At 44.8% G+C, this 144,179-nt stretch overlaps 4 protein-coding genes and 2 pseudogenes across 6 annotated transcripts; 4 read left to right on the top strand and 2 right to left on the bottom strand.

The window, feature by feature from the left end:
• The first annotated feature begins 24,102 nt into the window (after positions 1-24,102).
• On the top strand, positions 24,103-57,892 carry LOC311137573 (nardilysin-like; annotated as a pseudogene). The gene is made up of 29 exons: positions 24,103-24,182; positions 24,767-24,988; positions 25,185-25,418; positions 26,663-26,744; positions 45,489-45,642; positions 45,877-45,950; positions 46,688-46,783; positions 47,340-47,462; positions 47,692-47,749; positions 47,840-47,911; positions 48,012-48,081; positions 48,223-48,419; positions 48,615-48,727; positions 48,923-49,025; positions 49,124-49,232; positions 49,692-49,778; positions 49,909-50,028; positions 51,612-51,663; positions 51,765-51,888; positions 52,608-52,735; positions 53,819-53,968; positions 54,491-54,522; positions 55,394-55,526; positions 55,628-55,675; positions 55,768-55,820; positions 56,063-56,146; positions 56,609-56,816; positions 57,219-57,308; positions 57,617-57,892. The product of its transcript is annotated as a nardilysin-like (transcript).
• A 1,311-nt stretch (positions 57,893-59,203) lies between these two features.
• LOC311137098 (sterile alpha motif domain-containing protein 9-like) lies at positions 59,204-87,867 on the top strand. Its single transcript, XM_084171431.1, has 4 exons — positions 59,204-59,267; positions 81,696-82,416; positions 82,623-82,896; positions 83,095-87,867. Exons 2-4 carry the CDS (start codon positions 81,712-81,714, stop codon positions 86,712-86,714), a joined length of 4,599 nt encoding a protein of 1,532 aa, XP_084027557.1. The 5' UTR covers positions 59,204-59,267; positions 81,696-81,711; the 3' UTR covers positions 86,715-87,867.
• Positions 87,868-92,546: 4,679 nt separating this feature from the next.
• LOC311137202 (uncharacterized protein) lies at positions 92,547-95,560 on the bottom strand. Its single transcript, XM_084171562.1, has 4 exons — positions 95,110-95,560; positions 94,834-94,958; positions 93,971-94,073; positions 92,547-93,793 (listed from the first exon to the last, which is right to left on the bottom strand). The coding sequence occupies exons 1-4, from the start codon at positions 95,381-95,383 to the stop codon at positions 92,820-92,822; spliced, it is 1,476 nt and encodes a 491-aa protein (XP_084027688.1). The 5' UTR covers positions 95,384-95,560; the 3' UTR covers positions 92,547-92,819.
• Positions 95,561-98,027: 2,467 nt separating this feature from the next.
• Positions 98,028-108,713, top strand: LOC311137118 (axonemal dynein light chain domain-containing protein 1-like; the record flags this gene model as incomplete). Its single annotated transcript, XM_084171458.1, has 25 exons — positions 98,028-98,139; positions 98,515-98,699; positions 98,903-99,006; positions 99,156-99,258; positions 99,542-99,627; positions 99,910-99,966; positions 100,224-100,332; positions 101,097-101,218; positions 101,858-101,998; positions 102,192-102,296; positions 102,567-102,687; positions 103,213-103,314; positions 103,567-103,733; positions 104,023-104,092; positions 104,428-104,662; positions 104,972-105,188; positions 105,330-105,423; positions 105,713-105,915; positions 106,157-106,247; positions 106,411-106,557; positions 106,990-107,085; positions 107,648-107,755; positions 108,039-108,130; positions 108,257-108,387; positions 108,528-108,713. The coding sequence occupies 25 exons, from the start codon at positions 98,028-98,030 to the stop codon at positions 108,641-108,643; spliced, it is 3,114 nt and encodes a 1,037-aa protein (XP_084027584.1). The 3' UTR covers positions 108,644-108,713.
• A 471-nt stretch (positions 108,714-109,184) lies between these two features.
• Positions 109,185-115,352, bottom strand: LOC311137572 (podocin-like; annotated as a pseudogene). Its single transcript has 10 exons — positions 115,345-115,352; positions 114,495-114,878; positions 113,405-113,477; positions 112,910-112,981; positions 112,506-112,569; positions 112,313-112,411; positions 112,142-112,204; positions 110,521-110,576; positions 109,681-109,745; positions 109,185-109,529 (listed from the first exon to the last, which is right to left on the bottom strand). The product of its transcript is annotated as a podocin-like (transcript).
• Positions 115,353-120,429: 5,077 nt separating this feature from the next.
• On the top strand, positions 120,430-138,451 carry tdrd5 (tudor domain containing 5; the record flags this gene model as incomplete). The annotated part of the gene is made up of 16 exons (XM_084171011.1): positions 120,430-120,658; positions 121,199-121,681; positions 121,815-122,044; positions 122,624-122,707; positions 122,901-122,957; positions 123,141-123,315; positions 123,660-123,850; positions 124,128-124,348; positions 124,795-125,004; positions 126,632-126,698; positions 126,920-127,120; positions 127,264-127,437; positions 136,200-136,280; positions 136,706-136,861; positions 137,519-137,696; positions 138,315-138,451. 16 exons carry the CDS (start codon positions 120,430-120,432, stop codon positions 138,449-138,451), a joined length of 2,874 nt encoding a protein of 957 aa, XP_084027137.1.
• Positions 138,452-144,179: the final 5,728 nt, after the last annotated feature.

Raw genomic sequence — 144,179 nt, 5'->3', positions numbered from 1 at the left:
GGACTATTTAGAATATAGATGTTCATTGAAGAGGACACTCTTTATCCTTCAGCTAATATAATCTCGTAGCCGTTATGTAAGCCATGTTTGTTTACAGTGTTTATTTCATGAAAATGTGTGTGTTTTAGAGAGCAAAGCGGTCTATTGTTGTATATGACATACAGTATATAACTGAGTGTTCAGTTGTAACGGTTTCATTTGTGTATCATGTATCTTGGGCAGAGGTACATGTCATATGAGACACATCAAAATACTTTGTGAAATGGGAAGAGACAGAACATTATATAAAAAAAATAGTGCTAAAAAAAAACGATGGAAAAATGTGAAACATATTCTGCCAAATCTTTATGTATTGCAAAGTAGCACGTTTTTAAGTGTAACTTCCCACCATGTGTATTTTCAGTTTTTTATTGAAATGTCTTAATATAATTATTTAATATGTGCATTTGTAAATTATAGAGTTAGAATCTATAATGGTGTTTGCTGAATTTATTTTTATGCTGTATTATGGAAAGAAATATAGACCATTTATGTAAACTTGTTGTTACAGTAAACTCCTGGACAAAATGGGAAAAAAGCACAAAGTGATTGTACAAAATATTGTGAATGTTTGTATATTATAGATGCAATTTAGAATATTAAAAAGCACAACTCTTTACTTGAATTCATTGATTCCATTAAGCACTAAGTCTAATCAGTAAAATAAACTACAACTAATCTAATTTTCTTATAGGCAGCTAGCATAGAGATCTTATTAAATTAAGTATTCTAATTCCTAATTATAAACTGGGTGGTTCGAGCCCTGAATGCTGATTGGCTGAAAGCGGTGGTATATCATACCGTATACCACGGGTATGACAAAACATGTATTTTTACTCTTCTAATTACGTTGGTAACCAATTTATAATAGCAATAAGGCACCTCGGGGGTTTGTGGTATATGAACAATATACTGTACCACGGCTAAGGGCTGTATCCAAGCGCTCCGCGTTACGTCATGCTTAGGAACAGCCCTTAGTCATGGTATATTGGCAATATGCCTTATTGCTTAATTCTATGGCAGCTACACTGTATGTGTACAATAGCAGAATTAGAACTATGGACAGAATCACAATAGAATTCTAATTCTATGGACAGAATCATCAATATAATTATAATGCTATGGACAGAATTATCACTGCTGTTTCAGACTTGTTTCTGATTGTCAATTTCAGACAGAAAAAGATAAATGTACAGTCAATGGCGTAAGCAGTTGAAGTGACATGTTTCTTATCCGTTTTAATATTCCCCCTCTCATAACACACCTGAAATAATCATGAATTGGTGTTGTTGTCAGAGCATATCCCTGATCAGTCATGCAGGTGGATCCAATCTGTAATGCAATGCTTTAGAAAATCCTATCAGACCAGAGTATTTAAAAAGCTTTGTGAAAATGCGCACGTGCATACAGTGCCTTCGGAAAGTATTCAGACCCCTTGACTATTTCCACATTTTGTTAGGTTACAGCCTTATTCTAAAATTGATTAAATAGTTTTTTCCCCTCATCAATCTACACACAATACCCAATAATGACAGAGCAAAAACAGTTTTTTAGAAATTTTTGCAAATGTATTAAAAACGGAAATATTACATTTACATAAGTATTCAGACCCTTTACTCAGTACTTTGTTGAAGCACCTTTGGCAGCGATTACAGCCTTGAGTCTTCTTGAGTATGACGCTACAAGCTTGGCACACCTGTATTTGGGGAGTTTATCCCATTCTTCTCTGCAGATCCTCTCAAGCTCTGTCAGGTTGGATGGGGAGCGTCGCTGCACAACTATTTTCAGGTCTCTCCAGAGATGTTCGATCGGGTTCAAGTCCGGGCTCTGGCTGGGCCACTCAAGGACATTCAGAGACTTGTCCCGAAGCCACTCCTGCGTTGTCTTGGCTGTGTGCTTAGGGTCGTTGTACTGTTGGAAGGTGAACCTTCGCCCCAGTCTGAGGTCCTGAGCGCTCTGGAGCAGGTTTTCATCAAGGATCTCTCTGTACTTTGCTCCATTCTTCTTTGCCTCGATCCTGACTAGTCTCTTAGTCCCTGCTGCTGAAAAACATCCCCACAGCATGATGCTGCCACCACCATGCTTCACCGTAGGGATGATGCCAGGTTTCCTCCAGACGTGACGCTTGGCATTCAGGCCAAAGAGTTCAATCTTGGTTTCATCAGACCAGAGAATCTTGTTTCTCGTGTTCTGAGAGTGTTTAGGTGCCTTTTGGCAAACTCCAAGCGGGCTGTCATATGCCTTTTACTGAGGAGTGGCTTCCGTCTGGCCACTCTACCATAAAGGCCTGATTGGTGGAGTGCTGCAGAGATGGTTGTCCTTCTGGAAGGTTCTCCCATCTCCACAGAGGAACTCTAGAGCTCTGTCAGAGTGACCATTGGGTTCTGGGTCACCTCCCTGACCAAGGCCCTTCTCCCTCGATTGCTCAGTTTGGCCAGTTCTAGGAAGAGTCTTGGTGGTTCCAAACTTCTTCCATTTAAGAATGATGGAGGCCACTGTGGGACCTTCAATGCTGCAGAAATTATTTGGTACCCTTCCCCAGATCTGTGCCTCGACACAATCCTGTCTCGGAGCTCTAAGGAAAATTCCTTCGATCTCATGGCTTGGTTTTTGCTCTGACATGCACTGTCAACTGTGGGACCTTTATATAGACAGGTGTGTGCCTTTCCAAATCATGTCCAATCAATTGAATTTACTACAGGTGGACTCCAAGTTGTAGAAACATCTCAAGGATGATCAATGGAAACAGGATGCACCTGACATAGCGAAGGGTCTGAATACTTATGTAAATAAGGTATTTCTGTTTTTTTTTTTTTTTTATAAATTTGCGAACATTTCTAAAAACCTGTTTTCGCTTTGTTATTATGGGGTATTGTGTGTAGATTACTGAGGATCGTTTTTTATTTAATCCATTTTAGAATAAGGCTGTAACTTAACAAAATGTTGAAAAAGTCAAGGGGTCTGAATACTTTCCAAAGGCACTGTACTTTACCTGCACACACTAGTACCTGGGGTGTATTCATTACGCCGATTCTGTTGCAAAACGATGTGGATGGGGCGTGCTCCCTCTGCTGTCTCCTGAATTCCACGATAAGCTCCTTTGTTTTGTTGACGTTGAGAGAGAGGTTATTTTCCTGGCACGACTCTGCCAGGGCCCTCACCTCGTCTCGTCATTGTTGGTAATCAGGCCTACTACTGTTGTGTCGTCTGCAAACTTGATGATTGAATTGGAGGAGTGCGTGGCCACGCAGTCATGGGTGAACAGGGAGTACAGAAGGGGGCTGAGCACGCACCCTTGTGGGGCCCCAGAGTTGAGGATCAGCGTAGTGGAGGTGTTGTTTCCTACCTTCACCACCTGGGGGCGGCCCGTCAGGAAGTCCAGGACCCAGTTGCACAGGGCGGGGTTCAGACCCAGGGCCTTGAGGTTAATGATGAGCTTGGAGTGTACTATGTTATCCTCTCAAAGCACTTCATGACAGACAGAAGTGAGTGCTACGAGGCGATAGTCATTTAGTTCAGTTACCTTTGCTTTCTTGGGTACAGGAACAATGGTGGACATATTGAAGCAAGTGGGGACAGCAGACTGGGATAGGGAGAGATTGAATATGTCCGTAAACACTCCAGTGAGCTTGTCTGCGCATGCTCTGAGGACGCAGCTAGGGATGCCGTCTGGGCCAGCAGCCTTGCGAGGGTTAACACGCTTAAATGTCTTACGTAGGCCACGGAGAACGAGTGTTTCCGCGGTGTTTCCGCGACGTGGCTGGTTTTCCCTTTGTAATCTGTGATTGTCTGGAGTCCCTGCCACATACATCTTGTGTCTGAGCTGTTGAATTGCGACTCCACTTTGTCTCTGTACTGACGTTTTGCCTGTTTGATTGCCTTATGGAGGGAATAACTGCACTGTTTGTATTTCAACCATATTCCCAGACACATTGGCTGTGGTTAAATGCGGTGGTTTACGCTTTCAGTTTAGCGCGAATGCTGCCATCTATTCACGGTTTTTGGTTTGGGTAGGTACAGTGGGGAAAAAAAGTATTTAGTCAGCCACCAATTGTGCAAGTTCTCCCACTTAAAAAGATGAGAGAGGCCTGTAAATTTCATCATAGGTACACGTAAACTATGACAGACAAATTGAGCATTTTTTTCCCAGAAAATCAAATTGTAGGATTTTTAATGAATTTATTTGCAAATTATGGTGGAAAATAAGTATTTGGTCACCTACAAACAAGCAAGATTTCTGGCTCTCACAGACCTGTAACTTCTTCTTTAAGAGGCTCCTCTGTCCTCCACTCGTTACCTGTATTAATGGCACCTGTTTGAACTTGTTATCAGTATAAAAGACACCTGTCCACAACCTCAAACAGTCACACTCCAAACTCCACTATGGCCAAGACCAAAGAGCTGTCAAAGGACACCAGAAACAAAATTGTAGACCTGCACCAGGCTGGGAAGACTGAATCTGCAATAGGTAAGCAGCTTGGTTTGAAGAAATCAACTGTGGGAGCAATTATTAGGAAATGGAAGACATACAAGACCACTGATAATCTCCCTCGATCTGGGGCTCCACGCAAGATCTCACCCCGTGGGGTCAAAATGATCACAAGAACGGTGAGCAAAAATCCCAGAACCACACGGGCGGACCTAGTGAATGACCTGCAGAGAGCTGGGACCAAAGTAACAAAGCCCACCATCAGTAACACACTATGCCGCCAGGGACTCAAATCCTGCACTGCCAGACGTGTCCCCCTGCTTAAGCCAGTACATGTCCAGGCCCGTCTGAAGTTTGCTAGAGTGCATTTGGATGATTCAGAAGAAGATTGGGAGAATGTCATATGGTCAGATGAAACCAAAATATAACTTTTTGGTAAAAACTCAACTCGTCGTGTTTGGAGGACAAAGAATTCTGAGTTGCATCCAAAGAACACCATACCTACTGTGAAGCATGGTGGTGGAAACATCATTTGGGGCTGTTTTTCTGCAAAGGGACCAGGACGACTGATCCGTATAAAGGAAAGAATGATTGGGGCCATGTATCGTGAGATTTTGAGTGAAAACCTCCTTCCATCAGCAAGGGCATTGAAGATGAAACGTGGCTGGGTCTTTCAGCATGACAATGATCCCAAACACACTGCCCGGGCAACAAAGGACTGGCTTCGTAAGAAGCATTTCAAGGTCCTGGAGTGGCCTAGCCAGTCTCCAGATCTCAACCCCATAGAAAATCTTTGGAGGGAGTTGAAAGTCCGTGTTGCCCAGCGACAGCCCCAAAACATCACTGCTCTAGAGGAGATCTGCATGGAGGAATGGGCCAAAATACCAGCAACAGTGTGTGAAAACCTTGTGAAGACTTACAGAAAACGGTTGACCTGTGTCATTGCCAACAAAGGGTATATAACAAAGTATTGAGAAACTTTTGTTATTGACCAAATACTTATTTTCCACCATAATTTGCAAATAAATTCATAAAAAATCCTACAATGTGATTTTCTGGATTTTTTATTCTCATTTTGTCTGTCATAGTTGACGTGTACCTATGATGAAAATTACAGGCCTCTCTCATCTTTTTAAGTGGGAGAACTTGCACAATTGGTGGCTGACTAAATACTTTTTTTCCCCACTGTATAAGATCTCCTAAACCTGTGTTAACCTCAGACATTATTTTGGGCTTTTATCCCAAAACCCTATTCTTTCCCTATTAATTTTCCCCATAGGAACGGCTGAACGAACCAGAGGTAACTCATTTCCGGTTTTTAGGATTACAAACTGGCCAGCTCTATTGCCACTGCTCTTGGACATTGCCATGATCCACCATTTTAAAGTAGTCAAGTAATCAACTGGGTGGGGATTCCTATGGGTTGTAGGCTCAATGTGGCTGCCAATGCTGTCAGTCACAGATGCTATAATGGCACATATGTAAAGATGAGTGCTCTATCTATCTCTATGGATTTTTTCCCAGAAATGTTTTGTACCGGTCTAACGAGCGTTTCCACAGATAGAACTATGAGCCAGATATTTCACCGGATGTATAAATGTAAAGCATCCGGTTGGCGTTTCCACACTACCAAATATGGTAATAAGAGGAAGCCCAGTGGCCGGCAGTGGTAGAAAATGGATCAAGATGGAGTTTGGCTGCCATTCTGCTAATTTTCTCATAGATTAAACATTTGATCTCAATACAGTTTTCGGTTTCCAAAACTAGAATATGTTACGAACAGAGTGGAGTAAGTTTTGTAGACTTTACCCTTTGCCAAAGTTTTAAAAAAATAACGTTATTTAGAAGGAGTGCAAGGGAGAATTGAGTTACTGCACACACGCACTTCACAGAGTAGGCGTTCCCTAACGGAAATATGCAAATACATGCCTAGAACTCGCTTGCTCGTTCTTGGCTCTGCCCACCTCCTTGCTTGTTCCGCTCACTATGATTCTGCACCCATTGGAAACGACAGGCTGTGGTATATCTAGGGTTAGATATAAACATCTTTGGCGTTAATCTAGTTTTGTCATGAAAAAAACTATTTGAAACAATCTGACACTCCGTTGCTGCTCTGTTCTAGCGAATCATATCGCGTCTTGCACAAAATTGTCTAGTGTGATAGCTTGGTTGTCGAGACTACAGCTAGCTTTCATCATTTAGAAAAAAGGTGAGTAGCTAGCTAAATGTACAAATTCTGTACAATAATAGCCAATATTTGATGTTTATTAATGAAATTGTGTTACATGTTCCTCACTGAGCAGTTTTGTATTCTGAATGCGACGTTGGCTGCTATTCAATAATCGGATGTGATTACTAAAAGCTGTAAATGATGGCGCCTGCTGCATGCAACTTTGTGTTTTGACTGATGATGACCTGAACTGATAGTGATACACAGTAGCTAGAACAGGGGTGTCAAACTCATTTTAGCTCAGGGGCCACATGGAGGAAAATCTATTCCCAAGTGGGCCGGACCGGTAAAATCATGGTATATATAACTTAAAAACAACAACTTCAGATTGTTTTCTTTGTTTTAATATGTCAAAGTCGCGTCAATTCAAATCTGGTATTAGGAACAAAAGAGGTCAACACGACTTCTAAGATATACTAGTTATTTTAATTAATGCAAAAACCTTCAATGGTAAATATGATGTTTCGTATATACGGGCTCTCTGAAACACCTCGCAGGGCACCCCAGAGAACTAACCCATTGTTCTGGGTTCTTGCTCAAATACTCTGACAGAGGGAGTTTCCCACCTCTCTGCTGACCAATTAGAGTAGAGACTTGAGCGTGGTTTAAACTTACTCAGCCAATCCGTTGATGCACCTCTGTTGCCAGGCATATGTCCATATCATAACAACCTGTCATAGTGAGAAGAACCAGCTCCCTTAGACATCATTCCTACGTCCAAGGAAGGTTCACAGATCACAAAGAACCAGTATATTCCAGCATCTGGAGACACAAATCCTTATCTCACTTTACCCCCTATAACAGCTCTTCACATCAATCACAGCCTGCCAGGTGTCACAGCCTACATTAGCCCAGTCAAGAATGCATTCTTTCTAAGTTAGTCATCCCATCAATCCAATTATTAGAAAATAGAACCCAACAATCCCCCTTTTGACACCCTCTAGGGTGTCACTCATTAAAATACAATACAAACAAAAAGAATCACACTTTTATTAATAGGCCATAATGATACAAAAAAATTAAAACCCTCAGTCCATCTACACCCAACTTGCAAATTGTTACCAGTCATCAAAAAACTTCAAACCATCACATAAGGAAAGACAAACATTCACATGGTTAACTTGATTAATAAAGCATAAAACACAGGATTAATAGAACACAAAACATAAAACTATTAAAACATAAAACACAAACAGAGAAGTATATTTTGGCCCCCTTTAGACACCCTCTAGTGTCACTCCACCAAGCCTGGTAGGTCATATCCTCCATTCCTAGGTTGGAGTCCAGGATTGGGCCGTATCTCACCATCTGTTGGGAAACCACCTTCTCCATCTCCTTTCTCACCAAACCTCAGACACAGGAAATAAGACAACATCCACAAAGAACAAGTATACCCATAGAAGCTATAACTTCACCCAGAATAGTTACAACAATAGTTTTCCATTTACCAAATATGTTATCAAACCAACCGTTTATGGAGCTATCAATACCAGAGTTCTCAGCCAGTTCGTTCGTCAGCGTAGTTACTCCCCTGAAGCTCTTTTGTCACTGACCCGTCCGGTGCTATGTTGTTTGAGGATGAAAATACAGCACATATATCCACACAGAACACAAACTCCGCCCCGCTCAGCCAAAAGCATATCTAAAGCTATTCTATTCTGCCATGCCATTAAGCTAGTTGCCGCTGTCTGCTCATCTAATCCCTTTATTGCATCACGAGTGTGGTTTATAAATCTTTGCTGGTTATAGTAAATATAATTTATCCAATCTACGTTTTTATTAATTGTTGACCACCAGAAAATACTTGATTCAAACCCAGCTGCGATCTGATTCCTAGCTTTGAATTGTTCTGGAACCCCTCGAGGTACTCCTATCCCATCAAAGGATCCTTTCATCAAAGGATCCCGGGAGGAGGTCCTACTTTCTATGTGACAACTCACCAGTCTCTGACACGTTTGATTGTTTACATATGTAGTTGAGTTCACAATCAGTTATCACCACACAACCATCAGATGTCAGCATAGGCCTGGTTTTGGTTCCTAAAATCCTCTGGCTGCAACAAAGAGGAGAGATTAGTCATGTTCTCTTTTAGTTGTGACATTCTCTGTGTAGGAGCAGGTGCTAAGATGCCCTACTCTGTATCCTATCTTACTAGTCCTAGAAAAACAATTAGAATCCCCTGAGACTTCAAACGTAGGCAACCTAGGTCGGAATGACTTTGTTATCGGGGGATACAGATAGTTCAAGTTACTACAAGACTCTTTCACCACATTCCCAGGTAGCTTGCATGGAGGATAAACCTGTTTTTGCGTACTTCAGACTTTCGGACAGTACCTACCCTTCTATGGGTCGCACTGCCATTTCTGGTAATTCCCTACTTTCACAATACTACACCTGTCCCTAAACTGTGTATGGAGATTGACATATCCCCCACGCTTGGTATGAGCAACTACATAGTCCCAGGATGTACATGGTGACATACATATGGTGATGTCCTTCCCTAAAGTCCCTAGTACTTCCCCTTTCCCTACGTCTAGCTGTCTCCTATGCCTTCGTAGACTGTGCTCAGGTATTATTTTATCAACTTGTGCTAGGTTAACTACTACTTTTGGCTGATCAGAAGGGTTTGAGTGTGTTAGGAATATGGCCCCCACAATCAGACAGCTACCTACCGTCAGGAGACCTGTGAATCCCCACCCTCGCCCTGAGAACATGTCAGACGCCAACCCATTGCTTCACCTTCTACCGAACTCACACAGGGATGATCAGACAGGGTAAGGGAATCTTCGTTAAGGAGCCAACCCCCGAGCCCTAATGGTGATCGGTTCTTTCTCCTAACTCTGTGTTTGTTCATCAGGTGTAACTGGGTTTACCTTTTTGCAGTGTGTGACATGCACCCAGGTGGATCTAACAGGACTTGATAGGGCCCTTCCCAACAGGCCTGCTTCCAGTTTTTCTTCTTTTAGGGACTGGATCCACACCCAGTCTCCTGGTGAGATAGAGTGGGTCACCTTCTCCTTTAGTTCACCTGTGGGGCACAAAACCTCTGACATACAGGTGTGGTTAATAAACTATCTTCACACATACATGTTGAGCTCTCAATTTCTATTGTTGTTTTTTTTTTTTTTTTTTTTATCCTATCATTATTATTTAATCCTATCACTCCCCCTTTTTGACACATGATTTGCCCATGTGTCAATATTACCACCTTTCTAAACCATCCCTTAGGTAATTTATCATCCAATTGCCATGCCTTTCATTTTTGAGATTGTCTATTGCTTCTTTATTGCTCCTCCCACTTCCTTTGTCTTTTATGGCAGCTAAATTCGACTTTTATTCAGTTCAGAATCATTTAGTAATCCAATCAATCAATCTCTTATCTTGTAAAAACACTTATGTTTAGTTCAAACTCTGTTCTACCCAGGCTCTCCCGGGCTTGACCTGAAGACTGATTGTTGGACATGACAAGTCTAATCTTAGGTCACCTAAGTCTTCTGTCTAGCAACAAAGAATAAAAATCTCTATGTTCATGATTAACCCAGTTATATCTAATAGCCCACCAAAAAACCTCATCATCTTTAAATCACGACCAATGTCATATCCCTCTTTACTCTCTACCATTTGGGTAACATCCCTGATGTATGTATGCCTCCTTAGAGTTCCAAATTATTTTACCATGGGCTGCCATTGCCTTCCCATAGATAAGATCACTTAATTTACCCGTATGCAGTACATAATGGAGTACCCAAACTTTACTTTTACCAAAAAGTTCATCATTTGTTTTTTGTTTTAACGGTTTTGGCGCTTCAAGTATAGCAGTTTTCCTGGATGAGTTTAGCATTCGCCCCTCCTGAGTTATAGTGTGTCCTAGGTAAATGACCTCGCTCTGCCAAAGTTGAAGTTTCTTTTTGCTCACTTTGTGTCCCTGTTCTGCCAGGAAGGTTAACAATTGGATTGTATCCTTCTTACATCCCTCCTGAGTGGGATTAGCCAATAGAATATCATCTACATAAACTAACATTTGGCTTCCTTCCCTAGGTTCAAACTTTCCCAAATTCCTAGTTATAGCCTGGGCTAAGATTGTAAGACTTTCCGAGTAGCCTTGAGGCATCCTAGCGTAAGTCAATTTCCGTCCCTGAAAAGTAAAGCCAAACCACCCCTGACTATCCGGATGAACTGGGATACTAAAGAAAGCATTAGCTAAATCTATCACTGTAAAATATGAGTTATCTGGTTTCAATTGGTTCAGCAATGTATGTGGATCTGGTACACATGGAACTCTGGGAATTATATTTCTATTAAACTAACTGTAAGTCCATGACCATCCTCCAGTCGGCGCTAAGTGCCGCCTTTTTAACAGGAAATACTGGAGAGTTGCATTGTGCCTCATCTCCAGGAATTATCACCCCTCCCTTAAGTAAATGCTGAAATGTAGGTGTTATCCCTTTTATTGCTTCTGGTTTCATAGTATATTGCTTTTGTTATGGTCTATTATCGGATCGAGGAATCACTTGTACTGGAGCTACCCCCTTATTTAGTCCTACATCTGTTGTCCTTGTGACCATAATTTGAACGGAATTGCTGCTAACTCAGCCTCCTGTTCCTGAGTTAAGAAAATCTCTTCCTGTCATCCGTTAAAACTTATCTCCAGGTGTACCCTGGGCTGGGTTTTTGCCCTCCAATTCAACTTTCTTCTATATCTCCCAGTGGAGTGGCCATACTGATCCCCACTTGGTGTATTCTGCCAGTCAGTAATGTTTTTCCCTTGTTTTATCCATTTACCTAGTGATAACCATTCCTCTGATTACTGCAGCTTATTCCATTAATTTAGGTTCAAATATCCCCCAACAAACCGTTCCATCCTACAGCATAGTAAACACCACCCATGATCTGTTGAAAATCCCCTAAATTCAACATAACAACCCTTTATAAACATCATGCTGGGTGTGTTTTTATTTATTTATTTGAAAAACCCAATTGATAAATAACAATCAAAGATAGTTAGGCTCAACTTAATTTGGTAGCTCCGTCTTATGACCTAAATATTGCCTAACTTCACTACTGCTCCCCCTTGCCCTGAGCAATATTCCAATGAGGTAAGCTAATCTCTTTCTCCTGGTTATACATTTTGTTAACCTTCAATTACCATCCGTAATCTAAAGATGGTAGTACACACAAAACATGATACAGATATCCCCAGTCCTAACCCATGAATAATGTTTGTATAAATCTAATTCCTTATAACTAATCCATAAAATCCCTCAAAATTCCTCGAGTATACAATTATTATTTAATTGATTACTCTAAATCTGCTACATGTGATCTCATTTCAAATGATCCATTATCAATTATTTGTTCAACCCCCTAGGAAAATCTGTCTCCCCTTCTATTGTTCCTGTCCCCCCTGTTTTACCAATCCAGGACCCACCACAGGCTGGCGCTATTTCCCCAGCACAACAGCCAATGCATACTTTCATCCTAACCAAAATAAATTATCGTTCTAAAATTGTCCAACTATTTTGTATTTTCCCGCTAACCCATTTCAGTTCGCTATTCAATTTATTTAACTGTTCTCTCTGATTATGCCCTAATTAATAAAACAAATACTTGCTATCGTTTATCAGCATACACTTAATGACATTCCTACCATCTGAACTGTACTGTCTCTCACCCTCCCCCTGCTCCTTCGGGGAAAGCGCATGGTAACCCTACAACATATTTTCATAGACCCTCCCAGAATACTACCAAAGCTATCCTATGCAACCTTTAATACACGTAAAAACTCTCTCTCTCTCCACCCATTCCCTATTGAATAAGTGAGTTTTTTCTATTTAACCCCAAAACACGCTACAAATAGTCCATTCAACATTACCAAACCAACTACTCCATCGTACCCATTCGATCAACACATCAGCAGTGGAATTTACACTCATAAATGCAGATTGTTACTCCATGCCTTGAAATGATAAATAGATTTCCACCAATAGTATATTACAATGATTTCTCATCTTACTCTCTAACACAAAATGAAGTTCCCTCACTGTACTACGTTAGCTCTACCATGATAATTAGTTCAATTTAACCCTCTATTTGCTTTGTACTATATTATACATTACGTCTAAAACAACATTACTTATGGTCAGTTTATTCCACCATCATATTATCCAACAACGCCACAATCTTAAACTCATATGGGGCGGCAGGCAGTTTAGTGACCAATAGCGCCGCGCCAACAACCGAGAGGTCACCGGTTACAATCCCCGAGCCGACCAGGCGAAAAATCTGCCGATGTGCCCTCGAGCAAGGCACTCAACCCCAATTGCTCCCATAAATCGCTCTGGAGTCTGCCAAATTACCAAAAATGCAAATGTAAATATTCTCTACTTTCTCACCCATGACGCACGTCTACGCTCGGGTGAGCAAGTTTAGAACATTCTCTCGTCAGATACCCCCATGCGTTCCCAGCCAACTGCCAGTCTTTCCTGGCTCCAAAAGCCACACTTTCGCTCTCTCCAGCCCCTCCCCTCGCAACTCTACCTTCCGTGTCCTCTGAGGAGCTGTGTTTCTTGTTTTAGTGTTTTCAATATTCTGCCGTTAATTAAGGTACTTTAGTCTATTTATTTAAATCAAATAATTCCCACCTAATTAGTTAAAGTTGGTGCATGTTTATTTCAGCCTTAATTATTTGAAAGCAGTATTCTTACAGTGCCACACATCAAATGGTAAATTGAACGAATAAACCCAAGTGTTTTAATTAATTAACCAATGGTTGTTATATCAAATCAAGCGCCACACCATATCACTTCAATTTACTTATTTAAAACCAGTACTATGCTATGTCAAACATCAAACATCAAATCAAATACTAAACCGAATTGCTTCGACACAACTATTCAAAAGCAGTATTATGCTATGTCAAACACCAAATGTTATATTTCAAATATATCAGTTCAAACGTTTTAGTTCAGTCACACTCATTCATCACTTTTCATTAAATGTTTTCGATTGTCACTGACGGGTTATATGGTTTGAGTAACCACAAATCCAACATTTATTCCCAAATTATACAGTTTGAACAGCCACAATGTCAGGGCGTGTGTAGGTGTAGTGTAGGAAATCAAATGCAGGACGCAGACTGTATGTTCCAAACGCTGTATTTCTGGCCCAACACAGGCAACAGGACAACTAAGCCCGACAGCTAAACTACGCACGAAGGCGAAAAGGCAAATGCGCACAAACAGGTGCGACAAAACGATGTGGTGCACAAACAAGTGCAACTGAGCTCCAGCGCAGTGGAGAAAATACGCTCAACCGAGCAGAACACAACACTGACGAAAACAATCATACACAACACTAGACAAACACAACGAGAAACTTATAGGACACTAATTACGTAAAACAGAAACAGGTGTGAAACAAACAGACAAAAGCAAACGAACATGAAACATCTATCGGTGGCAGCTAGAATTCCGGAGACGACGAACGCCGAAGCCTGCCCGAACAAGGGGGAGAGGCAGCCTCGGCCGAAACCGTGACAGTACCCCCCCCTTGACGCGCGGCTCCAGACGTGCGCCGACTCCGGCCTCGGGGACGGCCAGGGGGACGCGGCGCAGGGCGCGTCGGATGCCTCCGATGGAACTCCGTCAGGAGCGACGGGTCCAACACGTCTCTCCTCGGCACCCAGCACCGCTCCTCCGGACCGTACCCCTCCCACTCCACTAGATACTGGAGACCCCCCATCCGACGTCTCGAATCCAAGATGGATCTCACGGAGTACGCCGGTGCCCCCTCGATGTCCAACGGGGGCGGAGGAGTCTCCAAGATCTCATCTTCTTGGAGTGGGCCCGCTACCACCGGCCTGAGAAGGGACACATGGAACGAGGGGTTAATACACTTATACTCCACAGGTAGCTGTAATCTATAACAAACCTCGTTCAACCTTCTCAGGACTTTAAATGGCCCTACAAACCGCCGACCCAGTTTCCGACAGGGCAGGCGGAGGGGCAGGTTTCTGGTAGAGAGCCAGACTCGATCACCAGGTGCGTACACCGGTGCCTCACTGCGGTGGAGATCAGCGCTCGCCTTCTGACGTCGGAGGGCCCGCTGCAGGTGGACGTGTGCAGCGTTCCAAGTCTCCTCCGAGCGCCGCGCCCACTCATCCACCGCAGGAGCCTCGATCTGGCTCTGCTGCCAGGGTGCCAGAACCGGCTGGTAACCTAACACACATTGAAATGGAGTTAGGTTCGTGGAGGAATGGCGTAGGGAATTCTGGGCCATCTCGGCCCAGGGAACGTACCTTGACCACTCCTCCGGCCGGTCCTGGCAGTATGTTCTGAGAAACCTACCCACATCCTGGTTTACGCGTTCCACCTGCCCATTGCTCTCCGGGTGGTAGCCCGAGGTGAGGCTCACCGAGACCCCCAACCGCTCCATAAACGCTCTCCAGACCCTGGAGGTGAATTGGGGACCCCGATCAGCCACAATGTCCTCGGGCACCCCGTAGTGCCGGAACACATGGGTAAACAGTGCCTCGGCAGTTTGCAGGGCCGTAGGAAGACCCGGCATGGGGAGCAAACGACAGGCCTTAGAGAACCGGTCCACAACGACCAGGATGGTGGTATTCCCTTGGGAGAGGGGAAGGTCTGTTATAAAGTCCACTGAGAGGTGGGACCATGGCCGTTGTGGAACGGGCAGGGGTAGCAACTTACCCCTAGGTAAATGTCTAGGCGCCTTACACTGGGCGCACACCGAGCAGGAGGAAACATAAACCCTCACATCCCTAGCCAACGTGGGCCACCAGTACTTGGCACTAAGACAGTGCACTGTCCGGCCGATACCCGGATGTCCAGAGGAGGGTGACGTGTGAGCCCAATAGATCAATCGATCCCGAACCTCGAGCGGAACGTACTTCCGACCCTCCGGGCACTGTGGTGGACTAGGGTCGGTGCGTAACGCCCGCTCGAGTTCAGCATCGACCTCCCACACTACCGGTGCCACCAGACACGACTCAGGCAGTATGGGAGTGGGCTCCACGGACCTCTCCTCCGCGTCATACCGCCGAGACAGCGCATCTGCCTTGCCATTCTGTGACCCAGGGATGTACGTGATCTTAAACGTAAACCTGGTCAAGAACATACTCCATCTTGCCTGGCGAGGGTTCAGCCTCCTCGCCGCCCGGATGTACTCCAGGTTACGGTGGTCCGTCAAAATGAGGAAAGGGTGTTGAGCCCCCTCAAGCCAGTGCCTCCACACCTTTAGAGCCTGTACCACGGCTAACAGCTCCCTGTCCCCTACGTCATAGTTCCGCTCCGCCGGACTGAGCTTCTTAGAATAAAAAGCACAGGGGCGGAGTTTAGGTGGCGCGCCAGATCGTTGTGAAAGCACGGCTCCTAAACCGGCCTCCGACGCGTCCACCTCTACTTGGAACGGCAAAGAGGGATCCGGGTGCGCCAGCACCGGGGCCGAGGTAAACAGGTCCTTCAGCCTCCCAAACGCCCTGTCCGCCTCGGCCGACCACTGCAGACGCACCGGACCCCCCTTCAACAGAGACGTGATGGGAGCTGCCACCTGTCCAAAACCCCGGATAAACCTCCTGTAGTAATTTGCAAACCCCAAAAACTGCTGCACCTCCTTCACAGTGGTTGGTGTTTGCCAATTACGCACGGCCGACACCCGATCTACCTCCATCCTCACCCCTGACGCAGACAACTGATAACCCAAAAAGGAGACCGACTCCTGGAAAAACAGACACTTCTCTGCCTTCACATACAGGTCGTGCTCCACCAGCCTCCGCAACACCTTGCGCACCAGGGCTACATGCTCGACACGGGTAGGTGAGTACACGAGAATGTCATCAATGTACACCACCACCCCCTGCCCCTGCATGTCCCTGAAGATCTCATCCACAAATGATTGGAAAACTGATGGAGCGTTCATCAACCCGTATGGCATGACCAGATACTCGTAATGGCCCGAGGTGGTACTAAAGGCTGTTTTCCATTCATCGTTCTCCCTGATGCGCACCAAGTTGTACGCGCTCCTGAGATCTAGTTTCGTGAAGAAACGCGCCCCATGCAACGACTCAGTCATGGTCGCAATCAGCGGGAGTGGATAACTATACTTCACCGTAATCTGATTGAGACCAGGGTAATCGATGCATGGGCGCAAACCACCATCCTTTTTCTTCACGAAAAAGAAACTCGAGGACGCGGGGGAAGTGGACGGCCGTATGTATCCTTGTCTCAGTGATTCGTCTATGTAAATCTCCATAGCTTTCTTCTCCTCCTGAGACAGAGGATACACATGGCTCCGTGGGAGCGCAGCTCCTGCCTGGAGGTTTATCGCACAATCCCCCTGCCTATGGGGTGGCAACCGCGTCGCCCTCGCCTTACTAAACGCAATAGCCAAATCCCCATACTCAGGTGGAATGTGCAATGCGGGCACCTGGTTTGGACTCTCCACCGAGGTAGCCCCTACGGAAACGCCCAAACATCTACCCACACACTGAGCAGACCACTCCATCAGAGCCCTCTCCTGCCACGAAATCACTGGGTTATGGGTACTCAACCAGGGCATGCCCAGCACCACCGGATACGCAGGAGAGTCAATCAGGAACAGCTGAATCATCTCCTGATGATCCCCCTGCGCACACATCCTAAGTGGCGCCGTGACCTCCCTGATTAAGCCCGTACCCAACGGACGACTATCTAGGGCGTGAACGGGAAAAGGAACATCAACAGGAATGAGGGGAATCCCTAACGCTAAACAAAACTTTTTATCAATAAAATTCCCAGCCGCGCCTGAATCTACCAGCGCCTTATGCTGGGAATGAGGTGCTACCTGTGGAAAACGTACAGGCATACAAAAATGTGCAACAGAGAGCTCTGGGTGAGTGGGGCGCCTACTCACCTGGAGGGAATCCCCAGTGCGGGACCTGTCGTCATCTCCCCTAGGAGGCCATCCCCAGCACCTAGCCGCGGTGTGTCCTCCCCGACCACAGTTGGTGCAGTGGATGGACCCCCTAGCCTGCCGACTCCTCCTCTCTCTAGCGCCAGCGCCCCCGAGCTCCATGGGACAAGGCTCGGAGGCGCTGGAGGGTGGAATGGACGGACCCTCCGCAAGACGTCCGCGGGTAGCCAGCAGGGTATCCAGCCTGATGGACATATCCACCAGCTGGTCGAAAGTGAGGCTGGTGTCCCTACAAGCCAGCTCCCGACGGACGTCCTCTCGTAGGCTGCATCGGTATAGATCGATGAGGGCCCGATCATTCCACCCTGCATCTGCCGCTAGAGTACGGAATTCGAGCGCGAATTCCTGGGCACTTCTCCTCCCCTGCCGGAGGAAGACCAGACGCTCCCCCGCCGCTTTCCCCTCCGGGGAATGGTCAAACACCGCCCTGAAGCGGCGGGAGAACTCGGTGTACGTAATAGTCGTGGCGTCGATCTTCCTCCACTCCGCGTTGGCCCACTCCAACGCTTTTCCGGCCAGGCAGGAGATCAGGGCGGACACGCTCTCGTGCCCTGAAGGTGCCGGGTGCACGGTGGCCAGGTATAGCTCTACCTGGAGCAGGAATCCCTGACACCCAGCCGCTGTCCCGTCGTAGGCCCTCGGGAGAGATAGTCGGACTCCTCGAGGTTCCGGCGCTGGAATGGGCGGGCTGGCCGATGGTGCTGGCAGGGCGGGCGGCGGTGGAGGCGAACCCCAGCCTCGGAGTGTGGTAATCACCTCCTGCAGGGCGTTCCCCATCTGCAGGAGCTGCTCTTGCTGGTCCCGAACCTGGGCTTCCAGTCTCGTCTGGGCTGCTTCGGCTCCTGCTGATTCCATTGTAGGGGGTATGATTCTGTCAGGGCGTGTGTAGGTGTAGTGTAGGAAATCAAATGCAGGACGCAGACTGTATGTTCCAAACGCTGTATTTCTGGCCCAACACAGGCAACAGGACAACTAAGCCCGACAGCTAAACTACGCACGAAGGCGAAAAGGCAAATGCGCACAAACAGGTGCGACAAAACGATGTGGTGCACAAACAAGTGCAACTGAGCTCCAGCGCAGTGGAGAAAATACGCTCAACCGAGCAGAACACAACACTGACGAAAACAATCATACACAACACTAGACAAACACAACGAGAAACTTATAGGACACTAATTACGTAAAACAGAAACAGGTGTGAAACAAACAGACAAAAGCAAACGAACATGAAACATCTATCGGTGGCAGCTAGAATTCCGGAGACGACGAACGCCGAAGCCTGCCCGAACAAGGGGGAGAGGCAGCCTCGGCCGAAACCGTGACACACAAACGTCTTTTGATTCCCAATTTGTTTTCCATCAAGGTATACAGGTTTATCATTCACACTTTCATGCATACGACAACACTCGCACTGTCTAACTTTTTATAGTACCTCCTATGGGTGTCTTTTGTTAACGTTTGCACAATTTAAACCTTATTTCCTAATTGTAATTCTCATTATTTACTGTTTTAAAATATCCTTTGTATTCACAGCCAAAAATGGTACACAGTTAAACGTAGTATACAGTTATCACACAGCAAAAATAGTACACAGTTATCGCACTCACTCACAATACACAGTCATAATCCTATCACACAGTCAAATATGTCACACAGTCATAAATGACACACCTACCCTCCACACACAATCTATTTGGGCACACAGCCTCTTCTATTTGGGCACACAGTCTCCTCTACTATCTTTAAAAAATACTCCGCTGAACCTAGCCATATCCTCGAAGTTATGGACCTTGCCAGTCGCTAGTATTTATCTAAAATTTCCCGAACCTAGCCGTATCCTCGTAGTTACGGACCTTGCCGGTATAATTCTTCGAACCTTAGTCGTACTGTCGTAGTTACGAACCTTGCCGATAGCAATTACTTAAATCAATTATTCCCTATATCTCCGAACCTTAGCCGTATTGTCGCAATTACGGACCTTGTCGGTAGATGTCAGTATTGTCTCCTGAACCTAGCCGTCTCCATAGTTACGGACCTTGCCGGTAGAACCAATACTCTCTGTGGTACCATGGTTTAACATCACATTTATCACAGGTTTGCATGTCACAATATTGTGCTTATCTACTCATAATAGTTTCATAATTTAGTTCACTTACATCAGACAGTTGTTTCACAAAATTAATTTGAATAAAGCCAATGTGCAGAAGTTTAGTTATTTAACAATAGGTATCTGCTTACCTTTTTAGAAGCCCGGGCACTTTGTGAAACACACGGTTCGATGAAAGAGGTGACCAAATGGGCCGGACATTTACCCAGCGAAGTCCCTTCTACCAGATCACGTCGGAGTGTCACCAATTGTCAAAGTCGCGTCAATTCAAATCTGGTATTAGGAACAAAAGAGGTCAACACGACTTCTAAGATATACTAGTTATTTTAATTAATGCAAAAACCTTCAATGGTAAATATGATGTTTCGTATATACGGGCTCTCTGAAACACCTCGCAGGGCACCCCAGAGAACTAACCCATTGTTCTGGGTTCTTGCTCAAATACTCTGACAGAGGGAGTTTCCCACCTCTCTGCTGACCAATTAGAGTTGAGACTTGAGCGTGGTTTAAACTTACTCAGCCAATCCGTTGATGCACCTCTGTTGCCAGGCATATGTCCATATCATAACAACCTGTCATAGTGAGAAGAGCCAGCTCCCTTAGACATCATTCCTACGTCCAAGGAAGGTTCACAGATCACAAAGAACCAGTATATTCCAGCATCTGGAGACACAAATCCTTATCTCACTTTACCCCCTATAACAGCTCTTCACATCAATCACAGCCTGCCAGGTGCCACAGCCTACATTAGCCCAGTCAAGAATGCATTCTTTCTAAGTTAGTCATCCCATCAATCCAATTATTAGAAAATAGAACCCAACAAATACTATCAACATAAAACATAAAGCTGGAGCCTGAGGACAGTGTGTCCAAAATAGTACAAGCACAACATCACTATTAATCATAAAACACCTGAAGTTTATTTGAAAATTCTAAAGAAAAAGAACACACAAACACACAATGCCTCAGTGATTCACATAACTGTTTCACAGATCACAGAACTATATCAGGGTGTCATTTCTCAGGCAGAAATGTAGATACAAATAATGAAATCCTGTTCCCCAAACAAGTGCAAGAACCACAGAGTCAAGAATAGGTTAAATATACAAATAAAATAAAATCAATTAAAAACAATAGCACATACAGCTGGAGCCTGAGGACAGTATTAATCATAAAACACCGGACAAACAAAACACTGAGGACAAACAACACACAAACACACAATGCCTCAGTGATTCACAGAAGTATATCACAGATCACAGAACTATATCAGGGTGTCTCATGCAGCACTTTAAGTGGGGTTGCATAGTTTATTTGACTCCTGATACCTGGCATCTTTTAGCTTTCACCAGCGCATCAATATCAGGCGTCACATCCTGAGTGGCAGCCAACTTCAGGATGTGATTCAAGTGCTTGTGCGTGAGCCTTGAGCGCAGCTTTGTTTTATTCATGACGTTATCCATCTTTAATGACTTGCAACACAAAGCCTCCTGGTGCAAAATACAGTGAAAAGTCCAAAAATCACATCCTCCATTTGCAGATTGCACTTTCTCTCTGAACTTTGTCACAACGCCTGCTTTTTTCCCGATAATTGAGGGCGCACCATCTGTAGCCAGGCTGACAGCGCGGGACCAGTCCACTCCGACCCTGTCCAGCGCGCCGACGAGTGCAGTGAAAATATCAGCTGCTGTCGTTGTATCTGTCATCGGCACCAACTCCACGAACTCCTCGGTGACGGTCAATGTGTCATCAACTCCGCGGATGAAAATGGCCAGTTGTGCAACATCTGTAATGTCCATGCTTTCATCAATTGCAACCGAAAACGCAATAAATGACTTTACTTTTTGCTTCAACTGGCTGTCCAAATCCACTGAAAGATCGGAAATCCTGTCTGCAACTGTGTTTCTTGTCAGGCTGATATTTGCAAAAGCCTGGTGCTTTTCAGGGCACACAATCTCTGCTGCCTTCATCATGCATGTTTTTACAAATTCACCCTCACTAAATGGTTTTGAAGCCACTGCGATTTCATTAGCAATGAGGTAGCTAGCTTTCACTGCAGCGTCACTGATGTCTCGGCTGTGAGTAAACACAGACGGCTGTTTCTTCAGACCCACCAACAGTTCATTCACCTTCTCTCTTCTCCGCTGTCCTTGAAAGTTGTCATATTTGTCGGCATGAAGACTCACATAGTGGCGACGAAGGTTATATTCTTTCAGCACTGCAACATGCTGTGAACACACCAAACATACAGCTTTCCCATTCAATTCCGTGAATAAATAGAAGGATGACAATTTTTCTTGGAACACTCTGCACTCTGCGTCCACTTTTCTCTTTTTTGACAGAGACATATTGGGGCAATGAGGGTGCCAAAGCACATAATGTTAAAAGTAGAAGCCGTAATAAATATCGCGGGCAAAACAAAGTAGCTCATCCGGACTGGCTGCACTTGCTTGACCTATTTGCTCTGCCCCGGTATAAACAGTTTGCTTGCTTAACACAATTGCTATTGCGCCATCCAGTGGACACAATTGGAACAGCAGTTTCTTTTATTGAAAAATTGCAGCTCATTTTTATACTTTACAAAATCATCTCGCGGGCCGGATTAAACCCGTTTGCGGGCCTGATCCGGCCCGCGGGCCGGACGTTTGACACCCCTGAGCTAGAAAGTAACACACTGGCTATTGATAATACCCATTTTGTGTATACGTGACACTGGAATAATGTGTTAGCTAGTTGTTTCATTTAATCATGTCAGAGTATGGTACTAGCTAGCTCAGGGGTGGGCAAACCTTTTGGCTCAAGGGCCACATTGAGTTTTTGAAACCAAGTCAAGGGCCACATACTATATGCTTGACAAAACATGTGAAGTCTTTAATCATTTCACATTGACACGCAACTACTAGTGTACTGTAGGTGTACATATGCTTGCAGAACAATTCTACCCTTGTACCATCTCTACCCTTGTTTTTTGTGAACACATTTTTCACAACATTGATATCATTTATATCATCACAGACAGTCAAACACACACACCGATCCTGCATCTCTACCCTTGTAAAGTACAATCAAACTTATAGTCACAATATGCAAACTTGAAAATAGATATATATTATATGACTGGAGACATGCAAAATGTAACATACAATTTGAGTGAAACATATTGTAAGAGCATCCATTTAATTTGGAATGGTCTGTTTTTGAAAGCATATTAAGGAACAATTCTCATCTCCATTGTGAGCCATATTTACCGTTAAACAATCACCTCGGCCCAAATCTGACTGATTAGTTACTACCTGTATCCAAGTGCATTGCTGGATAATTCTCACTGCATAACCATCAGCATGAAAAAGCATAATCCTTGCCTACCCCAGTCACGGTTGTTCAAGTCTTAATGTGAAAAATGGGTCTGGTCACCTCTTTTGGCAAGGGCATCAAAGTCTGGTGTCATCTTTGATGTAGAGATTCTCAGAACAGCTGACAAGTGGTCATTTGTTAAATTTGACCTGTGACGGGATTTGTTGTAATACATGACTGAGAACGTTTGTGCACAAACATATGTGGACCCGAATAAAACAAGCATCCTTTGGGCGTGCTTTTTAATGTTTGGAAACGTTGTTTATAAATAAATAAATAAATAATATGCCATTTAGCAGACACTTTTATCCAAAGCGACTTACAGTCATGCGTGCATACATATTTTTTTGTGTATGGGTGGTCCCGGGGATCGAACCCACTACCTTGGCGTTACAAGCACCGTGCTCTACCAGCTGAGCTACAGAGGACCATTGACCATGTTTCTTTCAGTGAGCCATAGAATTGGTCTATTGTTGCTATTTTGTACTTCTCCTTCAAAGCACTGTCACATTGGATGTCGATGAGCTCCAAGTGTGTGTCTGGTGGGGCTTTCTCACTGTCGAAAGACAGGGGGCATGATACAAGCTCCAGCTCAGCATGCAGGTCGATCAAAGTGCTACTGTATGTCTCAGTGCGGCACTGCGATGTGGGCGCGTTCAGTGTTGCCGGTGTCGGAAAATGAGCTAGAGACCGGCTGCTCATTTGTCTGGAGAACAACATAATTTTGGCCTTGAATGCTTTCACGTTGGAATACAGTTAATGCACAAAAACACAATTTCCCTGCAGTTTCACATTTAGATCATTCAGATGCCCCAATATGTCCACACCGAAAGCAAAGTTGCCCAGCGAGTCTGTGTCTTTCAACTCGGAGAAGTCGTCGGCTTTACCAACCTTATCAAGGAACATACCTATCTCCCCTCTCAGTTCCCACACACGGCGAAATACTTTCCACAGGCTTAGCCAGCGCACATTTGAATGGTACAACAAGTCCTGGTGCTCTGCCTCTGTGTCATTGAGCAGCTGACTGAACTGAAGATGGTTAAGCCCCCTTGCCCGTATAAAGTTTACAAGTTTAACAACCACTTTGATAACATTTTCCAGCTTTAACACACTTTTAGCATGACGATCGAGATTATATTCCTTAAAAACGGCAACACTTTCTTGGCATATCAGACATACCGCCTTCTGTCCAATATTAGTAAAACATTATTTTGCTGTCCATTCTTCTTTAAACACATGATATTCAGAGTCCACTTTCCTCATTTTCGCAGCACTCATTTTTCACGTCAAAAGTCGTCAAGCAATGAAGTGGCTATGATGACTGAGCGCATTCTGAATCTGACTGTAGGCCCAAATCCAGAGCGCGCTGCCAGTCTACACCGCCATCTATTGGAGGTTGTTTAAATATCATGGAATCAGTCATTTTTGCCCCAAAATCGTAACTCAAATATAATAATATTTAAAACATTTAAAAATGTATCGCGGGCTGGATTGCCCCCCCCCACCTATCAGATCCTTTCAGATTTACAGGAGTGGGTGCGGGGCAGGAGCTAAGGGTTGATTTGGAATGCTTGCTAAATTTCACACATTCTTGACAGTATGCTGTGCTCTCTGAGGGTTTGCTGTTGTGTAATTTCAGTGCGAAACCTGCAGGCCCCCCTGAGAGAATGCCTCAGACGAATAAAGCGAATAGTTCTGCAGCAGGCGGCCCTGGGCAGGTGTCTGCCCTGGACCATTGTGAACCGCCGCCACCTCAAGCCGAGCCCAGGGACCTGGCCGCGGGGGACGGAGAGGATGGAGGAGAGGAAGACCAGGGAGACCTCCAGATCAACAAGTCACCCAGCGATCCCAAGAAGTACAGGTACGGTCTAAGATCAACTTGAAATTAATAACATTTATAAATTCAAATATATAGCTGCATAACTGTGTAAACCAGTAAATCATGGCATCATCTGAGTGATTGCGAATTTCTCTGTCCATCCCAGGTTGTGGTGTTTTCAGTTTCACTGAAGTAGAACTGGCTTATCATATTTTCATACATTTTGCTCGCTCTGCAGGTATATCGAGCTGACCAATGGCCTGAGAGTTCTTCTCATCTCAGACTTTAGTGGGTCAGACGGCAAGGACGCCTGTAGGGAGGAAGAGGAGGGGGCATCAGCGTCAGGAGGTGGAGAGGAAGCGGAAGAAGAGGGGAGGGCACAGAGGAGGAGGACGAGGTTGAGGAAGAGGAGCACGACAGTGACTTTGAGGAGAAGAGAAACCGAACAAAGGGAGCTCAGAGAAACAGGTTGGTGTCGCTGTGGTACAATACTATGGTACGATACTAGGCTAATGCTTTCACAGATGAATGACCCAACAGCTCAAAGAGAGAGCATAGCCACAAGGGTGCTATGCAAGCCAAGGTCAAATCATTACACAGTGATCTTCAGGTCTGAAAGTCAGAACTCTAGAAAGATGTCTGAGTTTCCGACTTGGAATTCCGAGTTTGATGACCGTTCAAAATGATTTTTCCCAGTCGGATCTCGTTTTTTTCAGTTCCCAGTTGTCTTGAACGCACTGAAGTCGGGAAGTTGGAGATTTCCGAGTTCCCAGTTGTTTTGAACACAGCATTAGTCTCAGCAGAGGGAGAGTAACAGAGGGTCCACCTCTCACGGTCCCTGCTCTCTCCTTCCTTTCCTCCAGTGACCAGAGAGAGGGGACACTGTCTTCCACTTGATGGTGAAACTCGAGTCGCACCGCATCTGAACAAATTCATGTTGTTCTTATGACCAGAGAAAGTTAAATATTCCTAGATATTAAGAGACATGACAAGCTGCGAATAATAATAAATAAAAACATAGACATGAACTCACTCATAAAAACAGCAGCTCTTTGCTGTATTCTTTGACAGTCCGTCTCTGGTCATGGTTTTAAAAGTTATTAAATCTCACGTAGGCTAGTATCAAACTTTGCTGTATCCTGGGTTGTGGAAGCTGAAGGAACGGTGAATTGAGCTATCCGATTGGCCAGCGCAGTAGGCAAACTCGATTTAGCCCCAGATCTCCCAGTCCGCCGGGCAGGCAGTTTGTCTTTTCAGACAAATTAAATGGTTCAATATGGGAACACTTTGCCTGCCCGGTGAGCAGGGCTTCTGAATCAAGTGCACCTACCGGCAACAGGGCTTCTGAATCAAGTGCACATACCGGCAACAGGGCTTCTGAATCAAGTGCACCTACCGCCAACAGGGCTGCTGAATCAAGTGCACCTACCGCCAACAGGGCTGCTGAATCAAGTGCACCTACCGCCAGCAGCGCAACACCAATAATATATAAAAGGAGCAGGCCTATATCGTTGGCTTTTCTCCAGAAATGTTTGGTGATCGACAAGGAATGCCTTGAAGATCGACCAGTCGATCGACCGATTGGTGACCACTGCTCTACAGAAAGTGTTCTAAAGAGTGGGGACTGATGGAATTTATTAAATGAAAGGGCGGGAGACGGGGGGCATGCATCCTCGTGTGTGTGTGTGTTTTCCTCATCCCTCCTGTGTCTCCCAGTCTGCAGCTGCTCTCTGTATCAATGTGGGGAGCTTCAGTGACCCAGAGGACCTTCCAGGAGGACAGTGAGTACTTCTGTACTGTAGCGCCACAGAATACTTTCTCAATCTAACACTACATTGGAACACTACCTATAAACTAACACTACATTGGAACACTACCTATAAACTAACACTACATTGGAACACTACCTATAAACTAACACTACATTGGAACACTACCTATAATCTAACACTACATTGGAACACTACCTATAATCTAACACTACATTGGAACACTACCTATAATCTAACACTACATTGGAACACTACCTATAATCTAACACTACATTGGAACACTACCTATAATCTAACACTACATTGGAACACTACCTATAATCTAACACTACATTGGAACACTACCTATAATCTAACACTACATTGGAACACTACCTATAATCTAACACTACATTGGAACACTACCTATAATCTAACACTACATTGGAACACTACCTATAAACTAACACTACATTGGAACACTACCTATAATCTAACACTACATTGGAACACTACCTATAATCTAACACTACATTGGAACACTACCTATAATCTAACACTACATTGGAACACTACCTATAATCTAACACTACATTGGAACACTACCTATAATCTAACACTACATTGGAACACTACCTATAAACTAACACTACATTGGAACACTACCTATAATCCAACACTACATTGGAACACTACCTATAATCTAACACTACATTGGAACACTACCTATAATCTAACACTACATTGGAACACTACCTATAATCTAACACTACATTGGAACACTACCTATAATCTAACACTACATTGGAACACTACCTATAAACTAACACTACATTGGAACACTGCCTATAAACTAACACTATCTATAAACTAACTGTCACGGTTTCGGCCGAGGCTGCCTCTCCTCCTTGTTCGGGCAGGCTTCGGCGCTCGTCGTCTCCGGAATTCTAGCTGCCACCGATAGATGTTTCATGTTCGTTTGCTTTTGTCTGTTTGTGTCACACCTGTTTCTGTTTTACGTAATTAGTGTCCTATAAGTTTCTCGTTGTGTTTGTCATGTGTTGTGTATGATTGTTTTTCGTCAGTGTTGTGTTTTGCTCGGTTGAGCATATTTTCTCCACTGCGCTGGAGCACAGTTGCACTTGTTCGTGCACCACTTCGTTTGTCGCACCTGTTTGTGCGCATTTGCCTTTTCGCCTTGTGCGTAGTTTAGCTGTTGGGCTTAGTTGTCCTGTTGCCTGTGTTGGGCCAGAAATACAGCATTTGGAACCTACCGTCGGCGTCCTGCATTTGATTTCCTACACTACACCTACACACGCCCTGACAGAATCATACACCAGTCATGGAATCAGCAGGAGCCGAAGCAGCCCAGACAAGACTGGAAGCCCAGGTTCGGGACCAGCAAGATCAACTCCTGCAGATGGGGAACGCCCTGCAGGAGGTGATTACCACACTCCGAGGCTGGGGTTCGCCTCCACCACCACCCGCCCTGCCAGCACCATCGGCCAGCCCGCCCATTCCAGCGCCGGAACCTCGAGGAGTCCGACTATCTCTCCCGAGGGCTTACGACGGGACAGCGGCTGGGTGTCAGGGATTCCTGCTCCAGGTAGAGCTATACCTGGCCACCGTGCACCCGGCACCTTCAGGGCATGAGAGCGTGTCCGCCCTGATCTCCTGCCTGGCCGGAAAAGCGTTGGAGTGGGCCAACGCGGAGTGGAGGAAGATCGACGCCACGACCATCACGTACACCGAGTTCTCCCGCCGCTTCAGGGCGGTGTTTGACCATCCCCCGGAGGGGAAAGCGGCGGGGGAGCGTCTGGTCTTCCTCCGACAGGGGAGGAGAAGTGCCCAGGAATTCGCGCTCGAATTCCGTACTCTGGCGGCAGATGCAGGGTGGAATGATCGGGCCCTCATCGATCTATACCGATGCAGCCTACGTGAGGACGTCCGTCGGGAGCTGGCGTGCAGGGACACCAGCCTCACTTTCGACCAGCTGGTGGATATGTCCATCAGGCTGGATACCCTGCTGGCTACCCGCGGACGTCTTGCGGAGGGTCCGTCCATTCCACCCTCCAGCGCCTCCGAGCCTTGTCCCATGGAGCTCGGGGGCGCTGGCGCTAGAGAGAGGAGGAGTCGGCAGGCTAGGGGGTCCATCCACTGCACCAACTGTGGTCGGGGAGGACACACCGCGGCTAGGTGCTGGGGATGGCCTCCTAGGGGAGATGACGACAGGCCCCGCACTGGGGATTCCTTCCAGGTGAGTAGGCGCCCCACTCACCCAGAGCTCTCTGTTGCCCATTTTTGTATGCCTGTATGTTTTCCACAGGTAGCACCTCATGCCCAGCATAAGGCGCTGGTAGATTCAGGCGCAGCTGGGAATTTTATTGATAAAAAGTTTTGTTTAGCGTTAGGGATTCCCCTCATTCCTGTTGATGTTCCTTTTCCCGTTCACGCCCTAGATAGTCGTCCGTTGGGTACGGGCTTGATCAGGGAGGTCACGGCGCCACTTAGGATGTGTGCGCAGGGGGATCATCAGGAGATGATTCAGCTGTTCCTGATTGACTCTCCTGCGTATCCGGTGGTGCTGGGCATGCCCTGGTTGAGTACCCATAACCCAGTGATTTCGTGGCAGGAGAGGGCTCTGATGGAGTGGTCTGCTCAGTGTGTGGGTAGATGTTTGGGCGTTTCCGTAGGGGCTACCTCGGTGGAGAGTCCAAACCAGGTGCCCGCATTGCACATTCCACCTGAGTATGGGGATTTGGCTATTGCGTTTAGTAAGGCGAGGGCGACGCGGTTGCCACCCCATAGGCAGGGGGATTGTGCGATAAACCTCCAGGCAGGAGCTGCGCTCCCACGGAGCCATGTGTATCCTCTGTCTCAGGAGGAGAAGAAAGCTATGGAGATTTACATAGACGAATCACTGAGACAAGGATACATACGGCCGTCCACTTCCCCCGCGTCCTCGAGTTTCTTTTTCGTGAAGAAAAAGGATGGTGGTTTGCGCCCATGCATCGATTACCGTGGTCTCAATCAGATTACGGTGAAGTATAGTTATCCACTCCCGCTGATTGCGACCATGACTGAGTCGTTGCATGGGGCGCGTTTCTTCACGAAACTAGATCTCAGGAGCGCGTACAACTTGGTGCGCATCAGGGAGAACGATGAATGGAAAACAGCCTTTAGTACCACCTCGGGCCATTACGAGTATCTGGTCATGCCATACGGGTTGATGAACGCTCCATCAGTTTTCCAATCATTTGTGGATGAGATCTTCAGGGACATGCAGGGGCAGGGGGTGGTGGTGTACATTGATGACATTCTCGTGTACTCACCTACCCGTGTCGAGCATGTAGCCCTGGTGCGCAAGGTGTTGCGGAGGCTGGTGGAGCACGACCTGTATGTGAAGGCAGAGAAGTGTCTGTTTTTCCAGGAGTCGGTCTCCTTTTTGGGTTATCAGTTGTCTGCGTCAGGGGTGAGGATGGAGGTAGATCGAGTGTCGGCCGTACGTAATTGGCAAACACCAACCACTGTGAAGGAGGTGCAGCAGTTTTTGGGGTTTGCAAATTACTACAGGAGGTTTATCCGGGGTTTTGGACAGGTGGCAGCTCCCATCACGTCTCTGTTGAAGGGGGGTCCGGTGCGTCTGCAGTGGTCGGCCGAGGCGGACAGGGCGTTTGGGAGGCTGAAGGACCTGTTTACCTCGGCCCCGGTGCTGGCGCACCCGGATCCCTCTTTGCCGTTCCAAGTAGAGGTGGATGCGTCGGAGGCCGGTTTAGGAGCCGTGCTTTCACAACGATCTGGCGCGCCACCTAAACTCCGCCCCTGTGCTTTTTACTCTAAGAAGCTCAGTCCGGCGGAGCGGAACTATGACGTAGGGGACAGGGAGCTGTTAGCCGTGGTACAGGCTCTAAAGGTGTGGAGGCACTGGCTTGAGGGGGCTCAACACCCTTTCCTCATTTTGACGGACCACCGTAACCTGGAGTACATCCGGGCGGCGAGGAGGCTGAACCCTCGCCAGGCAAGATGGAGTATGTTCTTGACCAGGTTTACGTTTAAGATCACGTACATCCCTGGGTCACAGAATGGCAAGGCAGATGCGCTGTCTCGGCGGTATGACGCGGAGGAGAGGTCCGTGGAGCCCACTCCCATACTGCCTGCGTCGTGTCTGGTGGCGCCGGTAGTGTGGGAGGTCGATGCTGAACTCGAGCGGGCGTTACGCACCGACCCTAGTCCATCACAGTGCCCGGAGGGTCGGAAGTACGTTCCGCTCGAGGTTCGGGATCGATTGATCTATTGGGCTCACACGTCACCCTCCTCTGGACATCCGGGTATCGGCCGGACAGTGCACTGTCTTAGTGCCAAGTACTGGTGGCCCACGTTGGCTAGGGATGTGAGGGTTTATGTTTCCTCCTGCTCGGTGTGCGCCCAGTGTAAGGCGCCTAGACATTTACCTAGGGGTAAGTTGCTACCCCTGCCCGTTCCACAACGGCCATGGTCCCACCTCTCAGTGGACTTCATAACAGACCTTCCCCTCTCCCAAGGGAATACCACCATCCTGGTCGTTGTGGACCGGTTCTCTAAGGCCTGTCGTTTGCTCCCCATGCCGGGTCTTCCTACGGCCCTGCAAACTGCCGAGGCACTGTTTACCCATGTGTTCCGGCACTACGGGGTGCCCGAGGACATTGTGGCTGATCGGGGTCCCCAATTCACCTCCAGGGTCTGGAGAGCGTTTATGGAGCGGTTGGGGGTCTCGGTGAGCCTCACCTCGGGCTACCACCCGGAGAGCAATGGGCAGGTGGAACGCGTAAACCAGGATGTGGGTAGGTTTCTCAGAACATACTGCCAGGACCGGCCGGAGGAGTGGTCAAGGTACGTTCCCTGGGCCGAGATGGCCCAGAATTCCCTACGCCATTCCTCCACGAACCTAACCCCATTTCAATGTGTGTTAGGTTACCAGCCGGTTCTGGCACCCTGGCAGCAGAGCCAGATCGAGGCTCCTGCGGTGGATGAGTGGGCGCGGCGCTCGGAGGAGACTTGGAACGCTGCACACGTCCACCTGCAGCGGGCCCTCCGACGTCAGAAGGCGAGCGCGGATCTCCACCGCAGTGAGGCACCGGTGTACGCACCTGGTGATCGAGTCTGGCTCTCTACCAGAAACCTGCCCCTCCGCCTGCCCTGTCGGAAACTGGGTCGGCGGTTTGTAGGGCCATTTAAAGTCCTGAGGAGGTTGAACGAGGTTTGTTATAGATTACAGCTTCCTGTGGAGTATAAGTGTATTAACCCCTCGTTCCATGTGTCCCTTCTCAGGCCGGTGGTAGCGGGCCCACTCCAAGAAGATGAGATCTTGGAGACTCCTCCGCCCCCGTTGGACATCGAGGGGGCACCGGCGTACTCCGTGAGATCCATCTTGGATTCGAGACGTCGGATGGGGGGTCTCCAGTATCTAGTGGAGTGGGAGGGGTACGGTCCGGAGGAGCGGTGCTGGGTGCCGAGGAGAGACGTGTTGGACCCGTCGCTCCTGACGGAGTTCCATCGGAGGCATCCGACGCGCCCTGCGCCGCGTCCCCCTGGCCGTCCCCGAGGCCGGAGTCGGCGCGCGTCTGGAGCCGCGCGTCAAGGGGGGGGTACTGTCACGGTTTCGGCCGAGGCTGCCTCTCCTCCTTGTTCGGGCAGGCTTCGGCGCTCGTCGTCTCCGGAATTCTAGCTGCCACCGATAGATGTTTCATGTTCGTTTGCTTTTGTCTGTTTGTGTCACACCTGTTTCTGTTTTACGTAATTAGTGTCCTATAAGTTTCTCGTTGTGTTTGTCATGTGTTGTGTATGATTGTTTTTCGTCAGTGTTGTGTTTTGCTCGGTTGAGCATATTTTCTCCACTGCGCTGGAGCACAGTTGCACTTGTTCGTGCACCACTTCGTTTGTCGCACCTGTTTGTGCGCATTTGCCTTTTCGCCTTGTGCGTAGTTTAGCTGTTGGGCTTAGTTGTCCTGTTGCCTGTGTTGGGCCAGAAATACAGCATTTGGAACCTACCGTCGGCGTCCTGCATTTGATTTCCTACACTACACCTACACACGCCCTGACACTAACACTACATTGGAACACTACCTATAATCTAACACTACATTGGAACACTACCTATAATCTAACACTACATTGGAACACTACCTATAAACTAACACTACATTGGAACACTACCTATAATCTAACACTACATTGGAACACTACCTATAATCTAACACTACATTGGAACACCACCTATAATCTAACACTACATTGGAACACTACCTATAATCTAACACTACCTATAATCTAACACTACATTGGAACACTACCTATAAACTAACACTACATTGGAACACTACCTATAATCTAACACTACATTGGAACACTACCTATAATCTAACACTACATTGGAACACTACCTATAATCTAACACTACATTGGAACACTACCTATAATCTAACACTACATTGGAACACTACCTATAATCTAACACTACATTGGAACACTACCTATAAACTAACACTACATTGGAACACTGCCTATAAACTAACACTATCTATAAACTAACACTACATTGGAACACTACCTATAATCTAACACTACATTGGAACACTACCTATAATCTAACACTACATTGGAACGCTACCTATAAACTAACACTACATTGGAACACTACCTATAATCTAACACTACATTGGAACACTACCTATAATCTAACACTACATTGGAACACTACCTATAATCTAACACTACATTGGAACACTACCTATAATCTAACACTACCTATAATCTAACACTACATTGGCACACTACCTATAAACTAACACTACATTGGAACACTACCTATAATCTAACACTACATTGGAACACTACCTATAATCTAACACTACATTGGAACACTACCTATAATCTAACACTACATTGGAACACTATCTATAATCTAACACTACATTGGAACACTACCTATAATCTAACACTACAATGGAACACTACCTATAATCTAACACTACATTGGAACACTACCTATAAACTAACACTACATTGGAACACTACCTATAATCTAACACTACATTGGAACACTACCTATAATCTAACACGACATTGGAACACTACCTATGATCTAACACTACATTGGAACACTACCTATAATCTAACACTACATTGGAACACTACCTATAAACTAACACTACATTGGAACACTACCTATAATCTAACACTACATTGGAACACTACCTATAATCTAACACTACATTGGAACACTACCTATAATCTAACACTACATTGGAACACTACCTATAATCTAACACTACATTGGAACACTACCTATAATCTAACACTACATTGGAACACTACCTATAATCTAACACTACATTGGAACACTACCTATAATCTAACACTACCTATAATCTAACACTACATTGGAACACTACCTATAAACTAACACTACATTGGAACACTACCTATAATCTAACACTACATTGGAACACTACCTATAATCTAACACTACCTATAATCTAACACTACATTGGAACACTACCTATAAACTAACACTACATTGGAACACTACCTATAATCTAACACTACATTGGAACACTACCTATAATCTAACACTACATTGGAACACTACCTATAATCTAACACTACATTGGAACACTACCTATAAACTAACACTACATTGGAACACTACCTATAAACTAACACTACATTGGAACACTACCTATAATCTAACACTACATTGGAACACTACCTATAATCTAACACTACATTGGAACACTACCTATAATCTAACACTACATTGGAACACTACCTATAATCTAACACTACCTATAATCTAACACTACATTGGAACACTACCTATAAACTAACACTACATTGGAACACTACCTATAAACTAACACTACATTGGAACACTACCTATAATCTAACACTACATTGGAACACTACCTATAAACTAACACTACATTGGAACACTACCTATAATCTAACACTACATTGGAATACTACCTATAATCTAACACTACATTGGAACACTACCTATAATCTAACACTACATTGGAACACTACCTATAAACTAACACTACATTGGAACACTACCTATAATCTAACACTACATTGGAACACTACCTATAAACTAACACTACATTGGAACACTACCTATAAACTAACACTACATTGGAACACTACCTATAATCTAACACTACATTGGAACACTACCTATAATCTAACACTACATTGGAACACTACCTATAATCTAACACTACATTGGAACACTACCTATAAACTAACACTACATTGGAACAATACCTATAATCTAACACTACATTGGAACACTACCTATAATCTAACACTACATTGGAACACTACCTATAAACTAACACTACATTGGAACACTACCTATAATCTAACACTACATTGGAACACTACCTATAAACTAACACTACATTGGAACACTACCTATAATCTAACACTACATTGGAACACTACCTATAATCTAACACTACCTATAATCTAACACTACATTGGAACACTACCTATAAACTAACACTACACTGGAACACTACCTATAATCTAACACTACATTGGAACACTACCTATAAACTAACACTACATTGGAACACTACCTATAATCTAACACTACATTGGAACACTACCTATAATCTAACACTACCTATAATCTAACACTACATTGGAACACTACCTATAATCTAACACTACCTATAAACTAACACTACATTGGAACACTACCTATAATCTAACACTACATTGGAACACTACCTATAATCTAACACTACCTATAATCTAACACTACATTGGAACGCTACCTATAAACTAACACTACATTGGAACACTACCTATAAACTAACACTACATTGGAACACTACCTATAATCTAACACTACATTGGAACACTACCTATAATCTAACACTACCTATAAACTAACACTACATTGGAACACTACCTATAATCTAACACTACATTGGAACACTACCTATAATCTAACACTACCTATAATCTAACACTACATTGGAACACTACCTATAAACTAACACTACATTGGAACACTACCTATAATCTAACACCACATTGGAACACTACCTATAATCTAACACTACATTGGAACACTACCTATAATCTAACACTACATTGGAACACTACCTATAATCTAACACTACATTGGAACACTACCTATAATCTAACACTACATTGGAACACTACCTATAAACTAACACTACATTGGAACACTACCTATAATCTAACACTACATTGGAACACTACCTATAATCTAACACTACATTGGAACACTACCTATAATCTAACACTACATTGGAACACTACCTATAATCTAACACTACCTATAAACTAACACTACATTGGAACACTACCTATAATCTAACACTACATTGGAACACTACCTATAATCTAACACTACCTATAATCTAACACTACATTGGAACACTACCTATAATCTAACACTACATTGGAACACTACCTATAATCTAACACTACATTGGAACACTACCTATAATCTAACACTACATTGGAACACTACCTATAATCTAACACTACATTGGAACACTACCTATAAACTAACACTACATTGGAACACTACCTATAATCTAACACTACATTGGAACACTACCTATAAACTAACACTACATTGGAACACTACCTATAAACTAACACTACATTGGAACACTACCTATAATCTAACACTACATTGGAACACTACCTATAATCTAACACTACATTGGAACACTACCTATAATCTAACACTACATTGGAACACTACCTATAAACTAACACTACATTGGAACAATACCTATAATCTAACACTACATTGGAACACTACCTATAATCTAACACTACATTGGAACACTACCTATAAACTAACACTACATTGGAACACTACCTATAATCTAACACTACATTGGAACACTACCTATAAACTAACACTACATTGGAACACTACCTATAATCTAACACTACATTGGAACACTACCTATAATCTAACACTACCTATAATCTAACACTACATTGGAACACTACCTATAAACTAACACTACACTGGAACACTACCTATAATCTAACACTACATTGGAACACTACCTATAAACTAACACTACATTGGAACACTACCTATAATCTAACACTACATTGGAACACTACCTATAATCTAACACTACCTATAATCTAACACTACATTGGAACACTACCTATAATCTAACACTACCTATAAACTAACACTACATTGGAACACTACCTATAATCTAACACTACATTGGAACACTACCTATAATCTAACACTACCTATAATCTAACACTACATTGGAACGCTACCTATAAACTAACACTACATTGGAACACTACCTATAAACTAACACTACATTGGAACACTACCTATAATCTAACACTACATTGGAACACTACCTATAATCTAACACTACCTATAAACTAACACTACATTGGAACACTACCTATAATCTAACACTACATTGGAACACTACCTATAATCTAACACTACCTATAATCTAACACTACATTGGAACACTACCTATAAACTAACACTACATTGGAACACTACCTATAATCTAACACCACATTGGAACACTACCTATAATCTAACACTACATTGGAACACTACCTATAATCTAACACTACATTGGAACACTACCTATAATCTAACACTACATTGGAACACTACCTATAATCTAACACTACATTGGAACACTACCTATAAACTAACACTACATTGGAACACTACCTATAATCTAACACTACATTGGAACACTACCTATAATCTAACACTACATTGGAACACTACCTATAATCTAACACTACATTGGAACACTACCTATAATCTAACACTACCTATAAACTAACACTACATTGGAACACTACCTATAATCTAACACTACATTGGAACACTACCTATAATCTAACACTACCTATAATCTAACACTACATTGGAACACTACCTATAATCTAACACTACATTGGAACACTACCTATAATCTAACACTACATTGGAACACTACCTATAATCTAACACTACATTGGAACACTACCTATAAACTAACACTACACTGGAACACTACCTATAAACTAACACTACATTGGAACACTACCTATAAACTAACACTACATTGGAACACTACCTATAATCTAACACTACATTGGAACACTACCTATAATCTAACACTACATTGGAACACTACCTATAATCTAACACTACATTGGAACACTACCTATAAACTAACACTACATTGGAACACTATCTATAAACTAACACTACATTGGAACACTACCTATAAACTAACACTACATTGGAACACTACCTATAATCTAACACTACCTATAATCTAACACTACCTATAATCTAACACTACATTGGAACACTACCTATAAACTAACACTACATTGGAACACTACCTATAATCTAACACTACCTATAATCTAACACTACATTGGAACACTACCTATAATCTAACACTACCTATAATCTAACACTACATTGGAACACTACCTATAAACTAACACTACATTGGAACACTACCTATAAACTAACACTACACTGGAACACTACCTATAAACTAACACTACATTGGAACACTACCTATAATCTAACACTACCTATAATCTAACACTACATTGGAACACTACCTATAAACTAACACTACCTATAATCTAACACTACATTGGAACACTACCTATAAACTAACACTACCTATAAACTAACACTACATTGGAACACTACCTATAATCTAACACTACATTGGAACACTACCTATAATCTAACACTACATTGGAACACTACCTATAATCTAACACTACATTGGAACACTATCTATAATCTAACACTACATTGGAACACTACCTATAATCTAACACTACATTGGAACACTACCTATAAACTAACACTACATTGGAACACTACCTATAATCTAACACTACATTGGAACACTACCTATAAACTAACACTACATTGGAACACTACCTATAATCTAACACTACATTGGAACACTACCTATAATCTAACACTACATTGGAACACTACCTATAATCTAACACTACATTGGAACACTACCTATAATCTAACACTACATTGGAACACTACCTATAATCTAATACTACATTGGAACACTACCTATAATCTAACACTACTGTCACGATCGTCATACACAGAGGACCAAGGCGCAGCGTGGAATGCGAACATACTTTTAATTTGAATGATCACACGAACAAAACAAACGATACGAAACGTGAAGTCCTTGGTTACAATACAAACCATACGGAACAAGATCCCACAACACACTGTGGAAAACAGGCTGCCTAAGTATGGGTCCCAATCAGAGACAACAAGCAACAGCTGATTCACGTTGCCTCTGATTGAGAACCACACCGGCCAACATAGAAACAAATGAACTACAATATCACCCTAGCACACAAAACACAAAGAAACAACACACCCTGGCTCAACATAACAGAGTCCCAGAGCCAGGGCGTGACAGTACCCCCCCCCAAAGGCGCGGACTGCGACCGCGCCAAACATAAACCGAACAGGGGAGGGCCGGGTGGGCATTCCTCCTCGGAGGCGGTTCCGGCTCCGGGCATGACCCCCACTCCCTCTCTAACCCCCCAAAGCGCCCCTGGTCCGGTCTGGCCCTGCTGGCCGGAGCTGGACTGAACACTGGTGGAGCGGATTGCTCTAGCTCCGGAGTGGAGCAGCTGACCGGTGCCGGACCAGGCACCGGTGGGACAGGCACGGGCTGTGCCGGACTGACGACGCGCACCACAGGCTTGGTGCGGGGAGCAGGGACGGGCCGGACCGGGCTGACGAAGCGCACCACTGGTTTGGTGCGGGGAGCAGGAACAGGCCGGACCGGGCTGACGACTCGCACCATTGGCTTGGTGCGGGGAGCAGGGACGGGCCGAACCGGGCTGACGAAGCGCACCACTGGTTTGGTGCGGGGAGCAGGGACGGGCCGAACCGGGCTGACGACGCGCATCACTGGCTTGGTGCGGGGAGCAGGAACAGGCCGGACCGGGCTGACGACGCGCACCATTGGCTTGGTGCGGGGAGCAGGGACGGGCCGAACCGGGCTGACGAAGCGCACCACTGGTTTGGTGCGAGGGGCAGGAACAGGCCGGACCGGGCTGGCGACGCGCACCACAGGCTTGGTGCGAGGGGCAGGAACATGCCGGACCGGGCTGGCGACGCGCACCACAGGCTCGGTGCGAGGGACAGGAACAAGCCGGACCGTACTGGGGACACACACCACTGGCCCTACGCGGGGATCAGGAACGGGCCGGACCGGACTGGCAACACACCCCAGTACCTCTCGCCGTGCCTCTACATCCTCCTTCCCCCTGGTGACCAGTGACTCCCGTAACCTGGCGGCCTCCTGCTGCCCCGTCGTCCACGGCGTGAGCCCCCCCCTAAAAATGTTCTGGGCGTCTCTCCTCCCCGTGGGCCAGGCCTCCATGGCTCTCGCCAGACTCTCGCTCCTCTGCTCCCAAGTCCAGCCTCTCTCCTCCTCCCGTGGCTTGACCCAGTCGAGGTTGATGTTCGTTAGAGTCCTCTCTGGCGTTGGCTCCTGGACACGCTGCTTGGTCCAGTAGGGGTGGGATCTTCTGTCACGATCGTCATACACAGAGGACCAAGGCGCAGCGTGGAATGCGAACATACTTTTAATATTGAATGATCACACGAACAAAACAACAAACGATACGAACCGTGAAGTCCTTGGTTACAATACAAACCATACGGAACAAGATCCCACAACACACTGTGGAAAACAGGCTGCCTAAGTATGGTTCCCAATCAGAGACAACAAGCAACAGCTGATTCACGTTGCCTCTGATTGAGAACCACACCGGCCAACATAGAAACAAATGAACTAGAATATCACCCTAGCACACAAAACACAAAGAAACAACATACCCTGGCTCAACATAACAGAGTCCCAGAGCCAGGGCGTGACAGTACCCCCCCCCCCAAAGGCGCGGACTGCGACCGCGCCAAACATAAACCGAACAGGGGAGGGCCGGGTGGGCATTCCTCCTCGGAGGCGGTTCCGGCTCCGGGCATGACCCCCACTCACTCTCTAACCCCCCAAAGCGCCCCTGGTCCGGTCTGGCCCTGCTGGCCGGAGCTGGACTGAACACTGGTGGAGCGGATTGCTCTAGCTCCGGTGTGGAGCAGCTGACCCATGCCGGACCAGGCACCGGTGGAACAGGCACGGGCTGTGCCGGACTGACGACGCGCACCGCAGGCTTGGTGCGGGGAGCAGGGACGGGCCGGAACGGGCTGACGAAGCGCACCACTGGTTTGGTGCGGGGAGCAGGAACAGGCCGGACCGGGCTGACGACGCGCACCATTGGCTTGGTGCGGGGAGCAGGGACGGGCCGAACCGGGCTGACGAAGCGCACCACTGGTTTGGTGCGGGGAGCAGGGACGGGCCGAACCGGGCTGACGACGCGCATCACTGGCTTGGTGCGGGGAGCAGGAACAGGCCGGACCGGGCTGACGACGCGCACCATTGGCTTGGTGCGGGGAGCAGGGACGGGCCGAACCGGGCTGACGAAGCGCACCACTGGCTTGGTGCGGGGAGCAGGGACGGGCCAAACCGGGCTGACGAAGCGCACCACTGGTTTGGTGCGAGGGGCAGGAACAGGCCGGACCGGGCTGGCGACGCGCACCACAGGCTTGGTGCGAGGGGCAGGAACATGCCGGACCGGGCTGGCGACGCGCACCACAGGCTCGGTGCGAGGGACAGGAACAAGCCGGACCGTACTGGGGACACACACCACTGGCCCTACGCGGGGATCAGGAACGGGCCGGACCGGACTGGCAACACACCCCAGTACCTCTCGCCGTGCCTCTACATCCTCCTTCCCCCTGGTGACCAGTGACTCCCGTAACCTGGCGGCCTCCTGCTGCCCCGTCGTCCACGGCGTGAGCCCCCCCCTAAAAATGTTCTGGGCGTCTCTCCTCCCCGTGGGCCAGGCCTCCATGGCTCTCGCCAGACTCTCGCTCCTCTGCTCCCAAGTCCAGCCTCTCTCCTCCTCCCGTGGCTTGACCCAGTCGAGGTTGATGTTCGTTAGAGTCCTCTCTGGCGTTGGCTCCTGGACACGCTGCTTGGTCCAGTAGGGGTGGGATCTTCTGTCACGATCGTCATACACAGAGGACCAAGGCGCAGCGTGGAATGCGAACATACTTTTAATATTGAATGATCACACGAACAAAACAACAAACGATATGAACCGTGAAGTCCTTGGTTACAATACAAACCATACGGAACAAGATCCCACAACACACTGTGGAAAACAGGCTGCCTAAGTATGGTTCCCAATCAGAGACAACAAGCAACAGCTGATTCACGTTGCCTCTGATTGAGAACCACACCGGCCAACATAGAAACAAATGAACTAGAATATCACCCTAGCACACAAAACACAAAGAAATAACACACCCTGGCTCAACATAACAGAGTCCCAGAGCCAGGGCGTGACAGTACCCCCCCCCCCCCAAAGGCGCGGACTGCGACCGCGGCAAACATAAACCGAACAGGGGAGGGCCGGGTGGGCATTCCTCCTCGGAGGCGGTTCCGGCTCCGGGCATGACCCCCACTCACTCTCTAACCCCCCAAAGCGCCCCTGGTCCGGTCTGGCCCTGCTGGCCGGAGCTGGACTGAACACTGGTGGAGCGGATTGCTCTAGCTCCGGAGTGGAGCAGCTGACCGGTGCCGGACCAGGCACCGGTGGAACAGGCACGGGCTGTGCCGGACTGACGACGCGCACCACAGGCTTGGTGCGGGGAGCAGGGACGGGCCGGAACGGGCTGACGAAGCGCACCACTGGTTTGGTGCGGGGAGCAGGAACAGGCCGGACCGGGCTGACGACGCGCACCATTGGCTTGGTGCGGGGAGCAGGGACGGGCCGAACCGGGCTGACGAAGCGCACCACTGGTTTGGTGCGGGGAGCAGGGACGGGCCGAACCGGGCTGACGACGCGCATCACTGGCTTGGTGCGGGGAGCAGGAACAGGCCGGACCGGGCTGACGACGCGCACCATTGGCTTGGTGCGGGGAGCAGGGACGGGCCGAACCGGGCTGACGAAGCGCACCACTGGCTTGGTGCGGGGAGCAGGGACGGGCCGAACCGGGCTGACGAAGCGCACCACTGGCTTGGTGCGGGGAGCAGGGACGGGCCGAACCGGGCTGACGAAGCGCACCACTGGTTTGGTGCGAGGGGCAGGAACAGGCCGGACCGGGCTGGCGACGCGCACCACAGGCTTGGTGCGAGGGCGGCATCCTGCTGCCCCGTCGTCCACGGCGTGAGCCCCCCCCTAAAAATGTTCTGGGCGTCTCTCCTCCCCGTGGGCCAGGCCTCCATGGCTCTCGCCAGACTCTCGCTCCTCTGCTCCCAAGTCCAGCCTCTCTCCTCCTCCCGTGGCTTGACCCAGTCGAGGTTGATGTTCGTTAGAGTCCTCTCTGGCGTTGGCTCCTGGACACGCTGCTTGGTCCAGTAGGGGTGGGATCTTCTGTCACGATCGTCATACACAGAGGACCAAGGCGCAGCGTGGAATGCGAACATACTTTTAATATTGAATGATCACACGAACAAAACAACAAACGATACGAACCGTGAAGTCCTTGGTTACAATACAAACCATACGGAACAAGATCCCACAACACACTGTGGAAAACAGGCTGCCTAAGTATGGTTCCCAATCAGAGACAACAAGCAACAGCTGATTCACGTTGCCTCTGATTGAGAACCACACCGGCCAACATAGAAACAAATGAACTAGAATATCACCCTAGCACACAAAACACAAAGAAATAACACACCCTGGCTCAACATAACAGAGTCCCAGAGCCAGGGCGTGACAACTACCTATAATCTAACACTACATTGGAACACTACCTATAATCTAACACTACATTGGAACACTACCTATAATCTAACACTACATTGGAACACTACCTATAAACTAACACTACATTGGAACACTCCCTATAAACTAACACTACATTGGAACACTACCTATAATCTAACACTACATTGGAACACTACCTATAATCTAACACTCTCTATAATCTAACACTACATTGGAACACTACCTATAATCTAACACTACATTGGAACACTACCTATAATCTAACACTACATTGGAACACTACCTATAATCTAACACTACATTGGAACACTGCCTATAATCTAACACTACATTGGAACACTACCTATAATCTTACACTACATTGGAACACTACCTATAATCTAACACTACATTGGAACACTGCCTATAATCTAACACTACATTGGAACACTACCTATAATCTAACACTACATTGGAACACTACCTATAATCTAACACTACATTGGAACACTACCTATAAACTAACACTACATTGGAACACTACCTATAATCTAACACTACCTATAAACTAACACTACATTGGAACACTACCTATAAACTAACACTACATTGGAACACTACCTATAATCTAACACTACATTGGAACACTACCTATAATCTAACACTACATTGGAACACTACCTATAATCTAACACTACATTGGAACACTACCTATAATCTAACACTACATTGGAACACTACCTATAATCTAACACTACATTGGAACACTACCTATAAACTAACACTACATTGGAACACTACCTATAATCTAACACTATCTATAATCTAACACTACATTGGAACACTACCTATAATCTAACACTACATTGGAACACTACCTATAATCTAACACTACTGTCACGATCGTCATACACAGAGGACCAAGGCGCAGCGTGGAATGCGAACATACTTTTAATTTGAATGATCACACGAACAAAACAAACGATACGAAACGTGAAGTCCTTGGTTACAATACAAACCATACGGAACAAGATCCCACAACACACTGTGGAAAACAGGCTGCCTAAGTATGGTGCCCAATCAGAGACAACAAGCAACAGCTGATTCACGTTGCCTCTGATTGAGAACCACACCGGCCAACATAGAAACAAATGAACTAGAATATCACCCTAGCACACAAAACACAAAGAAACAACACACCCTGGCTCAACATAACAGAGTCCCAGAGCCAGGGCGTGACAACTACCTATAATCTAACACTACATTGGAACACTACCTATAATCTAACACTACATTGGAACACTACCTATAATCTAACACTACATTGGAACACTACCTATATTCTAACACTACATTGGAACACTACCTATAATCTAACACTACATTGGAACACTACCTATAATCTAACACTATCTATAATCTAACACTACATTGGAACACTACCTATAAACTAACACTACATTGGAACACTACCTATAATCTAACACTACATTGGAACACTACCTATAATCTAACACTACATTGGAACACTACCTATAATCTAACACTACATTGGAACACTACCTATAATCTAACACTACATTGGAACACTACCTATAAACTAACACTACATTGGAACACTACCTATAATCTAACACTACATTGGAACACTACCTATAATCTAACACTACATTGGAACACTACCTATAAACTAACACTACATTGGAACACTACCTATAATCCAACACTACATTGGAACACTACCTATAAACTAACACTACATTGGAACACTACCTATAATCTAACACTACATTGGAACACTACCTATAATTTAGATGTTTGTCTGTGTGCCTGTCTTTCTCTCCATTTCTCTACCTGGTCTTCCCTAAAATCTCTTGACTCTCTTCTCTCTCTCGTTCTCTCTTTTTCAGTGGTGTTCATGGGCAATGAGAAGTACCCTGCTGAGAACGGCTTCGATGCCTTCCTAAAGAAGCACGGCGGCAGCGACAACGCCTCCACCGACTGCGAGAGGACCATCTTCCAATTTGACGTCCAGAGGAAGTATTTCCGCGAGGCACTCGACAGGTGAGCCAAGCTGCCCTAAATGGACAGTTCAGCCCGAAACCAACATTTTGTTGCATGTTTTCATGCCTCAAAAGTGGTCCTAAATGTAACTTAATTCGTTTCAAAACGCTTTGCAACGAAAAAGTAAAACCAGGTAGATACCTCCCCGTTTCAGACCATTTTCCTTAATTTGTTGCCAAATGAATAAGATCCCAGGTGTGCAGTTCGTCATTGGATGATCTCTCCAATTCCTAGATGGGCCCAGTTCTTCATCTGCCCCCTGATGATCGAGGACGCCATTGACAGAGAGGTGGAGGCAGTGGACAGTGGTGAGTCAGGGAGTAGCACTAGTAGTAGGAGGAAACTACCAGCCTTGTCTCAATAGTCTAGAGGTCTCCTCCCCCTTTCTCCTTCGTCTGCTCCGTTTGGTTTCAAACAGTTGGTCAGCATGAATGATGGACACGAGATGAAAAGAGACCCCTGTAAACAACTGAGACCCTCCCCATCTCCCATGTTCTCTCTGTTTTTTCTTTCTCTCTCATCTTTCTCTCTCTTCTCTCTCTCTCACTAGTCTCACTCTCTCTAGTCTCTCTCTCTCGCTAGTCTCTCTCTCTCTAGTCTCTCTCTCTTTCTCCAGTGTCTCTCTCTCTGGTCTCTCTCTCTAGTCTCTCTCTTGCCGGTCTCTCTCTCTCCGGTCTCTCTCTCTCTGTCTGGACTCTCTCTAGTCTCTCTCTCTCTAGTCTCTCATCTCTCTCTAGTCGCTCTCTCTCTAGTCTCTCTCGCTCTCTCTCTCGCTCTCTCTCTAGTCTCTCTCTCTCTCTCTCTCTCTCTCTCTCTCTCTCTCTCTCTCTCTCTCTCTCTCTCTCTCTCTCTCTCCGGTCTCTCTCTCTCTGTGGTCTCTCTCTCTAACTCTCTCTCTCTCTCTCTCTCTCTCTCTCTGGTCTCTCTCTCTGGTCTCGGTCTGGACTCTCTCGTCTCTCTCTCTCTGTCTGGACTCTCTCTGTAGTCTCGCTCTCTCCGGTCTCTCTCTCTCTGGATTGTCAATGCCTCTCCCTTTGATGTGCAGAGTACCAACTGGCTCGGCCGTCAGACTCCCACCGCAAGGAGATGCTGTTCGGAAGCCTGGCCAAGCCCAAGCACCCCATGGGCAAGTTCTGCTGTGGTGAGGATACACAGATACACACAGCTATGTCCCAATGATATCTTCTTCCTCCCAAAGTCTGCACTTTTTCACTTCCCTTTCCTAGCCCATGACTCCACCAATCCAATGTTTTAAGATTTGTGGGAAGTAGTGAACAAGTATACACTTCATGAAAAGGGAGATATTATTGGGACGCACCCATAGAGTACTAGTCTGGTAGGGGTTTGAATGTGCTACCCTGGTACCATAGGCTTCCATTGTTTGACAAACATTCTAATTCTAGTTATCCTGCTGGTAAAACAAATAGTTGTATGTATTTTCATGTGGACTGTCTTTTTCATTTGGACTGTCCTGCTTGTAAATGTCCCTAAGATCGTCAAGTGATGTCTGGCTTTAAATATGCACACACTGAGCATGTATTACATAGCTATGGATGGTAGTGTCGATCTCAGCATGTTTAATAATGCTGAAGAACGGTGTATAAACGTTTAATAACTTAAATAACTGTGTAATGACGGTGTGAAAGCATTCATAAAAGTTGTAATAACGGATATGTCATGTCCTTGGTCTCCTCCAGGAAATGCTCAGACTCTGAAGCACGAGCCCAGAGAGAAGCAGATCAACACCTACCAGCGTCTGTGAGACTTCTGGAAAAGATACTACTCTGCCCACTACATAACCCTCACAGTGCAGTCCAAAGGTAGCTGGCCAACCGGCCAAACACAAAGGATCCCGTCTCCTTTACTGAAATGAATGAGGATTGTAGTCAGTCTATTGAAATGAATGAGGATTGTAGTCAGTCTATTGAAATGAATGACGATTGTAGTCAGTCTACAAAAATGAGTGAGGATTTTAGTCAGTCTACCAAAATGAGTGAGGATCAGTCTACTGAAATTAACTGGACTCAACTGCTCTTGTCTGGCTATCAGAGACACTGAACACACTGGAGGAATGGGTTAGAGAGATCTTCAGCAAGGTGCCCAACAAGTAAGCACACACGGCCACACGCACACACACGTACTCACTCAAAACACTGTCAAATAAAACATTCTGTGTATTTTCACGTTTTGTTTCCAGTGCTCTACCAAGACCTGACTTCTCTGACCTCCAGGACCCATTCGACACCAGCCTTCAACAAGCTGTACAGAGGTACACAGGCTTTAAATGAACATTTATACGTGTCATCATATCAACCTGTACTAACTCGATGTACCAATTCCTCAATTTCAATTGTGTGTGTGTGTTACAGTTGTTCCTGTGAGGAAGGTGCATGCTCTCACCACCACCTGGACGTTACCCCCTCAGGACAAGCTGGGCAGGTGAGCCTTTTGTACCTTCTAATATTCTGAACCTTTTGTACTTGTTTCAAAGACCATTTGAGCTAAGATTGCTGTTTTATGTCTCCATCGTTATGAATAGCATTGGATACCATCTTTGTTTGTCTTGGTGTCTCCATGTAGGGTGAAGCCCTTGCACTACATCTCTTGGTTGATTGGCCACGAAGGCACCGGCAGCATCCTATCCCTGCTCCGGGAGAAGTGCTAGGCCTTGGCTCTGTTTGGAGGGAACAGTGAGATGGGCTTTGACCAGAACACCACCTACTCCATTTTCTCCATATCTGAGCGTCACTGACGAAGGCTTCCAGAACTTCTATCAGGTCAGCTGGTGCAAACACACACACACACGCTCATATGAGAAGACTCACACACACACACACACACACACACACACACAATCACACACATGTTCATGTGAGAAGACTCACACACACACACATGCTCATGTGCGAAGAGTCTAACACACACACACAGACACAGTCTAGTTTTAACCATGCAGCTGTTTCCCTCTACAGGTGGTTCATCTAGTGTTCCAGTACATGAAGATGCTGCAGACTGTGGGTCCACAGCAGAGGATCTATGAAGAAATCCAGAAGATGAAGCCAATGAGTTCCACTACCAGGAGCAGGTACAGTTTCACTTCCCTTAGTCCCTCCGTCACAAAGCTGACTTTAGACTGTCGTTACCATGACGTCACTACCATGACATAACACTGTCATAAGTTGTGTGCTTGAGGTTTTTTAGTTTAGGATTCTGTCCTAATATGGTTCTGCCCTAATATGGTTCTGTATCTCTGAACCCCTGTCCTATCATCCTGCCACAGACCGACCCCATAGAGTATGTGGAGAACATCTGTGAGAACATGCAGCTCTTCCCCAAAGAGGACTTCCTGACTGGAGACCAGCTCCAGCCCTAAAAGGTTTGGTTGCACCACAGTATTGGCAGAACAATAGCAACTTCTAAAGCCTGTACTGCAACTGTAATGCACGCAACTGTATACTTCATGTGTGTGTGTCCTCTACAGGTGATCGCCTCGACCGTGGCCCTGCTCACCCCAGAGAGGGCCAACCTGCTTCTGCTGTCCCCAGAGCACGAGGGCCACTGTTCCCTCGAGGAGAACTACAGCACAGAGGGTAAGAGCAGGGCTGTGTTGGAGATTATATTCAGCCACCTTCAGAAGGACGTTGGATTGATTTTTTAAAAGTATCTTATTCTGTAATGACCATTTACCATGTCATCATGTAAATACATGGTAATGTATATACTGTAAAATAAAGTGCTGCCCTTTGTTTTTTTGTAAACTTATCCTTGAAACCCAGTTACAGGGATTGACTGAAATTAGGCCCACAGTCATTGTTATCAATATCTTGTTCCAGAATATGTTCAATCCATAGATCACTCCACATACTCAGTGGGGCTGTATATTCACAGCCCATTTCCTGACATGATGGTGTGTGTGACGTTAATGTGGTGTGTTCGGCCTGTCTGTCTGTCTGTGACGGAGCCCTATGGGCCCTGATCAAAAGCTGTGCATTGTATAGGAAATAGGGTGCTTTGGGATGTAACCTGAGTGTCCTGTTCTGTCCTGGCAGACCTCCCTGAGGAGTGGGCACAGCGCTGGGCCAGAGACTTTGACCTCAACCCCGACCTCCACTTGCCCGCTGAGAACAAGTTCATTGGTCAGTACAGATGATGGACATTGTTGTGTACCAATCACATCCACTCTACAACATTCACTTTTTGGTCTATTGATATTGTTATACATGCTTTGCCATATTCATATTCCTATCCCGTTTCTTGTTTCCATAGCAACGGATTTCACCCTGAAACCGTCGGACTGTCCTGACACAGAAGTCCCGGTGCGGATAGTGAACAACGAGAGAGGCTGTCTCTGGTTCAAGAAGGACAATACGTTCAAGATACCTAAAGGTGTGGTGGTATGTGTTTTTTGTTAATTTACCTGGTAATGACTCTTGTTAGCTTGGGCTTCTTAGGTAGTATATAACCGCTACTTAGGTAGTATGTAACCGCTACTTAGGTAGTATGTAACCGCTACTTAGGTAGTATATAACCACTACTTAGGTAGTATATAACCACTACTTAGGTAGTATATAACCACTACTTAGGTAGTATATAACCGCTTCTTAGGTAGTATATAACCGCTACTTAGGTAGTGTATAACCGCTACTTAGGTAGTATATAACCGCTACTTAGGTAGTATATAACCGCTACTTAGGTAGTATATAACCGCTTCTTAGGTAGTATATAACCGCTTCTTAGGTAGTATATAACCGCTTCTTAGGTAGTATATAACCGCTACTTAGGTAGTATATAACCACTACTTAGATAGTATATAACCACTACTTAGGTAGTATATAACCGCTTCTTAGGTAGTATATAACCGCTTCTTAGGTAGTATATAACCGCTTCTTAGGTAGTATATAACCGCTACTTAGGTAGTATATAACCGCTACTTATGTAGTGTATAACCGCTACTTAGGTAGTGTATAACCGCTACTTAGGTAGTGTATAACCGCTACTTAGGTAGTATATAACCGCTACTTAGGTAGTATATAACCGCTACTTAGGTAGTATATAACCGCTACTTAGGTAGTATATAACCGCTACTTATGTAGTGTATAACCGCTACTTATGTAGTGTATAACCGCTACTTAGGTAGTGTATAACTGCTACTTAGGTAGTGTATAACCGCTACTTAGGTAGTATATAACCGCTACTTAGGTAGTATATAACCGCTACTTAGGTAGTGTATAACCGCTACTTAGGTAGTATATAACCGCTACTTAGGTAGTATATAACCGCTTCTTAGGTAGTATATAACCGCTACTTAGGTAGTATATAACCGCTACTTAGGTAGTATATAACCACTACTTAGGTAGTATATAACCACTACTTAGGTAGTATATAACCCCTACTTAGGTAGTATATAACCGCTTCTTAGGTAGTATATAACCGCTACTTAGGTAGTGTATAACCGCTACTTAGGTAGTATATAACCGCTACTTAGGTAGTATATAACCGCTTCTTAGGTAGTATATAACCGCTACTTAGGTAGTATATAACCGCTACTTATGTAGTGTATAACCGCTACTTAGGTAGTGTATAACCGCTACTTAGGTAGTGTATAACCGCTACTTAGGTAGTATATAACCGCTACTTAGGTAGTATATAACCGCTACTTAGGTAGTATATAACCGCTACTTAGGTAGTATATAACCGCTACTTATGTAGTGTATAACCGCTACTTAGGTAGTGTATAACCGCTACTTAGGTAGTGTATAACCGCTACTTAGGTAGTGTATAACCGCTACTTAGGTAGTGTATAACCGCTACTTAGGTAGTGTATATAACCTAAGGGAATTGCAGTGACACCTGGGATTTACTCTTTTTAAATATGTGTAAGACAAATGTTAGTAGCTACTAGGCTGACACATTTCAAATTATATCCTGTTTAATTTATTTAATACTTTCCCAAATGTTTCTTCTTCTAGCTTATGTCCGTTTTAACCTCATCTCCCCGATGATTCAGAAATCTCCAGAGAAGTTAGTATTTTATTTGAATACAAAACCCTTACTTATTGGTTGTGGATGTTGACATATTTTCTTTCAGTCACTCTAAATGTGTATGTATTGTGGTCCTGTAGCCTGGTGCTGTTTGACATCTTTGTGAACATCCTGGCCCACAACGTGGCCCAGCTGGAGTACAAACTGATCGCCGGGGAACATGGCCTGGTCATCAGGGTCAAGGGCTTCAACCACAAGCTGCCTGTGAGTCTCACACATGCACAATACATACAGAGCCACTCAGTATGAACACACACATAGATGTTAGTGATGGGGGGAAGAAATCTATAAAGTTACATATTGCGATATTATTTTGGATGATATTATATCGATACTTTGACTCCAAGTATCGATTTGTTTAAAAAAATGCTAGGTAGCGTAAGCTAGCGCTAGTCAGCTGCACCTGCACCCAAAATGGCTGGTATTTTTTCATCCTATCTTCTTTTTATATATTGAGCCAATATGTTTTCAGCACTTTATTTCCATGACTGATCAAAAATAATTTTCTCATGCTCTCTCTAGTCTCTCTGCAGCAGACATGTAGTGAGCAATATGTTTGGAACATCGAATCGCAATAAAATCACAGTATCGAATCACAATATTTACATTTACATTTACGTAATTTAGCAGACGCTCTTATCCAGAGCGACTTACAAATTGGACTTACAATACATGTTGTATCTGCACTTAAGTATCATGATGATATCGTATCGTAACGTCCCTGGCAATTCCCAACCCTAATAGACGCACAGAATGTACATACACACACACCTACAGCTCTCCTGCACTCATACTCATTCTGCCTATTCATACAACCCCAATCTATAAACCCATTCTGTACTCAACAAATGTACCCTAGCTTCAGCCAGCCCTAAAGCTGGCCTCCTGCCAACTCAACCTCCCTGCCTCTGTCCCTGTGCTAGTTACTGTTCAACCTGATGGTGGACCGCCTGGCAGACTTCACGGCTGAGCCCGGCGTGTTCACCATGTTCGCAGAGCAGCTGAAGAAGACCTACTTCAACATCCTCATCAAGCCAGAGAGGCTGGGGAAGTGAGTCTGATTTCTGACACTGTGACTGCTAAACCCTCTATAGGCTACAGCAGGGGTAGCCAGCCCTGTTCCTGGAGTGCTGCAGGTACCGCAGGATTTTGTTCCAACTAGGCACCACACCCGACCAACTGAGCTAATTGATCAGTTCAGTGATTGCCTAAATTCAACACACCTGACTGCTCAACCCTCTGTAGCCCTCAAACTCAACTCTGGACCTCGACGCCAGTTCCACTCCATTTTTTAATTGTTCCCCTCTAATCAGGGACCGACTCTATAAGGTGTCGAAAGCATTCCACAGGGATGCTGGCCCATGTTGACTCCAATGCTTCCCTCAGTTGTGTCAAGTTGGCTGGATGTCCTTTGTGTGGTGGACCATTCTTGATACACACAGGAAACTGTTGAGTGTGAAAAACCCAGCAGCGTTTCAGTTCTTGCCACACTCAAACCGGTGCACCTGGCACCTACTACCATACCCCGTTCAAAGGCACTTAAATATTTTGTCTTGCCCATTCACCCTCTGAATGGCACACATACACAATACATGTCTCAATTGTCTCAAGGCTTAAAAATCCTTATTTAACCGGTCTCCTCCCCTTCATCTACACTGATTTGAAGTGGATTAACCTGGTGACATCAAAAAGGGATCATAGCTTTCACCTGGATTCACCTGGTCAGTCTATGTCATGGAAAGAGCAGGTGTTCCTAATGTTATAATGGTCAACGTTCACAATCTAATTTTTAAAAAAAATAGAAATTGACTTGTACTTATATAGTCTATTACTTATAATTCATGGAGAAAATTTTACATTTTAATTTTCCTCCCTTAGCTTGTGGCAAGCTGTGACATACTATGCTGCCAACTGTAACATCAATCAGACCTTTCACCCAAAAGTATACAAAAAAAAGTATTCTCTCTCTCTCCTATCTATCTCTCTCTCTCTTTCAGAATGTGAGTCAGAGTTGTAAAGTGTTGTTAAACAGTAACAATGATAAATGATTTGAATGGATCTTCCCCCTCGCTCCTACCTCTCTCCCAATCTCCTTCTCTCTTCTTCTCTCTTCCACACAATCTCTCTCTCTCAGGGACGTGCATCTGTTGATCCTGGAGCACTGTCGCTGGTCGGTCATCCAGAAGTACCAAGCCTCACCGTGGATGACTTCATGACCTTTGTCAGCGGCCTCAAAGCCCAGCTGTACACCGAGGGGCTGGTGCAGGGCAACTTCACTAGCACAGTGAGCCGCTTTTATAAAAACAGACACGCACACACACCGTCTCAGATGTGCACGCGCACACACACACACATCCAACGACCTGAGGCATGTTTTTTTCTCTCTCAAAATCTTTTTTTCGCTTGTCTAGAGGACAGACTAAAATAGCTGTTTAACGCTAAGTCTGGCATTCTTGTATCGCAATCTTTCAAGGATGTTGATTATTGTCCTAATCAAATTGGTGATGTGAATTAATAAATTACTGTCCTGCTGCTAACCCTTAGCCTGGCTGACACAGAGACCATGTGACACAGCGAGAGGAGCTGTGCCCCACTGGTCTGGAAAAGATGATGTTATAATGACATATTCTGCTCTTTTCAATAATGGACACATTGATTGATTGATTGATTATCTTGAACTTTTTTATTTTCTTCTTGAGACCTCTCGTTTTGATTTAAAACTCCAACAGTTATCAGCCAGACTAGCTAAACCTATGATATGCTAATTATGCTAATAGGCATTTTGTAACTGTTCTTTGTCCAACAGGAGTTAATTGAGTTTCTACAGTATTTTATTAAGTAAGTATCCTCGCTCTCGTTCTGCTTGCCCAATTTTCTGTCTTCTCTCTTTCTTAACACTCTCTCAAAGAACTTCTATTTTTAATCTTCTGTTTTCGGCACCATTAAAAACAGTGTTTTGATTACAACGCACGAAAAGCACTCTCCAAATGAAGTTATTACTTCAACAAACACAGTACTTGCAAGGATTGAAGGTTAATTCAACAAACGCAGTACTTGCAAGGATTGAGACTTGTGGTTGCTATTATCTAATTTGGTGAATGCACTGATTATAAGTCATTCTGTATAGGAGTGTCAGCCAAATGACTTAACTGTGATGAAGTGTGAATGACGGAGTCAGGCGCAGGAGGTAAAACACTGAAATCAAGAGTTTATTCAGTGTACAATAATGTAGCGCATATAGCGACAGAACAAAACTAGCACAAGGGAAAATCAACCTTGGCTGCATACAATTAAAGAGTAGCTCAACCAAGCTACTCACTCTCACAACGAACAATCACTCACAAAGGACAAGGGGGCAGAGGGAACACTTATACACAGACTAATGAGGGAATGAGTACCAGGTGTGTGTGATTGACAAGACAAGACAAATGGAGTGATGATAAATGGAGCGGTAGTGGCTAGTATGCCGGTGACGACGAAGCCGAAACCTGCCCGAGCAAGGAGGAGGGGCAGCCTCGGCTGAATTCGTGACATTAACGTTATCGATATTGTTCCGGTTATCAATATTTTATTGGTTATCGATATTGTACTGCATTGTTGGAGCTAGCGCGTTAGCATGTCACTGCACCTTTTATACCTGCTGTAAACTCTGTACGTGACAAATACAATTTGATTTGATGTAAAAGCAATCATCTTCTACACTCTACAGCAAGCTGCAGTTCAAGCATCTCTCCGTGGAGGTCCCTGTGCTCTTCAGAGCGGTTCCTCAGAAGCCTCACCTCTGCAAAGTAAAGTCCCTCAACAAAGGAGACGCCAACTCGGAAGTTACTGTCTACTACCAGGTACCCAACATTCACACAACATTCATTCAACGTTAGTTAGGTGTATTATGGTAAGTATTTTTATGTCGAAAAATATCCTGCCTCTTCCTGTTCTTCTCCAGTCAGGCTTGAAGAACATGAGAGAACACACACTGATGGAGTTGTTGGTGGTGAGCGTTGTAGCGAACAAGGCTTGACTGGAAAACCTGAGTCGGTGAGTGGTGTTATGGGTAATGAAGTATATTTGCTGCTATGTCCACAGATGCACATGGAGGAACCTTGCTTTGACTTCCTCAGGACAAAGGAGACTCTTGGGTTAGTTGTTTTTTTATCTCTCCATAACTCTGAAAATGTGAAAAATATATATTTTATACCACTATAACAGCTATATACCACTAAAATACCACTATAGCACTTACTAATTCATAACTACTACTTGTTCAAATAAAATAATTCCTCTTACAGACACCCCATCCCACGTAGAATAGAAGCTAATTTTCACTACCTAACCGAGCCTTGTTGGCTGATTTTTTTACCTCTGACCTTGTACCCATCAGCTATCAGGTGTACCCCACCTGCAGAAACACTTCCGTGATCCTGGGCTTCTCCATCACCATGGAAACGGAGGCCACTAAGTTCAAGTGAGTCACCAGTTCACTTTTGCCATTAGCACTGTACATCTCATACACTAGACTTGTGTCATATTCAAATGACTCAAATGTTATTGCTATAAAGTAACACGTGTGATATAGTTGAATATTCAGCATGCATATGGAAACCCAGCTGGTAGTGTCAAGGTCAGTGACAGATGATGACGTGTTTGTTAGGGGCAGTTCAGAGGAGAAGGATGGTAGCATCATATTCAGGTCAGATAGTAGCATAGTTGATAGTAGAGTTGTATTAGATGGTAGCAGTACAATATGCTGCTAATTTAAGCCTTAGAATATTATCACAAGTGCAAGATTTATATAAATAAGAGCACCTGTTCATCAAAACAACTCTTGTTGCTGTTGTTTTGGGAGATGCCATCACCTTTTCCTTTTAAAATATAAATGAGAGGTAGTCTGACGCTCCCCGTGTCCTGCTCTCTCTCTCTCTCCCAGCACGGACTACGTGGAGACCAAGATTGAGGAGTTCCTGGTGAGCTTCGGAGAGAAGATGACCAACCTCATGGACGAGGCCTTCAAGACCCAGGTGACCGCTCTCATCAAGCTCAAAGAGTGTGAGGACACACACCTGGGCGAGGAGGTGGACCGCAACTGGTTCGAGGTGGTCAGCCAGCAGTACATCTTCGACCGCCTCAACAGAGAGGTAACCCGGTCACAGCCGCACAGTTTACTCGAACTCTCCGTCATAATGTCGACATCAGGGGTGTCCTTCCCTCCTGAAGGTGTACTACTGTACACCGGTGTGTGTGTGTGTTTGTGTGTGCGTACGCTGTGTGTGTTAACCGTACCGTATGGAGCACTCTGGGTCTGCATCAGTCCAGGGGTCTGCAGGCTCAGGGTTTTCAGAGTGGAGGGCTGGGGGGGGGGGCACAGCGGGCATGAGGGATACTGGGGGCACAGCCCCTCCATCATTTACATGCCATGGCTGCTTCAGCTCACTGGCACCGGCACTAGGTGAAGGAGGGGGGGGCTGAAGCATCTGGGGGAGAGAAAGGGTAAGGAGGTTAATTCATGCATTGACTTATCCTGTTCCTCTGTTCTGCAAATTGAGGCTCTGAAGATCATCACCAAAGCAGAGCTGCTGTCCTGGTTCATGGAGCACAGGGACGCCACCAGCAAGAAACTCAGCGTGCATGTAAGTCTGCCAGCTCTGCAGTCCTCTGTGTGTGTGTGTGCAAGGGAGCACATTAAGTGGTATCCCCCTATCAGCTCCTCCTCCAGAGCTAACTGTAACTCCTCCTCCAGAGCTTACTGTAACTCCTCCTCCAGAGCTTACTGTAACTCCTCCTCCAGAGCTAACTGTAACTCCTCCTCCAGAGCTTACTGTAACTCCTCCTCCAGAGCTAACTGTAACTCCTCCTCCAGAGCTTACTGTAACTCCTCCTCCAGAGCTTACTGTAACTCCTCCTCCAGAGCTTACTGTAACTCCTCTCCCTCTGTCAGGTGGTTAGCTTTGGAGAGGAGGAGAGCAACCAGGCAGGTCAGAGCAGCTGCAGCCCCAACCCCAGCCCCTCAGAGGGGGAAGAGGACCAAGGCCAGGCCCCTAAAACCTCTACCTACTCCTACGGAGAAGTCTCCAAGCTGACCTTCGTGCCCGCCTCGCCCATGCTGGCCGACGCTACGCTCATTGACGACATCCGCTTGTTCACCTCCTCCCTCACCCTCTACCACTACCACAAAAGTAGATCGGTTCCACACATTGGTTCTGCATTGCAGTAGGCGACTGAAGGAGCAGTGGGAGCCATTTTGGTTCCGGATGACTAGCCAGGGCAGGCCACAATGCAGTGCAGTGGTGTCTTCTGAAGAGAAACTCGTATCTCTGCTCCTCTCTTTTCTCCCTCTTCCTCCCCCATCTCTCTCTTCATCCACATTAATCAAATATCAACTGCAGTAGCAGGCACTAGTATTAATAATGGCATTCACCACTAGTCAGCTACACCAAAGCACTGTTAAAGAAAGGAAATTGGTTGAGAGGTCATCAGTTTGTCCTTTTGTTCTCCACAGTCCCTGATTGATTTAATAGGAGGAACCATCTTTGCTGTGATTGGTAGTAGTAAAGACTCAGGGTTTGGCTGGCAGGAGGGTGGACAGAGAGGGTGGAAAAGAGGACGGAGATTCTATCATAATATCTTCTTTCGTTTTATTTGGACTTCTTCATGTCACAGACACATCTCCTCATCGCTAACGTGGAAGAAGGATTGCGTGTATTTTAACAATGGACATCAGGGTTAACATTTTACATGTTCATACTGTAAGATTTTGTCGATAGAAAAATGTAGTATGTTTGTCATAATGGTAAGGCATGGTCAGTATGTGACGTAGTTTCTGATTTGTTTCCGAGGTATTGTTTTAACTTTTATTCTGTTGTAAAGAGGCTAAAGGGAAAACCTCACTTAATGTAGGCTTAACATTTCAGCCCCACCTCTGCCTTTTTAAAATCACTGGACGACTGGCATGTTTCAATCTATAGCCTGTTATTATCATTATCTTTCAATGGAAATATTTATTAAAAGTGAATGTAGGATATTTCATTCGTTTTTTGGTCTTCTCTTCCATCTGATATAATGCAGTGTTGATTACCAATTATTTTAAATACCCATTTACAGGTGGGTGCTAAAACATTGTTGGTAGATGGGGTTAGTTATCCAGGTCAAGAGCTTTGGATCTTGTGAAAAGCACTAGAATTGTAATGCATTATTATTTTCAGTTTATATGGACTGTTGTACCTTGGGGAAAATGCTTTAAGTAATCACAGCCATTTCGATTATTGCTTAACACATAATGGCAGATTGTATGCTACGGCATACTTTCCGTGTACTGTACCTGAATTAGGTCTACCTGTAAAGCACTAGGATTAATACCAATGTACCACACCCTAGTTCGTGACCTACTTTTCATGTCATTGTTACGACAGCTCAAACGTCATTCTCCTATGAGAATTAGCTATGCCCAAATAAGGTAAACAATCATTTGATTGGTCAGATTTTGACCACTGAACCAATAAATTAAAGTTGTCGCCTACCTAGACACAATAAAGCACCTTGTTTTAAGGAAGAGGGGCAATAATGTGACTGCACCTATGCGGCTGGAATGGGTAAGTCCAATTCATTGCTATAGATCAGTGCTTGACTTGGACTGAAATAGGTGCCTTTACTCATTTTGGGTGCGGGTAGTGTTTATATTTAGGTGCAGGAGTTCCACAAACTTTTGAGACAGAATCATTAGATCATTTGTTTTGGTACTGTCCATTTGTAGCTTGTTTTTGGACACAGGTTAAAGGATTGCAATATTTCCCTGGAGCTAACCCTGCAGATGGCATTACTGGGTGATCTGAAAACTCAGTCAATCGATCAATAATATAATAATACTTTTAGCAAAAATGTTTATTTTCAATTTACAATCTGTAGAAACAATGAGAATAGAAGGGTTCAGAACTTTTGTAAAACATCACAGAACAGTTGAAAAATATATGGCAAATAGAAATCCAATATGGATGGTGTTAAGAGATAGATGGGAGGTGTTGCATGGAGTTGAAGGATGGGACTAATAACAACTAACAACAACTAATAACAACAAGATAACTAATAATGTAAGCATACTGTGTCCATAATAAAAAATTAAAAAATATGCCATTTAGCAGACGCTTTTATCCAAAGCGACTTACAGTCATGTGCGCATACATTTTTACGTATGGGTGGTCCCGGGGATCGAACCCACTACCCTGGCGTTACAAGCGCCATGCTCTACCAATTGAGCTACAATACGTATATAGGTTATAGGTTGAGAGATTTTGTGAAAGAGCACAGTTAGAAAGATATGGCATATAGAAGCAAACCGGATGGACATCATGAAAATGATCGGAGAGGTTGAGGGTAGAGGAAGTTCCAGAGTAAAAACAAACAAAATAGAATTATTGTAAAATTGTCATAAAATGTATATAGTATGTATAAGCTGGAAGTAGAGGCCTAAGCATTGTTGTTCACTAGTTTACTCCAATTAGGGAAGGGGTGGTGAGGTTGGAAAGTAATAAAGGGAAATATATTTTTTAAAAGGATATGTGTATGTATGTGCATACAGTGGGGAGAACAAGTATTTGATACACTGCCGATTTTGCAGGTTTTCCTACTTACAAAGCATGTAGAGGTCTGTAATTTTTATCATAGGTACACTTCAACTGTGAGAGACGGAATCTAAAACAAAAATCCAGAAAATCACATTGTATGATTTTTAAGTAATTAATTTGCATTTTATTGCATTACATAAGTATTTGATCACCTACCAACCAGTAAGAATTCCGGCTCTCACAGACCTGTTAGTTTTTCTTTAAGAAGCCCTCCTGTTCTCCACTCATTACCTGTATTAACTGCACCTGTTTGAACTCGTTACCTGTATAAAAGACACCTGTCTACACACTCAATCAAACAGACTCCAACCTCTCCACAATGGCCAAGACCAGAGAGCTGTGTAAGGACATCAGAGATAAAATTGTAGACCTGCACAAGGCTGGGATGGGCTACAGGACAATAGGCAAGCAGCTTGGTGAGAAGGCAACAACTGTTGGCGCAATTATTAGAAAATGGAAGAAGTTCAAGATGATGGTCAATCACCCTAGATCTGGGGCTCCATGCAAGATCTCACCTCGTGGGGCATCAATGATCATGAGGAAGGTGAGGGATCAGCCCAGAACTACACGGCAGGACCTGGTCAATGACCTGAAGAGAGCTGGGACCACAGTCTCAAAGAAAACCATTAGTAACACACTACGCCGTCATGGATTAAAATCCTGCAGCGCACGCAAGGTCCCCCTGCTCAAGCCAGCGCATGTCCAGGCCTGTCTGAAGTTTGCCAATGACCATCTGGAGGATCCAGAGGAGGAATGGGAGAAGGTCATGTGGTCTGATGAGACAAATATAGAGCTTTTTGGTCTAAACTCCACTCGCCGTGTTTGGAGGAAGAAGAAGGATGAGTAGAACCCCAAGAACACCATCCCAACCGTGAAGCATGGAGGTGGAAACATTATTCTTTGGGGATGCTTTTCTGCAAAGGGGACAGGACGACTGCACCGTATTGAGGGGAGGATGGATGGGGCCATGTATCGCAAGATCTTGGCCAACAACCTCCTTCCCTCAGTAAGAGCATTGAAGATGGGTCGTGGCTGGGTCTTCCAGCATGACAGCGACCCGAAACACACAGCCAGGGCAACTAAGGAGTGGCTCCGTAAGAAGCATCTCAAGGTCCTGGAGTGGCCTAGCCAGTCTCCAGACCTGAACCCAATAGAAAATCTTTGGAGGGAGCTGAAAGTCCGTATTGCCCAGCGACAGCCCCGAAACCTGAAGGATCTGGAGAAGGTATGGAGGAGTGGGCCAAAATCCCTGCTGCAGTGTGTGCAAACCTGGTCAAGAACTACAGGAAACGTATGATCTCTTTAATTGCAAACATTTACATTACATTTATATTTACGTCATTTAGCAGACGCTCTTATCCAGAGCGACTTACAGTTAGTGAGTGCATACATTATTTTTATTTTTTCATACTAGCCCCCCGTGGGAAACGAACCCACAACCCTGCCGTTGCAAACGCCATGCGCTACCAACTGAGCTACATCCCTGCCGGCCATTCCCTCCCCTACCCTGGATGACGCTGGGCCAATTGTGCGCCGCTCCATGGGTCAAACAAAGGTTTCTGTACCAAATATTAAGTTCTGCTTTTCTGATGTATCAAATACTTATGTCATGCAATAAAATGCAAATTAATTACTTAAAAATCATACAATGTGATTTTCTGGATTAAAAAATAAATAATTACAGACCTCTACATGCTTTGTAAGTAGGAAAACCTGCAAAATCGGCAGTGTATCAAATACTTGTTCTCCCCACTGTATATATATATTTGCGAGGGGAAAAAAAACATGGGGTTTGGAAGTGATGCAGACAATTACATTGATGGAAGTTACAATCTATCTGCAATATTAAAGCTGATCTACCCCCTAAAAAATAAAAAAAATAAAAAATGTTGAGCTAAAATTAAGAGGAACAGGAGCTCAAGCAGTAGAACATTTGAGGTGCCGGTACTCGGCTCTGGTGAGCGCCTGCCCATGTCGAGCACTGCTATAGATTAATTCTATACTTTCTTAAATATACAATTGTGAGTGGGTACATGAAGGTTAAAATAAGTGCTATTGTAAAATGAGAGTAAAGGTTATACATTTATTTTATGTTAGAATAAACCATAGATAGATATAGAACCGCAATAAACATTCTACCAACACATAAAAAAATAAAATAAAATAAACATTCTAGCATCTATTCTACACACTATGATGGGCTACTTTAATTAGTTATTGTGGGTATGCTCAAATGTACTTGCCTCCTACGTCCATTCCGGTCTCACAAGCTTACGTTCTGTTTCGCTACATGGATTCAAAACTTAATGATGGATTGAAGTGAAAAGAAACTACACATAAAATATATATATATATATTTGGCACGTGCCGAATACAACAGGTGTAGACCTTACAGTGAAATGCTTACTTACAAGCCCTTAACCAACGATGCAGTTTTAAGAAAATAGAGTTAAGAAAAATATTTACTAAATAAACTAGTGTTAAAAAAAGAAGAAACAAAGAACATAATAAAATAACAATAATGAGGCTGTATACAGGAGGTACCGGTACCGAGTCAATGTGAGGGGGTACAGGTTAGTCCAGGTAATTTGTACTGTACATGTAGGTAGGGGTAAAGTGACTGCATAGATAATAAACAGTGAGTAGCAGCAGTGTAAAATCAAAGGGGGGGGGGGGATAAATGCAAATAGTCCGGGTGGCCATTTGATTAATTGTTCAGCAGTCTTATGGCTTGGGGTTAGAAGCTGTTCAGAAGCCTTTTGGACCTAGACTTGGCCCTCCAGTACCGCTTGCCGTGCGGTAGCAGAGAGAACAGTCTATGACTTGGGTGACTGGAGTCTTTGACCATTTTTTGGACCTTCCTCTGACATAGGCTTGTATAGAGGTCCTGGATGGCAGAACGCTTGACTCCAGTGATGTACTGGGCCGCACGCACTACCCTCTGTAGCGCCTTACGGTCGGATCCCGAGCAGTTGCCATACCAGGCGGTGATGCAACCGGTCAGGATGCTCTCGATGGTGCAGCTGTATAACTTTTTGAGGATCTGGGGACCCATGCCTAATCTTTTCAGTCTCCTGAGGGGGAAAAGGCATTGTCATGCCCTCTTCACAACTTTCTTGGTGTGTTTGGACCATGATAGTCTATTGGTGATGTGGACACCAAGGAACTTGAAACTCTTGACCCACTCCACTACAGCCCCGTCGATGTGAATGGGGGCGTGTTCGGCCCTCCTTTTCCTGTAGTCCACGATCATCTCCTTTGTCTTGCTCACAATGAGGGAGAGGTTGTTGTCCTGGCACCACACTGCCAGGTCTCTGACCTCCTCCCTATTGGCTGTCTCATTGTTGTCTGTGATCAGGCCTACCACCGTTGTGTCGTCAGCAAACTTAATGATGGTGTTGGAGTCGGGCTTGGACACACAGTCGTGGGTGGACAGGGAGTACAGGAGGGGACTAAGCACTCACCCTTGAGGGGCCACCGTGTTGAGGGTCAGCTTGGCAGATGCATTGTTGCCTACCCTCACCACCTGGGGGTGGCCCGTCAGGAAGTCCAGGATCTAGTTGCAGAGGGAGGTGTTCAGTCCCAAGGGACCTTAGCTTAGTGATGAGCTTTGAGGGCACTATGGTGTTGAACGCTGAGCTGTAGTCAATGAACAGCATCCTCACGTAGGTGATCCTTTTGTCCAAGTGGGAAAGGGCTGTGTGGCGTGCAACAGAGATTGCGTCATCTGTTGGGGCGGTATGCGAATTGGAGTGGGTCCTGGATGTCTGGGATGATGGTATTGATGTGAGCCATGGCCAGCCATTCAAAGCATTGCATAGCTACAGATTTGAGTGCTATGGGGCGTTAGTCATTTAGTCAGGTTACCTTGGCGTTCTTGGGCACAGGGACTAAGGTGGTCTGCTTGAAACATGTAGGTATTACAGCTTTGGTCATGTGAGGTTGAAAATGTCAGTGAAGACACTTGCCAGCTGGTCAGCGCATGCTGAGTATACGTCCTGGTAATCCGTCTGCGGCGTAGTCAATGTTAACCTGCTTAAAGGTCTTAATCCCATCGGCTACGAAGAGCGTGATTACACAGTCATCTGGAACAGCTGTTGCTCTCACACATGGTTCAGTGTTGCTTGCCTCGAAACGAGCATAGAAGGCATTTAGCTCATCTGGTAGGCATGTTTCACTGGGAAGCTCGTGGCTGGGTTTCCCTTTGTAATCCGTGATAGTTTGCAAGCCTTGCCACATCCGACAAGCATCAGTCAGTGTAGTAGGATTCGCTCTTAGTCCTGTGTTGACACTTTGCCTGTTTGATGGTTCATCGTAGGGCGTAGCAGGATTTCTTAATAAGCGTCCTGGTTAGTGTCCTGTTCCTGGAAAGCAGCAGCTCTAGCCTTTAGCTCAGTGCGGATGATGCCTGTAATCCATGGCATCTGGTTGGGATATGCAGTGGTGTAAAAATACTTTAAAGTACTACTTAAGTCGTTTTTTGGGGTATCTGTACTTTACTTTAATATTCATATTTTTGACAAATTTTACTTTTACTTCACTACATTCCTAAAGAAAATTATGTACTTTTTACTCCATACATTTTCCGTGACAACCAAAAGTACTTGTTACATTTTGAATGCTTAGCAGGACAGAAAATGGTCCAATTCACACACTTATCAAGAGAACATCCCTGGTCATCCCTACTGCCTCTGATCTGGCGGACTCACTTAACACAAATGCTTTGTTTTTTAATTATGTCTGAGTGTTGGAGTGTGACCCTGGCTATCCGTAAATAAATAAAAAAACACATTGTGCCATCTGGTTTGCTTAATATAAGGACTTTTTTTTTATTATTTGTACTTTTACTTTTGATACTTAAGTATATTTAAAACCAAATACTTTTAGACTTTTACTCAAGTAGTATTTTACTGAGTGACTTTCACTTTTACTTGAGTCATTTTCTATATGAGAATTTAGTACTTTTTTTGCCACTGGGGATATGCACGTACGGTCACTGTGGGGATGATGTCGTCAATGCACTTATTAATGAAGCCGGTGATTGATGTGGTGAACTCCTCAATGCCATCAGATGAATCCCGGAACTTATTCCAGTCTGTGCTAGCAAAACAGTCCTGTAGTTTAGCATCCGCTTCATCGGACCACTTCCGAATTGAGCGTGTGGTACTTCCTGTTTTGAGTTTTTGCTTGTAAGCAGGAATCAAGAGGATATGGAGTTAATGTCAGATTTGCCAAATGGAGGGTGATGAGAACTTTGTATGTGTCTCTGTGTGTGGAGTAAAGGTGATCTAGATTTGTTTTCCCTCTAGTTGCACCGGTGACATGCTGGTAGAAATGAGGTAAAACGGATTTCAGTTTTCCTGGGTTTTAGTAGTGGAATGTTAGCACATGTTTACAGTGCCAGAAAATAATTAGGTAATTTCTGCTTCTTATCTCCTTGACAAACAGTTAGACGTTTGGTGCTGGCTTAGAACTGTAATGAACACAAGCATGTGTAACTTATAAACTTTTAACTTGTATAATGTAAATGCTGTTTTCTCAGCACTAGTGTTGCAGAACTCCTGCAAAGGGAGTAAACGTTATTTATAATAAGGGTTACGTGGAGAAAATCAGACATCTCTGAAATGAAAATGGATGGCCCTTCAGCAAAATATACACAGAACAAAAATATAAACACATGTAACGTGTTGGTCCCATGTTTTGTCAGCTGAAATAAAATATCTCAGAAATGTTCCATTTGCACAAAAAGCTTGTTGTGCGCAAATTTGTTTACATCCCTGTTAGTGAGCATTTCTCCTTTGCCAAGATAATCCATCCACCTGACAGATGTGGCACATCAAGAAGCTGATTAAACAGCATGATCATTACACAAGTGCACCTTGTGCTGGGGACAATAAAAGGCCACTCTAAAATGTGCAGTTTTATCACACAACACAATGCCACAGATGTCTCAAGTGTTGAGGGAGTGTGCAATTGGCATGGTGACTGCAGGAATGTTCCCCAGAGCTGTTGCCAGATAATTTAATTGTCATTTCTCTACCATAAGCCGCCTCCAACGTCATTTTAGAGAATGTGGCAGTACGTCCAACCGGCCTCACAACCGCAGACCACGTGTATGGCGTCGTGTGGGCGAGCGGTTTGCTGACGTCAACGTTGTGGGGTGATGGTATGAGCAAGCATAAGCTTCGGACAACAAACGCAATTGCATTTTATCGATGGCAATTTGAATGCACAGAGCTACCGTGACAATATCCTTAGGGCCATTGTCATGCCATTCATTCCACCGCCATCACCTCGTTTCAGCATGATAATGCACGACAGCCCCATGTTGCAAGGATCTGTACACAATTCCTAGAAGCTGAAAATGTCCCAGTTCTTCCATGGCTTGCATACTTACCAGACAAGTCACCCATTGAGCATTTTTGGAATGCTCTGGATTGTCTTGGTATACAGCGTGTTCAAGTTCCTGCTAATAAAAACTACTTTGAAACTACTTAGCATGTTAGCTAACCCTTCACCTAACCTTAACCCTTTTAGCAAACCTTAACCCTAAATTCGTAACATATTTTACGTTTTGTAAATTCGTAACATATTGTACGAAATGGGTGATGGACGCGCACAAATTAATACTTACCATACAAAACGTAACATATCATACTAAATGGAGTGTCTCGGATTTACATACAGAATAATACGAAATGCCGTGAGACCAGGTTGGTCGTAGACAGATTGGAGCAACTGCCAATAGTGGACCACTCCACTTCCCATATAATGGGGTCGTTGTCCGCTCCCATCTTAACTTCTTTTGTCTTCGTCACGGATTCGATTAAGATCCTCTACTTGATGGAGATCTCAAATCAAATCAAATCAAATCAAATTGTATTGGCCACATGCGCCAAATACAACAGGTGCAGACATTACAGTGAAATGCTTACTTACAGCCCTTAACCAACAGTGCATTTATTTTTAATAAAAAAGTAAACTAAAACAACAAAAAAGTGTTGAGAAAAAAAGAGCAGAAGTAAAATAAAATAACAGTAGGGAGGCTATATACAGGGGGGTACTGGTGCAGAGTCAATGTGCGGGGGCACCGGCTAGTTGAGGTAGTTGAAGTAATATGTACATGTGGGTAGCGTTAAAGTGACTATGCATAAATAATTAACATAGTAGCAGCAGCGTAAAAAGATGGGGTGGGGGGGCAGTGCAAATAGTCCGGGTAGCCATGATTAGCTGTTCAGGAGTCTTATGGCTTGGGGGTAGAAGCTGTTGAGAAGTCTTTTGGACCTAGACTTGGCACTCTGGTACCGCTTGCCGTGCGGTAGCAGAGAGAACAGTCTATGACTAGGGTGGCTGGAGTCTTTGACAATTTTGAGGGCCTTCCTCTGACACCGCCTGGTATAGAGGTCCTGGATGGCAGGAAGCTTGGCCCCAGTTATGTACTGGGCCGTACGCACTACCCTCTGTAGTGCCTTACGGTCGGAGGCCAAGCAGTTGCCATACCAGGCGGTGACGCAACCAGTCAGGATGCTCTCGATGGTGCAGCTGTATAATTTTTCTGTAGGATCTGAGGACCCATGCCGAATCTTTTCAGTCTCCTGAGGGGGAATAGGCTTTGTCGTGCCTTCTTCACGACTGTCTTGGTGTGTTTGGACCATGATAGTTCGTTGGTGATGTGGACACCAAGGAACTTGAAGCTCTCAACCTGTTCCACTACAGCCCCGTTGATGAGAATGGGGGCGTGCTCAGTCCTCTTTTTTTTCCTGTAGTCCACAATCATCTCCTTTGTCTTGGTCACGTTGAGGGAGAGGTTGTTATCCTGGCACCACACGGCCAGGTCTCTGACCTCCTCCCTATAGGCTGTCTCATCGTTGTCTGTGATCAGGCCTACCACTGTTGTGTCGTCGGCAAACTTAATGATGGTGTTGGAGTCGTGCCTGGCCATGCAGTCATGGGTGAACAGGGAGTACAGGAGGGGACTGAGCACGCACCCCTGAGGGGCCCCCGTGTTGAGGATCAGTGTGGCAGATGTGTTGTTACCTACCCTTACCACCTGGGGGCGGCCCGTCAGGAAGTCCAGGATCCAGTTGCAGAGGGAGGTGTTTAGTCCCAGGATCCTTAGCTTAGTGATGAGCTTTGAGGGCACTATGGTGTTGAATGCTGAGCTGTAGTCAATGAATAGCATTCTCACGTAGGTGTTCCTCTTGTCCAGGTGGGAAAGGGCAGTGTGGAGTGCAATAGAGATTGCATCATCTGTGGATCTGTTGGGGCGGTATGCAAATTGGAGTGGGTCTAGGGTTTCTGGGATAATGGTGTTGATGTGAGCCATGACCAGCCTTTCAAAGCACTTCATGGCTACAGACATCAGTGCTACGGGTCGGTAGTCATTTAGGCAGGTTATCTTAGTGTCCTTGGGCACGGGGACTATGGTGGTCTGCTTGAAACATGTTGGTATTACAGACTCAGTTAGGGACATGTTGAAAATGTCAGTGAAGACACTTGCCAGTTGGTCAGCACATGCTCGGAGTACACGTCCTGGTAATCCGTCTGGCCCTGCGGCCTTGTGAATGTTGACCTGCTTAAAAGTCTTACTCACATCGGCTATGGAGAGCGTGATCACATAGTCATCCGGAGCAGCTGGTGCTCTCGTGCATGCTTCAGTGTTGCTTGCCTCGAAGCGAGCATATAAGTGGTTTAGCTCGTCTGGTAGGCTTGTGTCACTGGGAAGCTCGCGGCTGTGCTTCCCTTTGTAGTCTGTAATAGTTTTCAAGCCCTGCCACATCCGACGAGCGTCAGAGCCGGTGTAGTACGATTCAATCTTAGTCCTGTATTGACTCTTTGCCTGTTTGATGGTTCGTCGGAGGGCATAGCGGGATTTCTTATAAGCGTCCGGGTTATAGTCCCGCTCCTTGAAAGCGGCAGCTCTACCCTTTAGCTCAGTGCGGATGTTTCCTGTAATCCATGGCTTCTGGTTGGGGTATGTACCAGGTCACTGTGGGGACGACATCATCGATGCACTTATTGATGAAGCCAGTGACTGATGTGGTGTACTCCTCAATGCTATCTGAAGAATCCCGGAACATGTTCCAGTCTGTGCTAGCAAAACAGTCCTGTAGCTTAGCATCTGCGTCATCTGACCACTTTTTTATTAACCAAGTCACTGGTGCTTCCTGCTTTAGTTTTTGCTTATAAGCAGGAATCAGGAGGATAGAGTTATGGTAAGATTTGCCAAATGGAGGGCGAGGGAGAGCTTTGTATGCGTCTCTGTGTGTGGAGTAAAGGTGGTCTAGAGTTTTTTTTCCTCTGGTTGCACATTTAACATGCTGGTAGAAATGAGGTAGAACGGATTTAAGTTTCCCTGCATTAAAGTCTCCGGCCACTAGGAGCGCTGCCTCTGGATGAGCGTTTTCCTGTTGACTTATGGCCTTATCAAATCAAATCAAATCAAATCATTTCTTGCAATCTTAATGCCAGCATTGGTTTGTGGTGGTAAATAGACAGCTATGAAAAATATAGATGAACTCTCTTGGTAAATAGTGTGGTCTACAGCTTATCATAAGATACTCTACCTCAGGCGAGCAAAACCTCGAGACTTCCTTAGTATTTGATTTTGTGCACCAGCTGTTGTTTACAAATATACACAGACCGCCACCCCTTGTCTTACCGGAGTCAGCCGTTCTATCCTGCCGATGTAGCGTATAGCCCGCTAGCTGTATGTTATCCATGTCGTCGTTCAGCCACGACTTGGTGAAACATAAGATATTACAGTTTTTAATGTCCCGTTGGTAGGATAACCGTAATCTTAGGTCATCCAATTTATTTTCCAATGATTGAAGATTGGCTAATAGGATTGATGGGAGCGGCAGTTTACTCGCTCGTCGTCGGATCCTTACAAGGCACCCCGACCTACAGTGGGGAGAACAAGTATTTGATACACTGCCGATTTTGCAGGTTTTCCTACTTACAAAGCATGTAGAGGTCTGTAATTTTTATCATAGGTACACTTCAACTGTGAGAGGCGGAATCTAAAAAAATCCAGAAAATCACATTGTATGATTTTTAAGTAAATAATTTGCATTTTATTGCATGACATAAGTATTTGATACATCAGAAAAGCAGAACTTAATATTTGGTACAGAAACCTTTGTTTGCAATTACAGACATCGTACATTTCCTGTAGGTCTTGACCAGGTTTGCACACACTGCAGCAGGGATTTTGGCCCACTCCTCCATACAGACCTTCTCCAGATCCTTCAGGTTTCGGGGCTGTTGCTGGGCAATACAGACTTTCAGCTCCCTCCAAAGATTTTCTATTGGGTTCACGTCTGGAGACTGGCTAGGCCACTCCAGGACCTTGAGATGCTTCTTACGGAGCCACTCCTTAGTTGCCCTGGCTGTGTGTTTCGGGTCGTTGTCATGCTGGAAGACCCAGACACGACCCATCTTCAATGCTCTTACTGAGGGAAGGAGGTTGTTGGCCAAGATCACGCGATACATGGCCCCATCCATCCTCCCCTCAATACGGTGCAGTCGTCCTGTCCCCTTTGCAGAAAAGCATCCCCAAAGAATAATGTTTCCACCGCCATGCTTCACGGTTGGGATGGTGTTCTTGGGGTTGTACTCATCCTTCTTCTTCCTCCAAACACGGCGAGTGGAATTTAGACCAAAAAGCTCTATATTTGTCTCATCAGACCACATGACCTTCTCCCATTCCTCCTCTGGATCATCCAAATGGTCATTGGCAAACTTCAGACGGGCCTGGACATGCGCTGGCTTGAGCAGGGGGACCTTGCGTGCGCTGCAGGATTTTAATCCATGACGGCGTAGTGTGTTACTAATGGTTTTCTTTGAGACTGTGGTCCCAGCTCTCAGGTCATTGACCAGGTCCTGCCGTGTAGTTCTGGGCTGATCCCTCACCTTCCTCATGATCATTGATGCCCCACGAGGTGAGATCTTGCATGGAGCCCCAGACCGAGGTTGATTGACCGTCATCTTGAACTTCTTCCATTTTCTAATAATTGCGCCAACAGTTGTTGCCTTCTCACCAAGCTGCTTGCCTATTGTCCTGTAGCCCATCCCAGCCTTGTGCAGGTCTACAATTTTATCTCTGATGTCCTTACACAGCTCTCTGGTCTTGGCCATTGTGGAGAGGTTGGAGTCTATTTGATTGAGTGTGTGGACAGGTATCTTTTATACAGGTAACGAGTTCAAACAGGTGCAGTTAATACAGGTAATGAGTGGAGAACAGGAGGGCTTCTTAAAGAAAAACTAACAGGTCTGTGAGAGCCGGAATTCTTACTGGTTGGTAGGTGATCAAATACTTATGTCATGCAATAAAATGCAAATTAATTACTTAAAAATCATACAATATAATTTTCTGGATTTTTGTTTTAGATTCCGTCTCTCACAGTTGAAGTGTACCTATGATAAAAATTACAGACCTCTACATGCTTTGTAAGTAGGAAAACCTGCAAAATCGGCAGTGTATCAAATACTTGTTCTCCCCACTGTACGTCCACGATATCTCCGTCTCTTCTTCATGCGAATGATGGGGATTTGGGCCTTGTCGGGTGTCTGTAGGATATCCTTCGCGGCCGCCTCGTTGAAGAAAAATGATTCGTCCAATACGAGGTGAGTAATCGCTGTCCTGATATCCAGAAGCTATTTTTGGTTATAAGAGACGATGGCAGAAACATTATGTACAAAATAAATTACAAATAACGCGGAAAAACACACAATAGTACAATTGGTTAGAGGGCTGTAAAACGGCAGCCATCTTCTCTGGCGCCATTCACCAGATCTCTCCCTATTTCTATGTTAGGTTGGGTTAACATAATCGAAAGTGTTGAGAATGACACAAGTATTGGTCTTCACAAAGTTTGCTGCTTCAGTGTTTTTAGATATTTTTCTCAGATGTTACTATGGTATAGTGAAGTATAATTACAAGCATTCCATAAGTGTCAAAGGCTTTTATTGACAATTACATGAAGTTTATGCAAAGAGTCAATATTTGCAGTGTTGACCCTTCTTTTTCAAGACCTCTGCAATCCACCGTAGCATGCTGTCAATTAACTTCTGGGCCACATCCTGACTGATGGCAACCCATTCTTGCATAATAAATGCTTGGAGTTTGTCAGAATTTGTGGGTTTTTGTTTGTCCACCCGCCTCTTGAGCATTGACCACAAGTTCTCAATGGGATTAAGGTATAGGGAGTTTCCTGGCCATGGACCCAAAATTCTGATGTTTTGTTCCCCGAGCCACTTAGTTATCACTTTTGCCTTATGGCAAGGTGATCCATCATGCTGGAAAAGGCATTGTTCATCACCAAACTGTTCTTGGATGGTTGGGAGAAGTTGCTCTCGGAGGATGTGTTGGTACCATTCTTTATTCATGGCTGTGTTCTTAGGCAAAATTGTGAGTGAGCCCACTCCCTTGGCTGAGAAGCAACCCCACACATGAATGGTCTCAGGATGCTTTACTGTTGGCATGACACAGGACTGATGGTAGCGCTCACCTTGTCTTCTCCGCACAAGCTTTTTTCCGGATGCCCCAAACAATCGGAAAGGGGATTCATCAGAGAAAATGACTTTACCCCAGTCCTCAGCAGTCCAATCCCTGTACCTTTTGCAGAATATCTGTCTGTCCCTGATGTTTTTCCTGGAGAGAAGTGGCTTCCTCGCTGCCCTTCTTGACACCAGGCCATCCTCCAAAAGTCTTCGCCTCACTGTGCGTCCAGATGCACTCACACCTGCCTGCTGCCATTCCTGAGCAAGCTCTGCACTGGTGGTGCCCCGATCCCGCAGCTGAATCAACTTTAGGAGACGGTCCTGGCGCTTGCTGGACTTTCTTGGGCGCCCTGAAGCCTTCTTCACAACAATTGAACCTCTCTCCCTGAAGTTCTTGATGATTCGATAAATGGTTGATTTAGGTGCAATCTTACTAGCAGCAATATCCTTGCCTGTGAAGCCCTTTTTGTGCAAAGCAATGATGATGGCACGTGTTTCCTTGCAGGTAACCATGGTTAACAGAGGAAGAACAATGATTTCAAACACCACCCTCCTTTTAAAGCTTCCAGTCTGTTATTCTAACTCAATCAGCATGACAGAGTGATCTCCAGCCTTGTCCTCATCAACACTCTCACCTGTGTTAACAAGAGAATCACTGACATGATGTCAGCTGGTCCTTTTGTGGCAGGGCTGAAATGCAGTGTAAATGTTTTTTTTGGGGATTAAGTTTATTTTCACGGCAAAGAGGGACTTTGCAATTCATCTGATCACTCTTCATGACATTCTGGAGTATATGCAAATTGCCATCATAAAAACTGAGGCAGCAGACTTTGTGTCATTCTCAAAACTTTTGACCATGACTGTATTACCAAGGTTGATTTATTCCAGGCCCTGCCAGTTTCAATTCTATCCAACTTTTTTAATAAACTAAATGGCCTGCTCTCCAACTTTATTTGGAATGGAAAGACCTCGAGTCAAATTGACTGTTTTACATGTTCTGTGTTTCTTTAGCTCTAAGCAAAAAAAAATGTGGTCACCCTCCCTTCACATTTCATTCAAATTTTACCGGTGAAACGTCCATGCATAATCTGCATGTCAACCATTTGATCTCAATCAGTTTAATGAGAATATGCATTTAGATCTTCTTGAGTTACGTACAGTGTTGTTTTGAAGTACAGTGTTTTGAATGATGTACAGTAAGCACATTTTAGAGCAGATGGTGTTAACAACCTGTAGCATACCTGTTATTTGTTTTAGTAAACGCACATAGTTTGCCTAGTGGCGAGCACTGTTGACTTTTGGCCGCATGAGAGAAAAATGCGACCACCTCATAAGAAATTATTATTATTATTTTATTTTTTACAGTATTGTTGTACTATGCTATTATCTTTGGTTCTGTTATCTATAATACTATAATTATTTTAGCAGACAATGATTCAGCTTTGATCTAACTTAAACGAGCAACATTCACCAGAGTAGCCTGTTCTCTGGGCAACTGAACAAGTAGAGCAAAGACCATGTGTACAGTAGAGAATAGTGCACGTGCAGAAGCCAGTGCTTAATTTGAGCCGGCTCCTCTTCTTTTTTAAATTTATTTTATTTCACCTTTATTTAACCAGGTAAACCAGTTGAGAACAAGTTCTCATTTACAACTGCGACCTGGCCAAGATAAAGCAAAGCAGTGCGATAAAAACAACAACACAGAGTTACATATGGGGTAAAACAAAACAAAGTCAAAAATACAACAGAAATACATATAATATACAGTGTGCAAATTTAGCAAGTTATGGAGGTAAGGCAATAAAATAGGCTATAGTGCAAAATAATTACAATTTAGTATTAACACTGGAATGATGTGCAAGAGATGATGTGCAAATAGAGATACTGGGGTACAAATGAGCAAAATAAATAACAATATAGGGATGAGGTAGTTGGGCGGGCTAATTTCAGATGGGCTGTGTACAGGTGCAGTGATCGGTAAGGTGCTCTGACAACTGATGCTTAAAGTTAGTGAGGGAGATAAGTGTCTCCAGCTTCAGAGATTTTTGCAATTTGTTCCAGTCATTGGCAGCAGAGAACTGGAAGGAATTGCGGCCAAAGGAGGTGTTGGCTTCTGAGACGGATCCTGTTCTGGCACATCTCAGGACTGTTTTGTTCCGGAACCCATTTGCCAGGATCCACCTCTCGTGGCATGAAAAATAATTTCCACCGTTTGCAATGTAAAAATTATACTAAAATCAATTAGAGTTAATTCAAGTTGCCTTCTCTGTAATTCTCCTCCCCCCTAAAAAGCAACATTGTAGCCTGTAGACCAGTGGTCACCAACCTTTTTCTGAGTCAAGAACACTTTCAGAGTCAAAATGCAAGCCGAGACCTACCGCTCAGATTTTGTTTTAAACATGACTTAAAAAATGGAAACCTATGCAACAAGAACCAATTAAAAACAGTTCTGTAGCAATGAAATGTGTGCATCACTGCATATTGAATATGCTTGAATTGCCCTGCGAATGTTGTTCTTCTTAGACAATTTTGAAATTATATTTCACAATTTTTGGTATATGATCACACTGGTAATAGATCATTTGTTGTTTTACTTGTGAGGCACAGCTGAGTGAGCATAACTGCAAAACTTTTGACAAAGAAATTAACTTGATGTCCTGAATACAAAGTGTTATGTTTGGGGCAAATCTAACACATCACTGAGGGACCACTCTTCATATTTTCAATTTCAAGTATGGTGGTGGCTCCATCATGTTATGGGTATGCTTGTCATTGGCAAGGACTGGGGAGCGTTTTAGTATAAAAATAAACCTAATAGAGCTAAGCACAGGCTAAATTCTAGAGGAAAACCTGGTCCAGTCTGTTTTCCAACAGACACTGGGAGACAAATTCACCTTTCAGCAGGACAATAACCTAAAACACAAGGCCAAATATACATTGGAGTTGCTTACCAAGACGACATTGAATGTTCCTGAGGGGCCTAGTTACAGTTAGACTTAAATCTGCATGAAAATCTATGGCAAGATTTGAAAATGCCTGTCTATCAATGATCAACTGTCAAGGTTGAGTGTAGAGGTAGCGTAGAATCACACGCAGGACACACAGAGGTTTCGAACAGACGTCTTTAGTGAAGTCCAAAGAACAAGTCAACCACGGCAACAGGCAACAGGCGAACTTTACGCACAATGGTAAAGTACAAAATAAAGGCGCACAAAGTGCGGGACTCTCTCTAACAAAATATACAGAGAGAACAGGACAACGAACTAACACAACACGTGACATCGAACAATTACACACAACACCTGACCAAACTCAAGAGAACTAAATAGGATGCATAATGAACACTAACAAGGAACAGGTGTAACAAAACAGACAAAACCAATCAAACATAGAAACATAGAACGGTGGCAGCTAGTACTCCGGAGACGACGACCGCCGAAGCCTGCCCGAACAAGGAGAAGGAGCAGCCTCGGCCGAAACCGTGACAGTACCCCCGACCCCGGCCTCGGGGACGACCAGGAAGACGCGGAGCAGGGCGCGTGGGATGACCACGATGGAACTCGGTCAGAAGAGACGGGTCTAGGATGTCCCTCCTCGGCACCCAGCACCGCTCCTCCGGGCCGTACCCCTCCCACTCCACGAGATATTGGAGACCCCCCATCCGGCGTCTCGAATCTAGGATGGACCGAACAGTGTACGCCGGAGCCCCCTCGATGTCTAACGGGGGCGGAGGAGTCTCTTCTATCTCATAGTCCTGGAGTGGACCAGCTACCACCGGCCTGAGGATAGACACATGGAACGAGGGGTTAATATTCTTGTAATCAATGGGCAGTTGTAACCTGTAACACACCTCGTTCAATCTCCTCAGGACCTTAAAAGGCCCCACAAACCGCCGACCCAGCTTCCGGCAGGGCAGGCGGAGGGGCAGGTTTCTGGTCGAGAGCCAGACTCGATCTCCAGGTGCGTACACTGGACCCTCACTGCGGTGGAGATCGGCGCTCGTCTTATGTCGACGGATGGCTCGCTGCAGATGGATGTGTGCAGCGTTCCACGTCTCCTCCGAGCGCCGCACCCACTCATCCACCGCAGGGGCCTCGATCTGGCTCTCATGCCAAGGTGCCAGAACCGGCAGGTACCCTAACACACACTGGAAAGGGGTTAGTTTAGTGGAGGAGTGGCGGAGAGAGTTCTGTGCCATCTCGGCCCAGGGAACATATCTCGCCCACTCCTCCGGCCGGCCCTGGCAATACGACCTCTGAAACCTACCCACATCCTGGTTGAGACGTTCGACCTGCCCATTACTCTCCGGGTGGTAACCCGAGGTAAGGCTCACCGAAACCCCCAACCGTTCCATAAACGCTCTCCAGACTCTGGAGGTAAACTGGGGGCCTCGATCAGACACTATATCCTTGGGTACCCCGTAATGCCGGAAGACGTGGGTAAATAGAGCCTCAGCGGTCTGTAGGGCAGTAGGAAGATCCGGCATGGGAAGGAGACGACAGGCCTTCGAGAACCGATCCACAACGACCAGGATGGTGGTATTCCCCTGTGAGGGGGGAAGGTCTGTAACAAAATCCACCGAGAGGTGAGACCAGGGTCGTTGTGGAACGGGCAGGGGTTGTAACTTACCCCTGGGCAAGTGTCTGGGCGCCTTACACTGGGCACACACCGAGCAGGAGGAGACATAAATCCTCACATCCCTGGCTAACGTTGGCCACCAGTACTTTGTGCTAAGGCAGTGCACTGTCCGGGCAAACCTGGATGCCCAGAGGAGGGTGACGTGTGAGCCCAATAAATGAGTCGATCCCGGACCTCGAGCGGGACGTACGTCCGACCCACCGGACACTGTGGAGGGCTAGGGTTGGTGCGTAACGCCCGCTCGATCTCCGTATCGACCTCCCATACCACCGGTGCCACCAGACAAGACTTAGGTAGTATGGGAGTGGGCTCAACGGACCTCTCCTCCGTGTCATACCGCCGAGACAGGGCATCTGCCTTCCCGTTCTGGGACCCAGGGATGTAAGTGATCTTAAACACAAACCGGGCTAGAAACATAGTCCACCGAGCCTGGCGAGGATTTAGTCTCCTAGCTGCCCGAATGTATTCCAGGTTACGGTGGTCAGTCAAAATGAGAAAAGGGTGTTGAGCCCCCTCAAGCCAATGCCTCCACACCTTTAGGGCTTGTACCACGGCTAACAGCTCCCTGTCCCCTACATCATAATTACGCTCCGCCGGACTGAGCTTTTTCGAATAAAAAGCACAGGGGCGGAGTTTAGGTGGTGTGCCGGACCGTTGTGAGAGAACGGCCCCGATACCGGCTTCAGACGCGTCCACCTCCACTTGGAATGGTAAAGTGGGATCCGGGTGCGCCAGCACCGGAGCCGAGGTAAACAGGTCCTTCAGTCTCCCAAAAGCCCTGTCCGCCTCAGCTGACCACCGCACCGGACCCCCCTTCAGAAGGGACGTTATGGGAGCTGCCACCTGTCCAAAACCCCGGATAAACCTCCGGTAGTAATTCGAAAAACCCAAGAACTGCTGCACCTCTTTAACCGTGGTTGGGGTTTGCCAATTACGCACGGCTGACACACGGTCAACCTCCATCTTCACCCCTGACGCAGACAACTGATATCCCAAAAAGGAGACCGACTCCTGGAAGAACAGACATTTCTCTGCCTTGACATACAGGTCGTGCTCCAACAGCCTCCTCAACACTCGGCGCACCAGGGCTACATGCTCGGCTCGGGTAGAACTGTACACCAGAATATCGTCTATGTACACGACTACTCCCTGCCCCTGCATGTCCCGGAAAATCTCATCTACAAAGGATTGGAAGACTGATGGAGCATTCATTAACCCGTATGGCATAACGAGATACTCGTAATGACCGGAGGTAGTACTAAATGCTGTCTTCCATTCATCGCCCTCTCTAATGCGCACCAAGTTATATGCGCTCCTGAGGTCCAATTTTGTGAAGAACCGTGCCCCGTGTAATGACTCCGTCATAGTCGCAATCAGAGGGAGTGGATAACTATATTTCACAGTAATCTGATTGAGACCGCGGTAATCAATACATGGGCGCAAACCTCCATCCTTTTTCTTCACAAAAAAGAAGCTTGAGGACGCGGGTGAAGTGGAGGGCCGTATGTATCCCTGTCTCAGAGACTCTGCAATGTATGTCTCCATCGCCCTCTTCTCCTCTTGTGACAAAGGATACACATGGCTCCGCGGGAGCGCAGCTCCTGCCTGAAGGTCTATCGCACAATCCCCCTGTCTATGAGGCGGCAATCGCGCCACTCTCGTCTTGCTAAACACGAGTGCCAAATCCTCATACTCGGGGGGAATGTGCATTGCGGGCATTTGGTTCGGACTCTCCACCGAGGTCGCCCCTACGGAAACACCCAGACATAGCCCCTCACACTGGGCAGACCACCCCTTAAGAGCCTTCTCTCGCCACAAAATAGTAGGATCATGTGTAATCAACCAGAGAAGCCCCAGCACCACCGGATACGCAGGAGAGTCGATCAGATAGAGCTGAATCGTCTCCTCATGACCCCCCTGCGTCTCCATCCTAAGTGGCACTGTGACCTCCCTAATCAACCCGGATCCTAACGGACGGCTATCTAGGGCATGTACAGGGAAAGGATTATTTACCGGAAGGAGAGGGATCCCTAACTCTACACAGAATTTGCGATCTACAAAATTCCCAGCTGCGCCTGAATCTACTAGCGCCTTATGCTGGGAACGAGGTGCAACCTGTGGAAAACAAACAGGTATGGTTATGTGTACGACAGAAAGCTCTGGGTAAGTGGGGCGCCTACTCACCTGGGAGGACTCCCCAATGTGTGGCCTGCCTTCTCTTCCACCAGGAGACCCTCCCCAGCACCTAGCCGCGGTGTGCCCTCCACGGCCACAGTTGGTGCAGGGGACGGCCCCCCTCGGGCTCCTTCTCCTCCGTTCTCGAGCGCCAGCACCTCCGAGCTCCATAGGGCTCGGCTCGGAGGTGCTGGAGGGTGGAATGGGCGACCCCCACCCGGGACGACCGCGGGTGGCGAGCAGGGTGTCCAGCCGAATGGCCATGTCAACCAATTGGTCAAACGAAAGCGTGGTATCCCTGCACGCCAACTCTCTACGGACGTCCTCCCGGAGGCTGCAGCGGAAGTGATCTATGAGAGCCCGCTCATTCCACCCTGCATCTGCCGCTAGAGTCCGGAACTCCAGTGCAAACTCCTGAGCGCTCCTCATTCCCTGCCGGAGGTAGAATAGACGCTCCCCCGCCGCCTTCCCCTCCGGTGGATGGTCAAACACTGCACGGAAGCGGCGGGAGAACTCCGCAAAGGTGATAGTTGCGGCGTCTATTCTCCTCCATTCGGCGTTGGCCCACTCCAACGCCTTGCCGGTGAGACAGGAGATGAGGGCGGAAACGCTCTCGTGTCCCGAGGGCGCCAGGTGTACGGTGGCGAGGTAGAGTTCAACTTGCAACAGGAACCCCTGACACCCGGCAGCGGTGCCGTCGTACGCCCTCGGGAGCGGGAGCCGAATCCCACTGGGTTCCGGAAGTTGGACAGGCGGGCTGACCGATGGTGATGGTGTGGTAGGTGGGGGTGTGGGTACCCCGCTGGTCTCCCATCGATGGAGGGTGTTCATAACTCTGTCCAGAGCGTGCCCGATTTGGTTAATCCTGTCCTCCTGTCCACGAAGGCGCTCCTCGATGATCTCCGTGGGTGCGGTTGCTCCTGCTGATTCCATTGTAATGGTGTGTAATTATGTCAAGGTTGAGTGTAGTGGTAGCGTAGAATCACACGCAGGACACACAGAGGTTTCGAACAGACGTCTTTAGTGAAGTCCAAAGAACAAGTCAACCACGGCAACAGGCAACAGGCGAACTTTACGCACAATGGTAAAGTACAAAATAAAGGTGCACAAAGTGCGGGACTCTCTCTAACAAAATATACAGAGAGAACAGGACAACGAACTAACACAACACGTGACATCGAACAATTACACACAACACCTGACCAAACTCAAGAGAACTAAATAGGACGCATAATGAACACTAACAAGGAACAGGTGTAACAAAACAGACAAAACCAATCAAACATAGAAACATAGAGCGGTGGCAGCTAGTACTCCGGAGACGACGACCGCCGAAGCCTGCCCGAACAAGGAGAAGGAGCAGCCTCGGCCGAAACTGTGACATCAATAACTAACTTGACAGAGCTTGACGAATTTAAAAAATAATAATGTGCAAATATTGTACAATCCAGGTGTGCAAAGCTCTTAGAGACTTACCCAGAAAGACTCACTGCTGTAATCACTGCCGAAGGTGATTCTAACATGTATTGACTCAGGGGTGTGAATACTTATGTAAATGATACATTTCTGTATTTCATTTTCAATACATTTGCATCAATTTAAAAAAACATATATTTTCACAATGTCATTATGGGTTATTGTGTGTAGATGGGTCAGAAAAAAATATATTTAATAATTTTTGAATTCACGCTGTAACACAACAAAATGTGGAATAAGTCAAGGGGTATGAATACCTTCTGAAGGCACTGTATGTATAGTGTATATATAGGCTACCCATTGGCGGCGCACAATTGGTCCAGTGTTGTCCAAGGTAGGGGAGGGTTTGGCCGGCAGGGATGTGGGTTCGTTTCCCACGGGGGGCAGTATGAAAAAAACACACACAAAAAACATGTATGCATTCACTAACTGTAAGTCGCTTTGGATAAGAGCGTCTGCTAAATGACTCAAATGTAAATGTCTACCGTAAATGATCACCTTTCATGAATTTGATTATATAATCTTTAAGTATAGGCAAAATAAAATCTGAAGGAAGCATACAGAAAAAACTCTACAGTTATGGTTTGTCTCTCTTTTCTATTTCAGGAATATTTGATTCACAATGAGCCATTCAATGGAGTCTGCAACTCAGATCGAAAAGTGGACAAAGGAAGAAGTTCATCAGTGGTTGACGACGCAGGTTAACATTCACAACATATATGCAGACAAGTTGCTAGAAGAGGAGGTATCAGGGGAAGACCTAGAATACTTCCAAAAGAAGGATCTTCTGGATCTGAACATAAAACATTGTCCCGCTGTTAAAATTGTGTCTATGCTTGAGGATTTGAAGAGTGGATTACAGCATAAATCACAATTTCCTGCATACATCAAGAAATGGACACAAGAACAAGTTTGTCAGTGGTTAAGGGAAGAAGTGAAGGTATACCACAAACATGTAGAGCGGCTTTTTGAAGAGGAAGTGTCAGGCGATTGCCTATTTTGCTTCAAAAAGAATGATCTTGTGGAACTAGGCATAAAACATGGTCCTGCTGTTAAAATAATTGGTATGCTAGAAAAGTTAAACAGTGGACCAGAGCCTATATTACAACCCCCCTCACACATCAACGTTGACCAAGGAAATCTCCAAAAACCACCTGAGAAGCAAGTAGAATTATGTCAAGCTCTACCGGTTCTGACTGTATCCCCCATGAAGAGAGAACCAAACACAGAAGAGCCCAAAATAGTGAAACCACCAGGGAAAACGGTTACACGAAAGAAGGAAGAACCAAAACCACAGGTCATGGGTGCAGAAATGTTACCGCCCAAGGTAGGGGTTGTGTAGCATCTCTCTTATTTAATGAGGTGTGCTTCACACACACACACAACATACTGTAAGTGCTTGCTTAGTAAAGTAGGTTATATTTGCAAATTAAACACAACAATACAGATATGTGGCAGCAAACAATTACAATTTTGATTGTGTTCTAGGCCAAAGAAAACACATTTCAAACTAACCCTATTTAATTCCCACAGAGCTCAAGCACACCAAGTTCACTTACATTGCTCCAGAATACCCTCGACGACTTACAGCAGGGCGAGTTTAAACGGTTTAAGTCTTGTCTGAAAGACCTACATCTGAACGGATGTAGACCGATTGCACGGAGTCACTTGGAAGACAGCAAGACCCGCACAGACGTAGCGGACTCGATGACAAAGCACTATGAGGAAGAGGCATTAAATGTCACTCTTCAGATTCTAGAGAGAATCAGACACAATGAACTGGCTGCCCGTCTTAGAAGGGATATGGGTAAGTGAAACAAGATTGCATTCAGTCAAATTAGTCTTTGAATCTCAATCACAGCCAGATAACATTGGACCTGTATTATTACAATATAACTGTTTTTAGGTTCAAAAGTCATAATTATCAGTTTGACACAAAGAAGACCACCAGTAATATTTGTTAGGATCACCAGTAATTGATTTCGTTTTGCAATTATTTCTTCAGGTCTACAAAAGGTGACCGCACAGGACCCCAAAAAGGATTTGAGGAGAGAGACCAATCAGGGTGATACATTGAAGAACTTGTTAACTTGTGGAAGAAATATGATGGACTACTATAATCGATTTGTTGTTGTTGTAAACAAGAGTCTTACTGAGCAACTAGAACATCTTCAGTTTCTGAGCAAGTTGAAATTGTTCTGTGTACTGGACTTTGATCCTAACTCTGCAGCTCCTGGTGGCGTATGCAGTTCATACAGAGAATCAAGAGTGGCAAATCTCCATCTCCCAGCCCAATTCCAAGGTGAAACAAATGTTGTGATAAAGAATCTCAACCTGTATAAGCAGACCAGCTGGGTGTTTTGTAATGGGAGGCATGATCTTGACAATGAATCGGATAGACAGCTGGACTACAAAGACTGGTTAAGGGGAAAACGCAGAGAGATAGAGCATATGGTTTCATTCATTTGTAAACCTGAAGTTCTTCCAGATGGAAAAACTCTTGTTATATTTATTTTGCTCTCACCTGTAACTGATAGAGATCCTGTCTTTGATACTTTCATGGCATTCTACTCGCATGCTGGGGATAGCATTGTGCATATTTGTGAATCTAGGAGCACATTTGAGAAATGGAAAGACTTGATACAGGAGAAATGTGACGTTGACATCACCAGGCAATCAATATCTGAGTTAACGCTAGGTGAAGTCAATGGCACTATAATGTCACTTGGACCACACAATCAGCCACCAGGAAGACTCCTTCCATCTTCTGACTCCAGCACTGTTGTTCTCCAACAAAAGGATGAAGACCGCATGACAGCTCTACACATTTTGTGTCAGAATGAATGTGAAAAAGTCTATGATGAAAATAGCAAAGAGTTTCAAGACTTCAAAATCAAAGTTGAAGAGGAATTCTACAGAGGGGGTAAAGTCAACTGGTGGAACTTCTATTTTTGTGAAAAACCCAAAGCAAAGCCTTTCATTAGAAGAGATAAATATGACAATCTGAAAAAGATTGTGAAATATCAAGATCCCAAAACCACATGTGTTTTGCTGAATTTGTTTCACCACCCAGGTTGCGGAGGAACAACGTTAGCCATGCATGTTATGTGGGATCTACGCAGAGAATTCAGATGTGCTGTGTTGAAGGACAATACATTACCAAAAGCTGAAGTGGCTTTTCAAGTCAAAAACCTAATGAGGCTCGGGAGCCAGAAATCTACACCAGTTCTGCTGTTAGTAGATGACTCAAAGGAAGCAGAGAACACACAAACTCTCCAGAACTGCATTCGCCAAGCTGTTGAAGAGGAAAACACAAGCAGAACTGTAGAAGATTCATCAAACTCAAAAGTCATTATTATGAGTTGTGTTCGTTGCCATAACCCTGAGGACCAGTTCAAACACTGCTCAACAAACAGACAGCAGATCACTGCTAAACTGACAAAAAAGGAACAAGATGATTTTGAGGAAAAACTTGTGGAACTTAAAGAAAGTCATGAAAAACCTGAAAACTTCTACAGTTTTATGATCATGAAGAGTAACTTTGACAAGAAGTACATAGCTGATGTTGTGAGCAACACTCTGAAGGACTTGGACATGAGCACAAAGAAAGCTCAACTCCTTGCCTTCTTAGCACTGTTGAACTCATATGATGCGGAATCAGACATATCTATGTCTCTCTGTGAGGAATTTTTGGGGATGAAAAGTTTGCAAATGGCTTACTGGGGAGAAGATCGTGTACTTGACAGAATGGAGCCTTACTCCAATTTGCTAAAACAATTAAATGTTGAGGATCGTGGAGGATACAAAGCAATTCGAATCCTTCATCATGATATAGCATCTGCATGTCTTGAAGAGTTGGACAGATGCTACAAAATTAAACGGAGTGAAATAACCTTGGACATGCTGCACTGTGATACATTGTTCAAAACCTGTGTAGTAAAAGACACCCTCATGCTAACAATTCAACGTGTGCTAGTTGAAAGGCAGCGCAAAAAAGTGGGAGCGACTCATTTTTCTCCATTGATAGAAAAAATTCACAGTCAAGAGGGAGGACAAAACATCCAAGACATCTTTGTGAAAGCATCTTCCCGGTTTGTTACAAGGGCATCTATTCCTCAAGCTCTTGCAAGATATCTCTACCTCTATGAGCAAGATTTTCCCCAAGCACTCATTTGGGCAGAAAATGCCATGAGAGTGAAAGAAAACTCATACACAGCTGATACAGTTGGACAGGTTTACAAAAGTAATCTTAAACATAATATTCAGAGTGAAAAACTAAATACTCCACTCAAGCCAAAGGACTTTGAGACTAACCTAAATATAGCACAAAAAGCCTCAAAGGCCTTTCAAATGGCTCAAAAGCTGGCCACAAAGAATGAAACAGAAGAGCAAACTGATGAAAATCTCACAAAAACACCCTACAACACCTCTGGTTATGTGGGAGAGATGGAAACTACACTGACAGTCTTTGAAATGATAAGCAACTTGCCATTCTTTGAAGGTACTGATCCAGTGAAAAGGATGTACATGCAGAGCTTTCTGAAAGGAACACTACCCATCAAACATGTGCCTAAAGAAGATAATGAAATCAACAGTAGATATGTTGATATTATCGAAGAACATACACAATTTCTCCTTGCTTTGAAACCTCAGGTCAAGAAAGTTTTTGAATTTTTCAATGGTTACTTCACATACATAAAAGGAAACAATACAGGAGAGCTTGAATCATTTAATCAGAAGAAAATCTCAGATCATTTCACCAGATACATAACACTGGTCTGCTCTTCCCCAGCGGAAATATTTAAAGAACGAGCGGACAAACCTGAACTCAGATTAAACGTGGATATTGAAGAGCGTAGGACGTTTCTGGAGGAAAATAATGCAGACACCTTTGCAGGGATACTTGCAAAGTTACATCTAGGGATCCATCAAAAGATAGACAAGACTGCAGAGGAAGTGGAAAAAATCACAGAATGCTACACATTCTTGCGCCATAATTCAGTGCAAAATAGAAAAGTAGAAACCAATTTCATTTTGGTAAATATAATTCTCCACACACTGAAGCCAAGATCTAAACATGTGAAGAGACACAATGAACTCAGTGATATTCTTATGAAAACATTGCAAGATATAGGAATGCAACATCCCTTCCCAGAGCCATACTATCTGGCTTTGTTGTTGCTTTGGCCAAGTTCAAATGCAGAAGAGACTGATATAAGGACATATGTGAACTCACTTGGGAAATCATCTCACAGGCAAATGTCCTATTTGTTGAGAAAGAGCAGCACCATTGCTCACTTCTACTTGGGTCCAAAAAAAGGATTACAAAGACTTGTTACTAAACCCAAACTTGATGAGTGTTTTGCAGGCGTACCACGTGCTGATTTGGCCCAACTTTGGAGGAGTGGAGGCATTTTTAAGGAGCGGGAAATCATTGACCGTCTCTATAGGGTCAATGGAACCGTTGAGCGATCAGAGCTTTATGCCAATTATGGCAAACTCAAAATCCCAGTGCGGCCAGCCTATCTGGGTGGAATAAGAAGTGGTTACAGTACAGAAAAGGTGTCCTTCTTCTTAGGATTTGCCATAGATGGACCACTTGCATACGATATCAAGTATGAATAGGCTATGAGAAGCCTATGTTAGAAACGCCTCAATGATGAACTGTATGTTTTGGTCCATGAGTGTGGTCAATGGGGGAAGTATGGATAAACCACAACCTGACAATCGAAAACAAGACAACCATTTACAAAACACATGCGCTTAATGAAGGCATGGATAATCAATGCTATGAAAGGAAACACAAATCTTCAACCTAGTTTTTTTTTTAACACATTGTCAAGAAACCCGCTGAAAGAAAACATATCAGACTCAGAAGAAGAAGTCCAAGCATATGGTGGAAAGCAGACCAGTGTCTACAGTCTACACACAGGCAGGATGACATCAGAGCGGTGACATGCAACGACTGAGACCTCCAAATGGTTATCAGTTTCATCTGAAAAGGCTGGCCTCAGAGAATGGCGCAGCTACCCTACTCGTTACAGGGATACCACACAGCGAGATCACATCTATCAGAGCTGGACAGACTAGTGCTGTATCAAGACGGGATCGTCATCCCAGCTTCACGGGAAGAAGATGTTCTACAACAGATACACAAAGGTCACATGGGGCTGACAAAGTGCCAGAGAAAGACCCAAGATATCAGTGTGGTTGCTGGGCATCAGTGCCCACATCGCAAGAAAAGTGTCGTCATGCAAGTCTGCACAGAGAATAAACCAACTCAAAAGAGAGAACCACTTGTCACGACACCTTTATCTAAAGGGTCTGTGGCAGAAGATCGCAGCTGACCTGTGTGAGCTCGAGGGCAATAAATACCTTGTAGTGGTGGACTACTTCTCCAGAGACATAGACCAACTACCACAAGCCTCAAAAGCATGGTTGTGAGATGGGGGATTCCTACCAAGCTCGTTAGCGACAACGCTACCCAGTTCGTCTGTACTGAGTTAGACAAGTTCAGAAAGCAGTATGGTTTCATCCATATACCACCTCCAGCCTCTATTACCCGCAGGCTAACGACGCTGCAGAAAAAGCTGTTCAAAAAGCTAAACTAATTCTCAAACAACCAGACCCACACATTGCTTTGATACGAGCCACGCCCATCAGGAACAAGTCCAGCGCAACTCATGACAGGACGTCAGATACAGACGACCGTCCCCACGCTGAAACACTACAACCAAAGCACATCAGCCACGATAGTGTGAAACATAAGGACCAGAAGTCAGTGAAAAAAAAAAAAAAAAAAAAAAAAAAAATTGTAAAGTGGTTATCCCACTGGCTATAGGGTGAATGCATCAATTTGTGAGTCGCTCTGGTCTAGAGCGTCTGCTAAATGACGTAAATGTGCCCTTGAGCAAGGCACTTAACCCTAATTGCTCCTGTAAGTCGCTCTGGATAAGAGCGTCTGCTAAATGACTAAAATGTAATGTAAATGTAAGTCAAACAAGCTTACCAGTTATTCTACAACAGGAGGCATTCAGTGCGCCCCTTACCTGAACTATACCCTGGACAGAGTGTAAGAGTCAAGCTGGACGGAGAGAAGGGATGGAAAACAACAGCAGTGGTCATCAGCAAATCTCCAGAGCCGAGATCCGTTATCGTTGTAACTGAACACTGCACCGTCGCTCATAGAAACAGGCGACACCTTCAGGCTGTGCCAGAGTCACCTACTCCAGACAGACAGCACCCGAACAACAAAGGAGTCACCCAGTCTACCAGTGAGGACATCGCACAGGCCCTGCCTGTGAGCCAGCCATCTCCTACACCCTCACTCAGACCACCAACAAGCCAGCCTCACCACAACTGGTGAGAATGACCTCCAAAGGTTGAGAGGTAAAACTAGCCCTGAGGTTTAGAAACACTTGAGAAAACAACAACATTGAGACAAAATACTCTTTAGTTCAGAAAAGAGCAAGAAAATACTTAAGTTCTGAAAAAAGAGACTGAGTTATAGGTACAGCAAATGTTGCAGGGCAGTCTACCCCAATGTCCTAGTTGACACAGTTATGAGAATTCTTCATGTAAAGAGCAAAACAAAACAAGGGGGAAAAATACATGCTACTCTGAAATACTGATTGTTTGTACTGAAACAGTCCACAATCGTGAGTATTTGTATTAGGTAGAGAGGATGTTAGGGACTTTTGATTTCTCTCAGAAAAAGTAGTGATGTCTGATCTATCTGGGATTGATTAGTTAGGCACAGCATCATTAACTGGATGTTACTAATTAGCAGTGTGTGCTAATATGACAAACCTAGCAATGAGTACTAGCAGATAGTAGCTCTGTGGACTGCATTTTAAGTTACCTGCCTTACGAGTTATTAAACCTAACTAAACTGGATTGCTGCATGCCTGGTCTCCATTAGGACACTGGAAGTATAGGCTACTCTTTTATGTTAAACAGCCACCAGACAACCATGAAGGCAGATGTTTTACTCTTCCAATCCTATACTTGGTAGACACTGTGATTTGGTAATACTGTTCAATAATCCTTTCTTGAGAATGATGTGTTTTACTCAGTGTGCATAGGCACCAGCACCAAACAACAAGTCTTACTGGGTTGAGTGACGACTATTGAGGTTACTGCCAGTGTTCAACCTCAGAACGTTTTGACTGTATATACTTTGATTCTCTAGTGTTTGGAGAAACATCCAGTAAGATTGGAATAAGGAGATGAAATACTATATACTGTGTCCTTTCCATCTGTGGAGTTTAGTTCTACCATCCTGGGAGAAACCAGGGAAGTAACTGGTGGAATGAAGAAAGACTGTCAAGACAAGATCATCTAAGTGCTCCTGGATGCAATGTCCAGAAATGCAGGAAAATGCATGTGATGTCTAATAAGTAGATTTGAGAATGGAGAATAATGAAGCATTTTGTGTGTGCATTGTTATTTTTGGCATATTAAGCCGAAAAAATGAATATTAAACTTTTTGTATCAAGGTGACACTTGTATTTATGTTGCAGCAGGACTGTGACTACACATACATCTACTGTAAATATCTCCATTGCCCAGATATTGTACATGTTGTAAAATTGTGGTAATCAATGTAAATAACTGTAGGACCAACTGTACAATTATATGTAATGAGCATGTTGTATTATGAGACAAACTCATACCAACAACAAGTGCAGTTGTACAGGTAGAGAGATATTCTGCAGAAATGTGTTATACGGTATGTGTTATTCTTTAATATTGTTGAGTTACTTGTTTGTTTTGATGGATTATAACACTGTTTCAATCTGAGTAAATTATCCAATACATTCTCGAACTACATGAAATAGGCCTGCTGATATTTCACATGCAATTTCTAAGTATGCATCAATAAAATCCATAAAAGTAAAATGTTTGTCCCATTGCTTATTTTTAACTGTGCAAGTTCTGTATAATATTTATAATTACTTAAGTATTGAGTACAATAATTTCAGAGGTATTCACAAATGTATACATTGATAGATAGTTCTATCACAGAGTTAGTCTGGCTGACACCAGCTCTCGAAGTCCTACTGACTGTGTCCAATATGAAAAACTACAGCCTTTAAGATGATTGGCCACTCTTTAAGTGCTGCAGAATGATCAGCGACACTCCTCTGGGTGTAAACTCTGTGGATTTGGAAACTAGAAGTGCTCCCGAGTAGAATGGAACCCCCTTTTGCTGCGACACAAGGTGCAATATGCATGTCCAAAATGAAAAATGTACTGAACATCGTGCAATACCAATGGGCTAAATAACAATGGGATTTAAATGTGTTTTCTAAAGTTTATAATAATAATATAATATTGTTATTACTATTAAGAGTAGCATTATGTTTTATTTGTATTACTGTTGTTACCATAATCACATTTAGTTATCACTACTTTTAATGCTGCTAACAATATTGTCAATGGTATTATATGATGTGTGCTATTGAAGGGGCAATCAGCAGTTGCTACATCCATTTCTGGACTTGCAGTGTTTTTAGAAAGTATTCAGACCCCTTGACTTTTCCACATTTTGTTACGTTACAGCCTTATTCTAAAATGGATTAAATTGTTATTTTTCTTCATCGATCTACACACAACACCCCATAATGACAAAGCAAAAACAGTTTTCTAAATATTAGTTAATTTATATAAATAAATAAAAAATGGAAATATCACATTTACATAAGTATTCAGACCCTTTACTCAGTAGTTGAAGTACCTTTGGCAGCGATTACAGCATCGAGTCTTCTAGGGTATGACGCTACAAGCTTGGCACACCTGTATTTGGGGAGTTTCTCCCATTCTTCTCTGCAGATCCTCTCAAGCTCTGTCAAGTTGGATGGGGAGCGTTGCTGCACAGCTATTTTCAGGTCTCTCCAGAGATGTTTGATCAGGTTCAAGTCCGGGCTCTGGCTGGGCCACTCAAGGACATTCAGAGACTTGTCCCGAAGCCACTCCTGTGTTGTCTTGACTGTGTGCTTAGGGTCGTTGTCCTGTTGGAAGGTGAACCTTCACCCCCAGTCTGAGGTCCTGAGCGATCTGGAGCAGGTTTTCATCAAAGATCTCTATACATTGCTCCGTTCATCTTTCCCTCGATCCTTACTAGTCTCCCAGTCCCTGCTGCCGTAAAACACCCCCACAGCATGATGCTGCCACCACCATGCTTCACCGTAGGGATGGTGCCAGGTTTCCTCCAGATGTGACACTTGGCATTCAGGCCAAAGAGTTCAATGTTGGTTTCATCTGAGGAGTGGCTTCCGTCTGACCACTCTACCATAAAGGCCTGATTGGTGGAGTGCTGCAGAGATGGTTGTCCTTCTGGAAGGTTCTCCCATCTCCACAGAGGAACTCTAGAGCTCTGTCAGAGTGACCATCGGGTTCTTGGTCATCTCCCTGACCAAGGCCCTTCTCCCCCGATTGCTCAGTTTTGCCAGGCGGCCAGCTCTAGGACGAGTCTTGGTAGTTCCAAACTTCTTCCATTTAAGAATGATGGAGGCCACTTTGTTCTTGAGGACCTTCAATGCTGCAAAATGTTTTTGGTAACCTTCCCTAGATCTGTGCCTCGACACAATCCTGTCTCTGACCTCTACGGACAATTCCTTCGACCTCATGGCTTGGTTTTTGCTCTGACATGCACTGTCAACTGTGGGACTTTATATAGACAGGTGTGTGCCTTTCCAAATCATGTCCAATCAATTGAATTTACCACAGGTGGACTCTAATCAAGTTGTAGAAACATCTCAAGGATGATCAATGGAAACAGGATACACCTGAGCTCAATTTTGAGTCTCATAGTGAAGGGTATGAATACTTATGTAAAAAGTTTTTTTTTTCTTCTTCTTATAAATGTTCAAAAAATATGTTTTCGCTTTGTCATTATGGGGTATTGTGTGTAGATTACTGAGGATTTTATTTAATCCATTTTAGAGTAAGGCTGTAACGTAACAAAATGTGGAAAAAGTCAACGGGTCTGAATACTTTCCGAAGGCACTGTATAAACGAATGATATGTACTCATTGATTCTTGAAGAATATAACTTATAAATGCCTCATGAGCTTTGTTCAACTGTCGCACCCCATCAGAACCCAAAATATCAGCTTGTTTTACTCCAATGTTTGTAAACTTAGAAAATTTAAACAATATAGCATCAAAACATGGTTAAAACTATAATTTTCCATAGTTTTGTCTATGAATTTGAGAGTGGTTACATTTCTCCTGCCCCATCCCTCAGCTTTTTACTGAATCAGGGGCAAGGTGACGCTTTGTTATTGTTTCTATTTCTGAATGCCCCTTTAAGGCTAACTTTTTTTTGTTTTTTGACATTGTTAAACAAAATTATAAGTCTTACAAATTTCTACCATTTGTATAATTTTTTACCATCTTCATTTGCGGGACTTTTATTTTGAAGGGAAATCGCAAGGTCACGGCCTTATTCTTAAAATTGTTTATTTCACAAAAACATACATTTTCAGGGGTAATTCTGAAAAAAAGTTTCTTGCACCTTTCATATATTGCTTGCAGCACTTGAAATATGAATTTAAATAAATATGAATATTAATGGAGGTCCACATTAAAAATAATTTGTTTTATAATTCCATTCATTTTGTTACAAAACTAGTCCTCAACTGTAAATGACAAATAGCGCATTTCAGACAAAACGAGTTCAGTCAAAAAAAAATAAAAAGCAGAATTATTCATGACTAATCATGTTCATGGTATACTCGGTGACATCACATCTCCAGCACTTGAGCAACCAGAATGGTTTCTCTCTAGGTGAATTCTAAGGTTGTCTTTCGCAGCAAACCTCTCCCCACACTGAATGCAGATGAAGGGTCTTTCTCCTGTGTGAACACTCTTGTGTCTGATGAGATTACTTGAGTCCGCAAACCGCTTTCCACACAGTGGGCAAACAAATGGTTTCTCTCCCGTGTGGACGTTCTGATGTTTCTTCAGATAACCAGCTTGGCCGAACCTCTTCCCACACTGAGAGCAGCTGAAGGGTTTCTCTCCTGTGTGAACCCGCTGGTGAGACTGAAGATACTTTGGACAAGTGAAGCTTTTTCTGCAGAAGCCACAAACAAAACGTTTTTCTCGCTTGCCAACCCTGTGTTGAATGTCATGTCCTGCCATGTAGCGTTGGACTATGCCCACCTTTGGCCTTGCTGTGTTCTCTCTTATATTTTCTTCACTGTTAGAGAAAATATTTCCAAAGTTTTCACTAGCCTCGGAAGAGATGCTGTTTTGCGGATGCAAATCATTACTGCTATCATTATCATAATAATTATTATCATTACTGCTAGATTTATATTTTTCTTCATAGGGTCCAGAATCAAGCATTGCAGCCTCTGGTTTCACATTGTGAGATTCAACAGCTAACAACGTTTTTTCAGCTATGGAAGTCTGTTGTTGCTTTGTGTGAGCTGTGACACGAATGGGGCTCATTTCCGCAGCATAAGAGCAAGCTGGATCCTCAGAATCTGTTTCAGTGCTTCTTGGTGTCCACTTGCCTGAGTATGCCTGCCTCTGTACGTGGTGTGCAACGTTCGTATGCTGAAGCTTCTGGAACGTGCTCTCCCTCTCTTGGTCTGCGTTGATGTGAGGATCATAGTCCTCAAAGAGACTGTCGGTCTGAGTGTGCCCAATCACATCCATTTGGTCTTCATCAGCACCTGATTCAACACTGCCTATAGAGAGGAAATAATTGATTAAATATAACTGAACAGTGAATCATCGTGTATAATTGCCTTTCCTTGACTTTTGGAGAAATCATTCTAAGATGGGGTTGGTATTTTCTAGTATAGATAATTCCATTCCATATGACTGGCATTTGACATTTTATTATAGGCCTCCATTGCACTTACTCTCCCCTTTTATCCTTGGGTCATTCTGTAGGCTTATGGTGCCCTCCAGTCTTTCCTCTTTGATTTGGATGCACCCAGGCTTACGCATCTCCTTCACCATAGACTGTAAGGGAACCAGATTCATCCTTTCTTAAAAGTTTTCAATAATATGACCTCTCATTGATCATTCTGTTAGTATGGTCTGTATTGTTGTATGTATTGAATATGCACTTTTTTATGACCAATGCCAATTTTAAAAAACGTTCAATAACATATCAAGAAGAGCATGTCACTCCAATTATGTAAATAAAGTAATAATGTAATAGCCCTTTGAGAAGAACTCCTAGACCTACCCATACTCAACTGGTGGACTGCGGACCGGATCCGGACCCAGAACGGGGTCAATACGGACTGCGGGTCCCGAAAAAAATAAAATACAAGGTTGGGGCTTTTTTACTCGGTCGGGGCTTCGACCCCTGGTATCATATAAACACACATAAGACATGGGAGAATGCGTTGAATTGCAGGAAATTAGCTTTAAAACATTTTTACAAAATCTCTGCTCCACGCAAAATGTGTAGAGTTGCGGGAAATTTGCTTTAAAAAATGCTACATTTTCTCTCCGTAAACGAGGGGTGTGAACAGTGTATGGTCGCATGGGTTGGGAGGTGTGGGTTTGTTACTACGCCGATAAATTACATTATCCATCTGGACCTTTGCCACCTAGTACATTTGTGTGACCCGACATTCACAAATAGTGCTTGAGCACTCCTGTCCTAGAATATCATACCAGTACTGCATTTTTAACTAGTGTGCCTGAACCCGTTGTTAACATTTCCCAGATAAGACATATTTTACATTTTGTCACATTATTAGTAATCTACCTTCATAACAGCACAAGACTGTTTTACAGAATCTTCATCTTCTTTGCTTGGATGCTCCCCATCGCTGCAAAGGTTGTTCAACTCTTTCCCCATGGGACTCCCGTTATTTCGATATTCACCAGTCTCTAAATACACAACAAGGAGTTAAAAGCGGACCTGGCACAACATAAATTAGGAGAAACCCCATGAAAACTATAGAATTGACTACGGTGATAGTAAAATAGTCGTGATATCAAAAACGTTGCTTAAATCACTGCAATTGTAAACAGAAGTTACCCAAGTTGAGGACTGGTCTCACTGGGAGATGATTTCTGATGGAGCGCTCGTGAGCTAGGCCTACTGACTTCTTTCCATGTCCATGCGCATTACGCGTCTCCATTATCTGTAACCTCTCCCTCAAAACTTCATTTTCTTTTTGACTTCGAGATATTTCCAAGTGTAAAACGGCATATCCATCGTCCACAAGTTCGCATATTTCTGCCACGGCCGCGTTCATCAAGACCTCCATAATGGAGGTGAGCTGTGTGTGAAAAGGAACAGAAGACGACATTGTGTCCCACAAATGGCCTGACAATCTTGTTATAACCGGTACCCTCAAACTATTTTGTAACCTAATCTACACAGACAAACGGCACTTGCCTATGAGTCAGTTGATGTTGTTAGAGGGTTTATAACGTTACAGTTGTAACAGTGACTCCAACCTACTGTAAACGAAGAAGCCTTCCGTACTACAAAACTGCGTGAGAGTACTACGCCAATTCCCGTTTCCAAATTCTTAGCCAATGGAGTTGCTTGTTGGAAGTCATTGCATATACTGCGCACGCGCCCGTCCAGCTTGGACTACAGACATAAACCACAGATGAAGGGGGTTATTCGAGTCTTTACATAAACCATCAATAGAAATGGAATTAGAAATATAGTACATTTAGTCCCTACAATTGTCGGATATGTCTGAGTGTCATTAGAAATGTGAGAATAGAGGATATAGAGATATAGATACACGGCACAGAGATGAAGACAATTATTTTTATTTTTTAACTTGGACCCAAAAAACGACATATAAACACCTTCATGTGTGTTACAAAAAAGTATTTATTTTAAGTCAATAGATACACATTACAATACTGTTCTATATAATTATGTGGATGGACCTACACATAAAAATAGCATAGGCCTACGTTTGAATCATTTTAACATGTTTTTAAACTCAAAACGTTACAAAATTTGCTAGGGTGTGGCTAAATGTGCAAAACAACACTAAAGTGATAACAAGCATTTACACTCCCCAGGACACATTCCCATGCATTGTCACCTGATTAACTATTGTCTACAAGCATTGATTTACTTGCTTTTGTGATTAGTAGCATGATTTTTTAATCAATTGTTTGTATTTGATTATACAGCAAATAGGTAGAATAGTCTGCATTAGACAATAACAATTTCATTGTCAGCGCACATCCAACACATTTGTACATAAAGTGAGTGTACAAAACATTAGGAACACCTGCTCTTTCCATGACATAGACCAGGGGTTCCCCAATTAGATTAACAAAAGGGCCAAATTTGGTCAGGCATGCCAAGCCGAGGGCCAACATGATTGTTTTTTTTGGCGACAGTTTTATGTTTTATCAGTTTTCACTTCTATTGTGATTTTATAATTATTAGTAGTGGTGTTAGGAGTCACATAAGAGAAAAATGAAAAATACTAAATTAGTCCAAAACCAACTATTTAATTATGAAATGCCCCTGGAGCATATTCTGTGCAAACAGTCAGCAAACAAAAAGTCCAGCAAACACATTCACACACACACACACACCCCACTCTTCACATAGGAGGAATCATATTTGCAGTGAATGGTAGCCTAGTAACTATAGGTTTGGCATGAGGGCAGACAGAGAGAGGGTGAAGAAGGGAGAGGGATTATCAGATCAGCATTATTTTCTTTGGACTTCATATCCCAGACACACCTCACCTCAAACATGGAACAAGAATCGTCTGCATTTTACAGTACCAATGAACATAGGGTAATATTTACATGTTCATACTTTTGTCTATATAAATTAAGTATGTTTGTCATATTAAACTATATGCAGTAGAAACTATTTTGAGAGGTACTTTTCCCTTTAGGAAAACAAGTTCCTATACACTTCAACAGTATTTAAAATTTAAAAAGTAATCACTGCACTATTGCAATTATATTATATCCATTCTAGTATTCAAATAAAAATGGCAAACGCGTTCATGTCAAATGACGCCACTGTTCTTAACTGGCATTACCCTAGAGATTATTAATAATTTAACCTCACCCATTATTGAAGACATGTTTTACATTTTAGTCATTTAGCAGATGCTCTTATCCAGAGCAATTAGGGTTAAGTGCCTTGCTTAAGGGCACATCGACAGATTTTTCACCTAGTCGGCTCGGGGATTAGAACCAGCGACCAAAACATTTTGTTTTTTTCTTATCATGGGATTAGAAATGTTCTTATCATGGGATTATTCCTGAATGCATGAAAGTAGGAGGCTATATTTATTTTAGAGTGATGGTGTTCTTTCATGTCTTGTGTGGACGAAAATGGTGTTTATCGTTTTTGCAGAGCCTTATATTGAGATCGAAATGCAAGCAAATATATTACTAGTCCTCAGTGGAGGCTGCTGAGGGGAGGATGGCTCATAATAATGGCTGCAACGGAGCAAATGGAATGGCATCAAACACATGGAAACCATGTTTTTGATGTCTTTGATACCATTCCACTGATACAGTTCCAGCCATTACCACGATCCCGTCCTCCCCAATTAAGGTGCCACCAACCTCCTGGGTTTATGAAATTTGGACTCCCCATGGGAACGAGGGATTTTCTCCGACCCTCCTAGTCTACAGACACGCCCATCTGCTGCAGTTGAGCGTCCATAGCAACAACTCCATGGGGGGGAAGTGACTGACAGGAGTTTTGAAATAATTCCAGTGACACTCAAGTTTTTCAATGAGGTTTTAGCTAGCTACTTTGTTCTCTCATGGAGGCTAATATTTATAACAACGGTATGCAGAACAAAGTTGCTTGGAAGTGGCGAGTTATCGACTACATGCGAACATGCTAACGTTAATTGGGCAATTTTTGGCTAACGTTAGTTAGCGCGCTACTATTGTTTACATGTTGTAGCTACCTAGCTAGCTATCTAACGTTAGTTGATTATGTCTGCATCCATAAAATCAAGCCCGTCACCTCCTGTCTTACCGAAACCAGAGGGCCGGAGGATAAAGTCAAGTCATTCTCTTGTATCACCTGTGGAAGATCATGACAGAGGTAAGCTATGGACAGACAGGTGTATGCGTGGTGTGTCTATCTAGCTAGCTAGCTACTAGCTACACGGTCCCTGCTATCCGGGATCCTTGGGACAACCCTACCCCATTGAAGTTGACATTTAAAATGGTTAAGGTAAGGGTTAAGGTTAGGTTTAGGGTAGGGACGTCCCAAGGACTCGGATAGCACTGACCCTAGTTACACACAGCTTGCAACAGTAGCTGTCATAACATGTACTCTATCTCTATCATGTACCTATGAATTCCAATATTTCAGCTTTCAGACATTTTCCCTTACAATACACTACTTTGCAGAACACCTTTATAAATACATTGATTCAATTGAGCATTATTTTGTATGTGTGTGTCCTGTCCTCAGCCCTTAAAGAACTCCCTGAGCTGAAAGAGAAACAGGTGTCAGTGACAGATCGATCAAAGATGCAGCTTGTCCCGATGCAGAATGACTTGATCCCAGATGAGCTCCTGGCCACCCTCACCTCAACCATCTGTCCCCATGATAGGCTGGGACTCCCAAAGCTAACCAAGACCCCCAAAGACTTCAAGGTATGGTCTAGCTCTGGTCCAGGGCTTTAGTGTGTTTTGGTCCAGCATAGATGTCAAATGCCAGAGTCAAGTCTAACCAGACTACTGCCACATTCTCAATGCGTGGTCCCAGGAAGTCACTACAGTGTCCCTACATTGTTTGTAAGTACATTGTTTTTTGTTTGTCTATGGTTGTTTATGGTTGGTTTAACTGCCTCCCTTAGGTCCATGGAATACGACACACGGACGCGGTTTGGCATCACCCAGTCGGACGCAAGAAATACAAATACTTTCTCGACCAGCCGACATCATTGACTGGAGCGGGCCGGTTTGACCAATAAGAATCCTTGTTGGGAATTTGCAATGCAAAAGCCATGGGGGGGATGCCATATCGGTTTACCTACATGTTTATAGAAAAATACATTGCTAATTTTCTGTCTGTGATTGTTTTGTGTTGTGTACTGTGTGTTGGCTCAGGGACATCTCCTTTTTGTGTGATTCCATGGCCTCTCAGAGGGAGAGGATTCCACTGCCACCCATGGCTGACAGGGGCACCACCCACACACAGGGCATTCAAAAGGCAAGCAGAGCCCGAGCATCCATATAAAAACACAAATGGGCGCTTACGTTTTGCAAAGTCCGGTGCCCCAGATTTGCGGAGGCACATTTTAGACTATTCCATTGGTCCTAAAGTGAAATCTCCACGCACCTGGGGCACTGGGCGACGCAAACGAGTGCACCCAAATGCCATTGCCTTTAAATGTGTGGCCATCGTCAATGAATTGTGCTGATTCCAGACACGGTCATTACCAGACACAGTCTGTGCTGTGTGGTTTAACATGCCCTTGTGTTGTTCTCCCCAGGACATGAGCCTTATTGAGAGCCTCATCCCAGAGGAATATCACATTGTGAAAAACAAAGGGGTGCAAGGACTGGAGTGCTATGATGAGTGAGTGAAGAGGATTCTACTGTGTTTATTTTTTTTTGTCTTTTAGCAGACGCTCTTATCCAGAGCGACTTACAGGAGCAATTATGGTTAAGTGCCTTGCTCAAGGGCACATCGACAGATTTTTCACCTAGTCGGCTCGGGGATTAGAACCATCGACCTTTTGGTTACTGGCACAACGCTCTTAACCACTAAGCTACCTGCCGCCCCATGTGTTGTATTTCCCCCTTCCGCTTAATGATAATGTACTCACCTTCTGACTTCTATTCCTCTCTCCCATTTTAGTAAATTCACAGTACTGCTGGAGGACAATGAAAGGATGCTCAAAGTCTTTCCATCAATGTGAGTGAAAGAGTGATCATGTCAACATGCAGTGTTCTGAATGACTATGGATCATGATGGCAAACTTCCATAGCAGTACTCAGAGTTACAGGAAGTGCAGGCTTTTGTTCTAGGCCAGCACTAACACCTAATTCAGCTGATCAGGTTCTTGATCTGTACACACACTGTAGCTCTCATAACCAGGGTTGGTGACCACTGTTATGTGTGTGTTTGTGTGTGTGTGTGTTTGTGTGTATGTCTGTGTGTGTATGTCACAGGAGGCCCAGCGGGCGGCTGGAGGCTGTGCAGCTGATGAAGGTGATGGATGAGATGTTGGACAGAGCAGGGGTCAACCAGGAGGACAGAGGCCTGACTGGACTCTCACAGGTAAACCAGGATACAGAGTCAATCCCAAATAGCACCCTATTCCCGAGGTATATAAATAATGCACTAAATAGGGAATAAGGTGCCATTTGGGACGCAAGCAGTATTCTGTTTATTCTATAGCTTTCTGTCTCTGACATTTGATCACATTTGTTGTGTCATGTTTATGACAAGATTATGACACTGTAATGACGTACAGTTCAAATCAAGTGCGACCGAATTGGCATAAGTAACATATGTACGTTTCCTGAAGTGACATAATGTAGTTAACTGAACTGGATTGGACAGGACATTACCTTTGACTTAATTGAACCATTGTAGCTAATTTTGTTCTCTGTGCCTCTCCACTAAATCTGTTTGATTATATCGTTTGCATTCCAAATGGCACCCTATTCCCTAGAGTGCACTACTTTTGAGCAGAGCCCTATGGGTCCCGGGTCAAAAGTAGTGCTCTATAGTGAATAGGGTGCCATTTGAGAATAGGGTGCCATTACCTCAATTACCTGGACTAACCTGTGCCCCCGCACATTGACTCTGTACCGGTACCCCCTGTATATAGCCTCGCTACTGTTATTTTACTGCTGCTCTTTAATTATTTTTTATTTTTTACTTATCTATTTTTTACTTAACACTTATTTTTCTTAAAACTGCATTGTTGGTTAAGGGCTTGTAAGTAAGCATTTCACTGTAAGGTCTACACCTGTTGTATTCGGCGCATGTGACAAATACAATTTGATTTGATCCGATTTTTTGACACCCCTTCCCAGATGCAAGGCCTTCTAGAGCTGGTGCGTGTGGAACAGAACATCTACAACATAGTGTTCCATGAGCTGATCCGACAGGTCAGTGTGGAATGTGCTGAGAGAGGACAGCTCCTGGCTAAGCTCAGGTAAGTACGGCGGGGGGGTCCATGAACTTGTCCAATAAAAAATGCTTGTTTTCTGTTGCAAACTCTTCGCTACAGTGTGCCGTGTGCCCTTATCAATACGATCCAGGATCCAGTATATACACTGAGTGTACAAAACATTAAGAACACCTGCTCTTTCCATTACATAAACTGACCAGACCAGGTGAATCCAGGTGAAAGCTATGATCCCTTAATTGATGTCACTTGTTAAATCCACTTCAATCAGTGTAGATGAAGGGGAGGAGACAGGTTAAAGAAGGATTTTTAAGCATTGAGACAATTGAGACATGGATTGTGTATGTGTGCTATTCAGAGGGTGAATGGGCAAGACAAAATATTTAAGTGCCTTTGAACGGGGTACGGTAGTAGGTGCCAGGCGCACCGTTTTTTGTCAAGAACTGCAACACTGCTGGGTTTTTCACACTCAACAGTTTCCCGTGTGTATCAAGAATGGTCCACGATCCAAAGGACACCCAGCCAACTTGACAGAACTGTGGGAAGCATTGGAGTCCACATGGGCCAGCGTCCCTTTGCAACTCAATATTAGGAAGGGGTTCCTAATGTTTGGTATACTCAATGTAGGTCTAACCATGTCCCTCCCTGTGCTCTCCTGTGGTCCAGACAGAGGTATGTGGCTCTGTTGGACCGTATCCCCAGGCAGCTGAAGGGTCTCCACACAGAGACACTGGCCCAGAGAGCTCTGGACCGCAGGCTCACAGAGGAGATCATCTGCTTCAGGAGCGCCATCACCAAGCTCAACACGTGAGCCTGGGACTGTGTGTGTTTGTGTGTGTGTTGGGGGGGGGTTGGTTGTGAGTGGGTGTGTGTCTGTTATATGAGTGTCATCATTTACAGAATCTATATTGATATGTACAATAGATAACGTGTATACGATTTTTTCCCTGAGCTATGTATATGATTTTTGCCTGTGTATTCTTGTGTGTGTGCACTTCAGAGAGCTGTGTAAGATGAGGGAGCATGACGGGTATGTGTCCACGCAGGCTGAGAGAGCCCAGGAGGAGCTGGCCAAGGCTCTGGAACAATCACAGAAGAACTCTGAGTAAGTGACTGATTGGCCATCATCATACCTGCTGCTGCTGTGCATACTGTACACAGGCCCTCTTCACTAACTTTCATGTTTTCAGCTTTGCTTGTTGTCTTCTATCCCCTATCTAAATTGTGCAAACTTTGCAAAGACAAAATCTCTGAAAATAATCTGGGATACATAATATGTACACACATGGCTAAATATAAAAAAGTAGGAACAACTCTTATGTACTGTAAACTGTACTTGGATGTATGACCTATGACTATGTACCTGTATCTTCAGTATTGTGGGAGAGTACCATGACCTGTACGAGATGCAGAGGAGGAGACTGGAGGGACAGGTGGCCAGACTGACGGACGAGAGGGACCTGTGGAGCAGAGTCACCTATAACCTGGCCCTCAAGGTCGGTCTCTGTCTGTCTGTCCGCCCGTCCGTTCCTCTATCCTTCTGTCTTTGTTCTTCTGTCTGTCTGTCTCTGTCAGTCTGTCTGCCCGTCCCTTCTTACCACCTATAACCTGGCCCTCAAGGTCTGTCTCTGTCTGTCTGTCTGTCCGTCTGTCTTGTCTGTCGGCCTGCTGTCCTTCTGTCAGTATTTCTGTCTGTCTTTCTTTCCATCTAGCTTGTCTGTCTGTCCGTCCGTCAGTCCTTGTCAGCCACATGTTGAAATACAATGGAATGCATAGCTAGGTTAGGACATAGATCTCAAAGTGAAGGAAGTGAAGGGGAGAAGAGAAGGGAGCAGACTCCTCTCGTCCTGATCCTAGTGTTAACTGGGGTTTATTCTTTTGGCACCAAACGGAAGAAACAGGGAGGAGCTACCAGGACATTTTAGTTTTCTGTTGCAAAATGTTTCGCTACTAAGTACCTTAATGAATACAACCCTATATATATGTATCTGAGTTGTTGATATTCATTTGTTTCCTCCCAGGTGATCAAGTTAAACAACCTCCAGCTGGCCAGCAGGCTTCACGTTAGTGAGCAGACCTGGACCAAGACTGCCGAGCACTTTACAGTCTTCCTGACCTCCAAGGTAAACTCCACACTGTCAAGGCCCCTCACAGGGATGGGAATTCCTGCTTTTCTGAAATGATCTATTATTGATACATTATTTAACAAATCATTCAAATCATGCACCCCCAATATCCAATTTTTCCCGATTTTCTATGTTGTCATGGTCACATCCCTCATATACTGCCAAATTGACTGAATTTGAATAAAATTCACTCCATTCAACTTCATACTGATGCAAATAATAATGAAACATAAACCTTGTTTCCCGTAGGACACAGAAGACCTGAACCATATCATGCAGCTGACAGAGCAGTGGAAGGAGCAGCTGACGTCCTTCGTGCAGAGTCTGAGAGAGGCTGAGCACGGCCAGTGTGAGGGGATAAGAAGCATACAGGCTGACATCGTCAAATGGCACACGTCCATTGGCACCAACATCAGGTAGCGTAGACATGCCCATTGGCACCTACTCATAGAAATGACTGTCAGCCTGTCACGAGGTCCTCTGTAGCTCAGTTGGTAGAGCACGGCGCTTGTAACGCCAAGGTAGTGTGTTCGATCCCCGGGACCACCCATACACAAAAATGTATGCACGCATGACTGTAAGTCGCTTTGGATAAAAGCGTCTGCTAAATGGCATATTAATATTATTATTAACGAGAGAGCAGTTGTCATTGTTTTGTCTTCATATCACTGTGTTGTTGTTTGTTTTGTTTGTTTTGTTTTGTAGAAGCCCGGATCCAAAATTTGAGAAAGTTTCCGAAGAACAGCTTTATTCAGATTTAAAACAGTGGTCAAATGTAAGATTTTTTTATTCTGTTCCTGTTTTAATGTTGAGGTTTTTAACGGTTTTATATGTGTATCACCGGATATATTTTAGTACTGGACTGGAACAAAACCCTGCACACTCTGTGAGTCCCATGACCAGGATTGAAGAATACTGCTCCACTGTATGTCACCAGTGTAGCACCACTATAATAACCTTTACATATTACTGAGACAAACTGTGCTGAGACAAGCTTAGCTGTACTGAGCTGGCCTGGTTGCCCATCCACCAAAGTTGCTGCTGTTGTGAGTCATGTATAACTGACCATCCCACTAACATCTCCATCCTCTCCCCCTTCCCATCCTCCAGGTGTTGACCATTCAGTGTGAGCGCTACGGGGGCGAGGACCTCCTCTCCTGCCAGGAGACCCTCAACATGCTGGGCCAGCTGCAGGAGGCCTGGGAGGAGGTGGGCCGCCGGCTCTTCAGGAGACACCCGGCCCCAGACGGAGAGCCCCCCAGGGGCCAGGAGGCTATGAGGGAGCTGTGCCTGGCCGTGTCAGAGCTCCACAAGCAGCTGGGAACGCGCATCAACGGCGAGAGCGGTGAGCATAGAAATGGAATGACCCATCGTCACAGAAAAGTTGATTTGAGTAGGATGCATGTTCTATAGATTATATTTCTATAGCAGTGAGCGAGACGGACGCAGTCTGGAGGGAATATACAGCAGAACACAGGAAACTGTAGCACGAGGGTAGAATTATGGAGAGCTACGTACTGGGTGTGCAGGGTTTTTCTTCATCCCATCACGAACCCCCCTCATTCAACTAATTTTGGTCCATACTGAAGAACCCTGATAATCTCATAAATACCTGAATGTATCCCTTACCAACTGGTCTGTGTGGCCCTTTCAGGAATCCACAAGCAACTGATGTGTCTGGTCGGGGTGATGGAATTCTGGGCCACCCGATTGAAGGCTCTGGTTGGCCGCACCGAGAGGCTCCCCCACTGTGATTGGCTGAAGCTGGAGAAGGCCCTGGGTAGCTGGATGTTGCTGGCGGAGGAGGCCTTGCAGCACGCCCACAGCACCCAGCCAGAGAATGAGAGGGTCAAGCACAAACCGCACGTCCAGTGAGTTCTCCTGGCCCCTCTTTGTACTGTCTATATGTTTGTCCCAAATGGCACAATATTCACTATATAGTACACTACTTTTGACCAGAGCCCGTTTGTGGCGATAAAAAAAAAAATTCAAACAATTTGTGTCTATTCCAGGATTGAGATTGATGATGTCTTCAACACTCTCCGGGAGTTCATCTTGACCCAAGCCAACTTCTTTGACTGTGAGAACCGCAGGCTATGTGAGGAGGTACTGGAGACGGGCATAGCTGTCCCTGGATAGCAATTCCTTTACCTGCTATTGGAATGTGTGTACGTTTGATTTTATATATGCATCCCAAATGGCACCCTATTCCCTTTATAGTGCACTACTTTTGACCAGGGACCTTCTGGGAAGATATTGGATGTGTCCCAAATGGCACCATATTCCCTATATAGTGCACTATCAAGGGAATAGGTTCACTATAAAGGGAATAGTGTACCATTTGAGAAATCTACCCCTCCAGCCCCTACATAATGTCTATACCCTGTGTTTCCAGGTGAACTCCATCCACACGGCTCTGACTCGCTGGATGGTGGACCTGCTCCTCCAGATGGTCCCAGACCACTGTGACGACCAGGAGCAAGACGCCCTGCCGGGGCTCAACAGTACCGCCATCATGGAGGTCTCCCTGGAGCAACTAGAGGAAGATGCCAAGAACCTCTCAAAGAAACTGGACTTCTTCTCCAAATATATCACCCGGTAAATATGCTATTTAGCAGCTTTTATCCGACTTACAGTAGTGCATGCATACATTTTCGTGTGGGTGGCCCCTGCGGGAATCGAACCCACAATCCTGACATTGCAAGCGGCCATGCTCTACCAACTGAGCCACACTGGATGGTAAAGTGAGTGAACCTAGCGATGAGTGGATCGTGGGGATTTCGGCTGTCAGAAGATGGTTCGCACTAACTCAGAGCTTTGTTTTTCTCTCTCTGTGCAGCTCTTGCCGGACCATTGTGGAGGAAGAGATTCAGAGGAACATGGCTCAGGATGACACAGAGAATGAGCTTTCTGAGCTCAACAAACTGCAGGTACTCACTGAGCAACACAAAGGCTTGCTATGTAGAGCATGCTAACATTCTCAATATTTTGCACTCAAGGATGTGAATGCTAAGTTGTGTGTGTTTGTGCGTGTGTGTGCATGCATGCGCGTATGCGTTCGTGTGTGTGTGTGTATGCGTTCACGCTGCTCAGAGGGAATGTGGCGAGTGGATGGAGTCCTGTCAGATCCTGCTGTCCGACAAGAAGGGCAGTCCTGTGGAGCTGCGTGTTACACTGAATTTGGTCCCCCGTTCTGTCACGGAACTCCTTCCCTCTGCGATGCCCAGCATGGAATCTCTAGTGAGCCTGTCATAACCCTTTACTATGGTCCCTCCCTACCTTGCAGTTAGCCACCTGATGTGTTAATACTAGTTTTGATTTACATTTGATTGAGATGTAAACTAACGTAAATGCAATTAATATATATATTTTTTTAACATATCATTGTAGGTTAAATGTATGGATGTAGGTAAAAAGTTTGATGGGGGACAAAAATACAAAAATTCACAAATTCCTTCAAGTTGATGACTTCTTTCAAAGCCAATCAGTTTTCCGTGTTCATTTGGCATCATCAGTAGGAGAAATATAGCCTAAAATGTTGTTGTTGAAATGAGTTGGAAACAACGTTGATTCAACTAGCTTGATGGCCGGTTGGGATGTAATTTTTAACATGTTTAAAAAGTCAAGTTCTTTGTTTATGTGATATATAATGACGTCACCTACATTCCTTAGATGAACCGACCTGCAGTGGTTCCACTAGAGGCTTTGGATGAGGAAGAGGAACAGAACAAGAAGACTCCAATGGAATTAATTGAGGTCATACACATAGTGAGCTAACACCTACAGTATCTACAACAAAAAAGACTACTAAAACACATTTTGAAACAAAACTGGCCATGTCCTATTCCAGTACCTGAGAGGTGTTCAAAAAAGAATTTGAATCCAAATCAATTAAATGACTTGACTCGGTACCGGTACCCCCTGTATATAGCCTCGTTATTGTTATTTTGTTGTGTTACTTTAAATTTTTTACTTTAGTTTATTTAGTAAATATTTTCTTAACTCTATTTCTTGAACTGCATTGTTGGTTAAGGGCTTGTAAGTAAGCATTTGTTGTATTCGGCGCATGTGACAAATACATTTTGATTTGATTTGACTTGCTAGTGACTTGTTTTTTTACAGCTCCGGGGTGAGATTTCCCCCTAGGTGCAGATCTAGAATGAGCTTTACCATTAATGGGGAAATGCTAAACTGACCCAAGTTCTATTAGCAACTTCACCCTTCACATATTTTCACTCACGATTAATATTGTCCAGAGAACCAGAGGTAAGTTGTGTCTCATCGACTACAGTTTTGGAATTTCTCTGCAATACCTATTTTTGACCTGCAGGTGGAGGCAGAGGATCCAGAAGAGGCTGGCTCTATTATGAAGCTGATAGGCCATGATGGTAACATCATTGAGCAAACCCTGGGGGAGGATACTATTCAGCTGGATGGGGTCAGTACATGATGCTATGTGTCTTACCAGTATATAATTGGTCCTCTGTGGTCCTCTGTAGCTCAGCTGGTAGAGCACGGCGCTTATAACGCCAAGGTAGTGGGTTCGATCCCCGGGACCACCCATACACAAAAAAAATGTATGCACGCATGACTGTAAGTCGCTTTGGATAAAAGCGTCTGCTAAATGGCATATTATATTATAATTAATTATGAAAACATTGTTGTAGAAAGACCGACATTCAGATCCAATGTCCAAATCTTCTTTGTTTGGCCTCCGGCAGACTGAAGTCATGGTTGCCCGTCCATACACACCTAACGGTCAGAGAGCCTTTGATGCCCTGGCCACAGTAGGGGTTCTTCAGCACGAGTTACTGTAAGTTATTTGTCATTAATGAGCGGCCACACTCTTTCTATCTTTTGTCCTACAAGGGCCATCTTGCCTCTGTGCTTTTTTGATTTTGTGTGTCTGCCTGTCTGTGTCTGTCTGTCTGCCTGTCAGTGGGGTTGAGGCCCGGGTCCATCGAGCAGAGGAGCGGGCCTTAAAGGCAGAGGAGGCCCTCCAGGCTGCGCTGGAGAAGATCCAAGATCTGGAGAGACAGCTACAGGGCAGGACTAGTCTGGAGGCTAAAGGTAGGTCAACACCGTAACACTCCTCTGTGATAGGTCAACACCGTAACACACCTCTGTGATAGGTCAACACCGTAACACACCTCTGTGACAGGTCAACACTGTTGGATTTGGAACACTCATCCATACAATTTGCATTGCAGTGAGCAAGCAGTCTGTGGCAGCATCTCCCAAGTCAAAGGTGTCCAGCCCTGAACCCAAACCAGTGAGTCAGAAACCTGAGCCTAGCCTCAAACAAACCAAGCCCAAGAAACGCTGAACCCTGAAAACAGTACTGTAGCTTCAGAGGTAATGTGAAACTCGGCTGCTCTGAGGATCCAACAACTTTGTATTTGACAAATGAATAAACGCAACGTGTCTAAGTATTGTATGTCTCGGCGTTCAACAGTATTTAATCAGTTGCCTTTTTTTTGGTTGTTCTGTAATTTGCATGCTATTTGTTAAGCAATCATGTCCTTACAGAAGGCTTATGGTGTGAAATATGCTTCCCTCTAGTCATGTTCATACTATATGGTTCCTTTTCAAAAATAACATTATTATCCTGTCATTTATTTATTATGGACCCTGTTTACCTTCGTATTACACTGTCTGATTTAGCTGGTTTGCAGTGTGTCATCAGTATGTTGTATAAATCATACAATAAAAACAAATCTTTATACTGATTTATATTTATTTACAGAGAATCCCCCCCCCCCCCCCCCAAAAAAACAACGAACAATCAGTTAGATTTTCAAATTTCTTCAATCTGATATGAAGGGTGCATCTCAATAATCTTAAGTGGTGTCCTCTCCTTCCCTTCATCAGCACTGATATGAAAGAACTAGTGGCAAAATCAGGTTCCCTGGTACCCACCACGCAGCTCTTGCACCCAAATTGAGTATCTTCCCTTTGTCTCTGTCTACTACATCATGGGCCAGTCTGTCTTTCTCTTTGGGCTCTCCTGTCGGAATGGGATTGGCTGGAGCGGTTAAGGGTGAGAGGTCAGGGGGCAGGGTGAGGAGGTCAGATGGTATGGTGAGGACCAGCGCTCAGTGCGGAGGGTGTGTAGCAGCTGGAGGTGGATGGTGGCGGCGGCAGAACCAGAGGGAGTCCCGGGAAGACTTCAGAGCCTCACAGGCTGCCTTCTCTCCCTCTGCTGCAATCACCTACAGGACAGGAAGGAGGGTAGCCTAGGGTCAGAGGTCAAGGCCTGCAAGTTGGCAATGCTTATTGTTTGGCTTTTTATGTTTATCATTCCTCCCTTCTGACATGCGTTGATGCCTGGACACACACACAAACAACTCTTTGACTACGTACTTTGATTTGGGCTTGTCTCAGCAGCTAGACTATGCTTCAGCTCAATGGGGAGACAAAGGTCCTCTCTGAAATGAACATGGTGTGGCGGTGGGGGAGCAGGCTGGCCAACAAGTGATGAGAGTGAAGTAACACAAGCATAGACCAAAATGGACCTTTCTCCAGGGAAACGACCCAGGACTTTTATTAATGGAAAGAAACAGAACGAGCCACAGCGCTGGGTAACAATAAAACCAAAACCTAGCTCGTCTTTGAGCCTTTCTACACGGGTCTTCTGGTCCCTCTCTGCTACCGTACACCTTAGCTGTTTACCTGGCGTATCCAACAAAAGGAAACAGAAATCCAACAGGCTTGTCCTTACTGGGTTCAGGTCTACGGACAATTAACGTCCAGTAGGTTCCTGTCCAGTTGGGTTCGATATCCCTCCCAGCGTTGGAAGGCTCTGCATGTCAGCTCTTGCTGCTCCAGACCAAACACAGATCTGGCCAAAGCCAGGAAAAAAATAATAAACACCACCCAACCTCCAAGCTAATTATATTCAGGTGTGTGTAATTAGGCTCTTACCCTTCCTGGCCATCCTCTCTCCTGGCCAGCAGATAGAGCCAATGAGCAGGAATATACCGGCCTTCGCACACCCACCCTCTCAGTCCATCACAATGGTGAAAGGCGCACACACAAGTCAGCAGTGGACACATACGTTTTTGGCAATTCCAACATGTACCTGTTCCATTCACATAATTTTTTACGACACCAGCCTTTGAAAATTAAATGACTTGTTGCGTTGTTTTGTTCAGGAAATGTTACAAATGCCTGTATGTAATCTGTCAATGATGACAGTCTTACATTTCTGCTCTCTCCACCTTGATCCCACATTGGCAAGCTGCAGAATGAATCGATAGTCACATGTAGATTGCTATAAAAGAGCAGCATTATCCACTCTAGTGTTGAGAATATATACAGTGCATTTGGAAAGTAGTCAGATCCCTTGACTTTTTCCACATTTTGTTACGTTACAGCCTTATTCTAAAATATATATATATTTTTCTTTTCTCATCAATCTACACACAATACCTCATGATGACAAAGCAAAAACAGGTTTTTAGAAATGTTTGCAAATGTATAAATAAGTATTCAGACCCTTTACTCAGTACTTTGTTGAAGCACCTTTGGTAGCGATTACAGCATCGAGTCTTCATGGGTATGACGCTACAAGCTTGGCACACCTGTATTTGGGGAGTTTCTCCCATTCTTCTCTGCAGATCCTCTCAAGCTCTGTCAGGTTGGATGGGGAGCGTCGCTGCACAGCTATTTTCAGGTCTCTACAAAGATGTTTGATCGGGTTCTGGCTGGGCCACTCAAGGACATTCAGAGACTCCTGCATTGTCTTGGCTGTGTGCTTAGGGTCGTTGTCCTGTTGGAAGGTGAACCTTCACCCCAGTCTGAGGTCCTGAGCGCTCTGGAACAGGTTTTCATCAAGGATCTCTCTGTACTTTGCTCCGTTCATCTTTCCCTCAATCCTGACTAGTCTCCCTGTCCCTGCCACTGAAAAACATCCCCACAGCATGATGCTGCCACTACCATGCTTCACCGTAGCGATGGTGCCAGGTTTCCTCCAGATCTGACACTTGGCATTCAGGCCAAAGAGTTCAATCTTGGTTTCATCAGAGCAGAAGATCTTGTTTCTCATGGTCTGACAGTCTTTAGGTGCCTTTTGGCAAACTCCAAGCGGGCTGTCATGTGCCTTTTACTGAAGAGTGGCTTCCGTCTGGCCACTCTATCATAAAGGCCTGATTGGTGGAGTGCTGCAGAGATGGTTGTCCTTCTGGAAGGTTCTCCCATCTCCACAGAGGAACTCTAGAGCTCTGTCAGAGTGACCATTGGGTTCTTGGTCACCTCCCTGACCAAGGCCCTTCTCCCCCGATTGCTCAGTTTGCCCGGGCGGCCAGCGCTAGGAAGAGTCTTGGTGGTTCCAAACTTCTTCCATTTAAGAATGATGGAGGCCACTGTGTTCTTGGGGACCTTCAATGCTGCAGAAATGTTTGGGTACCCTTCCCCAGATCTGTGACTCGACACAATCCTGTCTCGGAGCTCTATGGACAATTCCTTCGACCTCATGGCTTGGTTTTGCTATGACATGCACTGTCAACTGTGGGACCTTATATAGACAGGTGAGTGTCTTTCCAAATCATGTCCAATCAATTGAATTTACCACAGGTGGACTCCAATCAAGTTGTAGAAACATCTCAAGGATGATCAATGGAAACAGGATGGACCTGAGCACAATTTAGAGTCACATAGCAAAGAGTCTGAATACTTATGTAAATAAGGTATTTCTGTTTTTTTATTTTTAATACATTTGCAAAAAATTCAGACCAATTGGATAGTCCAAACTGTAAACCCCACCTATCTGGCACTCTAGATAAGTTAGACTGAGCAAACAGTATTTGAACGATAGGTTAGGTACCTGGATCTCTTGGGCGATCCTCTTCCTGTCCAGAAGGATGTGGGTGAAGTTGTGGTGGGCTAGAATGGGGTGGCAAGTAGCTTAGCGGTTAAGAGCGTCGGGCCATTAACCGTAGGTTGCTGGTTCGAATCCTCGAGCCGACTAGGTGAAGAAAAAAAAATGGTGTGCCACCTGCAGCACGGCACTCACACTTGACAGGGCAGTGCTGCATAGAGCCACGTTCTCCATTCAGTAATAACACTCCGTGCTCACCAGATCCTTGGTTACCACCTGGGCACAGAAGTAAAAGAATCATGCTCAGAGGAAATTGTATTTGAATATTTGATGTAGATTGTGTTTCTCTGTAGGCTGTCAGAGGAGTTACCATACTGTGGGACCTTGGGTATTTTCTGGAAAACATGGAGGAGTGGGAGGTAGAAAAGTAGGCCTTGGTCCTGGAACCACATACAGTATAGAGATTGGAGAGATACTGACATACTGTGTAGTGTCCAGGATAATGAACATATGGAGGTTGTTCACAAGACTTATGTTGTGGCCTTTTCAAATCCATTTCAAACCCATTTGAGAAATTCACAGAGATTGGTTTGATGCATGTCTCATCTTAGCCTAAGACATTTCTTCCCATGTTTGAAAAACATTTGTCATAACGTTTTCCTGTGTCATACCACTTTACGAGTAACCCCCTAGGTGTGTCCCTAAGTCAATCCAATTATTCGTAAAAACTATCAATGACTCGTTCAATGAGTCATCAAATAATATTATAATAACAAGTCCCCTGGGTCTCCCTCGCAGTAAGTGACCCAATCTGAAGCTCACAGCTCTCTCATGCTCCCTCACAACCTGTCAATCAACACAGTGGCTAGCTGTCCATCAATACTTTGCCTTATCAGAATGACACACAGAGAAAGACAGCCCACCGTGTTTGTCAGTGAAATATACAAATAACCAAACACATTCTCACTCCAAACTTTATATTATTCTTAAAAAAGAAATGGTGTTCTGAATCGTTGTCAATGTAGTCATTCACAAAATATTACATTTCAATGATGCGCTTACATAATACAATAAGTAAATCTATTATTTGACGAGTGCTGTTCAACTCAATGTGGAAAATAGTCAAACCCAGAAACATTTTAAGCTGAACTATTGCCTGAAACATTTTTACCCAGTCAACGTCAAGGTTTTATACTATTATGTACAGTACATCCTGTATGTTATACGTTGTGTCATCTGTTTACAGTCAGGGAGGTGGAAAAAGCTTACCTTCACACAGAACCAGTTGTAGATGATGACATGAGTAGCCACTCACACACTCCAAGACTCCTCGACTTCACACCTGGTGGAGACAAATACCAACATTCAGACTTACAGTACATTGAATTACTGCACAGTACATTCAGACTTACTGTACAGTACATTCAGACTTACTGTACAGTGCATTCAGACTTACTGCACAGTGCATTCAGACTTACTGCACAGTGCATTCAGTTTTACAGTACATTGACTTACTGCACAGTACATTCAGACTTAGAGTACATTGACTTACTGCACAGTACATTCAGACTTGTGCACAGTGCATTCAGACTTACTGCACAGTGTATTCAGACTTACTGCACAGTGTATTCAGACTTACTGCACAGTGCATTCAGACTTACTGCACAGTGTATTCAGACTTACTGCACAGTGTATTCTGACTTACTGCACAGTACATTCAGACTTACAGTATAGTACATTCAGACATACTGCACAGTACATTCAGACTTACTGCACAGTACATACAGACATACTGCACAGTACATTCAGACTTACTGCACAGTACATTCAGACTTATAGTACACTGCATTCAGACATACTGTACAGTAACAGTAAACTAAGGTCCTTTAAAATAAATTATAATTTAAAATAAAAAAATAGGGGCCGTATTCACAAAGTGTCTCAGAGTTGGAATGCTCATTAGGATTAGCTCCTCCCTATTATTCATTATGATTTCTAAACTGATCCTAGTCAGCACTCCTACTCTGGGACACTTTGTGAATACGGGCCCAGTATATTTAAGCAATAAGTCTTGAGGGGGTGTGGTATATGGCCAATATACCACGGCTAAGGGCTGTTCTTAAGCACGACGCAACGTGGAGTGCCTGGATACAGGCCTTAACTGTGGTATATTGGCCATATACCACAAACCCCAAGGTGCCTTATTGCTATTATAAACTGGTTACCAATGTAATTAGAGCAGTATAAATACATGTTTTGTCATACCCGTGGTATACGGTCTGATATACCACGGCTGTCAGCCAATCAGCATTCAGGGCTCGAACCAACCAGTTTATAATGACATTTAGATATTGACAACATGTCTTCCCTTCCTCCTCCTGCCATTCACTCTCTATTAGGGCCATAAACTCCTCGATCTCCTCTCCCCTCACTTTCTCTCTCACATTATGCACATCCACAACAGTTGAGGTGGACTTGACTGGCCTGTCTTCTATCTCTTTCTCTTCCTCTCCTTTGGTCTCCTGGGTATCCCTCTTTGACCCTTCTTTCCTCATGTTCCTCAGGGAGCCTCACTGTCTTGGTGCCCCCGTGACGGCGGCCCCTGAAAGTCGGGGACCTGGAATGTTCTCTATTTGCCACCCTCCCTGCTCGCGGGGAGCGGCGAGGGGAAGCTGACTCCGGATGTTTCTCCATCCCTCTTGGAATGTCTGTGGCTGGTGAGAAGCATCCAACTAGGTTGTTGCTAGTTGGATTACTGTTTGGGAGGCTGTCTTGGTTTCAACTGCCCTCTCTTCCTCAGCCGCAATCACCAACAGGACAGGGAGGAGGCTATTGTCAAGGCTATTGTCTAGTTGAAGATGCTTGTTGTCCTTTGCTATTTACCTTCCTCCCTCCCTCCTGACCTGTGCATGCACACACACACACACACACACACACATACACACACACACACACACACACACACACACACACACACACACACACACACACACACACACACACACACACACACACACACACACACACACACACACACACACACACACACACACACACACACACACACACACATACACACACACACACACACACACACACACTATGCCTATAACTTGCAACCCTATCAAAATAGATGCAAAAACTGACAACATTTAGAAAATTCATTTGAAATGTAAGTTGTAATTTTTGTTTTGTTTACATGATCATACCCAGTCATGTGAGGATTATCATTGGGAAAAGGGTAATTTGGAGATCTTTGTGCTTGGGTCGGGAGTCACTGTTGGGAATGTGCAGACTCAGATGTTTGTCTCTTCAAAAAATATGTTGGTTTTTAGTACAGGAAAGACACACATCCTCCCAGACACAATTTAATTAAACTGTAAATTAAGTATTTTACCTACATTTTCATGATAATGAATTATCATCAAGGCCCTCACCTAGGCCTAGAAACAAAGTATTTTAGTTGATTTTAGTTAAGCATATGTTTTCTTTTCAGTCGCCTCCATCTCCTCTAACTGAAGCTAATTGTAGTGATTTTTTTTCTATTGATAATGTCAAATTAACAGTCATACAGAAAGACTCATGTGAAGGTGAAATTACAGAGGAGGAACATCTGGATGCAATTAAAGACTTTAAGTCTGGGAAAACTCCAGGGTTGGATGGCATACCAGTCGAGGTAAACCAAACCTTTTTTGATATACTAAGAGGACCATTATCAGCATGTTTTAACCACTCCTTTTAATAGAAAGTTAGCAAAAATAGATAAGATCTTACTACCATGGAAAGGAAAATACCTGTCAATTTGTGGAAAAATCACCCTGATTAACTCTTTAGTATTATCCCAGTTTACCTATTTGCTTGGGAATGTGCAGGCTATTTGCTTATGGTCTTGCCTACGCCTAGCGAACAGTTTTTAAAATTATATGAGAAAAAAATATTCAATTTTATTTGGAACGGCAAGCCAGACAAAATTAAAAGGGCCTATTTTTATAATGAATATGAATTCGGAGGACAGAAATTATTAAATATTAAAGCATTAGACCTATCACTAAAAGCTTCAGTCATACAAAAGTTATACTTAAATCCGAACTGGTTCTCAAGCAAATTAGTAAGATTGTCTCACCCAATGTTCAAGAAAGGCCTTTTTCCCTTTATTCAGATTACAACAACTCATTTTCAGTTATTTGAAAAGGAAATAATCTCCCAAATATCACTATTTCTAAAACAAGCCATAGAAAGTTGGTTGCAATTTCAATTTAATCCTCCAGAAACTACAGAACAAATAATGCAACAAATATTGTGGTTAAATTCAAATATACTAATTGACAAAAAAACATTTTTGAAAGAATGTTTAAAAAAGGTATAATCTTCGTAAATGACATTATCGGTAGGACTGGTGGAGTTATGTCGCACATGCAGCTAACAAAAACATATGGAAATGTCTGCTCTACCCAAAATTACAACCAAATAATTACAGCCTTACCGCAAAAGTGGAAGAGGAAAGTGGAAGGGGGAGAAAGTAAGGAACTTGTCTGTCGGCCTTGCATTAAAGAACATAATTGGTTAAGGAAAACTGTGATAAATAAAAAAGTATATCAGTTTCACTTAAGGACCAAAGGATTGACAGCCGTCCCATATAGATTGCAAAATAGTTGGGAAGAGATTTTTGACGTACCGATCCCATGGCATAGTGTTTATAAACTGACACGCAAAACGACACCGGATTCAAAAATTTGAATCTTTCAATTTAAATTATTATATAAAATTCTTGCTACCAATAGAATGTTATTTATATGGGGGATACAATCTTCCCAGCTCTGCAGATTTTGCTGTGAAGAGACAGAATCATTAGATCAATTGTTTTGGTTCTGTCCATTTGTAGCTTGTTTTTGGACACAGGTCCAGGAATGGCTAAAGGATTGCAATATTTACCTGGAGCTAACCTTGCAGATAGCATTACTGGGTGATCTGAAAAGTCATAGTCAATCGATCAATAATACTTTTAGCAAAAATGTTTATTTTTAATTCACAATCTGTAGAAGCAATGAGAATAGAAAGGTTCAGAACTTTTGTAAAACATCACAGTACGGTTGAAATATACAGTGGGGAGAACAAGTATTTGATACACTGCCGATTTTGCAGGTTTTCCTACTTACAAAGCATGTAGAGGTCTGTAATTTTTATCATAGGTACACCTCAACTGTGAGAGACGGAATCTAAAACAAAAATCCAGAAAATCACATTGTATGATTTTTAAGTAATTAATTTGCATTTTATTGCATGACATAAGTATTTGATACATCAGAAAAGCAGAACTTAATATTTGGTACAGAAACCTTTGTTTGCAATTACAGAGATCATACGTTTCCTGTAGGTCTTGACCAGGTTTGCACACACTGCAGCAGGGATTTTGGCCCACTCCTCCATACAGACCTTCTCCAGATCCTTCAGGTTTCGGGGCTGTCGCTGGGCAATACAGACTTTCAGCTCCCTCCAAATATTTTCTATTGGGTTCAGGTCTGGAGACTGGCTAGGCCACTCCAGGACCTTGAGATGCTCCTTAGTTGCCCTGGCTGTGTGTTTTGGGTCGTTGTCATGCTGGAAGACCCAGCCACGACCCATCTTCAATGCTCTTACTGAGGGAAGGAGGTTGTTGGCCAAGATCTCGCGATACATGGCCCCATCCATCCTCCCCTCAATACGGTGCAGTCGTCCTGTCCCCTTTGCAGGAAAGCATCCCCAAAGAATGATGTTTCCACCTCCATGCTTCACGGTTGGGATGGTGTTCTTGGGGTTGTACTCATCCTTCTTCTTCCTCCAAACATGGCGAGTGGAGTTTAGACCAAAAAGCTCTATTTTTGTCTCATCAGACCACATGACCTTCTCCCATTCCTCCTCTGGATCATCCAGATGGTCATTGGCAAACTTCAGACGGGCCTGGATATGCGCTGGCTTGAGCAGGGGGACCTTGCGTGCGCTGCAGGATTTTAATCCATGACGGCGTAGTGTGTTACTAATGGTTTTCTTTGAGACTGTGGTCCCAGCTCTCTTCAGGTCATTGACCAGGTCCTGCCGTGTAGTTCTGGGCTGATCCCTCACCTTCCTCATGATCATTGATGCCCCACGAGGTGAGATCTTGCATGGAGCCCCAGACCGAGGGGGATTGACCGTCATCTTGAACTTCTTCCATTTTCTAATAATTGCGCCAATAGTTGTTGCCTTCTCACCAAGCCGCTTGCCTATTGTCCTGTAGCCCATCCCATTCTTGTGCAGGTCTACAATTTTATCCCTGATGTCCTTACACAGCTCTCTGGTCTTGGCCATTGTGGAGAGGTTGGAGTCTGTTTGATTGAGTGTGTGGACAGGTGTCTTTTATACAGGTAACGAGTTCAAACAGGTGCAGTTAATACAGGTAATGAGTGGAGAACAGGAGGGCTTCTTATGGAAAAACGAACAGGACTGTGAGAGCCGGAATTCTTACTGGTTGGTAGGTGATCAAATACTTATGTCATGCAATAAAATGCAAATTAATTACTTAAAAATCATACAATGTGATTTTCTGGATTTTTGTTTTAGATTATATCTCTCACAGTTGAAGTGTACCTATGATAACAATTACAGACCTCTACATGCTTTGTAAGTAGGAAAACCTGCAAAATCGGCAGTGTATCAAATACTTGTTCTCCCCACTGTATATGGCAAATAGAAATCCTATATGGATGGTGTTAAGAAATAGATGGGAGGTATTGAATGGAGTTGAAGGATGGGACTAATAACAAATAACAACAAATAATAACAAGATAACTAATAATGTAAGCATACTGTGTCCATAATAAGTATATAGGTTGTATGTTGGGAGCTTTTGGGAAAGAGCACAGTTAGAAAGATATGGCATATAGAAGCAAACCGGATGGACATCATGAAAATGATCGGAGAGGTTGAGAGTAGAAGAAGTTCAGGAGCAAAAACAAAAAAAACAAATAAAATATAATTATTGTAAAATTGACTGTGTCCATAAGGTGTAGATAGTAAGTATAGGCTGGAAGTAGAGGCCTGGGCATTGTTGTTCACTAATTTACCCCAAGTAGGGAAAGGAGGGCGGGGTTGAAAAGTAATAAAGGGGAGTATATATATAAAAAACATGGGGGATTGGAAGTGATGCAGACAATTACATTGATAGAAGTTACAATCTATCTGCAATATTAAGCTGATCTACCCCCCCCCCCCCCCCCCCCCCCCCAAAAAAAAGAAGGTATTTTAGTTGATTAGAAATGATTAGATTTGATTAACAAATTATTGAATAGTCTGTCATTCAGATGTCTTATTATTGACAACTAATATTAGGCTATGTATTATGGCTCCGTTGTTTCAGCTTTTGAAATAATTAAGTGTTTTAATATAATAATTGTATTGTATTCATTGTTGTAGTAACTTTTGTAGTTGTATGTAATCACTTTTGATAACTTTAAGCAACTTGCCCTGTCAATAACAAGGTTAATCATGATTTTGGAAGCGATTGACAACGATTATGTCTGTATTTGCTCGCCATACTTGCACGTGTATTCACTCGCTGCCTGTCTGATTCCAGAAAATGTGTCTTAAGTGAGTAAACCATTCCATTTTCCTATATATTGCACAGCTTTGGAAGAAAACATGTGTTGTGAGACTACTAAATGTGAATAAGCCAAATGCATTTTTTTTTTGTCTAAATAAATCGTTAAGTAGTTATCTTCTAACTGTATGGCTCGTGACCTGCAACGATTTTGTCTCACTAGGAATGTAGCTCTGGTCCAGCGCGTTACTAACGCCCTGGACCAGAGCTAAGTGGAATGGAGCGTCGCTAACAACCACCTGTTTTAGCTGTGCTAATTGATGCTATTTGGACAGTGTTGGCTGCATGTTGTAAACGAATTGAATCCATTCATTTATATGCACTACAGACTTCAGACGACTACCGTGGAATCAACTGACATACTGTTTGACCTCCTGTAGAAAAGGTTGGTCTTCACGAGTTGCTAGCTAAAATATGGAAACTGAATGCTTGTTGAAATAGGCTAGCCAGTTTACCTTTTTTTGTTAGTGAGCGAGCTACAGTAGCTAGTACTTTCAAAATACGTTTCACATTGTGACAGCTTGTAACAGTCTTTAGTCTAATTAGCTAGTTGGTCCAATGGTGGACAATGGGGGTGGATTCTTTGCACATTTCAGTGTTTATTGTTCAGAAAATGCATTAGTTAGCTAAACTGTAGCCTATGACCTCTCTCCCCCTCTCTCTGTCTGTCAAGTCTCACAGAATGACCCAGGAGCAGTTGCTCTTGGGCCTGAAGAAGGATGTGCGCTCCCTGCTCATCTCAGCCAAGCAGGGCCTGACCCCAGATCAGCTGAAGCGAGATTACATCAACATGCTGGGCCACCCCATGCCCCTGAGGATCCTTGGCTTCCGCAATGTACTGGACATGATCCGGGAGATGCCCGACGTGGTGTATGTCCACTATCTGGGAGATGGCAGCATGGTATTGAAGGGTAAGTACTGAGCACTAGTCCCACTGTTGTTTCGCTGACTGTTGTGTCACAGCAAGTTTGTTTTGTCTTGAACACGTGACATTATAGGCCGAATTGTTTTGGCACACAGCATGCTATCGTTTTCATATTTGTTGACTTGAGTATAGTATGCACATTATCAGGAGAGGAAGAATATACCAGAACACAGATATCAATTCAACTCTATTCTATTCCAAGCTCAGCATACCAACCCATCTCTCCAGTGGCATACCACAGTTTCATGGAGCCCCGCAAGGTCTGAGCAAGGCCTTTTTTCAATGAGGCTGAGTGAAAATGTTGCAGTTTTACAGCAAATGTTCTGTAATTCTAAACATTTTTGCCATGGCTTATGACCTGTTCATATGCTATCTGGGGAGGGAGGGAGGAAGGGGGGGGACCTCCAGGGGGCCCCCAACCCAACATGAGTTATTTATGGGTTGGGGGCCCTCAGAGCCCGTGGGCCCTCCCGCCTTGCGGGGGTGTGTGGTACGCCAGTGCAGTCTCTCTTTCCCCATTCTGCAGCGGTGGCGGATGACGCCACCAGAGGCATCGTGGAGTTGGTGGCCAAGCAGCGCAACGCCAAGAAGGCCCCGGCTCGGCGTGGCGGTGTGGGCTTCTTCTCCCCACGCTACCAGCAGCAACACCCCATGGTCCTGCCGCGGCGTGGCCACGCTCCCCCGGCCCTGCCGGCCCAGCTCCGGGCACAGCTCCACCAGCTGCTCTCCCAGGGGGCCGTGGGCCTATCGGAGCTGGAGACAGCCTTTGCCCGCCGCTTCGGCTTCCCTTTACGCGTCAACAACTACGGCTTCTATTCCATCGTTGAGATGCTGGCGGCGGCCGCCGACCTAGTGGCGGTCACACAGAGCAGGATGGGCTCCCTGCTGTCCCTCAGGGGGGCAGGGGTGGCATCACGGATGAGGACCGGACCCATAAAGCCGCTCTTCCCACTGAAGCAGACCTTCCAAACTGTTCCTATCGTAAGGCCGATGACACAGACAAACTCAGGTTGGTTGGTCCCACAGTGAAAGATACAACTCCATTTCAAGCAGATCATGTTGAATTTAATGGATTGCGCCTCATGTACAGTACACATTGCATATATTGATTTAAAAAAATCTTTTTTTTTTTTTATATCCAGTCCCAGTAGAAAAACCCACCACAGAGTCCAGTACTGATAATCCAAAGTCCAGTACTGATAATCCAAAGTCCAGTACCCAGAATCTTGTGGCACCAGCACCAATCCCTGAGGCTGCAGTCCCTAACAGCCCAGAGGGGGACCAGGACTCTCTGCCAATGGATTACACAACACCACAGCCTGAACCTGAACCCACGCAGGACGGACAACTGTTTCAGAAGTGTGTCATCAAGGTGTGTATACTGCTGCCTTTACCTCTGTTATGTGTGTCATCAAGGTGTGTATACTGCTGCCTTTACCTCTGTTATGTGTGTCATCAAGGTGTGTATACTGCTGCCTTTACCTCTGTTATGTGTGTCATCAAGGTGTGTATACTGCTGCCTTTACCTCTGTTATGTGTGTCATCAAGGTGTGTATACTGCTGCCTTTACCTCTGTTATGTGTGTCATCAAGGTGTGTATACTGCTGCCTTTACCTCTGTTATGTGTGTCATCAAGGTGTGTATACTGCTGCCTTTACCTCTGTTATGTGCGTTCAGCCACATAGTAATAGGTTTCCCCATGATCTTGTTTTTGATTGGGTGCAAAGCCCTCCAATGTAACATTCAGACCTGCCAACATCAGGCTTACAACCAAGTTAGTGTACAGTATCTTGGGTCTGTGCTTGTGAAGCTTTAGAGCGCAAATGATAAGTCATGATTTTTAGAGAAGGGAATCGAATGTGCTTCTGAATAGTAATAGGGAAAAGTAGAATGAATGCCTTGTAGCCCCTCCCCCTTGTCATGTTTTGCCTGTGTTGATTGGCATCTGCAGCTAGAGGAGGAGCTTAGGCAGCGTATTCTGGAGAACGGGCATGCGGGCACAGTCAGTCCAGAACTAAAGGCCAAGCTTCGTCAGGTCAGTCCACTCTCAGCATGCGTCCCAAATGGCACCCTATTCCCTTTTATAGTACACTACTTTTGACCAGGGCACTATAAAGGAATAGGGTGCCATTTGGGACACATCCTGTCTCCACCCAAATGCCAAATCCATTAATCAGAAATCCATCTAATGACAGTAGAGATTCTAATACGACAAACCTTCTCTATAGGTTGTAGCCCAAAACAGCGAGGGACTATCCGTCCACGATCTCCCTGCAGAATACAAGGTAATTTATAATGTATACTGACAAATAAAATACATTCCCTTTGGAATGCCTACATACTAACCAATTCCTAATGAAGCCTAATCATTTTGCATTTTTTTCAAATCACAAAGTAGTGCTTCTTTCCAAGGTGTCTTGTATGTTGCGCTGACCTTTGTTGCCCTTATGACCCCCGGTTGACCCCAGAGGGTGTTTGGGGAGGAGCTGCCGGTGGTCCAGAGTGGCTTCCTGAGCACCACAGAGATGGTGGGTGCCCTGAGCGACACGCTCTACCTGCGGCCCGTGGTGGGTGACGAGGGCAACCACTGGATGGTCATGGACATCCAGAATTCCCCTGCACACGCAACGCCACAACAACCAGGTCTGCTACGCTCCTCTGGCTCTAACCTAGGATCAGATTACACCACTACCGATCCTAAAATTAACCATTAGTGGGGTAAACAAATATTTGACCCTAGATCAGTGGTTAGGGGGCAATCTCTGGCGCACACACAACACCTATCCACTTTATTCCTAGCCATAGATGTTAGAGTTCAGGACAATCACATTCTGATTGATTACTAACTCATTGTTATAACCAAAAAGTATAACTTTTAGTGCCCATTAAGAGTCAACAAAACAAGTATTTTGGGTCTAAGTGTGTCATGACTGATCTCAATCAATATGTCACTCTGGTATTTCTTGTGTGGTGCTGTATTGTGGTAGGAGTGGCAGAGCCAGAAGGCCCCATTGAGGGTATCAAGGCTCTGAACCCGTCAGGTACGGGCTACTACTTCAGCTGTGCGGAGTCTCCCTGGGAGGGCCGGGAGGGAGAGGGAGAGGGAGAGGGAGGCGAGGCCAACCCCGACCTGGAGGAAGACATGGAGCTCCGCATCACCACCAAGACCTTCCACCAGGTGAGCTGGAGCCTGGGGAGAGACATCTGCCTTTGGCTTGAGACAAGGGGCAGCCAGCTCCGTTCCTGGAGGGACACAACGCTTGAAAAGTCCTGATAAAATACATGAAGTGTGTAAGTGCTGGGCACGAATGGAAGATGAAAGCCTGCACCCATTGCTGCAGTTTTGCGGACAGGAAAATCTCAGTTTGTCACTGTGGTCCATTTGTTTTTGTATACTTGTTCACATGCATAATAAGAGTGTACACAAATATTCTGTTTATGGCTGCTCCCCTCAGATGGTGGATATTTACGGCTCGGTGCCGGTACGTTGTCGGCGTGGGGCGGTGGTGCCCCCGGACGCCATGCGGGGCCTTAGGCTGAGGGCCCCCACGTGCAGGGGCCCCCGGGAGCTGGTGGCCGTGCTGGTGGAGCACATGGAGTCACCCTCGAACTTCTACATCCGCTTTGATGAGAGCCAGGAGGCCCGCGCCCTGGAGAACATGATGATTGAGATGAGGTGAACAACAACAACAGCCCTCTGCTAGACTGGAGGGAGAGGGAGGAGAGGAACGTGTGGCTTCCTTGCCTCAGTGGCTGGGATTTGACATGTAGTCCAATTGGCTTATTTGGTATGAATGTGCAATAACTGTTCATATCTAGTAGTTGTCCACCATGTTACCCTCAACTATCCGGTGTGTTTTTAGATCACATGAAGGAGAAGAGACCAGGGGTGGAAGCAACTGAATGCTATGTTTCTCTTTCTGCTCGCTCCTACTCCCTCTTTCCCACCTTCTCTCCCTCCCTCCTTCTTTCCCTCCCTCCCTCCTTCTCTCTCTCCCTCCCTCCTTCTCTCTCTCCCTCCCTCCTTCTTTCCCTCCCTCCCTCCTTCTCTCTCTCCCTCCCTCCTTCTTTCCCTCCCTCCTCTCTCTCTCTCTCCCTCCCTCCTTCTTTCCCTCCCTCCAGGAGCTGCTATACCTGTCCCGAGGTGTCAGAGCGCTACAGTCTGCCGGAGCGCTACGTGCGTACGGGCCAGGTGTGCTGCGTGGCGCCCCAGGGCATCTGGTTCTACCGCGTGGTGGTTCACCGGGTCCTCAACGACACCCAGGCAGAGGTCTACTACGTGGACTTTGGAGACCTCACCACCGTCCAGAGGAGCAGCCTCAAGTTCCTCAAGTAGGATCCTGACTGTGACCAAATGGCACCCTATTTCCTATATACAGGGTTCGTAAGGTCATGAAAATCCTGGAAAAATCATAGAATTTTAAAATGGTGTTTTCCAAGACTGGAAAAGTTTTGGGAAATGATAAAATCCGTAAAGTCATGGAAATTAATTTCAAAATGTCTGTTAATGTAATTTATTTGCGCACATTATCATATCAGCTAGGATCGGAATGACACTTTAGCGCGTCTGTGTTTGCTCAAGGAGAGAGAGACAGTCGGACATTGCAGTAGCATGTAGGCCTATAAAATATGATAGAGAACAGACTAATAACTAGGTAGCCAATTCAAAACATATCTTGTACCCTCTAATTAACTGTTAACCTATTATTAGCGTGTATTCATTTTTTCATCAGGTCCCAAAAAACTTTCCACCGACAATCGCGAATAAGGCCATCAAAAGTTAATTTACTTTTTCTAACGATTTAAATGATTATTTTTGACGAAACGAACAATTCACATCGCCATTGTATTAGTTGGGATTCGGTTCAATTGCGGTGAATCGAATCATGTGAATCAAAATAATAATTTGTGAATCGCAAAAAGTTATTTTAGTAAAAAATATTTCTAGCCTTTCTTTTGGATTATGTGGCTTCAAAACTTGTTTTTTTAGATACTTCCAGTTGATTTGGGGCATCCAATGTATGGGACATTGCAACTCAATAAATGCTAGTCAGCCTGCAAAGTAAACACTTCTAAGGTAGCTAAGATGCATAGCTAAGCTACATTTCCTGAAGACCATTTTTTGGTCTGGCTTCAGCTGAATAAAAAGATTTGTAGCCTACCATAGCCATTTGATCTTTGATATTTTGAATCAGCTAATTATTTCATAAGGCATAAAACGTATTTGGTTGTAATGTTATACATGAAGGGTGGTCAACCATCCTCCAGGAGAGCTAATGGGTGTGCAGGCTTTTATTCCAGTCCCCCTCTAAAACCACATTTTAGAAAATTAGCTCAACTGGACTTTGATAAATTGGCTCTGACGTGTTTGAGCAGGGCTTGATCAAAAGCCTGCACACCCAGTAGCTCTCCAGACTGAGGGTTGACCACATGTGTTTCATACAATTGTCTAACAGGTATTCTACTTTGTGGGGGGTTAAGTGCCTTGCACAATGACAGGAGATGGTACATGGGATCAGAGAGCAGCCTCCCAGTGTCGAGACCACAGTACACCATTTTTTAAATACGTACATAGAGGCGGCGCTAATTGTTGGTCATGGAAATTTGGTTAAAAGTCATGGAATTCCATCTGTTAAAATGTGTATGAACCCTGTATATAGTGCATTACTTTTGACCAGCACTTGGTGCCATTTGGGACGAAGCCCCTGTCCACAACCAACCCATTGCCCCTTCCCTGTGGCACTAGATCTGAGAGGACTGGATAGGTAGTGCACTGAAAAGGGAATAGGGTGTCATTTGGGACGTAGACATTGTTTTCCTTTCTTTTGCCCAGGCTAATCAACAGCTGTAGAATTGAGAAGAAAGGTATTGGAAGTGAATGTCTGATGTCCCCATGTGTTGACTGATGTGTTGCTCTGTGCAAGGTGGTAACAGAAGGAGTGTTGTCTATCCCCTTCAGGTCTTGTTACTCAGAGCTCCCAGCACAAGCAGTCCCCTCATCACTGGCTGGAATCAAGCCTTTCGGTGTAAGACCTTCTACGCTACTGTTTACACAATCTACCATCCCCGGATCCATATTCATGAATTAATAAAGTGTCTTGAGTATGATTACTGATCTAGGATCAGACCCCCCCCCCCCCCCATATAGTATCAAACCAATCTTATATCCGTACTACTTCTCTGAGACGCTTAATACAGTCTCTGGTCTAATAACAAATGTAACCCACCCGTGTTTCTTTCCTCCCAGGGCAGCTGGAGTGCCAACGCCAAGACCTCCTTCCAGAAGCTGTGTTGTGAACGCACCCTGGTGGCAGCCCTGCACGGCTACCATGCCGACTTCCTGCAGCTCTTTCTGTGCGACACACACACCGAGGAGGACGTGTACATCCACAGCGCCCTGCAGGCCCAGGGCCATGGGCTCAGCTGCGCCCCTGCCGTCAGCGCAGTGGTCAGTCACATGCTGAACATGAGAGGACACTGCAGTCGCACACGCATACACACCTATCAAATTTCAAGACATTTCCCATTTAGTGATTCAATGATCCAATGCAATCTCCCATAACCTTCTCTTCATCCTATCTGTCCTCTCAGAAATGTGGCCAGTTCAACCCAGTGAGCCTCTATCTGGGCGAAGGCGTGTTCGACGAGGGGATGGAGATAGAGGACGAGGACCCCACCCTGGAGCCTTGCCCCGAAGCCACCACCACTCGCCAGCACAACACCACCCAACCCCAGCCCAAGAGCTCCCCTTGCTCCACTCACATGGTACAGAATACCCCGTCTCTCTCATGCATATTTACATTTACATTTTTTAGTCATTTAGCAGACGCTCTTATCCAGAGCGACTTACAGGAGCAATTAGGGTTAAGTGCCTTGCTCAAGGACACACCGACAGATTTTTCACCTAGTCAGCTCGGGGATTAGAACCAGCGACCTTTCGGTTACTGGCACAACGCTCTTAACCACTAAGCTACCTGCCGCACACGCACATAGACAACACCCTGTCTCTCACTGTAGCATTCTCTCCTCCAATAACACTGTCCACATAGCAGTCCCAGCGTTAGTAGTTAGTAGCAGTCCCAGCGTTAGTAGTTAGTAGCAGTCCCAGCGTTAGTAGTTAGTAGCAGTCCCAGCGTTAGTAGTTAGTAGCAGTCCCAGCGTTAGTAGTTAGTAGCAGTCCCAGCGTTAGTAGTTAGTAGCAGTCCCAGCGTTAGTAGTTAGTAGCAGTCCCAGCGTTAGTAGTTAGTAGCAGTCCCAGCGTTAGTAGTTAGTAGCAGTCCCAGTGTTAGTAGTTAGTAGCAGTCCCAGCGTTAGTAGTTAGTAGCAGTCCCAGCGTTAGTAGTTAGTAGCAGTCCCAGCGTTAGTAGTTAGTAGCAGTCCCAGTGTTAGTAGTTAGTAGCAGTCCCAGCGTTAGTAGTTAGTAGTTAGTAGCAGTCCCAACGTTAGTAGTTAGTAGCAGTCCCAGCGTTAGTAGTTAGTAGCAGTCCCAGCATTAGTAGTTAGTAGCAGTCCCAGCGTTAGTAGTTAGTAGAAGTCCCAGCGTTAGTAGTAGCCCCAGCGTTAGTAGTTAGTAGCAGTCCCAGTGTTAGTAGTTAGTAGCAGCCCCAGCGTTAGTAGTTAGTAGCAGTCCCAGCGTTAGTAGCAGTCCCAGCGTTAGTAGTTAGTAGCAGTCCCAGCGTTAGTAGTTAGTAGCAGTCCCAGCGTTAGTAGTTAGTAGCAGCCCCAGCGTTAGTAGTTAGTAGCAGCCCCAGCGTTAGTAGCAGCCCCAGCGTTAGTAGTTAGTAGCAGTCCCAGCGTTAGTAGTTAGTAGCAGTCCCAGCGTTAGTAGTTAGTAGCAGTCCCAGCGTTAGTAGTTAGTAGCAGTCCCAGCGTTAGTAGTTAGTAGCAGCCCCAGCGTTAGTAGTTAGTAGCAGCCCCAGCGTTAGTAGTTAGTAGCAGTCCCAGTGTTAGTAGTTAGTAGCAGTCCCAGTGTTAGTAGTTAGTAGCAGTCCCAGTGTCAGTAGTTAGTAGCAGTCCCAGCGTTAGTAGTTAGTAGCAATACCAGCGTTAGTAGTTAGTAGCAGCCCCAGTGTTAGTAGTTAGTAGCAGTCCCAGTGTTAGTAGTTAGTAGTTAGTAGCAGTCCCAGCGTTAGTAGTTAGTAGCAGTCCCAGCGTTAGTAGTTAGTAGCAGCCCCAGCGTTAGAAGTTAGTAGCAGTCCCAGCGTTAGTAGTTAGTAGCAGTCCCAGCATTAGTAGTTAGTAGCAGTCCCAGCGTTAGTAGTTAGTAGCAGTCCCAGCGTTAGTAGTTAGTAGCAGCCCCAGCGTTAGTTAGTAGCAGTCCCAGTGTTAGTAGTTAGTAGCAGTCCCAGCGTTAGTAGTTAGTAGCAGTCCCAGCGTTAGTTAGTAGCAGTCCCAGCGTTAGTAGTTAGTAGCAGTCCCAGCGTTAGTAGTTAGTAGCAGCCCCAGCGTTAGTTAGTAGCAGTCCCAGCGTTAGTAGTTAGTAGCAGTCCCAGCGTTAGTAGTTAGTAGCAGTCCCAGCGTTAGTAGTTAGTAGCAGACCCAGCGTTAGTAGTTAGTAGCAGTCCCAGTGTTAGTAGTTAGTAGCAGCCCCAGCATTAGTAGTTAGTAGTTTGTAGCAGTCCCAGCGTTAGTAGTTAGTAGCAGCCCCAGCGTTAGTAGTTGGTAGCAGTCCCAGCGTTAGTAGTTAGTAGAAAATCCCAGCGTTAGTAGTTAGTAGCAGCCCCAGCATTAGTAGTTAGTAGCAGCCCCAGCATTAGTAGTTAGTAGCAGCCCCAGCGTTAGTAGTTAGTAGCAGCCCCAGCGTTAGTAGTTAGTAGCAGTCCCAGCGTTAGTAGTTAGTAGCAGCCCCAGCGTTAGTAGTTAGTAGCAGTCCCAGCGTTAGTAGTTAGTAGCAGTCCCAGCGTTAGTAGTTAGTAGCAGCCCCAGCATTAGTAGTTAGTAGTTTGTAGCAGTCCCAGCGTTAGTAGTTAGTAGCAGCCCCAGCGTTAGTAGTTGGTAGCAGTCCCAGCGTTAGTAGTTAGTAGAAAGTCCCAGCGTTAGTAGTTAGTAGCAGCCCCAGCATTAGTAGTTAGTAGCAGCCCCAGCGTTAGTAGTTAGTAGCAGCCCCAGCGTTAGTAGTTAGTAGCAGTCCCAGCGTTAGTAGTTAGTAGCAGCCCCAGCGTTAGTAGTTAGTAGCAGTCCCAGCGTTAGTAGTTAGTAGCAGTCCCAGCGTTAGTAGTTAGTAGCAGTCCCAGCGTTAGTAGTTAGTAGCAGTCCCAGCGTTAGTAGTTAGTAGCAGTCCCAGCGTTAGTAGTTAGTAGCAGTCCCAGCGTTAGTAGCAGCCCCAACATTAGTAGTTAGTAGCAGTCCCAGTGTTAGTAGTTAGTAGCAGCCCCAGCGTTAGTAGTTAGTAGCAGCCCCAGCGTTAGTAGTTAGTAGCAGTCCCAGCGTTAGTAGCAGTCCCAGCGTTAGTAGTTAGTAGCAGTCCCAGCGTTAGTAGTTAGTACCAGTCCCAGCGTTAGTAGTTAGTAGCAGTCCCAGCGTTAGTAGTTAGTAGCAGTCCCAGCGTTAGTAGTTAGTAGCAGTCCCAGTGTTAGTAGTTAGTAGCAGTCCCAGCGTTAGTAGTTAGTAGCAATCCCAGCGTTAGTAGTTAGTAGCAGTCCCAGCGTTAGTAGTTAGTAGCAGTCCCAGCGTTAGTAGTTAGTAGCAGTCCCAGCGTTAGTAGTTAGTAGCAGTCCCAGCGTTAGTAGTTAGTAGCAGCCCCAGCGTTAGTAGTTAGTAGCAGCCCCAGCGTTAGTAGTTAGTAGCAGCCCCAGCGTTAGTAGTTAGTAGCAGTCCCAGCGTTAATAGCAGTCCCAGCATTAGTAGTTAGTAGTTTGTAGCAGTCCCAGTGTTAGTAGCAGTCCCAGCGTTAGTAGCAGTCCCAGCGTTAGTAGTTAGTAGCAGCCCCAGCGTTAGTAGTTGGTAGCAGTCCCAGCGTTAGTAGTTAGTAGCAGTCCCAGCGTTAGTAGTTAGTAGCAGCCCCAGCGTTAGTAGTTAGTAGCAGCCCCAGCGTTAGTAGTTAGTAGCAGTCCCAGCGTTAGTAGTTAGTAGCAGTCCCAGCGTTAGTAGTTAGTAGCAGTCCCAGCGTTAGTAGTTAGTAGCAGCCCCAGCGTTAGTAGTTAGTAGCAGTCCCAGCGTTAGTAGTTAGTAGCAGTCCCAGCGTTAGTAGTTAGTAGCAGTCCCAGCGTTAGTAGTTAGTAGCAGTCCCAGCGTTAGTAGTTAGTAGCAGTCCCAGCGTTAGTAGTTAGTAGCAGTCCCAGCGTTAGTAGCAGCCCCAGTGTTAGTAGCAGTCCCAGTGTTAGGTGTTAGTAGCAGTCCCAGTGTTAGGTGTTAGTAGCAGTCCCAGTGTTAGTAGTTAGTAGCAGTCCCAGCGTTAGTAGTTAGTAGCAGTCCCAGCGTTAGTAGTTAGTAGCAGCCCCAGCGTTAGTAGTTAGTAGCAGTCCCAGCGTTAGTAGTTAGTAGCAGTCCCAGCGTTAGTAGTTAGTAGCAGTCCCAGCGTTAGTAGTTAGTAGCAGTCCCAGCGTTAGTAGTTAGTAGCAGTCCCAGCGTTAGTAGTTAGTAGCAGTCCCAGCGTTAGTAGCAGCCCCAGTGTTAGTAGTTAGTAGCAGTCCCAGTGTTAGTATTTAGTAGCAGTCCCAGTGTTAGTAGTTAGTAGCAGTCCCAGTGTTAGTATTTAGTAGCAGTCCCAGCGTTAGTATTTAGTAGCAGTCCCAGCGTTAGTATTTAGTAGCAGTCCCAGTGTTAGTAGTTAGTAGCAGTCCCAGTGTTAGTAGTTAGTAGCAGTCCCAGTGTTAGTATTTAGTAGCAGTCCCAGCGTTAGTAGTTAGTAGCAGTCCCAGCGTTAGTAGCAGCCCCAGTGTTAGTAGTTAGTAGCAGTCCCAGTGTTAGTATTTAGTAGCAGTCCCAGTGTTAGTAGTTAGTAGCAGTCCCAGCGTTAGTAGTTAGTAGCAGTCCCAACGTTAGTAGTTAGAAGCAGTCCCAGCGTTAGTAGTTAGTAGCAGTCCCAGTGTTAGTAGCAGTCCCAGCGTTAGTAGTTAGTAGCAGTCCCAGCGTTAGTAGTTAGTAGCAGTCTCAGTGTTAGTAGTTAGTAGCAGTCCCAGCGTTAGTAGTTAGTAGCAGTCCCAGCGTTAGTAGCAGTCCCAGCGTTAGTAGTTAGTAGCAGTCCCAGCGTTAGTAGTTAGTAGCAGTCCCAGCGTTAGTAGTTAGAAGCAGTTCCAGCGTTTGTAGCAGTCCCAGCGTTAGTAGTTAGAAGCAGTCCCAGCGTTAGTAGCAGTCCCAGCGTTAGTAGCAGTCCCAGCGTTAGTAGCAGCCCCAGCGTTAGTAGCAGTCCCATCGTTAGTAGCAGTCCCAGTGTTAGTAGCAGCCCCAGCGTTCGTAGCAGCGGGCTCCGCTCCTGCTCCTCCCTGAGTGAATTACTGCCACACTCCTTCCTCACCCATAGAGTTGAGGAGAGGGAGAAAGAGAGAGAGAATGATGGAGGGAATGAGATAGAGGGAGGGTGTGGGAGGAGAGTGAAAGTGTGGGTGGTGGGGCATATAGAGAGAGAGAGAGGCGGGGCAGAGAGAGAGAGGCAGAGAGAGAGAGGCAGTTAAAGTCGTTCTGCTGAAACGGGAAGGAGATGAATTACAGTGGTCCGTCAGGACTGTGTTAATGTGGCGAGAGCATCATCCACCCCTTATGGACACTGTACTGTGTGGAGATCTGAGGCCTGGCTGGAGTCTGGTTGACAGCCATTGATTTTATTGTCACGCATGTTACTGTGTTACTGTTTCCCATTCAAGTCACAGGGAGGCGTTTTCAGCTTGAGACCTGTTTGATTTTTCGCGTTGATCAAGATCGTCTTGTCCTGGTGCATTTAGAAGAGTTGTTAGTGTTGAGTCCACAGTCTCACGACATGCAGGGAGAGAATGATTCAACACTGATGTGGTATAAGTAAGCAACCCTTTTTAAATATTACCTTGAACCGATCACTGATCTGACATAACAGGGTTCAGGAAAAGCCATTTAATAGAACCCTTGCTTATACTGAGTTTACCAAACATTAAGAACACCTTCCTAATATTAAGTTACACAGCCTCAATTCGTTGGGGCATGGACTCTACAAGGTGTCGAAAGCATTCCACAATGATGCTGGCCCATGTGGACTACAATGCTTCCCACAGTTGTGTCAAGTTGGCTTGATGTCCTTTGGGTGGTGGATCATTCTTGATACACTCGGGAAACTGTTGAGCGTGAAAAACCCAGCAGCATTGCTGTTCCTGACACAAACCGGTGCGCCTGGCACCTACTACCATGCCCAGTTCAAAGGCACTTAAATATTTTGTCTTGCTCTTTCACCAGCTGAATGGCACACATACACAATCCATGTCTCAAGGCATAGAAATCCTTCTTTAACCTGTCTCCTCCCATTCATCTACACTGATTGAAGTGGATTTAACAAGTGACCTCAATAAGAATCAACTGCATTCACCTGGTCAGTCTATGACATGGAAAGAGCAGGTGTTCTTAAAGTTTTGTACACTGTGTGTACAGTGGGGGAAAAAAGTATTTAGTCAGCCACCAATTGTGCAAGTTCTCCCACTTAAAAAGATGAGAGGCCTGTAATTTTCATCATAGGTACACGTCAACTATGACAGACAAATTGAGGAAAAAAAATTCTGAAGATCACATTGTAGGATTTTTTATGGTGGAAAATAAGTGTTTGGTCACCTACAAACAAGCAAGATTTCTGGCTCTCACAGACCTGTAACTTCTTCTTTAAGAGGCTCCTCTGTCCTCCACTCGTTACCTGTATTAATGGCACCTGTTTGAACTTGTTATCAGTATAAAAGACACCTGTCCACAACCTCAAACAGTCACACTCCAAACTCCACTATGGCCAAGACCAAAGAGCTGTCAAAGGACACCAGAAACAAAATTGTAGACCTGCACCAGGCTAGGAAGACTGAATCTGCAATAGGTAAGCAGCTTGGTTTGAAGAAATCAACTGTGGGAGCAATTATTTGGATGATCCAGAAGAGGATTGGGAGAATGTCATATGGTCAGATGAAACCAAAATATAACTTTTTGGTAAAAACTCAACTCGTCAGGTTTGGAGGACAAAGAATGCTGAGTTGCATCCAAAGAACACCATACCTACTGTGAAGCATGGGGGTGGAAACATCATGCTTTGGGGCTGTTTTTCTGCAAAGGGACCAGGATGACTGATCCGTGTAAAGGAAAGAATGAATGGGGCCATGTATCGTGAGATTTTGAGTGAAAACCTCCTTCCATCAGCAAGGGCATTGAAGATGAAACGTGGCTGGGTCTTTCAGCATGACAATGATCCCAAACACACCGCCCGGGCAACGAAGGAGTGGCTTCATAAGAAGCATTTCAAGGTCCTGGAGTGGCCTAGCCAGTCTCCAGATCTCAACCCCATAGAAAATCTTTGGAGGGAGTTGAAAGTCCGTGTTGCCCAGCGACAGCCCCAAAACATCACTGCTCTAGAGGAGATCTGCATGGAGGAATGGGCCAAAATACCAGCAACAGTGTGTGAAAACCTTGTGAAGACTTACAGAAAATGTTTGACCTGTGTCATTGCCAACAAAGGGTATATAACAAAGTATTGAGAAACTTTTGTTATTGACCAAATACTTATTTCCCACCATAATTTGCAAATAAATTCATTAAAAATCCTACAATGTGATTTTCTTTAAAAAAAATAGTTGACGTGTACCTATGATGAAAATTACAGGCCTCTCTCATCTTTTTAAGTGGGAGAACTTGCACAATTGGTGGCTGACTAAATACTTTTTTCCCCCACTGTACAGTTGTGGTCAAACGTTTTCAGAATGACACAAGTATTGGTCTTCACAAAGTTTGCTGCTTCAGTGTTTTTAGATATTTTTGTCAGATGTTACTATGGTATACTGAAGTATAATTACAAGCATTCCATAAGTGTCAAAGGCTTTTATTGACAATTACATTAAGTTTATGCAAAGAGTCAATATTTGCAGTGTTGACCCTTATTTTTCAAGACCTCTGCAATCCGCCCTGGCATGCTGTCAATTAACTTCTGGGCCACATCCTGACTGATCACAGCCCATTCTTGCATAATCAATGCTTGGAGTTTGTCAGAATTTGTGGGGTTTTGTTTGTCCACCCGCCTCTTGAGGATTGATCACAAGTTCTCAATGGGATTAAGGTCTGGGGAGTTTCCTGGCCATGGACCCACAAAATTCGATGTTTTGTTCCCTGAGCCACTTAGTTATCACTTTTGCCTTATGGCAAGGTGCTCCATCATGCTGGAAAAGGCATTGTTTGTCACCAAACTGTTCTTGGATGGTTAGGAGAAGTTGCTCTCGGAGGATGTGTTGGTACCATTCTTTATTCATGGCTGTGTTCTTAGGAAAAATTTTGAGTGAGCCCACTCCCTTGGCTGAGAAGCAACCCCACACATGAATGGTCTCAGGATGTTTTACTGTTGGCATGACACAGGACTGATGGTAGCGCTCACCTTGTCTTCTCCGGACAAGCTTTTTTCCGGATGCCCCAAACAATCGGAAAGGGGATTCATCAGAGAAAATGACTTTACCCCAGTCCTCAGCAGTCCAATCCCTGTACCTTTTGCAGAATATCAGTCTGTCCCTGATGTTTTTCCTGGAGAGAAGTGGCTTCTTTACTGCCCTTCTTGACACCAGGCCATCCTCCAAAAGTATTTGCCTCACTGTGCGTGCAGATGCACTCACACCAGCCTGCTGCCATTCCTGAGCAAGCTCTGCACTGGTGGTGCCCCGATTCCGCAGCTGAATCAACTTTAGGAGACGGTCCTGGTGCTTGCTGGACTTTCTTGGGCGCCCTGAAGCCTTCTTCACAACAATTGAACCTCTCTCCTTGAAGATCTTGATGATCCGATAAATGGTTGATTTAGGTGCAATCTTAATAGCAGCAATATCCTTGCCTGTGAAGCCCTTTTTGTGCAAAGCAATGATGACGGCACGCGTTTCCTTGCAGATAACCATGGTTAACAGAGGAAGAACAATGATTTCAAGCACCACCCTCCTTTTAAAGCTTCCAGTCTGTTATTCTAACTCAATCAGCATGACAAAGTGATCTCCAGCCTTGTCCTCGTCAACACTCTGACCTGTGTTAACGAGAGAATCACTGACATGATGTCAGCTGGTCCTTTTGTGGCAGGGCTGAAATGCAGTGGAAATGTTTTTTGGGGATTAAGTTCATTTTCATGGCAAAGAGGGACTTTGCAATTAATTGCAATTCATCTGATCACTCTTCATAACATTCTGGAGTATATGCAAATTGCCATCATAAAAACTGAGGCAGCAGACTTTGTGAAAATTAATATTTGTCATTCTCAAAACTTTTGACCACGACTGTATATCCCAGCGTGTTATCTCTCTCTCTTTCTCTCTCTCATATCGTGTTGTATTAGTGATTTCTTCAAGGATAGGAGGGAAGAAGGATGCATTTGTAATGTGCAGTAGTCAAGTAATGGATGTGTATTATAGGCCCCTAACCTCGTGGGGGAAGAGGAAGATCTGCCTGACCTCCCGGCACTGGAGTTCATCGAGGTCAACTCCACAGCCCAGGTATGACCTTTGACCCCTCCCCCCCTCCGTACACCATCTTATAAGAACATTGTTCTAGCATAGCCGAATAAGGAAGCAAGACTTTTTTTCCTTCTGTTTTTTCCTGGTTCAATGAACTAAGTAGACCAGACCCAGATGCTATCGCATTGATGTCTATTGGAGACACACCCATTTTTCTCAATGGTAAATGGCCTGAGTGACCTATCTTCATTTATCCACCGTCTTTGGTTCTAGAACATGGTGACGTTATAAGACCATGTTATAATGTGTGTAATTAGACTGGTCCTATATATGTGTGCTGTCTCTCCAACTCCTATGGTCAATCGTGATAAGACCGCACAAACAGACCTGGAACGAGGCTAATGTAGAATGTAACTGGGATTAAAAAAGGAATGATCTAATGTTGCATGTTTGTGTTTCTCCAGGTGGGCCTGAAGGCCAACCCGTTTGCTGCTCTGCAGAGTAAGGACCCGCTGCTGCTGTGCTGTAGTGACTGGGACCAGGGCTGGACACCCAACGCCCCTGCCCCAGAGGTGGTACAGCCCAAGGCAGACCTGATTAACCATGGAGACACAGCTAATGTAAGGACAGAGGCCAGACTTTTGGCCACAGAAAATACTGCATTCTTTTTTTTGGTTGTCGACTGAAAAGAAAATGACTGAACAGTCCCAACTAGACTGTATAATATTCTACCTGAGGTCCAGTTGTTTGCGTCGTTATTTGGCAATGTGCGTAACGCCACTAAGCAGCTGGTAAGAACTAATTTCATTGGAAAGCAATTGCAGTCTGCAGTCTGACCTCCTGTTGTCATGTTTGTTACGCATTAGATCTCTCCCCGGACGCACTGCGGTCAGACTGCAGACTTCATTGTTTGTTAATTGGAAGAAGATGAGAACAATTCCTCTCCCCCGATGTTCTCATTTCTGAACTCATTAACCAAAAGACTCCATGCTGGGGGGAAAAAGCCTGTTTGTGCCAATTTCCTGGGAGAGGAACAAAATAAAACAACACAAATTAGGAACTTTGAGATTGGGTTTTATTTCCATTGATTTGGATTTTGTTTTCACATTCTTCTAAATTAAGTCTTTATTAATGCTGCATGCTGTGTGATTGCATTGCTGGTGCCTAAAATATGGATTTGATTTAGCCAGTTGTGTTCCTATGATTTGGTGCTTTTCGAAGTCCCAGTCAATGCATGAATTAACCTCCTTACCCTTTCTCTCCCCCAGATGCTTCAGCCCCCCCCTCCTTCACCTAGTGCCGGTGCCAGTGAGCTGAAGCAGCCATGGCATGTAAATGATGGAGGGGCTGTGCCCCCAGTATCCCTCATGCCCGCTGTGCCCCCACAGCCCTCCACTCTGAAAACCCTGAGCCTCCAGACCCCCGGACTGATGCAGACCCAGAGTGCTCCATACGGTACGGTTAACATATCTCACACATACACACACAGTAAACAAACCATTACACACACACACACACACACACACACACACACACACACACAATGCAGTAAACATTTTATGCACACACACACACACACACACACAGGGGTTAGCCGGAGCGCTGATGATGCTAGAGAAACGCAATGTAATTCCACACTAGTGGATGGCCCTGCACAGAGAAACTGACACTGATCCAATTAGACCTGTTACCATAGCTATTTGCCCAAATTGTGTTACCTAATTGCATAATGATATTGATACACTGTTACAGTGCAGTGGTTTTGGTTAAGCTGTGAACAAAAGACCTGAACAGGCCATGGAAATACAACAAGCAGGCTGAGCTTTACACATAATATACTGTTGTTCAGCAGCAGTACTGCATCTATATGTCTCGCTGTAATATGAATTTTGGGACAGATCCTAACTTGAGATGCTTAAGCATAGTATGCATACCTCTTGACTTTTATAGAAATCGTGCATTGATGTCTGTTGGAGACTAATGCAAAGATGCTGTTTTGGTTGCGGATCTTAAGTTAGGATTCTGACTCATGGAAGATGTATGCATTAATGAGGTGTTTCCTGTGTTGTCTAGGTACATCCATGTTCCCTCTGTTTGGGATGGGGGACGTGCTGCGTGTCACCTCGCCCTTCGCCCTGGGCCCGGCCGCCCGTCTGGCTACCGGCACTGGTTCCCACCTCCTCAACTGGTACCCTCACAAAATGGCCTGAACACACACACACACACACACACACACTTCCTCAATACACAACTGGTCAAACCAGCATTATCCTATTATGTGCACACATGATCCTCACCTGTTAGAATTATGTTAGCTACCTACAGTCGTCCTCTTTTAGGTTTCTTGGTTTGATATTAATGTCATGTAGACTTCTCCCATGTTTTCGCTAACACTACAAGGAATGTGTGCAGAGTCGATCGCTCCTTCTTCGAAATAGAAAATAATCGGAAAGCTTGTTTTGTAGAACTTTGAGTTGGGTTTTTAGCGCTTACGTTTTCTTTTATGCCATTAGGTAGGCTTTGATATGTTTCATGTATTTCATATTGTAATGACCGGGTAAGTTTCCTTATTTTCTACCAGTTGCCTGTTTAACTGCTCAGCAGGTTAGTTTTCTTAGGGGACGGGGGAGTTTCGAAATGACACTTATGAAACAGAAAGAAATAATGCAGGAAAATGTCATTTTATTTTTTGAAAATAAACCAAATTGACAACTTGTATACCCATGGAGATCTTTAATTTGATTTCACGTTCACACGGAATAGGAACGGTACAGTAGTTCTATCATTCTTACCTTTGACCTTTTTGTTCTACTTTGGCCATTGTCAGGTGCAAACTTCACACTGGTTGCAAATGCTTAAAATCTTGTCCCACCAGATACGCCCACACATCGAGGTCAAGTGGCACACAAATGACAGAAAAGCTTTTGAAATGGGCGATGTACTGTGGACAGCACTACACAAACCTGTTGCAAAAGTACTGTGGACAGCACTACACAAACCTGTTTCAAAAGTACTGTGGACAGCACTACACAAACCTGTTGCAAAAGTACTGTGGACAGCACTACACAAACCTGTTGCAAAAGCGCGGTCCTTTTTGTTTACCATTTCAAAACCTGTTCTTCTATTTGTGCCAAATGAATGGTGACCCCAGGTAGTCGTTATGAGCGTGAAGAGGTGGTCAGGATCTAAAAAAACGAGAGGAGAAAGCAGCCTGTTATCCTCCATCGCCCCCTCTCTCCCAGCCAAGGCTGCCCCCACCCATCTCCTCCCTGTGTGTCCATAACATCTAACGGAACCTAACCCCCCCCAACCACCAATCCACTGAATCATCGCTTTACTCACTCGCCCCCCTCTTTTATTCAAATAAGACGTTACATCGGGCCTACAGCGTGTTGAGGTGTACTCGGAGAGAGGACGAATAATCCTGGGACATGATGGAAAAAACTATAAATAAAAGAGCAACTCGCAGCGCCGCGCCAAATGCTCGTCTGCATCAGGCCGTGAGTGAGCCGAATTGACGACTTGTTTCCCTATGACTAAACTACTCTGCCTCATCAGGAAACACCACCCACTCACCCCTGTACACCGCTGTATCTAAACATGTTCCCCCTGTCAAAACAAGCACTATCAGAGGACACGGGGGAATTATAAAAACAGGACGTTGTCTTCTACTGAGGTGCTGCCCATGCCAGTGTCACGACTAGACCCCCGTCCTTCATTTTGGATCCAGATGACATGGCGAGCCAGGGGTTCGGAGTCCTTGGATGTGAGGTGTCCTTGGATCCTCACTGGCCCCTGTGCACTGAATTCTGCCAATTAGCCTATTAAAGGGTTCGTTAATGAGCCCTGCTCCAGCAGTATTGTAGGAGACCTGGACATTTAGAAGGCCAGAGCAGGGAGAATATACGCTGCCTCATTGCAGCTCAAAGGGGGGCGGGCAGCACAGAAACTAGAATTAGGAACGGAAAGCATAAGTTATGGTACTGTATAGCAGTGGTCTTAAACCTCTGGTCTGTGGACCAGTACCTTTCCCAGAGATGTTAGGTCCCTGGCCTGAGATGGTGAGCTGACACCAATTTAGTCAGTTCTTAAGTGTTCACTTCAATGCAAGTCTTCCTCCAAGGAGGGAGGGGCCATAGCTTGCTGGTTAAGAAACCATTTAATATCTGCTTTATCCTCGGCTTCTCAGTCTGACTGGTCACTGGTTGATTGAAAATAACCTAGAGTATACAGTGCTTTCAGATTGAAATGCATTCCAGTTGACTCATGAAGCTGGTTGAGAGAATGCCAAGAGTGTGCAAAGCTGTCTTCAAGGCAAAGGGTGGCTATTTGAATATATACTTTTTTATTTACTACATGATTCCATATGTGTTATTTCATAGTTTTGATGTCTTCACTATTATTCTCCAATGTAGAAAATAGTAATAGTAGGGTGTCCAAACTTTTGACTGGTACTGTACGTGTTCACCCCTGAATCAATCATTTGTAGAAGCACCTTTGGCAGCGATTACAGATTACAGTCTTTTTGGGTAAGTGTCTAAGAGCTTTCCACACCTGGGTTGTGCAACATTTGCCCATTATTATTTTCAAAATTGTTCAAGCTCTGTCAAATTGGTTGTTGTTTATTGGTAGATAATGATTTAAAGGTCTCGCCATAGATTTTAAGTCAACTTTAACTTGACCGCTGAGGAACATTCACGGTCTTCTTGGTAAGCAATTCTAGTGTAGATTTGAACTGGGTTTGGGAAACCCTGCGATAGACAATCTAAAGCAGGGCTTTCCAACCCTGTTCCTGGAAAGCTACTGTCCTGTAGGTTTACACCAGGGCACTTCAACCCTGTTGAAACAAAAACCTACAGGAGGATTGCTCTCCAGGAACAGGGTTTGAGCGAAGACCTACAGGAGGGTTGCTCTCCAGGAACAGGATTGGAGAGCCCTGGTGTAAACCTACAGGAGGGTAGCTCTCCAGGAACAGGGTTGGAGAGCCCTGGTGTAAACCTACAGGAGGGTAGCTCTCCAGGAACAGGGTTGGAGAGCCCTGGTGTAAACCTACAGGAGGGTAGCTCTCCAGGAACAGGGTTGGAGAGCCCTGATGTAAACCTACAAGGTGGTAGCTCTCCAGGAACAGGGTTGGAGAGCCCTGGTGTAAACCTACAGCAGGGTAGCTCTCCAGGAACAGGGTTGGAGAGCCCTGGTGTAAACCTACAGGAGGGTAGCTATCCAGGAACAGGGTTGGAGAGCCCTGGTGTAAACCTACAGGAGGCTAGCTCTCCAGGAACAGGGTTGGAGAGCCCTGGTGTAAACCTACAGGAGGGTAGCTCTTGCACCTTTGTACTATGAGCTAGTCGCCAGTGCCACCCCCTCCTCCTGTTCACAATGGTACTCCAAGAAACCTAGCTCGTGCATATAGACCGATAGGCAAACATACGCTAAGCAATTGCGCACACATACACACACCCATAGTGAGTCATTAGCTGTGTTTGTGCTCCCCTCCCCCCTCTTCTATGCACTGCTTCTGTCTCTGCTGCTGAATTCTTATGGCTTCAGTCCAGCCCCGCCAGCACCAATAATAAACTCCATATTCAAGAGGAGCCTCTGAGCACAGGGGTGTGTGTGTGTGTGTGTGACATGAGGCACATTCTTATTTTTTATCCTCCTTTGAAAGTCTTGTCTCCTGTATATTACATTTTAGGAACAAATTAAGTGGAAGCAAAGTGAGAAGCTTATCATTTCCATAATGTCTCAAACCCCCCGTTGCGCAGACCAACTAACGCTGGTTAACCATTGCATGAGTGTTGATAATCCAAGTTCTATAGATATTACAGTGATAGCAATGTGTTACACACACACTTTGTCACGCTGGTAACAAGCATTTTGCTCTCTTTTCACACTAGTAATTTAAAGGTTACTGAACGCTCTAGCAACCATGTCAAATGGGGAACGCCGCAGCCCGTCTGGTGTTCAACCTTCCCAAGTTCTCTCATGTCACCCCGCTCCTCCGCACACTCCACTGGCTTCCAGTTGAAGCTCGCATCTGCTACAAGACCATGGTGCTTGCCTACGGAGCTGTGAGGGGAACGGCACCTCCGTACCTTCAGGCTCTGATCAGTCCCTACACCCAAACGAGGGCATTGCGTTCATCCACCTCTGGCCTGCTGGCCCCCCTACCTCTGCGGAAGCACAGTTCCCGCTCAGCCCAGTCGAAACTGTTCGCTGCTCTGGCACCCAAATGGTGGAACAAGCTCCCTCACGACGCCAGGACAGCGGAGTCACTCACCACCTTCCGGAGACACTTGAAACCCCACCTCTTTAAGGAATACTTGGGATAGGATAAAGTAATCCTTCTACCCCCGCTTACCCCACCCCTCCAAAAAAATAATAAATACAAATAAAAAATTGTAATGTGGTTGTCCCACTGGCTATCATAAGGTGAATGCACCAATTTGTAAGTCGCTCTGGATAAGAGCGTCTGCTAAATGATGTAAATGTAAATGAAAATGTATTCAAGTGCTGGAACGGGCAACTCCACCTACAGTGGGGAAAAAAAGTATTTAGTCAGCCACCAATTGTGAAAGTTCTCCCACTTAAAAAGATGAGAGAGGCCTGTAATTTTCATCATAGGTACACGTCAACTATGACAGACAAAATGAGAAAAAAAAAATCAAGAAAATCACATTGTAGGATTTTTAATGAATTTATTTGCAAATTATGGTGGAAAATAAGTATTTGGTCAATAACAAAAGTTTCTCAATACTTTGTTGTATACCCTTTGTTGGCAATGACACAGGTCAAACGTTTTCTGTAAGTCTTCACAAGGTTTTCACACACTGTTGCTGGTATTTTGGCCCATTCCTCCATGCAGATCTCCTCTAGAGCAGTGATGTTTTGGGGCTGTCGCTGGGCAACACAGACTTTCAACTCCCTCCAAAGATTTTCTATGGGGTTGAGATCTGGAGACTGGCTAAGCCACTCCAGGACCTTGAAATGCTTCTTACGAAGCCACTCCTTCGTTGCCCGGGCGGTGTGTTTGGGATCATTGTCATGCTGAAAGACCCAGCAACGTTTCATCTTCAATGCCCTTGCTGATGGAAGGAGGTTTTCACTCAAAATCTCACGATACATGGCCCCATTCATTCTTTCCTTTACACGGATCAGTTGTCCTGGTCCCTTTGCAGAAAAACAGCCCCAAAGCATGATGTTTCCACCCCCATGCTTCACAGTAGGTATGGTGTTCTTTGGATGCAACTCAGCATTCTTTGTCCTCCAAACACGACGAGTTGAGTTTTTACCTAAAAGTTATATTATGGTTTCATCTGACCATATGACATTCTCCCAATCCTCTTCTGGATCATCCAAATGCACTCTAGCAAACTTCAGACGGGCCTGGACATGTACTGGCTTAAGCAGGGGGACACGTCTGGCACTGCAGGATTTGAATCCCTGGCGGCGGAGTGTGTTACTGATGGTAGGCTTTGTTACTTTGGTCCCAGCTCTCTGCAGGTCATTCACTAGGTCCCCCCGTGTGGTTCTGGGATTTTTGCTCACCGTTCTTGTGATCATTTTGACCCCACGGGGTGAGATCTTGCGTGGAGCTCCAGATCGAGGGAGATTATCAGTGGTCTTGTATGTCTTCCATTTCCTAATAATTGCTCCCACAGTTGATTTCTTCAAACCAAGCTGCTTGCCTATTGCAGATTCAGTCTTCCCAGCCTGGTGCTGGTCTACAATTTTGTTTCTGGTGTCCTTTGACAGCTCTTTGGTCTTGGCCATAGTGGAGTTTGGAGTGTGACTGTTTGAGGTTGTGGACAGGTGTCTTTTATACTGATAACAAGTTCAAACAGGTGCCATTAATACAGGTAACGAGTGGAGGACAGAGGAGCCTCTTAAAGAAGAAGTTACAGGTCTGTGAGAGCCAGAAATCTTGCTTGTTTGTAGGTG

The sequence above is a fragment of the Coregonus lavaretus genome (assembly GCF_964263955.1).
Source record: "Coregonus lavaretus genome assembly, chromosome: 11".
NCBI classification, from domain to species: domain Eukaryota; kingdom Metazoa; phylum Chordata; class Actinopteri; order Salmoniformes; family Salmonidae; genus Coregonus; species Coregonus lavaretus.
The sequence above is the reverse complement of the archived record's forward strand: the minus strand, read 5'-3'. Positions and strand labels throughout refer to the sequence as shown.

Coding starts and splice junctions, on each gene's coding strand:
- LOC311137098 (XM_084171431.1), top strand. CDS start 81,712: ATGAGCCATTCAATGGAGTCTGCAACTCAGATCGAAAAGTGGACAAAG. Junction 82,417..82,622: donor CAGAAATGTTACCGCCCAAG/GTAGGGGTTGTG, acceptor TAATTCCCACAG/AGCTCAAGCACACCAAGTTC. Junction 82,897..83,094: donor CCGTCTTAGAAGGGATATGG/GTAAGTGAAACA, acceptor TTATTTCTTCAG/GTCTACAAAAGGTGACCGCA.
- LOC311137202 (XM_084171562.1), bottom strand. CDS start 95,383: ATGTCGTCTTCTGTTCCTTTTCACACACAGCTCACCTCCATTATGGAG. Junction 94,959..95,109: donor GAGACCAGTCCTCAACTTGG/GTAACTTCTGTT, acceptor TTGTGTATTTAG/AGACTGGTGAATATCGAAAT. Junction 94,074..94,833: donor AGTCTTGTGCTGTTATGAAG/GTAGATTACTAA, acceptor GTTCCCTTACAG/TCTATGGTGAAGGAGATGCG.